We start from the raw sequence: 144,179 nt of genomic DNA, 5'->3' as shown, positions 1-144,179 counted from the left end.
CTGAAGGACAAACTACTGTTTTGGTTACAGTGGCTGGTTGCTTTCCAAATATTTGTTTTTATGTGGAGGTAGTGAAGGCAATGAGCCTGTGCTGTTTGCACTTTCCAGTGATGATTTCCTGGGCTTCCCTTCAGATTGCTGCTCTTTTCTCCTTTGCTTCAGTGATACATGGGTGACTATTTTGGGGTCAGTCTAAAGGAAGAGACTGACCTCACTTCCAGGAAGACTGAAGCACTGATGTGTGTGAGATTTCAAGACACAACAGTGCAGGAGGGCGGGAGATCCCACCTAGTGCTTAAAACCATATTCAGAAGCCTAAAGTCAATAACAGCCTTGCTCTGCCCCTGCCATACCAAAATCAATATCCAGGTCTGCCCTGAAACATCTTCTCCAGCCAAATCACTTAGCCCATAGACAGTTGGGCTTTCTTCTTGCCAGCTTGTTCAAATATTAAGAACTCATTAAACTGTAAATTATATAAGCAATGTTTTCTGTTTTCCTACTGTAAGGAACAGTTTTGTAACACAAAATTAATACCACTATCTGCAAGGGATGAGGTCAACTGATACGGTACAAAGGACCGTGCTTTTAAGAGCACTTTAGTTCCATTAAGCGAGGTACAGTAGTAGACTAGGAAAAGCTTATGAATGATTTTCCAGTTGCATTCTTCTCACTGTCACATCTTCCCTGTGAAACCTGTGATTCTCAGAAGAGGTCTTTCCTGACAAGTCCCACTGCAAATGACAACTGCATTTTCTCGATTTCATTACTGTCTCCAGCCAGCCAGTGAAACTGGCCACTTTGTAGTTTGTCATCGTCTCGGAAACTAATTTAATACTGCCCTATGAAATGACCCCTCACTAGAATGTGCTGTATAACTGGCATGGCACATGGATTTTCCATCCCATTTATGGCAGAGAACATATAATCATAAAGGAAGCAGAGAGAGCACTGTCACGTCAGCCATGGAGGAGGTTATTTTAACTCATGCCAAAAAATTATTTGAGTTTCCAATCAAGAAGAGCATTTTCTTTCTCCTTGGACATACAAGAGTTATTGGTTTAAAAAGAAATCAGCTATACACACCCACTGATCATCAGCTGTCACCTCATCACATGGCAAAAATTACTTTTAGGAGTTCACCCAGACTGGGGTGTAGACTGCAAGGATTTGAGAAAGCCAAAGAAAAGTAAAACAGCTATGGCATTAGAAGAAATATATAGGGCTACAATTACACTCCGCTCTTTGGCTTGTGTAATGTGGGAAAGATTGTGCTGCTGTTTGAGGGAAGCATGTTTGTAATGGTTATAAATGACAAACTGGGAAGGGAAACAGATGCTTGATTCACCCTTATATTTCCAGACAAATCTGCGTTTCCTGATACTAGTTTGAAATTTTCTTAAATTTCATTTGCCCGAGTACCATGTTGAAATGCTACATTAATCTGAAAAGTTACATAATTATATCTGATACCAGTGAGATACAGAGAGTGAAAAAAAGAAAAATTCACCAGTGCTCTGAATATTTAAAAAATTATTTGAGATTTGGCATGTATGTGAAAATGAAGGCATTTTTAGATGTGTTAGAGACAGATTATTTGAGTATTTCATGATACTGATAGTGTCATCAATGATATATATATTATTCAATATTATTATACGAAAAAAAAGAATATAAATTACACTCCTATTATGTAGCTTTCTGGACAAGTGCTCAATAGAATCTTGAAAACCTCTGAAGTGAGCATCTGTCTTTGTCTTGCTCTCTTTCATTTTTATTTATTGTGAAGGAGCCAAAGAGGCAATATGCCATGCCTACTATCCCTTCTCTTGGGGGAAAGGAAAGGCTCATACCAGGGTCACTATGCTATGCAAAATAGGTGAGTGTGCATATCTAAGGTCCTGTAATAATAATGCAGTATCATTCCCAAATAAATCCTAAACAAAAATACCAATATACATTTTCAGATTTTGTGGATTCACTGTGGTATGTCAATGTCATTTACATGAGATGATGTCATCAAATATCAAATGATGACCTTTATGACTGCAGCGCTTCTTCAACATTCAATTACAAAAGAAAGAATAATGGATGCAAATTAAGGTTGTCAGTTTAGACCAAAACCAGCCAGTACTGCTTCTGTACTTTATAAAGGACAACAGATCATGTTATTCCAAATCTAAGAGAGATCTACTGCGCCTTTTCCATTCAGTGCTACCTTGTGTATAGTCCAACAGGTGTAAAACAAACAAACAAATAAACAAACTGTATTTCATTTAATAAGCATTCCATGGAGAATGTGTTGTACTTTCTGAAAGGTCAAAATGGTGAAGATACAGTTCTCAGTAAAATACCAGTCTAATATTTATGTGAAAGTTTTGTGTGCATGAGTGTATATTTACCATTAAAGGAGAGAAAGCTGATAAACAGATAAAATTTCAAAATATTCTAATTTTTAAGAAGCAGAAATGTAAATCCTGGACTAAACATGTAATTTGCACTGGAAAAGATAGTAAGGTAAATAATAACCAACAATTTTCTCTCCACCTGCAAAATGAGAAGATCTTAATGATGGTGAAATAAATGCTAACTGAAGAAGACAAAATTTTAAGTATTTTGACAGATTAGTAATAGAAACTCAAAACCACTTTAGAATGTTTACCATTAATGCAGATATCAGCACAGCAATAATAGGAACTACTTAGCAATTCTTTCCTATAGTCGTTTAAAAGAGTATTGATCAGCTGTCCAGGTATTATCTATGATTTCACATTATCTTGTCTGATACTATGTTTCATTACAGCAAATTTTAACCCCAGGGCACTGGGATATTGGGAACTACTGATTCTTAACAGGGAAGCAGAGGAGAAGGAAATAAAGCCCATAATGTTTTGTATGAGCTTTGGGAGACAGAAATTTTCAACTGCTTGTGATTCCTAATTTCCCAATGCTCTGTATGAGGCTCCACAAGAACAGGGTGCATCAAGCCACCAGGACTAAGAAAAATTTAAACTTCCTTCAGAAAACATTAACATGTTTTGCTGGCAAGAGCTGAAGTGAGATATCCCACCCACACCTACATTTTATTATGTGCCATGAGGTACAGAATCAGGAGGCAGCAACTGAGGGAATCACCAACAAGTACTGACACAAACATAACTGACATTTAAGGTTTTTTGTGTTGCTTACCACACTTATTTGGAATTTGATAAAGCAGAGACGTTTATTGATTGAACAAGATAATGCAAATGATTCACATGTGCAGAATGCAGGTATCTGAACTGCCTGGAACCTGGCAACTATCTAAATATTTACCTTGATAGTCCCACAAAAAAAGGAAAGACTTTTAAATGGGAATAAAGGAGATTGTGTTGGAGACAACTGTTGAGAACGTTTGACAAATACCAGAAAAATCTACCTGGTGAACTTGTGGAGAAAGTTGCTTTAACAATTAATTAGGTTTCCTGATGACTCTCATGCATTTCTAACCACAAGCAGATGCAGGGGAAGACAAAACAGAAAAGACACAGGTAAAGAGAGCTGGAGTGAGCCTTGTGAGAGTTTCATACATGTTGAGATCATTTATATAAAAGCAATAGTTTAGGACATACCCCTAAAGTACTCAGAATCTTTATATTTGCCAAGGTCTGTTCACCTCGACTGTTATTCCAACAAAAGAGATGTGGTGATGTAGGAACGCATACAAAAATGATTTACCTGAACAAGGGGATCACTGACAGCAAGAGGTTTTGGGGTTATTTTCTTTAGTTTTGATAAAAGCACAAATAGTCTATGTAAAATATTTCAGCAGATAGGAACATATCACAGATGCTTCATCTGTGTATATTAATAGTTTACAGAGAATCTTAAAAACAGTATGGGGAAATGAGCATTTTCTTCTTTTTTGCTATTCTTTCCTCTATGAGCTATCAACTCAGATATTGGTTAAGGTCTAGATATCCCTGCCTTCGGGAAAGCCCCTTCAGCAGCTTGTAGCTATTGCCTTCTAAGTCTGCAAGACTTAAGCATTACTAAGTGTCTTGTACCTCAAAAAACTTCATCAAACAAAGCATGCATATTTGATCCTTAAAAAAAGGTTATACTAAAGGTATAAATATAACAATGACTACTAGACCGTGCTAAAGTTTTTCATGGCATTTGCTGTACCTTGCACAGTTTAGTTAACCTTTCATTTTTTTCAGAAAAAAATTTCATTTGGATTTAGCATCATTTAACTGTGTTAAAACCATTTTTTTTCCTATCTTAATTCACTGAGAATGCAAAGGTAAATGTTATCAGAGTGCATTTGGACAAAGCCCATAAGGATGTGTGTACGAACAGTGTGTGGTACTACATAGCCCTGCATATATGCTGGCTACTCCTTCAAGACTCTTGTTTTCTTTAATACTGGCTCAGGAAGCAGAATTATAAGCCTCACCTAGCATATAAATTCAAATTAATTCTACTGGGGACTGGACCTTCTTATAGACACCCAGAAAGGCAAGGTGATGTTCACTCTTCAGTTGCTATTTGCTCCTTAAGACCTTTAGTTAATTTGATACGGTTTGGTTGGTTGGTTGGTTGTTTTGTTTGGTTGGTTGTTTTTTTTTTCTTTTTTTGTAAAGCCCTTAATAAAATATTGAGTTAGTTTTGGCAACAGTAAGAACTTGGTGTACACCAGATGTTTTTTTGTGACATCTTGATCACAATCTCCTTGCTAAGTTACATGGTTAGGTGGTATGCAAGTGTGCTAAGAATCTCAGCATTGTTCCAGAACTGTATGGAGTTTCCCTGTGAAGCAGAACTGATGTTTTAAGCTCGTCACCACTTTTCAGAGGATTTAGGAGGAAAGAGAGTATATGAGCTTTTGTTACCACACTTTTACATGATCAGCTGGTACTCAAAGAATAAATTACTGTCACTGAAACTTCTTGTGGGCTGGGTCATATTTATAGAAAAGAAACTAGAAGGGAAGAAACATCCTTTTTGAGGTTTCATCATAAATACTGGACAAAAAAACCCAATAATTCTCATCGCCTTCATGCCCCTGCAATATCCTACAGCTCACACGGTGATGTAGTATGATTTGTGAAATGAGACAGAAACAAAATCTTTCTTGTTTTAAACGAGACCTTAAAACACAAATATTCTGTACTGCAAGAGAACAACAGGCAGCTCAGGCAGGAGCTGCCTACATTACTGAAAGGCAAAAGGCAACAAAAAGCTTGAAAACAACTTGCTTTTACAATAAATAATTGATTTAAGAGGTGAAATGAACACTTTTTCTCACATGACAACCTTGAAACTGTTAAAAGAATGGCACTGAGGCCTTGAATTCTTCATGTGCTTGGCTTCTCATGGCAAAAGGCAGAAGATTATTGGGGCAGCTTGCTAAGGGAGGAGTCTAGGTCAGAAGTGCCATAATTCTGAGGTCTGGATATGGATCAGTTTTCTAATTGCAGTCATCTCAACTGACACTATCCTTGCTGTCCTGTGTGGTATCTGTTCTCTAAACTTAAGATTGGGACCAAGTTTGATTTAGAGCACATTATTTTAAGAAGAGAGTCTTCTCACTCCTGCCTACACACTGTTGTCACCTAGGGTTCAGGAACATCTGCTTATCTCCTTAAGGGCCTGACTCAGCGGGCCTCGTGTGTCTTAACACATTGAATTCAGCAGAAAACACAGAAGTCAGCAGAGTTCCATTCTAAAATGCTAACAGAGGAATTACTAGTACCTCTCTGCCATATAATTGGCCAACAAAGTGGTGGATATATATATTAGCTTCTTGAAAGCCTCAGAGACCTTAATACACAGTTTCCATTTCTCAAGAGAGCATCTCCTGACCACTAGGACAATCCAGGGATCTAGTGATTAGTGGCTTACTTTTGGTAGGAGAGAATGTGTTTGTTTCTGTTAACAAACTTGAAGAACAACCTTTGCAAGGACCAGGCACTTTGTAGGCTTCACGTGGATTTTAGACTGTGATAACATCCAGATTTGACCATAATCTGCTAACATATGTGAAAATCACAGACACAGGTTGATCTTTAGTGAACCGATTCAGGCTGCTCTCTCAGGCACAGTTTTGTGGTATTGTAACTATAACATTATCAAGGCCAGTGACAGCATGTCTGCAATGTTTTGACGCACCTGTTGAGGCCAGTGTGGGTTCAGAGAGTGCCACATTGTGCTCTAATTAGCTTCACTGAGAACCTAATTTGGTGGTAATTATCAAAAGGTTGTCTATTCTAAAAGCAGGTCATGTTCATGGGTAGCTTCCATATGAACGTCCAAATCTGATCATCTCCTACCCACACAGGGACCTTACATTGACAGCATATCATAAAATGCAGTAAACCAGCTAGCATTTGGTAGATTATACATTCAGCTGTTTAGTATGCTCAGGCATGTCGTCAGGACAGCCCATAGGATTGCACTTGCAAAGTCATGATCTCTGCTCCCTGTGACTGACACAAGGTCAAGGTGTCGTTCAAATTTTACTGTAAAAATGCCCTTGTCCCTGAGGCCTAATATGGAGATCAAAATCTCTGTGTGCAAAACCAGAATTAAAAAACAAATCAAACTCCAACAAGATGATTCTCAGATTACAAATTCAATTTGCAGAACTGCAGATTGGATACAGACCCAAGTAACCAGTAGGTCTCATAGGTAACCCTACTTTGAGCCAGAGGTTGACAGAGATCTCCTGAGAGGTCCTTTCCCACCTGAATTAATCCTGTGAATCTAAGCCAGTTTACCATGGGATCCCTGAAAAATGGTAAATATTCCCTTGCAAGTAACACTTTCAGATTTACTTTTTGGAGCAGAGTTGCAGTTCAAGGAGGTGCTATCCTTTGCATAACTATAGCTTCCCTGTGTCCCCACCCCTAATGAGCAGCAGATCATTAGGCAATTTAAATAATTATCTTCTACTTTCAAATAAAATTCTAATTTCTTCAGTATTCTTCCCTGGAAAACAACTCAGTCAAAAACTGAAATGAAAACATGGGGGAACACCATTTACTGGTGGCATAGAAGAGCAACATACTGAGCCTACAAGCCCTCATCCCCCACCCTTCTCCAGAGAGCTGTTAAAAGATCAAGGCATAGAACCATTACAAAATAAACAAGCACTACAGATTTTGCAGTAGGTGGGACCATCTGGACCCAGATAATGTCACCCTAAACAATCTGCCATCCAGTTGCAGGGGAAGGAGAAAGTCTTTTGTGACTCACAGCTAAAAGGCTGAGATTGCAATGTGTCTTATTTGCTTTCTGATCCCATTACAGAAAATAATTATTACTCATTATTCCAGATAATGCCAGTGGACGTAGCCAAGTACCAGAATGGTTCACACTATCTGAATTGTGCCATGTAGCTGAAAAACATCAGCTGATCTAATAGATGTGTGCAGGTATTCAAATGGCTTTCTTTGCTATATTTCTGCAGATCAGAGAGACCACAACACAGCTTTTTCCTTGGCATTCATACAGACTACTACAATGATCAGCACAGATCATAGTGTTTTGTGCCCCAGGATTTGCTCTAGCCTTGGACAGACCTGCTTGTGCCCTGGGAAAGGCCTTCTCTGTTTATGGCAGAATTAAACACATAACACTGAATAAGCATGAGACTGAGCTGCAGGCTATGCGCGGTGAAGCAAAGCACAACAGTTCTCAGCAACCAACCTCGAGCATGATCCAGTCCTATACGACTGGTAACATGCTCTTATTTTCCATTCTTAAATTACTCTTCTAAAAAGTGCTGAAGTCAGAGGGGTTGCTTTTGAAGGGCACACAGAGTCACTGATGAAAAATTTAAGCAGGAAGCTGTAGCAGTATTACCAAGAGGGAGGCTTGCTCACACCCTGGAATTTTAAGAGCAATTTTGAAAATGTTCTGAACAACATAAAGAACCAACACTTAATGTCCTGTACAAGAACTGTCTTGTTGGAGTCATTAAGTTTCACCACACATAAATTATTACCAATTAGGGCCTAAAGCTACTTCAAACTCCAGAATCCTGACTGACTTGTGAAAAAGCAGGCAATTCATTTGCAGCAGCAATAGAAATACCATAGGATTCATGTGAAACCTTGCTGTCCTATTATTCCAGTTGTGTGATTCATAGTCACAATTAGAGATCACTATGGAATACAGAAAGACAGAGAAGAGAGCCAGATACTCATCCGGTGTCAAGGCATTTCACTAACTGCTACGGGGTAGTGCTGCATGAAGATGGGAATGTTTGCAGCACATCCACAAAATCATTGTAGTATGTGAACCTGGACTATTTCAGGTTACAGGTCGCTTGTTTCCTCTGATTACATGTGGGTATTTTGCAGTGCAAATTATATTCCAAGGATTTCTGGTATAAAGTATTCTGAAAGGAAAAGGGAAGCATGAATGCTTTTACAAGATCTTTCTGGTTATTGCTTAGATTATACTGTTTTGATAAAAAATACTTAGGCCATAAATAGGAAAGCAATTCTAAAGGTATTATTGTAAAAAGATAATACTTTTACCCTGAGAGAAATGTTGATATTAGATGAAGGCATGAGGTAAAAACAGCAGGTGTTAAATCTATTACAAACTAAAAAGACAAAACAGTAAATGAAAGAATTGAAATAAGGGCGTTATTATATTCCGACTACATGGGTGAAAATTTCCTTTTCTTGTCTAAACTTAAGAAAAGGTCCAGTTTAATAATCTTCCCAGCTAATAACCAAAGCAAATTTCACTCCCTGTTTCTACCTTCTCTTTTTACTTTTACAGTTTTCCAGTCCAATGATTGTTAAAAACGTATGCAATTATCTACTTCGTTATCTGCTCTAATACACTGGATACAGTCAATCAATTTTGACTGTACTTATGGTTAAGAAAGCTACAAATGCCTTCATGCCTTGGCTGCTAGCATTCCATTTGTATGCTGGCATAGAAAAAGTGCAAATCAGTAAAAGCCAAGTGCTACTTTGAAGGAGAACAGAGATCACAGCACAGGCATGTGTATATCCTGTCTGCATTATACTGCCAACTTCCTCTTTGCATTTTGGGACTTATATTTGCCTTGATTCTTATTTTAATCTGATGAACACGTAATTGGGCAAGCTTTTGTTTTGACTTCATTATTTAAAGATATGCTAATTTATTTTTAACGAAAGGTAGGGAGGAAAATTTTGTTTCATCTTAGACTAGTTGTAACTTGCATCATATATCCGCATGAGGAGCTTCCCTTTGTTTCATTGTATATATCACAAGAGCTAGAAGCAGCAGTACCTCTGTTTTCAGTTCCCCATTCGTCACTCGGAAAGAAACTGCATCCAGGTTTCCCTGGCAGATGCACTAACTAAAGAGTTACAGAATCATACCCAAGGTCTCTTTCCCTTGTGAATGCTAACGGCTTCAGAAGAAGACAAAGACACAGATTGTCCAAGATCCTACAGGAGCTCAGTGTGAGTGCTGTCTGGGGAAGCTGGAGATCGGATTTATATCCTTATATCAAAGAGATATGATATTTTATAACTCTTCAATAAGTTGGTTATCAGGTTAGGACAGTGCCTGTAACCCTAGCATCTTCTTGCTATGCTATTGTGTTTATCAGTTTCTGAAGTGGGCAGCGTGTAACGAAGGATGCTTCGGATTTAATGACTGGATGTTTGAGCCCAGAGGCAAAAATATTATATAGGTACTTGGCAAGTTTTCCTGGTGGTGACCTGGATGGGAACCAATCTCGGTTGGCAGCTGAGCATCAGTTGGACAACTAAAACCCTAAGGCCTGAAAGTTTCAGGAACGCTTAGATGACTAAATATCTTGAAAGATCTATGTTTTAAGAAAAGCTTGTCATTACCTTAGTTGCTTCCTTAAGCGCCTAAGTATATTTCAAAATATGGCTCAGCTTATTCTGAAGCTTCTTTCAAGTGTTCCCTGGAGGTGTTGCTGGTAAGGGCTAGTCCAGACCATAATGGTTATTCCTTCTTCTTCCCATCACAAATACTCCCAGTCATTAATTAACTTCATATTAAAGGATAACTGCCTGCAATTCACACCAATGAAAACAATAAGTGTTGTTTTTTTAATCCTAGTATATCTGTTGGATTTTGGCCAAGTGGATTTGTAGTTATTTGCTTTCTGCTCCTGTCACTTAAACACTTATTTTTTGCATTCTGATGCATTTCTCAGAAACATCCAAACATTTTTATTTGAAACTCTGAAGGCAGAATTGTGTAAGTCTGAATTTTGAGATCACATTTTGTATCTGAAATCTTTCTTGGTGGGAAAAATAACAAGAAAAAACCTGCACCAGAAAGCTTAAATAACCTCCATTCAAAAGCAAACACCAACTTGCAGAAAACATTGTGTTTTCAGTGGAACACTACCTGTTTTTGTGGCTTTATTTGTTTGTGAGTTTGTTTTGATTTGTTTTCTTTCTACTTTTTCAGCTCAGCCACAAACACAACACATATCCATCATTCTCCCAGTTGCATTCTCAAACTATCCACTGCTGTGCCACTGCATCCAGTGCCAGCTGCTGAACGGGAGCACCTCTGCCCATTGCAGCAAGGAGCACCAGGGAAGTCTCACCTCCAAGTCCTGAGCTTAGCTTGTGCAAACTGACAGGATCCCAGCAGATAGTATTAAATAAGGCCTCAGACAGCCACCATATGCTTCCCTCTGGAACTTGTTCTTACAGGATTTAGATTAAGTCAACACAAGCTACATTATGTTACCACACCAGCTCTGAGACACCAAAATAGTCAAAGCTTTGCTCTTTGTACAGGCGTCAAGACACAAGACACATAACGTGGCCTGGGTAATACCCAAAAACATGTGAACTAGCCACTTGGATTTGCACATTCAGGTTTGAGTGTTTGATGTTTTTCTGTTGTTTGTCCTCAGACACAATTCACCTCTAAGCAAAAAATCTAGAACATTTCATTATATTTTATATAAGTAACTGAATTAAACAATTATTTCATTTTCCAAAAATAAGATCTAAGTAAGCAAGAACTGCGTATATAGGCTGTTGTGCTGGATTTTGGTGGAGTGTTTTTTTCTTTTCTTTTTAAAGTTGGGCACACAAATCTAATACAACTGTTTCCAGCCCTTCAGGGGTTGTATTTAGTCCAAATATATGAGAGATGCAGAGCATTATCTTAACCAAAACACTTCCTAAATTTGTCTTTTTGCTAAAATAAGGCCACCTAGAAGATTAAAAGCTTTCTTCTTTTTTTCTGCCTTAAAAAACGTAATTACACTCTAATTTAAAACTCTAATTGAGTGCACTTGTATTGGTAAGATGCTCTTTTTCCCTTTAGGGACAGTATTCCTATTAGTCACACAAGCTGTCTAATCATTTCATGGTCCTTCTTTTTTCCCACCCTACACCTCCATTATAAATGAGAAAATTAAAGCTTTTTTTTCTTTTTTTTTTAGAAGTATCTCAACGATATCTTCATAAATTCAGCAACCCAACATTTAAGTTGAAGCAGTAAAGCAGTAAGCCACATCTTTAGCCAGTATCAATTATAATTACTCTGCTGATTTCAATGAACAAAAGAAAACTTGCATCTGCTGAGAATCTGACCAATGAAGACAAAGTCGATTAAAAAGCATAAAACCACATTACTTTTTCAAGCATGAGAATTTGTGTCCTGGCTATAAAAACACAACAGCTGTGCTATTATCTTGGATTTTATTAATGCTATAAGTTTTTTTTATATTAAACAACAACTGATCAAGTTGTACAAAATAATAACACTCAAAACAGGATGACAGCATCTGTCTGATTATATGTGACATATAGAGTGATACAGACAACATTACCTTTCCTTAGGATGTGTGACTTTATTTGAACCTTTATTTTGCAATCCGATCAAGGGGAACACTTGATCTTATCTCTTTGCCCACAAGCCCATCTTCGCTATCTTTAAGCTTAGCTTTCTACATCTACCATCTAATCAATTGCTGATGTTTGTGAGACTCTATTAAAGTAGCTCTTTACAAAAAGATCTTACATTTTACTGAGTCCTTTAAGGTGGCAGTATTCACCTGCATGACAGGAGCATTTTAATGCTAGGTTATTAGGAGACTACATTGTTTTTCTTCTACCAAATCACCTGGAATGATGGTAAAACTTGGGGAAAATAAGCATGTGACCTTTTAACTGGTTTTCTAAAGCTAAAGAATTAGTTCAGGCTTCTACAGCCATTCCATAGTCTTTATAAAACAAAAGACATTTTACCATTTATCTTTTCCATGCTATGCCTTCAGGCTTCAATTCATAAGCATTATCTTTGTTATAGGTTTAAAGCTTTTAAGGACAAACAAACTTAATTACATATAGCGTATGGAAAATTTGGGTTTTAACCACTAATCTGTGGCTTGTAATGAATTTGGATGGAAGGAATTCAAGGCTCTGAAGTATCAAGTTTCTCCACTGACTGTGAGTTCTAAGATTTCTCAATGGAAATCATAATTTGCTTAAATAAAAGACAAATGAGTTGACATGAATCTTTAAAGTTTCTGAAAACTTTCATTTTTCTATGTTTTTCTTTTGCAAATATTTATCTATAAATATTTGAAAGAGAATATTAAGAAGGTAAATAGTTCTTGAAATAATAAAAGCTACCAATGACCGATGTATTGAAATTCATTGCTGATAAGAATTCATCTGCACTGGATGCATAAAAAAAATGCAGATCACTGTTATTTCTATTCTTCCTGCTTTAATTGTTTTTTAGGCATAAAAACAAAAGATAAACAGAAATATCCTTTAGAGCAGAGGACCAGATACACTGGTGAACATGTACATAACTCAGCTAACATCAGACTGCCTCGCAGTTCCCACTAGCTGAGGATCTAGCTCAGGAAATGTTACTTTTCTGGTGCCAGTAATTATTATCCCTCTTTCTGCTCTGTCAGTTTTGGATATATTTGGTCTTATCTTAAACAAACACATCTGGTGGTGAATCTGAAAAGATGGATTGTTTCAGATCCTGAACCTCCTTCCTCCGATACGTGGACCCTGAGGATATTCAGTACGATTAAGGAAAAATTCCAAGTTTGTAAGAAATGCTCAGCAGGAATATTATTTCAGATCGTGAGCCTGAGGCTGCAGTATTTAATTGAATTCACTGAATTTCAGCTAAGTAGGCAACTATCTTTCTGACCTGAGGGAGGCCTCTATGTATTAATAACATCAGTGTTATTAACAAAGCAGCTAACATAGCATTGGAGATATGACAGGAAGTTTTATATTTGCAGATGAAAAAAATACCTTTGATTGATAGGATTCCTGATCAGTCATTTACAGCTTACTGTTGTGACCTCACAGACCCTCACAGTTCTGCTGCATTAGATTTAATTGCCACAGTGTGTAATTACTATGTGCCAGTCATTATCACACCCGCTGTACACAGGCTATTTGTCATCTGACTGTGCTTGATTAACAATACGAAATCCTAACTCTATATGCACTTTTGACTGCCTGAGTTCATGATGAAGTATTTGCTATTTAATTATTATAATACTGTGCAAATAACTAGCGGTCAGCTTAGAAGGGACTGGCTAAAGTACATTGGATGTTTGTGGTATGGCCCATGAACAAACTTGGCAGAATGGTTAGGAATTAAAAACGTTGTAATGTCGTCAGTCAGATATCATTTGGGCATCTAATGGCTCCATAAAAGCCATTTAGTGAAACACTTTAATTTTCATATGTTAACATGCTCATTTTAGATTCCCCTTGAAACTCACAGGAAGTATATGGCTTAGATTGAGTTTGACGGAGGATGAAATACCAGCTGAGCTTGTGTCAGAAGTAGCATTGGGTAGGAAATTTATAGAAAAAAAAAGTAACATGTCCTTATACTCCAGAATATTGTGTTCTTTTTCAGCAGTTGTTCACAGAAAAATAAAGTTCGGGTAACTGCTATAACCAGTAAGATCATGAAAGATGGAGTCTGGGTCTCCTTTTCAAAATGTCTTGAAAAGTTGCATCTGCACTTCCCTGTCACTCCCTGCCTCTCTTCTAACAAACCACAGTGTAATTTGTGTGGCACTGAGAAACTACTGTGGAAAAAAAAAGTAATAAAAAATTCTGAACCAAGAAATAGTAAATGAAAGTAAGAGACATTATGGAGAAAGGAGGCATTTGTCTGCTTATATCTCAAGCACAGATTTACTCATGAAACCAGCTCAATCAATGATAAATTCTCTGTCCCATATCAGCAACATCTGTCTTTGCAGGTTTCCTTGAGAGCTACAAATGAGTAGTACTCACAGCTAAAAATTAAACCCATTTTACTGGTACCCACCATGCAGATATCACTGACAGCAATGCATGTCAACAGTTCTCAACTGCACTGTGTTTCTAAAACTGAAACTTATGATTCTTAATAATGTCTATATATCTCCTTCCCAGGCACATTTATTATGAAGAAAGAGGTGATGCTTCCCAATACTCTGCTTGGATTCAACAGTGAAAAACTTGGCTTCTCTTCCCTGTCTGGGAACGTGCAAGTGAGAATAGTTAGGAAACATGAGAATCATCTGCAAGAGGGGCTTTAGCGCTGCCCATTCCTATGCTTTTGTGACAGTAGTAATCCTTTAGAACCACCACAAACACACTTTCAGGCTTGAGCTCCTGCCAAAGAGGTGGCATCATCAGTCTAAGTCAAAGAGGTGGCAGCTCTGTTATTTTTTCAGAATGAAGTGGTATGTTTAAGGCAAATGAAGTTCCTATAAGCCTAGCAATGGCAGTGGTAGCTTGTAGGTGGGCACCGTTTCTTGCTGTATCAACAGACACATCATAAATCATGTGGCGTTGTGGGTTTATTTTTTGGAGTTATATCTCTTCTCATCTAGGCAACTTTCAGAGGGATTCAACACACCTGGTTTAGCTTCTATTTATCACTGCTATGACAGCACAGAAACATACTCTATCCAGCTTGGCATTGGCATCCTTCTTTCGGCACAGTGAATGTTTTTTTAAGCCTTAAAGTCTATCAAAGTTCTTAAGCTGTTCTAGATTTGCTGCAGAACACAGTTAAATTTATTCTGTGGATTTCTTATGCAAAGCAATGATGTCATAGATCATAATACAATATTTCATTTGTTTTAATTATAGCAAGATTTCAGAGACAGAGATCATACTGCTGAAATCCTTTATGCTCTGCGCCATGCTGCATTCCCACATACCAGAAATATGACAGAACCTTTCGATTACATGGTGTAAAGTACCAGCATAGAGCAACAGTAATGGAAAAAGTGAAAACTGTGGCACTGCCTTCTTCATGTAACCTCTGTGTATTTAAACTGCACCAAACTATAAGGGATTATTGTGTCAAACTACTTTTGCAATGTGCTTGAAACCTTCAGACAAAAGGGGTTTTTCTACTGATTATTTACTGTCTGCTGTTTACGAATGACCATCTCTAATCTATAACTTAGAGCAGTGGTTCCCATCTTTTCTGGAAAGAATATGTCACTTTTTGCCATGACAGCCAAAGGCCTAAAGCAAATACAAATTCCTGCCCCACTAGTATGATGCTCACTGGCAGTACCAGAGTAACTGTGCCTGCTCCAGTTAACTGTATTGTGACTGCATTCAGCCAATGTCAGACTGAACGTGTCACTTTGGAACAATCAGGAGAGAGGGTGATCAGAGACAGGCTGTGTCCTGCCACAATCCACTCCGACTTGCTCTCTGCTATTCTCCAAAATGCAGCTGCTCTTTTGGACAGTATTGCTAATGCAAAGTAGGAAAGACATATTGTAACTTTGGTTTTGTAATTTTTGATGAACCAGTCAAACTTCTTATGTTAGATAATAATTATATGTGAGGCTGTTCCCTAACATTCTACAGTGACAATGTCCAGACACTAATTTTATTACTCTGAATGTTTGTTCTTCATGATGATCAGCTAAAACATGTGTCATGGCCTTACTTTCTTTCTCCCTGTGTTGGACTGGAGCAGGAAATGAATATGAGCACAGCAGTGAATGACGAACGCTGTACTTTCAAGATGGATTTGAGCCAGAATGATTCAGAGCTACATTTATGAAGCTTTGGGGACTCAAAACACTTTTCTAAACATGCATCAGCCACACATCTATCAGCTAACAACAAATAAGAAAACATACAACTGCAAAGACAGTGTTTTGATATCACTCCTGAAAATATTTGTGAATTGTTCTTTGCGTTATTCAGCCAGTCCTATCTACTTAAGGTTTTCTTAAAAATATTACTTCTCTAAAAATTAAAGACCCATCTTACTATTCAGCCACAACTATTTCATGATTTTTGCAACTTTACAGCTTTGTCTGATGCTTACATATTTGTGTATAGTGTTCTTCTCCTTACCTGCATATAAATATTTCCCCTGATTTATCAGTCTAAAGCAATCTGGCTCAATAGATAATTGAAATGTTTCACTCTCAGTATTTCTAATTCAGTTAATAGTTAATAAGCTATTTTTTGTTCTTATTGACACTTTCATTCTTTTTGAAATAAAACCAGGCTAATGAAGTTATTAACTTTCTTGAGATAATTAGTAGCTTGTTGTCATATTTTCTTTAATTTGTTTGCAGGACCAATATTTCTCATTAAAACTGAATTCAGCAGTTGTCTGATTTCTTCCCTTGATCTTCAGCTAATCTATAACACTGCCAAAACAGCATGACTGGGATTACTAATTCAAAATTTTCCGTTTCCAGTATCAGTCCAACCAGACAATCTCCTTTCTGTAGCACAGCCATGTTTCTGAGCTGCCTGATACACTAATGTATTTTCATTTAGTACATATTCATGCAAAACACTGAGCCACACACCAGACCACACAGTCAAAAACTCTATGAATTTAAATAAGGCTAGAAAATAATGTTTCTGAGAAGGAAGGCTTAATAACTGTTCTTTCTATGAGCAAGTATTTCTTCAGCAAAGACCCAGTCTGTTGTAAAAACACTTGTACATCTTTTAGGAACCTTGAGCTAAATTCTGAAGTTCAGCCTAATTGCTAATTCCTCTTCATTTCAGAGAGGTTTTTCCACAGGTGACAGCACTCAGACCTTGGTCCTGAACTTTTTCAGCATGAAAAATAACTTTCTTGATACTAGCAATTAATTAATTTATCTCTTTTACCTCTTCTTTTTATGATGACAAGTAATTATAGTCTTCTCTATTTTACTTAATTCAGTGGAAAGATTTGCAGTAGCATGAACTCATCACCAGCTTTCAGTCTCTTCACAGGAAATAACAATCCCTTTATTATTAATAATTCAAATAAAATTTTCCATTTTGCAGGTTGAGAAATAACAAAATAACTATAAAGCTATAAAACCCAGGTATAATAATGCTCTAGTTAGAATGACTGAACAATCTTCTAACCTTCATCTATGGTATCAACAACTCAGCTATGAAGTACACACTTTTACTGATCTTTTCTCCTACACACAGTAGTCGTTGTTGTGTTATATTGAAGGATTTCCAAGAAAAACTGAAGGTGGGTAGTAAACTGACCATTAAACATCGACAGTCCTGAGATACCCGAATGTCTTTACAGATCATCAATACATAGCATGACTAAGGGTCAAAGCAGCACAGGACAGGAAAATTGCACAAAGTGGATGAGAAGAGATTGTTTAGACATCAACCAAACAGATCGAATTTATCACATACTAACTCTCTACTGAGAAATATGCCAGTTTCTGGTGTAAATGCAACTGGGGTATAAAAATGCCTTGATGGGTGTCACATTTGTGTTTTTATTCAACCGGCTTTGGCTTCTATCAGATAGTTCAAAATATAGAACAAGAAAATTTGCATTCAACAACAATATAATTACCTACTCTTGATTTACTGGACAAGCCCTTCTTTTTTTGTTTACATGCTGACCATTTCTCTTAGCTATTTTGAGACCTTGGCTAGCAACAATCAAAAGTTTAAGCCTGTATATTATCTTGCTAGGTTTGCATCTAATAAATTTATAAAATAATGTCTTGTTTACAATTTACACATGCATTCTTAGACAATTATCAATATATGGTTCATAACAGAACTCTGCCCATGTTTTCTTTTGTTTCCATTCTTTAGAGTTCAGAAATTTGGGGCTAGATTTCTAGAGGTAATTGGATACCTAAAGCTAATTGGGCACATAAAACTAACTAGATCATATTGAATTAAAACATTGCATGTTGTTGGTTTTTGTTTCTTGTGCTTACTTGTTGCTCAGAAAGATGCTGCTATGTTAATACATTTCTAATGACTTTACTTCTTAACCCTAGGCAGACTGATTGTTTTCAAAACACTGGCTACCACGACGAAGTAGTTTTCTTTGTTTTGTGAAAGTTCTGGAATCATTCACTTGTATTTTTGTCTTATATGAGATTCCGCAGAGTGCACTGAGTTAGCTATGCTTACGTATTCCCTCAGTTCCCTCTGTTAACTCGAGTTAACAGTACAAGGGTGAAAAAGACAAAAAAAAAAACAAACAAAAAACAGCAAACAAACAAAACCACCACACACATCCCACAAAACCAAACCTGACAGCCCCACCGAAAATCTCCTGAAGTAAACATGGGCGGTTCTGTTACCTGTGTTCAACTTTCAGTGAGCCCTAAGGCAAATAGGCTTTGGATAATAACCAAGGTTACATTTGGGATCACAACATGGTTATTTTCAACTGACAGTCCCTCCCAGTCAGTGTAGAGGCCAAGTTGCTGAAATCTCTGTTTCAGCTTTTAACCTGGTGTAAATTGACATCACTCTATTAAAGCTAATACAAATTTAACCTTGCTTAGGATCTATTTCTCAGACTACTATGGACACCACCGAGGAAGAACACTATAATGACTGAAGTCCAAGTTACAGTAATAACAGTACCACGAGTGCATGATATTTTTATAACTCAGGTTTGAATTGTATTGCTATACAGCGTAAGCATTTACAAATATGCATGGGGTGGAGTGGTTTTGGTTGTGGGGGTTTGTTTGTTTTTAATCACATCCAGTAGTCACAAACACACATAATAGCTGCTTGAGAATTTTTTAAAATACAGATGCACACAAATTCGACAGCAAATACAGTACTGACATGGTTTGTCTTAGGCCTAGGTAAATCTCAAGTCACTTTGGAATTGACAAATCAATTCCTTACCTTAATCAGACATAAGTATGCAATAGATTAATTCTACATTGTGATGCTTACAAATCAGAAATGGAATTCAGATGTATGAAATTGGGGCATGAGGCACGCAAATCCTTTTAATTTATGTATATTTCTTTTTGAGAGTACTGTTTTATACCACCTGGTTCTGACTACTGAAACCACAGGCTGTCTTATTAGGACCGATGGGCTGCACCCACACAACAAGTTCTGCTTGCATAGGACTTCACCTTTTGTATGAAAAAATAAACCCTGGAAACAGTAAAATCTCAATCCTTCTACTAGCATATTTACTCATAGAAGAGTTCAAAGAGTGACTCTGTCCTTGTGAGGCTCCTGAGCTTTCATCTGGCTATTTTCTTTAAGGAATATGAGAAAATATTTATGGAACAGATACATTAGTATTCTATACAACTGATTCTTTAAGTTGGATTTGTTTTTCTGTTGATACTGCAGAGATATCACTCATAAACAAACTGGTGTCAAAATATTTTCCTCCAGATATAGCAATGATGAGGAAGGTGAGTGGTTTGAGAAGGCAGAGGACAGCTGCTGAATTGCTTTGCTCCAGTTGCATTTGCAAACTCCTGCATGCTGTGAAGTTCTTTAGGCAGCTGAAGGGATCACCAAACTGAGAGCTGGGCAGGGGTAAAATGAAAAAACAAAGAGAAGCAAGAATTTCTTATCTAGATGGAGATGCTTTGGCAGTAACATAATGAATGTAGTCATTTAATAAAGATTTTATAGCAAGAGAAAAGCTGTTTGCATGTATGAGAAGCTAATTCTGCCAGAAAAGGAGGAAAATTATTCATTATGACATGCACATATCCTTTTGGTTTCAGTTAATCTAATGGATCCTAAACCAGATATTAATCTCCTATCAGTGTGTGTGCATACAGATATGTGTTGCTGCATACACGTACTTCTGAAAATAAATATACTGGTTTATATAATTACAATTTTTTTTCTTTTATTAGTTCATGCTGGCAGATACTTACACTTAAAGGTCAAGCTGCTAGAGCTAGAAGATATAATGCTAACAACAGTAGCAGAAACTGCTGAAGTAGCAGTACTAAAATATTTCTCTAAATACTTGTATTTGCTACTCTGCCTAATACATAAAAGGCTCAGGAAAATCTCGGAGGAGATGAATGTCTCAGATTGTTGGATGAAAGCAGCTGGTGTGCTCAGATTGGAGCAGGGCAGTTTGCAGCCCTCTGGATACAAGGGTGCAGGGGCCACAGAGAGAGGCAACAGAACCAAGCTCACCAGTCTGACGGGACTCATCCAGCTTTATTGCACTTGTTCCTGCTATGAAGTTTTTTTCCAGGACCTCTTCCCAGCTTCAGGATGCATTTTCTTTTCCCCAGCACAATGCTTATTTCTATCTGGTCCATACCTGATGCTCTAAAGCCAGTGTAGGAGTGCTTGACTTCGTATTTATTTCTTCTCTTAAAGAATCCAGTTTAATTACAGAAGCATAGACGAGATATAAACTGTCAAGATTTTTATGTCATATGCTAAGATCCTCAAAATCTGCCTACTCTTCCATATGCTTTTGGTGAGCTCTATATTGATATTTTGATCTGCTTCACCACACAACAACAATCACAACCTCAGATCTGAATGCAGAATAAAAGGTTAAAAGTGTAAGGAAATACGATGTTTAATGAAGTCAGTTGTGCCAGGCTGGGCACTCTAAATGCCTTTTTTTTTAAAAAAAAAGGAAACTGGATTCAGTATTTAAAGATGTTGCCAGAAGCTGACATGTTACTCCAGTTCTCCTATTTTAAACAGAAGTTTTCTGAATACATTATTAAAAACAAAACAAAACAAAAACCAAACCAAAACCTGAGGGTCTATTTCTGTTTCTTTTGCCAATTGTCCTGACTTTTTGTTAAGACTTTTTCTTCCATGCTTCGTTCCTAATATAACATTATTTAGACCACTAACCTGAAAAAATTGCATTATTCAGAGCACCAGGCACATAGGCCAAGCTCTTGTCAAACTAACATTAAAGCCTTATTTTGTAGCCATTGTTCATAAAAGTAATGTTTCAGAACTTTCTAGAATTGATGCAGGAATATACACATGCCCACACAAATGCAACGTTTTTGTTTTAATGTATGTATTGTTACTATAAGACAAACAAACCTAACAAAATAGTCCTGATTATTATAGACATACTACATGGAAGACTAACAGATCAGAATGGCAAGAGATGGTAATCTCTTTCAAATTTCACATTTTTTAGATTATTTAGTATTTCTAGGTTTAGACTTAGGAAGGTGAATGTCTTATTATGAACAGAAGTCTGTCCATTTGTCTCTTCAGTATGACAAATATTCATAGCACGGCACATTTTCACTATCAGTAACTGCTCTGTTACTCGTGGTCTTCATAATCCTCTTTCTAACCTTTAAATGAATGAAGGATTCATGATACTTCCTAGAATATCTGGTTTAGGTACCAGATAAGTTTGTAAAGATTATGATGCAGTAAGTGGCTTGCAAGATACAACTGGAACTAAGAGAGTCACAAAGTTACCGCTTTAGTGTAAGGTCTCTGCCAAAATTGCAGACTACAAATGAAATGGTTTTCTGATGTTGGAATACAATCTATGATTCTGTATATATGAATATTTATAAACTGATCTTAATAATATTGTTGGACTGGGTAGGTGATTTATTTGAAGCAGGAAAATTTTTTTTAATTAAAATGAATGTTTAAATGGAAAAAGCTCATTATTTAATTCATAGCTTATATAGCACGACTACAAGTTTTTAAGTTAATATTGTCCGTTGCTCCTGGAGAATATTACAGAATTTACTTTATCAAAATCCATTTAGCTGATCAATATGTAAATCAAGAGAACATTTTACCCTCTGAAGTCTGAAAAGAAAGATACTGCCCCATATTGTAGAGTGCTGTGAACCTGAAATACACAGAAACTGCTTGCTGTATGACTTCAGTTCTCTCACAGATAAAAACTGGTCTATTAAATAATGAAAAGTATTGGTACAAACAAAGTGGAAATTAATGTTTTAAAATGGTATATGTTTACTGAGATGAAACAGATTGTATTTAATGTTTATTAAACATTTATTCCATAAACAAAACATAATAAGTTTGCATGTTTAATTATTGCAAGAAGCATGAGTATAATCTTAAATTCAAGTGCTGGAATTTGTCTTGAATAATTTACACTGTCCTTGAAACACCAGTATTATGGGTTTAAAAGAGGAAAACAAAAAAAATGACTGTCCTTTCAAGATAGTTTACAGTTTTGGAAAAATACTAGTAAAATCAAATTAGCTATTCCCCAGTTATCTGTCATAAAAATATGCATCTGTGAAATGACTCACATTCCCTACATTTGTTCTCAAAATATACAACTATCATTCTATGAAGACTGTTATAACACAAAAAGTCTACACTTTCAGCTGTAGTGTGAAACAATAGGTTCATTAGGACCGGTATTAAGCAGCTCAGAAAGACAAGACATCAGGTATCTTTCTCTGAATAACTTTTTAGAAAAGTATTTGCAAAAGCAGACACAACAACCATTTTTTACTACTAATAATGTTTTAGGAGACATCCTGTCCATATGCCCTCTTACACTGCTGGAGTGCATGTGCTGCAAAACAAGGAGATTTGTATTATTATTATGGTTTTATTTTTTGGCACTTGTTCCAAGCTTTGCCACAGTTACGTGCCCAGTAGATTCCTCATTTTTTTTGCCAAGAAAGCAGGGCTGCTTCCCAGTTTCCAGCTCTGCAGCCACTTCTGCTGAGCTCAGCCTGGGGAAGGACCTGAGCACACGCTGCTCTTGTCCCCCTGAGGCAGCTTCACAGGCACCCAGCCCTGTCCTGGGCTGCCAGGGGCTCCTCTGCCTGATAGATCAGCACATTCTTTTCTTTCTTGATATCTAAGTGTAGATACAGCCTGCAGCCCCCAAATCTCCAGTCTTGCAAGCTTTTTCTGATTAATTTCCTAGTCAGTAAGAAGTTGTGGGGGTCATAAATCGAAGTGCTTCACACTTTGACACATTTGCCTCTAAAGATCATACTCTCTACAGAGATAATTTCAGTATGAAATATCTGTGATGCCTGGCATTATAACATGATTGCAAACAGTAATGTCAGCAACCCTGTAAAATCTCGGACAATTTAACATGTTATAAAATCCCTGTTAAGGATACAAAATGTATCAGTAAAAGTCAGGAAAATGAATTCTGCCTTCCTGTACATACACAATATGAAATGTCCCTGGATTCATTATCACCTCCTGTCTTTTCTCGCCCTAAAGCTAATTCACAGGATGGATTTAATATTCAACAGATAATGTGAGCACTAATTTATTTTCTTCCTCCTTTCATGCTCACTATTTAATTGGCTGATATTTCATTTATAAGAGACATCCACTATAGGTCATCTTATGGTTTTCTTGCATCAATATTTAGTATTGTAGAATCTACTGAATGATGCAATAAAGTATATATCTACATAACTGTAAGCATTAGAATGTTGTATTACATAGATTGTAAATTGAATGAAGCTCTTTGACAAGCAAACAAAGATTGCACTCACTTTTCACTACCCACTAAATTGTTTCCCATTAAAAACAAAACAGTGATATGAAGGGATATTTTAAATTATTGAGATAGTCTGTGGAAGAGCTCCTTTGACTGTGTAAATGTGACAATTGACACAGTTTAGAGGAGTTTTATTGGCGACTCTTTGGAGTGAAATACTCTGAGTCTTCACTGCTTCCTAAAGAATTGACTGTTTCCTATTTGGCACTGACACAGTAGGAGGTAGATGGAGGAGAACTGCAGGCATTCTAAAACTTGTTGAAAAATATGATTGGCTTTTTTACATTTTAGTAATTTCTTTAGAGAAATGAGAAAGGCACTGAACATAGCGAAGCCATACGTTGGCAGTGCCTAGATTTTATCTTCTATATAGTCCCCTACTGGCATACTAGCCCTCCTGAAAGAGCCACATTTCTTTCTTCATGTGAATAATCTTAATCTACACATAAGAATCAAAGTGTGAGAGGGTTCTGTCAGGAAGTCACTATTATTTCTCTCTCTAAATTATGTCTCCTGCCCACTTCTTTCAATGGAGGAGGGAACAGGAAAAATATACCAAGAAAAAATTTAAAAAGGAGTGTAATTTTCCATACTTTCCATAAACATGTACTTGTTTTTTCCAGTCTACTATTTCTACCTCTTGGAGAGATTCCTGGCCTAGAGAAATACGAAAGTACCAAAATGTCATTAGTCAAAGCTAAGAAGTTGTAAACATATATTGTACATTAAGAGAATGAGATAAACAAATCTTGAAGACTAACTACTGGCAAGACTAACAACAGTAAACTGTAAGCGCTTTCAAAATACTGTGTAGTCTTTAACACTCTTCAAGTCTGATCCCAATCTTTCCAAAGGTAATGGGAGCCTCTTCACTAACTAATATGATGCTTTGCATTAAGCCATTCATACAGTTGTATCTGACCCTGAAGTTTTAACATTCTTACACTTCTCTTTTTAAATAACTTGATTAAATAAAAGTAGATATAAATTGGTGAAACTTATGCTCTAAACCTGTAATTAGGATGCTCAATTAATGTCTGTATTTTATTTACACAGGGGTCTGTCATTTAGGAGCATTTGAGTGTATTCACAAATGTAAATTAAAAAAATACATTCTCCTTGTATTTTTAAAATTTAATTCCTGGTGAATCAATGGGGGTTGATTAAGAGAAAGAATAATTTTAGCTGTTCTTTAGTAGAATTGATTCAAAAGCCTGTGTTAACTGGACCAGATTTTAGGATATTTTATGTTACTGTCATTTTTTTTTTACTTAAGCAGAGATGCTAAGATCTTTTACATCAGTCTGGCCATTGAATTCCATGTGTCTGTCAATAAAGAAATATAAGAATGGTGTTCCAAAATGTGCGTATGTTTCAGATCTTTTTAACTTCTGAGAGAATGCTCTGGTAACTGTCCACAGGGAAGGATGAAGATAGAATAATGCCAATGCTCCTTGGAATTTACCTGACATAGAAAAAATACCTCTAAAAAATACCTCTAAAAATGTCAATTTACATGCAGTTAACAGACTTCTGACCTGTGCTTAGAACTGGAAGTGGCAGACTCTTTGTGCCTTCTTCTAGCACTCTGCTCACTGATACGCAGCTAGTAAGAATCTCACTTTCAGCAGATCACCCATCTATCATTCATATTCTTTCATAGCTTACAAAAAAAAATAAAAATCTCCATTTTAATTTTTCATACTTATATTCTAAATTCAGGAATTGGAGAGCTTAATAAATAGGAATAGAAACTAAATTTTAATTCTAGGAAAATCAACATTTTTGGAAACACCGTTCTTATAGTGAAAACAAAAATGGATAAAATCAACTGAATTCCTGCTTAGGGAATGATTTGGTGCTAACAGTCTTGTCTGTTGAGCAAATTTAAAGGAACTGGATGTATTTATCATCTGATGAGAAAAATCTGATTATTGTTCACTTAATTCATTTCAATCAGGAGTGTTAGGACAGACCATAGGCTTGTGCTGTCACCAACATGACTGAGGTTAAGAGCAGAGCAACCATAAAAGTGAAAACAGAAGAGCTAGATATCAGGGAAGAATACAATTAAGTTGTGTGGGAAACTAAGACATCTTAGAGAAAGGAAGAATGAACTATGAAATGAAATTAAACAGCCTCTAGACTGGGATCAAAAGACCCACCAGATAAGTGCCGTCCTGAAAGACCAAAAAAAAAAAGGTATCTGATGCATATAGTTGATGGATGAAGCCCTGCAATGGAGTGGTAAGTGTAAGATGAAGTATGGTAAAAAGGAGATGTACCTCAGAAAGTCGAGTACAATAAAAGAGATAAAGAGATAAAGATCAAAGAAAGGGACCAGGAGAAAGCATATCTTGAGGGACTAGGATCAAAGAACTAAAAGGATGATATTAAAAAGGCAATGGATTAGCCACAGCTCAACTGGAAAATTTAGCGACATCTAGAGGTACAGATATTTCAAGGGGTAAGGACAATAGGTTTATCTGAGTAACTTCCATGCTAATATTAAAATATAAAGTGGAATAGCAGGCTGAAGAAAGTCAGTGAATTAAAGACACTTCACTTGGGTTGCCTGAGTGGGAAACTTAATTTCAATACTGAAAAATTAAACTTTAAAAAATTATGGGGAAACTGTTGTCATAAAAGGTATACTGTTGAAAAACACTCAAGAAAGATGGTTTTATTGCATAAAGAATGGCTCTGTGAAGCATGGCATACTAAAGGAAAAAAAATAAAAAGTTTCAACACCAGGAAAGACTGAATATAGTTGAGCAGATGCAGAAGAAATGGTACGGTATAAAAACACGTACAGTCTAAAACACATATGAAACTTGTGCATAACTGAAAGCGGCGAAAAGGATACAACTTGGGTCTGTAGTCACTTTTGGACTGATGGATAAAAATAAGAAAATTATCCCTTGTAGGTACAGGTTACATAGGAGACAAGAAAGTTCCTGTCTTGTCCAGACTTTCATTAATATTAATTTCATTAATACTCTAGTAAGCATGCTCAGGAGGATCCTCTACTAATAGCATGCATTCTTTACATTTTTATGGTTTCAAGAAAGCATTAAAAACAAAGAAAAAAAAAAGTTAAAAAACTCTGGAAAGTTCACATCTAACCTGTGTGTATCATTCAGTGATCTCCCTAGTGGTCTTTAAGTTCACTCCGGGTGGCACATTTTACGTTTAGGGCAAGTCTTCTGCTGGAGGTCAGGTTTTTAATTTCATACCGTGGTTCAACTTAATGTTCATTTTGGCTGCCTTGCTGCGTAAACTTCTGCTAAGAGCACTGTATGTTGTTACTGATAAAAAAATATGTTGCTCATGGACATATGAGGCATAGAATTCCTCTATAAATGCTTCTTTTGCTAGAGGTGTTGAAAATGTGGCCCAGTTTGTCAAAAACACAGCTGCTTTCCTTGAGGTTTCAGAATGCTCACAACAAATAGATTTTTTTATGAATTTGCGAGAACACCCTCAGGAAAACAGCTGCATTATTACAGAATCCATGAAATCTCAGACGAGTCTGAACTATTGTATCTTAAAGGACTGCTACTCTGAAGACTTTTTAGTTTCAAGTAATATCTTTATTTTATTTCTAAAAAGATATTTTACAGGAATACATGATAGCGACTTTTTCTAGTTGACTGGGACAAAACTGCTAACACTGAAAGATTTCGCCTGTTACCCTCACCTGTTCAAATGATGACAAATCAATACACTAGATACAAAAAATAGTGGTGGGTTGTGCTTTTAGGTAATGTTTTCTGCCAAATACTCAGCAATTTGACTGGGAATGACCCGATCCAAGAGGCTGTGCAGGTAGGTAGAATCACCTCTCAACTGTTTCACTGATCTCTATGTACACAACAAAGTCAAGAGATTCAAGGCTCCCTCCATGGCTGAAGTCCCTTATAACACACTCCTTACTGAAAGTTCTCTTTGAGGAATACTTAAGGTTACCTTCATCTGTAGTCCCTACATTTTGCTTTCAGTTGTGCTCTACTTTTAATGTGACATTTTCAGATTCTCTAGTGCTTCCTTAATGCCCAGCAATTTGTGCCTAGAGGCACAAGAGAATGTTTTTAACAGTCATTACAAGAGATATGATATTGAGCACACCCACTCCTCGAAGGTGCCGCACTCTCTGCTACAAGAGCCTTGACAGGAATTGGCATTGGATCCTACCTAAGTGCATTCACATGCATGCCTGCTTGTATTTACAGAGCTACGTAACAAAACTACTCACTGAAGGAGAAAGTGTAGGGTGATATAACAGAGATGTTCAGTACTTTGGATTCCCAAAGCCACCATTTATAAAACACTTGCAGATTCTGCAGATAAAAAAATGCTCTGGAAATGCAAAGTAGTCTTTGCAGCAAGGAATTATTTCTACTAAGTTTTGAAAGGAATAGCATTTGGCTTAAGCAAGTAGACTATTACTTGATGAAATTTATGCCTCTGTCTATAAATCCAGAGACTCTCTTTGGGCACGAGACAAAGAATGATGAAAGATGGTGAAATTACTTCTCCCTAAATATATCCTAAAATATATCTGACAGGACTACGATACGGTAATTATACGCTATGAACAAGATAAAAAATAGCGAGGAAATAAATGTTATTTTATTTATATACAGTCTATTTAATTAATTTACAGCCAGCAGGAGAATTAAATGGCTATAGGTCTCTCTGCCACAGCAGACATGAAACTTATTCAAGAACAGTGATCCTGAGTCTGATCATTAAAATCGAGTCAACTATAAATCATCTTGCAGTGTTTCGAAGTCTGGCATCATATGGCCCTGTTGTGCTCAGGTGTTAATTTAATCAGTCTGATATCGAAACTTGGCTCCAAGCAGTACACATTTGGCAGGTACATTTTATAATTAGTGCAGGTGAAAGTTCTATGACTTAAATTACTGCTGTAAGCTACTGTAATTCACAGAAAATTATTATTATTATTATTATTATTATTATTACACTAACAAATACCAGAATGGTTCTAGATTGTAAAATAACTAGAAATATTCTAAAAATAAACCCAAAACAAAAAACAAACAAACAAACAAAAACAAAAAAACTTCTGGAAGGGAATATGATGGGTAAATAACAAGAGGCCATTGGAATTTTCCTAGAAAGGCCCTAAATCAGGGGATTCTTGGAGAACATATAAAAAAAATATTAGAAAGTACTAGGGAACTCATAATAGTTCAGAACAGAAAAAGTCCTAGAAAGGAGTTTTAAAATCCTCAAATGCAATGGGAAATTCCTTAAAGTGCACTGAAATTCCTAGAATGTTCATTGAATGTCCTGTAAAATTTCTAGATCAGTGACATTTCAGAAAGTACTGTGAACTTCCCCAAAACTTTTCAGAACCCAGAAATATCACTTTTCCATCACAACCCATTTAACTGTGTCATTCTCGCATGGTTAAATTGTTTCCTTTTAACTTTATCAAGTTGGACTTTAAGGTTTTAATTACATGATATGGTTTAGTTTTCAGTCTTATAACTATACTACGCTTCTCTTTTCAGCCTTTCCATATTTTTTATTTTGTTGTATTCATTATTTGCTGAATGCTTCTGAAATTCATATTCTAATCAGTACATTGTATTCTTATTGCTCATTGTCAGTGTAACAACTGGCGTTGAATTTGGTTTTGCATGTATCATGACACAGTCAATTAGATGACTTACCTGCTAATTGGAATTTCTAGTTTTGGCATTTTATCTATCAAATATAGATGCTTTATGTATATAAACATAAATATAAAATTTACCTACATAAAATTCTGTATTTAGCATAATGTCTAGATATCCACACATGATATATATTTATATATTTATATACACACACATTGTATGTAACAAATCTTCCTGCTTTCATTACATATGCTTCTATAGGGATTTCATAATATCAAACTTTATATATTTATGTATGGAGTTTTCTAATAATATACTTGTTTAGTGCATTCCAAGTGACTAGTAAGCATATCAGTTTTCAGGCTGGAATAAAAGACAGGTAAAAGCCTGGAAGTTGAGGCATTTGACATGGGAAGCCGGGAGAGTCTTCCAACCCAGGATCAAAGTGTGTGGTGCTGGGCTGGCTGGCCTCGGCAGTTCGCCCACTGTAAAAGTCTGGTTTACATCATAAATGTTAATTGATTCAACACATTCCAGTAGAAAATTTGCCCTTTGACTTTTCTATATGTGGGAATCACATGGAAGGATTTGGTAGACGCTCCATTACTTGGTGCCTGCATAGTTTCAACCACAGCATTGAATATCCTCAGCCCTGTTTCTTTTTTTGTGTGTGGTGTTAGATCCTGTCTCTGTACCCAGTTCAGTTACTGAATCTGGTAAAGTTGGTGTAGCAATGAAAAACAGGTTATTAGAAAAAAAAAAAGAAATTAATAGGAGGGTAAGAGAAACTCTTCCCCCTTGCTGTTTTTTCCCCAGTTTTTCTCTGACAATTTCCTCCAAAAGCACTCTTGAGACAAAAAAAACTAAATCAAAACTTAAACATCCCTTTAGAGAAATTCACAAATAATAGATAAGAGCAATAACCAATTAATTGTCTTTTATGTGTTATTATTCAAACTGCCATAAAGCTTCTAAATTAAGAGCTGTTTAATATGAACGAGGGCTACACTGTTGCTATGGGAATAGAAACAGCATAAATCTATATTAAAAACTGTACTCACATCTCCCAATACCATTCTACCAGTCCGTCTCACCCAGCTACAGACAAAACAAGACTGCAGAATTAATTCACACCATGAAATTTATCTTTGGAAGGAAGGTCACATTTAATTTGTAGTGAAGTTAGAGCACTATTTATAGACTTCAGTGGGATTCCCAAACACATGTAACTGATCTAGGAGCACAAGTCCATTTGGTTCTCAAATGCAAGCCATGCTCTAAGTCACTCAGACATTTTTTTTTTATACCGACCTTCAATCACACTTTGATCAGGCCGAAGAAAAGATGAAAAGCAAAAAAAACCCCACACAACAAAATTGCACAAGTAGCCAAAATCAGTTGGAACCTACAATCTGTTTTCCTGTTTAGCTACATATTATAATTTGAACTTTCAAACATGAAGAGTAAATTGACAGACCTGAAGGATGAGAATTGTTGACACATATATAACCAATACCTGGAGACCCACTGTTTTCCAGCAAATCTCATACTCCCTAAGGCTCTTACACATAAACCTTGGATGGGATGAAAAAAAGAACCTTGTAATATGGCTTATGCTTAGGTTGCACACATTCTATGGTTTTGAACTATGTTTATTCATTATTAATATAATGTCATATTCTGTTAAAACTACTGTTTAAAATATAGCAGCAATTCAATAGTGAATCAAGAGCACACAAAATTGATAAAAACTTTGCTTTCAGGGTGGAAATCATTTTTTTTTTAAAGAAGAAAAATGAAAAGACTGAAAAGAACACCCTTCTTGAATTTTTTATGTCAAAATTATACATAAGGTTCAGAATGAATTTGTATTCAAATGTTTATGATGCATGATGAAATAGTGTTAAAAATGTTAAAAATAGAAAAGACAATTGAAACACTTCAAAACTACAATCCTCAAAAAAAGAATGGATTGCTTTCACCTGTTCTCATTCTCTTGCCCAATTCTGGTTCACAAAAACATCAGGATTTTTTTCCCCCAACTATAAAAAGAGGCAGGAGGAGGCTGTGCCAGCTCTTGCCTTCTGAAAGGTTTCAGCAGCTAATAAGGAGGATTTCCCCCTTTTTGCTCATGTAGGACCGTTAGCCTGCTTTTGATTGAAAGGCAGGAATTTGCCTGAAATAAAGTTTGCAAAATTTCATCTTCATTTAAAAAGGGTGACTAGTGGTAAGGAAAACAGGAACTGACAGTAAATTATTTCAGCCCAAGAAGTTCATAGCAACACTCAGTCCATGCAATGATCAGGAGTGTAAATTAATGTGAAACCAACAGATTCTTTTATTCTTTACATCCCCTCACTGTTTTCTCTTTAGTCTCTAAGAAGTTTCTGCATTTAGGTTTTGTGTCTACTGTTATTTTAATCTTGGTCAGTATTGATACTTGATATAATGATCAGGTAGTTTGCAGACACTCTTAGAAGTGTGACATATAGCTTAGCTTTACTTAAACATAGCATTTTAAACAAAGCTTTAGTGGTAGCAGAGTCAGGGAGAACCTTCTATTGCTTCTCCCCAAAGGTGTCAACCAATCTTTCAGAAAAAAACTCTTCAAGATGGCACAGTTAAAGAAACCTCAAGTCCACAAACCAACCAAATGAAATCGTGGCAAGTATCTAGTCAACACATGCTTTACAAAAGACAAGGACTAAGTAATAAGCTAATGAGTAATTTTCAGTTTGTCTGATATCACAAGAGAGAGGAACCTTCAAGAAACTCTTAGGAATGAGGAGACAAAATAGAAACCCAAAATACAAATGCTTCAAGTTTTGTATTTGAAGAATGAGAGGATACAAAGGCAACACACTCTGCTTCCAAAGGTCTCTGTTAAGCCGGGAGGGGAAGCCTGTCACTCCCTGAAACAATATTTCATTGTAATTCTTTCCAGTCTGTCATAATTTATGTGAAAGACTGTAAGGCAAGCTCAGGGTCAGTGATCAGAAACATACATGAGTTATGGTCCCTGCTTGTGCCCTTACTGGCCTTAATTTTGCATGGCCTCACAGTCACGTTCTCCCAAGCACTTAACTTTTAACCATCCACCTTAAAAGACAGAGCAATTAGTGATTAAAAAAAAAAAGAGAGAAAGAGAATGACTACATTCCTGAAACATCTGGAGAAGAGGAAAGGCCTCTACTCAAGGATATTTGCAGACAGTGGGATGCCTCAAATGAGATAGAAAGAAAAAATATGGCTTTGATTCATATGATAATAAACTTTTTAACAAAACAAATTTTATGACTTGAACATATCAAGAATCACAACACAAAGTTTGTTTACAAAGTTCTACATTTGAACAGAAGTTATTACTTTGATATGTATTTTCAGTAACTTGTGAAACCAGATTACTGAATAGAGTCACATCTAAGAACAGGAAAAGCCTTGCTTAGTTCATTAAATTTAATTCTCTCCATGTGCAAATATTCTTTTTCACTGAAATACACTTGTCTAAAGTAAATTCAGAATTTAGGTCTTCCATTACTTTTTTTGGGAAATATTATCCTATACTCTATATTATAAAGCTATGTGTTATAACTTTTTTTTTATAGCACACTTACAATTCTCCGTTATTAGTTTCCACCAGGTTTTCTTCCCATATGTCACTGTTATCCCCTCTTTCTTGGTGCTTCTTTGAATTCTGTCCGAATTTTTATTATCTGTTTGGCAGGAAAGTGCCAAACCACTGTGAATCAATCTGGGTATGGTGGCATAAAAAGGAAGCTCCATAGTGCTGTCCTATGCTGTGACTCTTGCATGGACCCCTGAGAAATGTATTGGCTATCTGAATCTTTCTGTCCCATTTGAGGTGTATCTCTCTGTGACTTGATAGCTTTGATATGAACTTACAATGATCAATAAGAGTATTGCTTAGTATCGTATTTCCAGATGCTCCATCAAGTTACATCAATTAGTATCAGCCATTGGAATAACCTCCCCAGGGAAGTGGTGAAAGCCCCAACATAGGACATTTTTAATATTCAGCTGGACAGGGCGCTGGGCCATCTTGTCCAAACTGTGCTTTTGCCAAGAATGGTTGGACTAGGTGATCCATGAGGTCCCTTTCAACCTGATATTCTATGATTCTATGAATATTAAAAACAAACACTGAAAAATTCTACATTATTTCTTTTCTGGACAATAAAATTATTTATATAACTATATTCTGATATGATTCCTCAGAAATTTCTGTACAGTGCAAAAATGTCCACAGTTTAATGTCACCTATGTTTGCTAATAAAGAAAATTATGTTTGTACTGCTATGAAAATTCAGAAAGAAAGGCTTAAATTAATTGGTTTTGTTTTTTGAGTCAGTTGCCATCTAGGAAGAGAGAAATTCTAAAGATGTTGTTTCTGGATTATTTTTGTTAGTGTTTTCCAAATAAAGATATTAAATATCAATACTAATATGTTTTTCAACTGACAGAAATATCTGTACTGGACAAGACTAAACTGATTTAATGTAGAACCTTCATTTTCAGTGAATGCAAGCAACTGCATTTTTATAACAATTTTTTGTTTGAATAATTGGAATATTTTCTACCCTTTGTTCACAGAAACTTGGCTCTAGAGATGGGAAAAAATATATGTACCTTCTATTTTTGTGTATGCTGAATCTCAATAACAATTTTTCAGAACACTAGAAATGTAAGGTTTTATTGTAGCTGTCTTTTGGGGTTGCAAATTGTTAACATCTGCCTTTTAGTATCATTTTTTACAGTACTCTGCTCTCTAGATATCCTGTTAATGACTGTAATTTTCTAGTCAGCTGCTCTCTGTCAAGGTAGTTTAAAGGTCACTTCTTGCTATGTATTAAGAGAACCTCATGCAGAAAGTGGGCATGGGTTCTTTATAGCAAAGAGAGCTTATGCTTGGATTTACTTTGTGTTTGAAAACAGGGAGTTCAGCAGCCCCCGGTCACATTGATCTTTCAATTTCACTCTCCTTTGTTGCTTGATCTTTGGTCATGCACTTTTCTGTATTTTTTCTAGTGACAGCTTGCTACTTCTTTTGTTATCCTTGCTGTATTCATAAGACATTCCTTACTTATCTGTAACTGGTAACACCGTTAAACCAGAGATGTAAATTTCTCACCCACCTCTCCCTCATTGATCTCATTTTCCTGAGTTTTTAATTCAATTATAAATATTATTGGACACGTGCTGTCTTTTTCTGTGATATTTACAAACATTTACAAGTGAAGGAGTTTGTGTATTTATACCTTTGTTTATACATACTGAATGAAACTTTCCAGGGGCTAAAAGAACGATTGCACATTTGCCTTGGAAACACCTGCCATTCCCCCTGTCCCATGCATTCACTAGTATGACTTAAAACTAAAGGAGTGCTTTTCTCTCATGGCTAAAATTACACAAGGATAATGGGAACGTGTTTAACCTCTTTTAGTACAAAGGCTGCCTTACATGAGGATCTGCTTCATATTTGGGGTACGCTTAGCTGACTGAATCATGATGCTCTTCCCTCTTTTTGAAGCTGAAAATATCCCACCAAATCAGAGAGTTGCTGAGGTTGGAAGGGACCTCTGGAGGTCATCTGATCCAAACCCCCTGCTCAAACAAGGTCACCTAGACCAGGTTGCTCAGCAGCTTGTCTACTTGGGTTTTGATTATCTCCAAGGACGGAAACTCCACAACCTCTCTAGTGTTCAATCTCGTTTCCAGTAAAAAAGTTTGTCTTATGGGTAAACAGAATTTCCTGTGTATCAATGTTGTGTAGAGTCTCAACCATCTACAGTTATGCATTAATCCAAACTGTAGTAATTAATTAAGTAAATTGTAAAACATAGAAACTGAGAGCTGAATGAAGCTTATTCATAACAATATAGTTCCTTAAGACTTATCAGGACGGGACTAATCTGGCTGTCTTTGCTCTTCACTAGAACAGAAGAATTCATTTGATCCCTTTGTGCAGGGACTCAGCTTGAGAGGATTGTATCCTATAGATGATGGGCATGAAAAACAAGGAAAAGCAGTGTTGGGGTTCGGGTTTTGTTTCTTAAAAACCACAACAAACAAACAAACAAAAACCCTTAAAAACTGCACTAGACTTTTAAAACTTTGAATACATAGTTCACAAATGAAAAATAAACGGCCTTCATTTCTCTAGACTAAGCTCTGTAAGTATATGTTTGACTGCAGGGCTGACATAGCAGGTTGAATCCCATACACTGCAGCAGAAGAGGAAATAGAGAGTGGTCTTGATCATATTCACAGCCTCACCAGGCATTCTCAGAAACCTAGATTGAAATTGGACCAGGTCCAAAACAAGATGGTATTGGAACCATCAAGTTTTCTTTAGTTTAAAATCCTTGAAGTGGGATTATATCTCAAGAAGACAGTGGAAAAGATTTTATCCAAGCTGCTTTCATTCTACTGCATCTAGCTGTTGCATTGACTTGTATTTATGTAAGGTCTTAATCATCACAGCCACCTCCCTATGGTGTTTTATAGCCCCAAATTCTGTCTGGAAGACTGAGGTCAAGTAACTTGCATTGTCCTCGGCACTTCTTGTCATCTTCATCACTCACTCTAACTTAGGTGATGAAGCTGTCCAGTTGTCTGCCTAGGACCCCTTTGAAGAGGCAAAGCAGTGACCTACTCCAATACATCTATTTGTATAAACTTCTGTTCTGATCTGAAGGAGGAACTGAAAGAGATTAGTAAATTAAATTAATCAGATAAACTGTGTAAGTAGTTTCTTCCTGTGCCTTGTTCTTAACTCATGCCTACAGATCCTGCTAAGACTAGTACATATAAGTCAAATGAGATATTGAGATTTAAATTTCATTTTTGGTAGCTCTGAGCCTCAGAACATTATTTTCCTTCCAGTATGCAAACTTTACAGAAGTGTGTTAGTAGCTGTGAAAAATGGGAGACTGGCAGACCAGTGTACAGGGTTCCACACATCACCAGGTCAACAAATACCAGAGTCTACAAAGTAATAAGCTCCTCGTGAATTGAACGATTGGGTAGTAGAAGAGAGATCTTAAACTCTTGAGAGAATACCTAAGGACTTCTGTTTAAAAACTCACAGAGGTGGACCTGAAAATGTTTCACAACTCATTGAGAAGAAGGGTACTTCTGTTATAGAAAGACTTCTATTGGAATTAAAGTTGTTTGCATAGAAGATTTCTGAAGAAAAATAAGACATTTAGCATGGTAATCTAGGGCAAGTTACAACCTGAAAACAGAATCACCATAGAAGAAACCTGGGCAATTATCTTTTAGGAAAGTTATTCACATTAAGCCACGGACCAAATCTTTCAGCATGACCAATGGGAGCAGTATGTAGAATTCTTTTCCCAGCAGTTGACTGGAAATGATGAACAATAATACATTTTGCATATTGAAACTAATATATGCAGGAGCTGGTCCTCTGGGACTAAAATGAATTTCATAAAATCGCTCACTTGTTAGCTGAATGGCATTAATGACTGACCTTCTTAATCTATATTTAGAAACTCACAGATCAGAAAGGTCATCTCTAACTGCCAGCACTTATTCATATGTATATTCTACAACACACTTACAAATGGGGTTGTTGTCTTTAGATTAATAGAAAACCAACATCAATGACATAATTAATTCTGTGAATAGACTGTCTTGAGAATGATACAAATCTTTGCATAATAATAAGCATTTGAATATTCCTTGCAATAGCAGCTACAATCTGCAAAACCCACTCAGTGGAAAGTAGCCCACAGACTTTTGTATCATATAATGTTCTCAGTGAAAATATCAGCTTTCAAACGCAGCTATTTAGGGGAAGAGATACCCATTAAGGTGTATCATCTGGATATAGAATATCAACTAGCTCTTAGTAAAACTGAGCTTTTGGCTTTAATGTAGGCTTTGGTTTAGTGAGTCATAGACTTTTAAGAATAACAAAGAAACATATCCTGAACTTCACTGTATTACTTGGTACCATTGATTACTTTACAGGTAAGCTAAAGCAAGTTGCAAAAATGAGGCAATAAAAAGAGATATTGAAGTTATTTCATTACGTATTCTACATTGCTGCTCAAAATTACCATTTTTCTTAGTGTCAAAAAGACACACAGCACAACATTAACAATTTTTATAAAAAGTGAAAAGCTCTAGTAGATACAGTAAGTCAAAAAATGATGGTATCTTTAAAAAGATCATAGTGCAAAGAGAGATAAAAAGCAGAAGTTTATAGGTGAAATAACCTTTCATAAGAAGTAGCTATTAGTTTGCCAAATAAAATGGAAATTACTATGGCTGTGAACTTGGCAGAAGTTTTTTTAGCATAGGAATGGACTGCTGTTTATTGATATCTAGCCTAAGAATGATATACACTTTGTAAAGCATTAGCCCAAATTACATAATCTATGTATTAGAATGGTGACTACTGAAACTGACTAGAAACAAATATGTTTCAGACTGAAGATTTTGGACCTAGAAAATGTATTATTCTATTGAAAGAAGCAGTGTCCTTGATCCTCCTGCATTTAGTCATATGAAACAGCCTCCTAAATTAACCTCTTGAGCACCAGCCTTGCTCACCAGTCACACAATGGTATTTGTTATAAGATGTCAAAAACTGAAATAGACAGATTGGTGGACAGGATTTGCTCTCCAAATATTGAACTTTAACTATTATTGAAGCTTTAACTGTTATGTTGGGTTTTTTTCTAGTGAATTCAACAATTCTGTATTAAAACTTACACATTCAACCTACAGTAAAACAAGAATACATTTAAACCCAAGTTTGAGAATGGTGTCTCTTCATTATTAGGAGTTCAGCATAGCATAGCTGGTTAATAGCTGTAGTAAGACAATCTGCTGGAAAGCATACTACAAATGGAGAATACCTTACGCTCTGCCACTAAATGTTTGGATTATATTCAGCGTATCACAGCACTTTCTTTGATGAAGTAGTGTTAGTGGTATTTAAGTATATACGTAGTGTTCTGCTGATGAAGAATTACCTAAATCCAGATGTAATTCTTACTTTACTCAGCTATGTCTTCAATTTAATTGTTGTATTACGTAGTTATGTTATGATAAAGGTACTTACTGTGGACTAGGCCATCTCATTGACAAGTGCAACATAAGTACAGAATGAAAAGTCAGTCCCCGCTGAGTGGGTTCTAGAGTTGTTCTTACCGTTTCTCTTCTTCCAGTGTCTATTCCCAGATGTCTTCCAATGGTATTTGTCTCACTATTGTTTTTCCTCTCCTGGTCTCTCCCTCTGTAATCCCATTGTGCACCCTGGAAGTACAAAAATGCCATTTGCCTTAGAAGTTGGACTATACAGCAGCTGAAAGGTTTTTTTGCTTACTGAAAATGCTGTACACGTCATGTGCAGAAAAGGACTTCATGCAGTCTCTGTAACCTCTAGTCATTTTGGAATCACTGTGTGATGTTCAATGCAGCTTAGACACCAGTCATGTACACTCTGTACATTTACATCAGCCTTAAATTCAGTGGAGAGAGAAGTAGGCAACCAATAAAGCTCATGAAGACTGAAGTTAAAAGAAATTGTAGTTCTACTTTTTTTTCTAAATTTTCCTTCTAACTAATTATATCTACTCTGGACAGTAACCAGGTGAACACGCTGAATTAAAAGTATCCAGCTTCTCTGATGTTTCTCTTTGTTTAAGCAGTCCCAAATGATCTACCATACCCTTTAAAGCCATTTTATGCACAATACAAATGGTCACCTTGGGGTCTTTTAACAAAATGTTAACCAGTACTGAGAGACCTTCCTTTGCATTGTTACTCTTAAACTGGTAATAGAGGATGGCTATTTTCCCCATGTCCAAAAACCTTAAACCAAGGCTTAACTCTATTCTACCTATAGCAGATCATAGAATCATAGAATGTCCTGAGTTTAAAGGGACCCACAAGGATCAGAGTCCAACTCTTGTTCTGAGTACAGGGATTGGAAGAGGCAGATCTACCAGAATGCTAATATTGTCTGTCAGAAAACTAACCAGTACCATTTCGACGTTACGATAAAGTTCATTCAGTGTTGATGAACACCTGAACACCAGATGTTAACTTTATTTCAACAAGCATATAGGCTAGATAAAATTGGATAAAGCCAAAAGGTAGAAGGTTCTACATTCCTCAGGTGAACAACTCCACCACCTATTTAGCTACACCTATAAATAACAGAACCAACATGATTTGGACTTAGAATGATAAGTAACTTTTGAGGGTTTTTTCCACATTTTAGAGCAAGTATTTCATCTTGTCCTCAAGACAAGGATTGCCTTTTGTTTCCTGATTCCCTCCCCAGCCCACAAGGGGCAGGGGAAGGGTGAGTAAGCAGCACATCGTTGCCAAAAGGGGGAGAAGCTGAGACTAAGCTACGACAATAGTCTAATATTTTCCAGTGAAAAATGTATTCAGATATTACAGTCATTATCAAATCACTTGTTGAATAAATTATTCATGAAGAGAATAAGTATCTTTGACCTTTGGAAGATGGAAGATATGTAACAACCCCAAATAATTAGGAACTACAATTAGGAATATGGAGAACATAGGGAACGGTGTGACTGTACTTTGATTAAAAAGTCTTGCAAGTGACAAGCTGTTCAGAAGAAAGTTTGCATTTGATTTCCTTTCTGCAACAGAACCATTAATATTTACAAGACAGTAATATTTTACCCATTGCAGACAATTTCTAATTCCAGTACACCTTTAATTCAGAGAATCAAATCAATAATCAGCTCTATTTTTTAACTTTACCAGTCAGAGTTCAAACAAAACAGCTAGCCAGCTCTATAGGAGGCTGCTCTCGGGAAAGCTCTTCTGAGTGTATGAGTGGACATTCACATGATTCATGCCATAAATATGTGATCAATGTCTCTTAGTAAAAAATAACTATGTATCTCACTAGATAACCAGCACATATTACACGTGAACTCGCCACTGATAAACTTTCTTTTTGGTGGATACCTTTACCAAAAGCAACTTCTCAATTTTCTCATTTTTCTCTTTTATGCTTAACGAACATTCCTTATTTCACAATTAGTTGTATGACTTTTTACTACTGCAGAAATAATTGAATGTACAAAGATGTGCATTTACTAAGGCTGAACCTGAAGCCCTCCTTTCTAGAGTCAAGGAACGGCTGACCTGACATTGCATTTTTACATTCTCCTTTCAGATTCCATGAAACTGGTTCACCTGCGCTCTGCTTAATAGATGGAAGCTCAGCTTTCACACCTGAAAGCTTCCAAAGCTATTCACTTATTTCCTGTAGCAATAAACTTAGGAGTCATATTCTTGTACCTAATTGTAGAAGAATTTTACTGCTGGATGTGGCAAGATATTTTCCTTACTGCAGAGGTAGTGAGAATTTTATCCAGGATATGGTATAAAGATATAGAATCGTTGTTCAAATTGCACATAAGCACTTATGAAAGGTCCTCCAAAACATAGTACAAAATGACAAGCAGTTTCATCCAAATTCTAAACCTTCCTATAGAATATTAAGTGGGACTATAACTCTTTATCATTGTTTTTTAAAACTAGCCTTAGAAGTGCTACACAAAAAATGTTACTCTCTTGCATACAATGTCTTTCTAATTTTAAGTAATCAGTTTTGGACTTCGCTACTTTTGTTCTCTTAAATTTTATGGAAATTATGAGAACACATATGGGAAATTATTAACATACAAGTTAAACTAAAATTTTACCACACAAATAATTTCTTCTGATGTTACATCAACAGCAGGATTTCTGTATATTCTCTGCCAAAAGACCACTCAAAATCTGTAATGGAACAAGAATTACATGGCTCCTAACAAATAGCTCTGCTTCACTTTCGAAGGTGATTTTGGGGAGAGATAAGGTGAAGAAGTGCAGACTGCCAAAACTCAAAGAGGTATTTGTGCTTAATAACTTTGTATACAGTTCTCTTACTCTTTCTATGTCTACCTCTAGAAGAACAAAGACCCCAAAACGGTGATTTTCCCATTTCAACAGAAATTACATGGAAAATCTTACAAAATGTGTATGATGAAAAAGGCAATAGACTTTCTCAGCGGTCACCTCTAACAAGCACATTTACCAAGGAAAAAAACATATTGCTGGTTTGTTCTCTCTTTTGCTAGCTGCTCAAAATTGTAACCATACTCAGCTACTTTCACAAAGCTCTCTGAAGCATTGCAATCCTAAAATCATAAACTCATTGTGGCTTGTGGAACTGGATGGCAAATGCAAGTTAAAAGTCTGGCAGTCCAAAGGTGCTGAACCATGAATGCCAATGAAAGCCTCTTTCTTTCTGAATGTCATCAGCATTAGAAGTTAATTTATGGACTCCTTCTCTTGAAGTGCAGACACTTCATCTGAATTCACTGACAGGCCGGCAGTTTTAACACTGAGTTGGGTATCAAAGTTCTTCTAGAATGAAAGGCAGGAGAGCAGCTTCCTTGATTGCCTGATCAATATTCCACTTGAGCTGAGATACGTGCTACTGGTTAGTGTACCTTCTGACTACATTTTGCTGCTTCCTGCTTAACATTTAAACTATATACCTATCTCATGCAAAACTAGATGCAGAAAGATATGTACACTCTTTTTCTAAAGCATTTTTGACTGCTCTATCTCTATAAAGGTTTGCCTTATAAAAAAATAAAAAGGACTAAATTAATTAATCTACTGAGTCTCTAATTTAGAAAGAAAAGAACGAGGAAATTCACTTCAGATCAGGGGTTTGTTTTTCTAGTTTTGTTTCTTTGTTATGGTTTTGTGTGGATTTGTTTGTTATGGTTTTGTGTGTTCTTGTTTGGGTTTGTTTTTTTCCTTTTTTTTTTTTTTTTTCTTTTTAACATTTTGGAAGGTAGAAAGATGAACTCAAAGCACACAGCTGGGTTTCAAGGGGTCAGGAGCTAAACTGGCCCTCATTTGGAGTAAATCTGTTAATGCTCCATTGAGGGACTAAATAGACAACAACTTAACTGCTGGGTTCCAGTTTTGACTGGGCGTTAATTTTCCAGTGTCAAATTTGGCACTTCAAAAAAAAATATATTATGCCTCCAACTACCATTCTCTAAATTGGAGATATGGATCTCTCTAAAATTGAGATACTTATCACGATCACCTCAAGGTATGTTATGTTCCTTACTTCACTAAGAACTCCCTATTCTGAGAGTGGAAAACTATCTGTGGTTAAGGTATGGTCCCTCTTCAGGATCAGCGAACAGCAGAACTGTTGGCAAATCATATTTTAATTTGCTGTCTTAAAAAAATGAATCACCTTGGCAGAATCAGAATGTAACGAACAAAATCACACCAACATCAGAGAGACCAGCAAGTTTCTACTTTTCACTGTATGAGCTGAAAGAGATATTACTGTGATTGCTTGAGGATGAAGGCTCAACCAGGAAATTAGACTGGGAGATATTTGAGTAAAAAACCATTTTTTTTCTAGTAAATTATGTGAGATATTAGCTTAACAGAAGAGTTTTGTACTGTTTTTAAAGCAAGTAGGAAACCTATGTTTATGTCATCACCTGCTGCTGACACCAATGACTCTCACTGTGTGAGGAGCCTGCAGGAAAGCAGGAGACAACCAAAAATTTCAGGAGTAGAATAACGAGTGGAAAAGAGAGACATTACAAGCAACTGGCTGGTGGGGCTAGGGTGACATTCACAGCATTAAGAAAAGCAGATAAAGACAGCTTTGTCAGGAGGGCTAACCAATTCCAAAATACTTTTTTAGCACAAAGCCAGCTAACAGATTGCAAAATGTTTTCTGCTATGAGTCTGCCACATTTCCAAATGAATCAATACATACTGGGACTCCATTGGTCTAAATTATGTGTCTGCTGTAATAAGCATGCTTGATTGCCAGGGCCTGCCATTCCAGAAGCCAAATCAAAGATATGATATTAACTTCTTTCAATGATGCAGCAACCAAGGCAATAGAAGAATGCAAATAAATCAATTCTGCATGCTTAAGCCCATCTCCCTTTCATGCCTGGTAATGGAAAATCACTTTTTTTTTCCCAACCCTGCCTTATCATTCTGAGGTATGAAAAATATATTTTGTCACAGTAATGAAGCACAGGAAAAGAGAGCTTGTTATAAACTGATTACAGATTAGATTGAAGGGCAGGTTTTCATTAGATTTGTTAAAGTGGGCAACATCTTTAGACTGAAGTAACTGCCACAAAAAACTTCTGAAAGAGAAGGTGGGTCCAATGTACAATGCATGAAAGTAAAAAGCAAAGACCTAATGAGTAAAGAAGAAAAGTAGAAGTTCTCTTATGCAAAGCTGAAGCTACACTAATAAAAAATATTAAACTTCTCTGTTAAGACACTCAACAAAGAAAGTAGATGGTCTATTTGAGAAACAAAGAATTTTTCTTTGTTATTGCTTGCTGCAGTTAAGCTATTCAATCTTTATTTCTGCAAAGTGTCCAGAGATACACATCTATCCTTCCATCCAATTAGTCATGCATTAGTAGCAGGGGGACAAGCAGGACTGGTGACCATGCGGTTTGCTCAAAGTCAGAAGCACAGTGCATATAACTCAACCTGGCCTTGGTGCAACTTCTTGTATTTACTTGCTTCCACTGAGATTAACCCATTGTAATCTGCATAAAACTAAAACAAAAAAAAACAAAAAACCCAAACTGTTACAGACTTTATTCCTTTCCTTGGGAAGAGACCAAACAAAAGACCTTTATTTCAAACACTCAGAAGAAAACTTCAACAAATTTGCTAACTCAGAAAAATTATAGAATTCTCTAAAGGACAAATTGTTCATAAAAGGAGAAGCAGTTCTCTATAAAATAGATTAAAAGCTGTAATGATGGTATCATTAATTCTCTTACAATTCAATCTCATCTTTATAGAAAGCACCGACCCTCTCCACTCTATTATGTTTTAGGGCCTGATTTATGAAATAATCCCAGGATACTAATGATGCCACAGGTAACAGTTGTAATATTTCAGGTGGTTTACAGCACTGCTCTAACAACGGAGTACATTTTGTTTGAACTCCATTGCACTTTATTCTTCATTGTGTAATACTTGCTTTGGAGAGCACTGAGCAATACATACATGGTTTCAGTCACATTACTTCATAAATTCCTTTCCTCTACACTTCTTCCTCTTGCCCTGCTCTCCAGTGCTCTCCCTTCAGTCTTCCCTTGGTCTTTTTCTACACGCACACCTTTTGTCTTGCTGCATATCTGGAACAGCCTTCATATTCACATATACTAGATGCCTTTCTCCACATTCTTTAGCAAACCTCCCCATCTTCTCTCATCATTAATAATCCTCCTCAGCTCCTTTTCAAGTGTGGTCCTATGTATGCAGATATACACACACACATAGATAGTATTTTTTCCTCTCATATTTTGATTTCAGTGTCTAGCAGGCATCATCCACTGAGAGAATAAATAGTTTAATGGATACAACATTTGAAAGGGGCCAGATCACATGGGTTCTGAGCCTCACTCAGCCTTCTTATCCCCTCTGTCCTCTTCCATGATGCTTAGCTTCTGTCTCAGCTTCAACAATCTTAACGGCTCTTCAAAACACAGCTTTCTTCTACATGCCAATACCAGTGCTGATACTACAGCACCTTGTCCAAAAAAAGCTCTGATCTCAGTTTGGACCTTTATAGACTATGATGACATGAACAGTATTGAATCTAACTGCAGACTTTCAAACTGAAGATCACATGAGGAATGGCAAGAAATTTTCTATTCCACATAAATAATTGAATTTCCAAATAACATTTTCTCCTGACTCATCTTGAAAAGCCAAAATCTTTAAGTGCAGTACAGATAAGTTCAGAACAGCTATAGGGATGCTCTCAATTATGCATTGGGCTACAAATGCTCTTAGTATGCCCTAAATAGACTTTTGCATGTTTTTCCCACTTCTCTTTCCCTGTCATTTAACCTGTATCTTTCTTACCACATACTACACAATGTCACAATGACCTGAGCTGCAGCAAAGTCCTCCAAAACAGAGCTATATCTACATTTGGTTCCCTTTATCATAAAATACCTGTTGTCATTTAACCGCAGTGGCTGGGCCTTACCCACTTTCCTCCCAAAAGTCTGTCCTAGAGGAAAGAAAACAGGTTACAATCTAAACCTACTCCAAGAAAGAGATATTAAGTGAGCAATAAATCTGTTTGTTCACTAAAGAGACTGCTGAACAAAATCATATTCATTTTCTTACTCCAGAGTTAAGTAGATTTATAGCACATGCATGTGGGTGAAGGAGCTCTATGCTGGATATTTCATTTTGGTTAGATTGTAGTCTGAATCCCTATAACAGAAGTCTATATAGTTATGAAGAAATGAGACAAAATTGTAACTTAATAAGACATTTTCTCTCTCTCTTTTTGTCTTAAGTATACATGTGAAAGCAAATTTTTTACTTCTGCCCCAAGGCCTCTTCCAACTACACATATTCTTGTGCAACTCGTAAATACTCAAACGGGTCACAATATTCAAAAATATGTTCACTTTTTTTCCAGGAAGAACATGAGTTCTCACTAACAACAGTTTTGTTCAATACAGTACCTTTTGCCTGATGAATGAAGAGATTTATAAGGCTTAATTAAGTCTCAAATCACTCCTTTAGATTAGAGAAAAAATATATTCATGATTTGTACTTTGGATCACCTAAACTGAAGTTAGTGAGACAAAGGATCTTGATCCTGAATTTCTCAAGCAAGAATTTGGGTCGTCTGCACAGCACAGAGTAATTTCTATTAGCTTTTGCATTCACTGAGGTCTAAATAGGACAGAATGGGGCCCAATGCAAAGTGCAGTTATGCATTTGTTTATTCCCATCTCTTTCCACTTAACATCGCAGTATTTGTAAGGCAAAAAATTGAACTACTGTTGGAAAGGACATATATCAATACGAGATTAAGATCTTGTTTCTCATTTATATTAAACTTTGCGTCAGTCTTTTCAAAAGACATTCTAAAACAGTACAAATGATCACACACACGTGGTGTCTCCCTCTCTCCATTTTCCTTGAACAAAATTGAGAGTAAAAGTGTTACCTATTTTTTTATTGCAAGCTGCTAAGACACAATCGCTGTACTGATTGTCATTGATATCCTGCTTCTTCCTACTACTACAGAATCAAGTTTTCAAAGGTTGCTGGAAGAATTTAACCCCAATAGATCCTGCCATCAAACTTCACTTTTTCATGGTTTGTTATTTCTACTGTGCTTGACACTGTGAAAGCAGAGGTCAGGGCCCTATTAAGACAGGTTACCAGAAGCTGGAGGAAAGTGAATTCATACCACCATCACCATTAGATGCTGTGATCACACTCTCCTCTCTCTGCTTATTATTTAAGTCAAACCTTGACCCAGCGGCACCAAACAAAAAAACAAAACCAAACAAAAAAACCCCACAACCAAAAAGCCACCACACACAAACCACTTTACTGCCTTCTTTATTTCCTACTGATGAAAAAGCAAGCCCTGCTCTCTACAGTGCCATAAATCTAGCATCCATTAATATCCATTACAAAGACTATTTTGCAAAACATAGTCCCTAAAAATTTAGGTGAGGATTTATCATATTGGGCAGAACTACACACAGCCATGAACATCATGTCTGAGAAACGGCTTCCATGCCCACTTCAGTATAATAAATACTCTATTATCCAGTCATACAACTATCTACTGCTCCTTATTCATAGTACTGACATCTGCAGCAGAGAAGGCAAATTACCTGGCTCTTCACCTTAAGCAAAACAGAGGTTAGAACACAACGGGGATAGGCAAACAGAGACACCTCAGATAACAGGCAGGCTGAGGAGCTCCACTGCTGGGCCAGTATTAGGGCAGGAGAGGAACACCCATCCTCACCCGGGTAATGGGCAGGGTGGGGGAGTGTAACCAACAGGATAACACTGATATAACTGGATTTTTCATAACCTTCGTAATTACTGTTTCAGAGAATGGAAAATATAGAGAGAATTCACTCTGGACTCTGAGGAAAGAAAACAAAACAGATTACACAGTGGAGGTGGGTTGCAAGAAGCTTAATTGGTGGGTGAGAGGAATTATTAGTCAGCTGGAGAGAGAGATGAAAGGCACAAAATTTTCCTTCTGCTACCTTTGCCTAAGATCTCCTCACTGAGATCCTTGTACAATGCTTCATCTTGTACACCTTGAGAAACAGAGGCTGTGCTTTGAGGCTAAGGAACAGGTATGTATTAGAGGAAGAGAAATGGAATAAAAGACAGGAGTGGTCAAGACAAAATTGAGGGAGGAAAGGGTTAAAGGAGATAGTATGTTCTGCTTGTTCTTCTATTTCACTTCAAATAAATCAGCCTTTTGCTTTTTTGAGCTGTGTAATCTGTGTCACAGAGATGCAAAGTTTGGATGCAAATTTGGCAAAACTGAAGACAGATGTCTTCTATTTATAGAACTACCATTCCAATTAAGCAACAGTTATCACCATTTGCTGGAAATCAGCTCCCTAAGATTAAACAGATTCCTGATCAAGCATGTCTTGATCAAGTGGTGTGCACTGTACAATAATATTATGCAGCAGTAGGTATTTTGAATTGATCAGTTAATTCTTAAATTTAAAAATAAAAAAAAGGAAGAAAAGTCCTCCATTAGGAACAATGGAAAGTTTATTACAACTTGATGTCACTTGCTTTGAGAAAAAGGGCATTGAAAATCTTAGCTGATCAAGCTGTACACTTATGTAAGATTTACAACATAAAAAAAAATGTCCTGATAGTGGCGGTATTGGCAGATATTACTAAAAAATCAGTGCTTAACATGCTGATCTATTAGACATATTACTTAAAACTCTCACCATTTTCAAGCATGAGAGATTTGAAAAGGCTCTGGACAATAAAATCTCCATTATTTTATAAAGATATTATGATTTTATTATTATATCAATGCATGATACCTTCTCTCTCCCTTTCATACACTTCATCATAATATTTTTCTCTTATTTTCTGTGCTGACATCGATTATTTTAATTTATCGTCACAGCCCTAGCATTTGGAAGAGCAATATTTTTTGTTCCTTATTATAGTACAGAGATAAACATATCTGAACCCATCCCCTCTGACAATCACTGGATGAGGAAAATAGATTTTTCACCTGATGCACTGATTATAGCTTGGGTTTCACAAACCAGCAAGAAATGTAATGGCCTTTCAGCTGTCTTTCATTGCAGGAGAAACCAATAAATTCTTAAGTCTCCAGCAGAGCATTCATAAACAGTAATGCTAATTTAAGATAATTCGACTTACAATAAGAGGTAATACACAGAAGGATCCTTACTAGACTGAATAAATGGAAGGGTATAAACTCATGCTGCGTACATTTTCATTTCTAGATAATTATTTAAGGCAATTTATATAAGAATTTGGGCTACATTTCAATTATCTACTGCAATATAAAATACATCGCTATAGCATTACAAATATTGATATTTTAAAACTGGCATTCATATCAAATCAGGCTAACAATCCTCTAGTCAGCCCCAACCTGATTAGAGATTCCTCAGTACTCTAGCTGTCCCCATCAGTTAAGATGTTTCAGTTTGGCACAGATTGTGTGCCGTTGCTGTATCATCATTATGCTGTATTTCACCACTGCACTAGGCAAACAATTTGACGTCCCCTCAGCAATTCCACTAAAAGAGAATTACTCATGTCTCTGACTTCTCCATGAGACAGCAATGATATTAGGAATGGCTATTTACATTCTTAAACTAAAAGAACTACCTAAATGACCTGTTGAACAGGAATCTACAGAAGTAAAATTCCCCATGCCATGCCCTGGATCCTGTATCTCATGGGCCACGTTTTCTTCCACATACACCAGCCTTTCCCCAGAATACTACGGTTGCAGACTTCAATGGAGTTATACTGGTGTAAATCACAAATAAGACTCAAAGATATTTAGAATAGAAATTTAAGATCATTTGCCTTTGCCATAAGAACTAAATAAAATACTTGAACTGTAGCTCTGAATCCCAGTTCTTGAAACAAGAGAATGTTTTCAATTCCTCTGATAGCAAAAGAAGAGAATGCTGACTAAACCTATTATCTTTTCCGTGTGATTATTTTCACTTTGATGTACAATAAATAAAAAATGGACCGAAAATTCTAAAATATGAAGACACCATGTCATTGTCACTGTGTTCTTACAAATCTGATCCACTCGCTGTTTAAGCTGCTGAATTCTTTGAAGTTGGAAAATAGTACCATAAACTTCTAGCATTGGTAATTAAGACATAGTGTGGCAAATCAAAGGAGACGTGCTACCTAGCATCTACAGTTCTTTCTTAAAAAATGCAAGCTGGGAGTCATGATAATAAATCAATTGGTTCTGCCTTTCAGTAGGAAAAAAACCTGTAACTTGTTATATTATAACTCAATCTCATCTTGTATCCAAGATCAATTCCTCTTTTTCTTCATGCTTTATGATCTTTGAATTTCTTAAGAGTAATTTTTCTTATAGAAATGGAGGGGAATACTATGGCTATTGGAATATATATATATTTTTTTAAAGTATCTCATCATTTGTCTTCCCAGTGGGGAGAACAAGAACATTTCCTTTCCCCTCTCCCCTCATTATTAATATCACCTATTTTTTTCAAGCTGTTTTTCTTTTTCCCATAAATTTGAGCAGGTTGAGCTTCTGAGGCTGTGCTAAGCACTGAGCTGGCAAAACATAGTGTATCAGCACAACTGGGTTAAGTAACGTGTGTGAGCCTCAGGGAGCCTTATGTTCTGGGTAGCAGACTTTCTTTACTTTTCATAATGTATTAAAAATATAAACTATACAACATTTCCATAAAAATAAATTCATATGTGCCCTAATTGGAAAGCTCACTACCATATTAATTTACTTACAACAATAAACCATCTTATGATGTACAGGTTTTGGCTGAAGTTAAGTCATGGGTTTCATTAAAACTTTTCTTTTTCCTACCTCTATTTCAGTTTATGGTTTAGTTTTTGCTTCAAAATGGATAATAGCATAAGGAGTTATTAAAAAAAAAAATCTATATCTAGAGGCCACTGAGCCTTTTGTTTTATTCTAAAAAGCAAAAAAAATAAAACCACCTGCATAGTGGTAACATTATTCAGCATTTTCAAACCTGTGGGCTTTTACTTGGCCTTTCCTGTCTAAGTCTCCATCACTGAACTAAAGCTTTGGATTCCATCCCAGAGCTGTGAGCTTCTTCAGCTGCTCTTGGTCTGTGCTGAACTTGTGACTGTCCAGCCCAGCCCACCAATCCAGACAAATTTTACAAACCTAATTGTGTATGTGCAGATTAGCATGTGCTGGTTATTTCCCTCCTCTCCATCAATTTGCCTTACAGTGGCAAAGCTTTGACCATCTACATACAGCTATGCGTGCAAAAGGCAGATCTCATATACTTACATTCTACTAATTTTCTTAGACTCCTTCATAACTTTATTAGTGAATTACTATATAGTTTGTTAGATTTTCCCTGCACAACCACTCAAGAACAAGCTTCACACTCTTGCCAATGGGCACTATCTGAAGAGTACTGAATGAAACTTTGCTATCGTGGCTTTGACACTTCCTGCATGATCCTGCATAATCCTGCATTAAAAAAACAAATCTCCTTTATTTAAATCATAAGACACTCAAAGCAGAGCATATTTCTCATTATACATTTGTACAGTGTCTTTTGTAATAGCACTTGACATACAAGGCATTATCAAAATATTAAATGTCTGTCCCAAAATGCTGTGTGTTTTGTCAGTCTTCCACCACAAAATGTGTGTAGCCTTCAAGTACCATCAACTTCCTTATTTTTTTCCACAATACCTGAATTTAAATGTTTCCAAGATGGCAAAACATCACAATTTTCCCTTGGCATCTGAACTGTGCTAATAAGTACACAAGATTTCAGTGTCCAAATATTTCCTTATATTTTGTATGGGAAATGCATAGATGAATTACTACAGAATTCTGCCACCAGAAATCTTAAGGGGCAATAACTGTCATCGTCATTTTAAAACAGATACGTATGTTGAACACTAATGGTATTTTTAAAAAAAAGGGGGGGAGGAAAAAAAAACCTGCCTTATGATAAATGACACTACTGGCATATGGATATATAATGTACAGATATATGTATAAGCTATACAAACTAAAGAAACAAAACAAACAAAAAACCTATTCCATTTCTGGAGAGACTTTCCTAAGCAGACAGTAAGATAGTGCAATGAAACGAAACACACAATCAAATACCACCCAGTGCACAAAAAGTCACAGCATTCATCCAAGCGAGTGTGCCTGTAATAACACAGACTCGCTTTGCTGCTCTGGACACCTCTTTCTGCCAAACACCCTCCCTGCTGCGAGCAGAGCGGGGCAGCGCATGGGAACGCACTTCTAAGATGTTCCTGAATGAGATACATGGTCATCCTGCACAGCTCCTCTTGCGTATGGTGTTTTGGACAAATTCTGAAATGTATTTCTGAACATAAACAAGACCACCCTCCCCATGATTCACTCAGATTGGAGGGGAAAAAAAGAAAAGGCAACTTAGAGAAACTTGAAATGGCATTTTGAATTGTCATTTTGAACTGACATCCCTTACACTTTTCACAAGGCTTCACAGCCCAGAATTAAAAACCATTTATTTAGCTGTGACCCTTTATTCAAATCAAAACTAAACTATGATTCATAGCTAATCAGGGGAAATCACAAACCAAATGGGAGAATTGTATTAAAATGCAGCAGAGACTGTATTGAATGTAAACATCCCAAATTTCTGATAAAATAGTGGCATTAGCAGGCTGGTCAGCTAAGTTAGCTAAATTACACCCTATTTTCCTTTAAATGCTAGAATGCTTTAAAATGAACTTGTACAGAAAATGACAGAAACACTTTTCTGTAAATAAAAATTATTTTCAGTTGAAAATCAGAAATAAAGCCAATAAGGCCATGTAACACTCACTGGATGAAAAAAGTGTTTAACAAATAACTAAATAAATATTACTAGGCATATATCTTTTAGTTTGAGACTGCCTTATTTCAGGTAAATTTAATCCTGTAAAAAACACAAACCAAAGGGCTTATGTTGTTTCTGAAGGTCAATCTATGCACAGATGCACCCACATGTAATTGAGTGCATATCATTGCAATTCATTTACTCAGTCTTGTGATTTTATGAGTCACAGATTAAAATCTACAGTTAGTAGTAATTCAATATCTTATTTTTTCCACTATAATGCCATAAACTAAGGCATGTATATGTGGGATACACTTGAATTCAGCTAGGGTAACAGAATTAAAAAAAAAGAATATTCAGATTGAACGCTGAAATGGGTCATGACTTCCCAAAAGCAAAAGGTTAGAAAACCATTTTCATCTCAGAGTAGCCAGTTGGTATAATCTTATACCTCATTTAGGTAATGATAAGATAATTTTAGTCATATCTAATTGCCACAAATAATTTTCTCTTTGCAATTATGATATTAAAAATTCGCTCTGCACAGTGGTCCTCCAGCATAGACCTGCCCTCACACTGATGTTCCCATCGCAGTGCTTCAAAACCTTCTTGCAAACTTAGTCTTTGAAATTAGGCGTTCAAATAAGATTTGCTTTCCTAAATGATAACCTTCTTATTAGTGTTCACTGCAGTACCCCTCTGCTTCGGATTTAAATATCTCTTCTTTCTTCTATCAGCTATTTTATTTAGTACCCTGTTTTTTACAAGTAATTATTTACCTCTCACTTCTAGAAAAGCATTATTCTTTCATTTCAAAGATGTTGCTACATAATACACATATAAACAGTATGTTTATAAAATGTTACAGATAACAGACCCCCAGCACACTGAAACAGTATTCAGCACAGAAAGAGGAAAATCCATTGAGAAACAACTCACTGTAAGAAAAAGCCCAGTAAAAGCCACACAAGTCTCTGAAAGATAATATTCACTCACAGTATATCTTGAAAGTTGACACCACTTATAATACAAAAAAAAAATAATCAAGGCTACAAATAAAAGGAAAGAGGAACAAGAAATGCTAACTCACTTTAAAATGCATTTTAGAAGTCCCCTAAAAGAAGGAAGGGGCCTTATGAAATGACATTTAATACATCATATGGAAAAGGTATCTAATTTTTTACAGAAACATTTTCTGCAATGTCCAACAAAAAAGGGATTTTAGTCTTTTGGGGGGGTGGAAAGACCAACCAATTAAAAAAAAAAAAAATCACACCAAACACAACAACAAACCAAACAGAAATTTGAGCTGCTTAATTGCTACCATCAATTTATATCAGGACTTCTGGAAAAAATCCATTCATAGATTGCACAAAAGGTCTCGCAGGAACACGTGCATGTGCTTAAAATTTATGCTTCCTTCCTCTCTGGTTGTGAATAGAGTTATGTATATGCTGAAGCATTTGCAAAATCTGATTCTAAAATTAGAAACCTTAGCTGCACCTAACTGAATTCCTGTTCTGTGCCTAGTCAGCAAAATATTCTCCCAGTCACCATTTCACCTTTACATATGTTACAGTGCTTATTTTTGACATAAAGAGACACTCTGTCTGAAAAGAAAGAGAAAAGACCATCCTCAAGGTTTTCTGATCCCCTGAAGGAATTATATCTCTTCCCTTTTTAAAAGCAAGGAAATTTCTTTAACAAATATCTGCATATTACGACTAACCTACCAAGACTGTCTCAAAATCAGAAGTTAGGATGTGCGTCTCTTTAGTGACATGACAGATGTTAAATCTGACAACACTCCTTTTCCCACAAGAAAATATTCATAAAGGTTTTCCTGCCCCAGTGATTCATTTCAATTTCAGGTTCAAATACATTTTGAAATACACCTAAGGCTGTCAGATACATACTATGATCTTGGTTTTAAATTTAAAATGCATCAAGGGAATGAAGGAGATAACACCACTTTTACTACAGGTTGGGGAAAACAGACAAACATACAAAAAACCCTTTCATTATTGAAGTAGGCCACTGACTACCTGCATAAGCTTCACTTTGAGTGTGAAAGGCTGATAAAGACCCACACAGAAACTACACATACTAAAGGTATGCCACTACTCCCAAAATATCAAGTAAATGGACATGCAAGAAATCCAAGCCTTGAGTTCAACACTTGTAAGCTCAGTATCAAAAAAAATATTTCTAATCTATTCCATTTTATTCTTAAATCATATAAAATTTCTAAAATGCCAGTAGTTTTATGGAGACTGGCTTTGTCTAAATTTGGAAGGATGCATATCGAAATGGGCTTAAGATTGCTGAGCTGCCTTCCTAAGTAAGGTTAAATAAGAAAATTGGAGCCTAATCAGAAATATGATGTAGGAGGAAATCCTGCTCAACAGAAAGAAACCAACAGAGCAGATTTTTTAAAATCTTTTCTCCTGCACTAGAAGTTGATATGGCCGTGTTCAGGATGTGCAAACATGAGCATCATCACTTAAATGGCTTCCTAGACACACAAGAGAAACTTGTGGCCAACAAAATAAAGGAAAGATGGGTAAAATCAGAAAAAAAAAAGAAATATAAGAAACAGTGAGGATTTCCTTAAATCTGAAGAAGATATAAAAGAATCAGGGGGAGAAAACATAATAAAATAGTCTGTGGGACTTAGGAGATTTCCAGGTAAGGACAAATCAAAGAGCTTGTGGGGTTTTTTTTATTTGTTTGTTTGCTTTGTTTTTCATGTGGAAAAGGGAGCTTGTTTGTAAGATGCAGCTGTGAAGATCCCCCAGTTCTAGCAATTAGTGTTCTGCTAATTAAATTGCCACATTAGTGAGGCAGACATTGTATGTGTTAGCAGGATTAAAAGATACCTATAGCAGTGGTCTCTTTTTTTACAGTTTGTCACCGTTGGAGCATCTATTGATTAAATGCTGCAAACATCCCTGGTAAATACTTCACTCTGGTGAACTATCACTTTCTCTCAGTGTCACAAAGGCAGTAAGCAGAAGCTCATGTTTGAAAAAACATACATGACTTGGTAAGAATCTAATACTGTAAGGTTATATTATATTACTGAAACGACTGTTCACCCCAAATTATGCTCTGTCAGTGCCTTAAGGATGTGTTATGTCCTTCTTGGAAGAAACAACAGCAACAACAACACAAAGGATTATGTTCGCAGGAAAATGCCCATATTCCTGACTCGTTTGTCACTGTTAATGACTTCCCTGTCTGCGGCAGGAGGAGCTGCACGGAGTGCTGCAGCGGCTGGAAAGCTCTGCACACCCAGACCCTCACCTTCCCACACCGGATTTGATCTCCCATACCAGAGCTCCCAGGTGAGATGTGTGACCATGTGTCAGAATTTTCAGTTATCTGTTCAGATAATTAGCTCAAAATTAACTGCACTTTGAGTCATCCACAACTGTCTATAAAATTATTCCCCCTCATGTCTTTATATAGAACCAATATCCAAGCTTTATTTGCCAAAACAAGGTTTGACACTTCTAGAAGAATACATAGCAGGATTTTGTTAAGTCTTTACCCATGGGAAAGCAGCTACTCTGATACACTTCAACCTCTGGCAAGGACCTTAGGTTACACTACATGGAAGGAGTGACCCCCAGGGGCTCCCATTTTACATAATGAGACTAGCACACGGCAACACATTTCAGCAATTCTTCTGGATCAGATACTTTGCATTTAATATGGTATTTTGGTGTACTTCTAGCAGGGCAATTTAATTAGAATTATCCATGGGCAGTTTAAAAACTGAATCTGCACATCATTTATTACTGGTCTGTATTTACTGATGCAGCAACAAACCCAGCTGGTTAAGGCTTATTCCTTAATTAGTTCATTTAACATTTTTGTCTAAAGTGAAATCGACTACAACTATATGTACTGCATAGGGGTATAAATCAGTCACTCTGTGTTATATAATCGAGTAACTTAATGGGGAGTATTTTTTGTTGAAGCCAATTTTTATGTATTTCAGTCATTGCACCAGCATTGTCAGTGTGAAATTGTGACAACAGCTGGCTAAAGGTGAGGGATTATGACCTCCTCACAGTGATTACACGCTAAAAATTAATTGTGTTCCCCCCACCCCGCACTGTAACATTGTGATTACTTGGAGCAGAAAGCGTGGGTGGGTGTGGGCACGATGCATGTAAGAACAAATAGATTACAAGGCACACAAATCAATGCTTGTTATTTTTAAGTCATAAAAAATGGTTTCTAGCTCACAAATACTGAAAGAAACAAACAAGCTTAATTTAATTACCAGTATATCTGTTTTGTACTCTGGAGTAACTGAACTAAGATAAATTGTGAGACTTATGTTCATCTGTATGTTATATTAAGATTCTGGTACAGCCATATCTTTCAAAGCCCTGAGTTTACGCCACCAATCATTTAAAAAAAATACCTCAGTCCTTTTCTATGCCATAAGTAATACAGTAAATCTTGTTTCTCTCAGTGTAACAGAATCTTTCTTCTTGATGCTACTTTTTGCCAGCATTTGCTGTAGGAAATATTGATCTCAGCTTTTTCAAAATGAGTTTTCCTTGTATCCTTTGTTACTCAGTGGACCCTACAATTTGTATGTTTGACCTTGCACATTCTCTCTCTGGGGAAAACTCTGTTCTGCCACTTTACAGTTACTTCCAGCAGAATTCTTTTCACACTTTAAATAGTGGAAAAAAAACCAAACCAAACCAAAACAACTGACTCTTTAAAATTGTATACATTTAGTTACACTCAAAACCATTAACTGGAAGCCTGAAGGCCAGATGAAGCATTAAACCATCTATGACTTAGTCATATCCTTTCCCAGTGGTTTATAGCACAGTAGGCTAACAGAGGAGCTTCAAAGAAGCTTCACATATTTGTTCAATGATCAAAAGCCTATGAAACATCTTAATTTGCAAACTCAATCCTCAAAAGGTAGTATAGTTAATATGGAAAAAAACCTAACTCTTGGGCCACAATTCAACACAGTATACAAGCACATTCCTAATAAAACTATGTAGATACTACTCTGTATGCTCTACACACACGTTTGTCTTGCTTTAGGCACACGTTTCAATAACCTTTCATTTTTGGGTTTAGATCTCCAAGAGACATGAGTGGTTTCCACCTACTTACTGACAGACGGTAAAGTTCAGCAATACTGTTACTTTCCATAGGTTGAAACTGTCTTTCTGCTCAGTACATGAACAGCAAATAAAAAGTACTGTAAATAAAACACTTTTTTCTTTTTTCCCTGACCTCTGATGCTGGTGGTTGGAAATAAGGTTGTGAACACTGGTAGAGGATTGGCTGAGGAGAGAGACATTTTTTCGTGTTGCCATACTCTTTTAAAGAATTGTCTTTATTTTCCAAAGCCTACATATTTATTTTCCTTTGCTCGTAGCATTACAGGAACTGCTTTCCAATATGTGACTTATTTTTCAAAAATGCTTAGTCAACACATTTTCCATGACATCAGTGAGAACTGCTGGTCTCTGAACACTTCCATATTTATTTACTCTTCTTTAATCAAGTTAATTTAAAAAAGGCTTTAGAGACTACCCTTAGGTCCTTATTTTAAGAATGTTACTAATAGCAATCTGTGGGATCTTTTTCCAGCAGAACAAAACAATAACAACTTTCAGTGCTCTGCTTTGAAGAAGTATAATCACTCAAGTGATTCATCCAGCTGTACTTCCACTGGCCGTGGGCACACGTCAGTGTGCCTCAGTAGACCAGAGACAGATTCTTTCTTTCTTACCAACACTGAGAACTCTTGATTTTGCGTTTTTGTGATACTTTAAGTTAAAATTTCAGTTAGATAAAACTGTTTTTAGAAAAGCAATTACTCTTCTCCCCCCACCCCGCCCAGTCCTTTGGGGCAGGGCGGCTGAGTTTATTCCCTATGGCAAAAAGCAGAACACAACAGAAAAAAGTTTCTTCTCTATGAAATCTCAAAACTCACTCACTCTGGATTTTTCTTGAATCTTCTATTTGGAAAAAATAGACATTTTAATACAATTTTTTTATCATATCAAAATTTTAACATAACGCAATACAAATGGCTGTACAATCACATAAAATCACCCACAAAGGTAAATTTTCCTGCTTTAAGAAAAGATTATGTACCTGACACAACCCTTCACATCACTCCCAATTTCAAACTAGATTTTTAGCAAAAAGTAATTTCTCTAGCTGTCTCACAAGCTAACTCTGTATATGACATAATAACATCCTATAATGACTATTTGAGGTGCCATATTTTTACTTTTGTACTTATCCTTATCTCATTTATTTATTGCATTGGTTACATGCTCTTTCTTTAAAAAAAATATGTGGTTGAATGGACACTATCTATTTGAAATCTTGCTAGTTGTTGGGTTTTATTTTCATTCTTAATAAAATTAAATACCTGCTTATACTACACCTATACCTGTACCTAATGTCTGCTTTTGTAGTTCTACAGTAATTTTATTTTTATCTCTAGTCATTACATTTTGAGCTTATTCTACATTTAATCCTTGCTAGATTTTTCTGAGGTAAGTAGATAAAGGTATATCCTTTATTCCATTGTACATCAGAAAGCAAAACTATTCAGGGCTACACAGAGAAGAAATGAAAATATAAGATCCACAACACAGATATCAGGAAGTCATGTGCTCTAAATAACATACTTGCTGGTCTGTTATTGAGAAGTTAGTGTCTACCTAAAAATTGACTTTTTTCCCACTCCAAGAAAGCAATCAGTTTAAATATTAATTCTTCTGGGAGAGAAAAGACAAACTATTTCCTGCAAAAAAAAAAGGAAAGACTGCTTCTCATTTATACAGAATTGCAAACAATGTCTTGCAATTACAAAGTTGTCATAACACATATGCACATACTTGCATGTATTTGTGATATATGTACAAGAAAATAGGTATGTAGATATTTGTTTTTCTAAATGCATGTGGATACCTGTAAGCATGAATCATCTTCCTGACAGAGTCAGTAACCAGACAGAGATTCCTCTGGGGTGGGATTTGCATGCAACAAGGCAGCAAGGTTATCACTTCTCCTGGTAGGACTGGTCGCAGTGCCCTGGCCCTGCCAGCTCCTGCAGGCAGATCCCGGCTGCCACGCCATGTCATGGCGAAGCTGCCAATCATTCCCTGCCCGGAGTGCAGGCTTGTGTCTACTTTATCTACAATCTCTTTGAGTATAAATGGATGTTTGCTGGCTCTAAGACCACACAAATCACCTCAGGTAGAATAATAATTGTACTTGTAACAGCAGCCAAGCTATTTCATGGACATGTTGGGTTGGCAGAAAAGTGAATCAATTTATAAAAGAGTGTGCAGCATTAGATAAAGCCCAAGCCCTGACAGCTTTATCTGATAGTTTCAGTTTATTTCTTAGAAGTAAGTTGCCCTGAAGGCATTTTGCTCAGTTTTATCAAACAGTCACTTTATTTGAAGCAACAGAGGTTTAATAGGAAGGGGAAACTTGCTGAAAGGTCACCTGTAGCCACCTGAGCAAACGCAAAGTTTGCATCATGTAAATCTCTCTACAAACTGTCAATAAGCGTTCATCTCCTAGGAGCTGTTTCATCCCTATGCTCACACTGAAGACACTGTTGAATTGTCTTAGTTATTTAAATATGATTTTCACAGAACCAACATGGACAGAGTAAGAAGCTATATTGTAATAAAAGAGATAATAAATGAGTGGAATTTAGTTCATTCCATAAAGTTCTTTTGTAATGTAATACATTCTTAGATAATTTCCAGAATAGCAAATTAAGCAAGCACAGACATAAATTTCTATACATCTTGGAAGTATTATGATCACACAAATTAATTACTACTAGATGCTAATTTCAGTTACTGCCAGCAAAACCATAATTAAACATTGGAGATGACAGTAAAAAAAAGAAAGCAAAAAAGGAAGGAAGTCTCAGAAGTTTTAGAGACTATTTTATTCAGCTTTTATTTTTCATGCGAAAGGTAAAAAGTTTAGAGTTAATACAAACTTAATTTGCAATTAATTAATCTAACCACAGCAGTAGTGATGCTCATTCCATTGAGCAAATCCACAAATTACATGATGTAAGCTTGCAAGACAAACCACTGCAAGAGCATTCAAAGGCTCTTTCATTTATCTATTTCCTTATAACAGCTAAAGTATGTAAGGAAAAACACTACACAGAGATGGTATTATGGGAAAGGTACTTTTCAAGAACAAGACCATGATTTGTCCTGAACACCTTAAAAACAATGTTTGCTCTATTATTTGCACAAATGACTCAATCAATAATTATAAGATCCCAGAAGACAGCATATTTACAATCTTTAAGTTAGCAAACCCATCTCTTAAGCTAGAAAAAAAAAATCCCAGCACACAACAAAAACATCTTGTAAGTTACAGGTGAAGAATGATGTTTTCAAACTGGGGTTTGCATCTCAAATCCACATTTATGAATCAACATGAAAAAGAACTTACATTAAGAGGCCACAAAAATTCTAAGTAACTAACTGTGAATTCCTCCATTTTAAGATTCAAGAAAAATAATGATCAGTATTTAGGAAACTAGATTTTTAGGGGTGGGTACCAAGAATTGTTAAATTTGTCACGTTGTCTAGTTCTGTTTAGATCCCTAGGATCCCCGGACATCAGTCAGTGGCAAATCCCTCTGATATGTTTCATCATCTATCTTTTTTTAAATTTTTGGATTTGCTGGAAGAGTCCAGATTTTTATTTGTCCATGTAGCATCTAGATCTTGTCCATATGATTGCCATATCCCCACTTCAGTGAGTTAATAGAACTATTAATAGTAAATATTAGGTCAGACCTTACAAGAACAGAGGGACTCTGACATCTAGATAGTCAATAAACACTTCACCTTTCTATATAACTTTCATCCAAAGATCTAACAACATTTCAAGAATGTAAGACAGTTGTGCTTCCTACTCCTCCCAAACAGTATTACTGCATTTTACAGATACAGAAACTAAGAAACAGAGCAGATGGAGAGCATGTCAGCAATGCTGGCAGAGCAAACTAAGTTCTGGTCTCCTCATTCTAAAGATGCGATCTTCATACCTCCAAATATCAGTAAACTTGAAATCTGAGCTTTCCAGTCATCCAGGTATTCCTGCCTATACTGAAGAATTTTGAGCTGTGCTGTCAGCAGAGACACACAGAATCTGTACCACAGACATGTGCAAGCAGCATTCTCAGTTACTTTTATCATTCATAACACAATAAGCTTGGATTTTTTGTTTGTTTACTTGGTATCATTGTGCACTGGACTGCATTGTTCACAAAGTGACAGATACATTTCATTTTATTCATAGCCAACCATATGTTTTTTTCAGGCATCGTAATAGAAATTCAAAGTACGACTACTATATTCAAGAACCTAAAGAGGATATGGGAGGGTTAGGGTTTTTTGGGTTTTTTTGTATATACCATTGATTCAGAAGCATTTATTTAGGTGTCCGCTGAAACTCTCTATCTTTAAAAGAACAAATCTGTATTTACAGAGGTGGGGTAGACCTAGAGCAGAGTGATAGGAAACATGAGAAACCCCAAAAAGTCAAAAGCCAGCTTCATGATATTTTCCTCAACAAACATGTCAAGTACCATGAATTATTTAGGACATGCTTTTTGGCGCCCAACTCACAGTCTCTCAGTTGCATTTGTTGGTAACTCACTAGCTGTGAAACACTGCAGCACCTCTGCATCTCCAAGGCCTGCCAGCTACGTCTATCTGGCCCCAAGTCCCCCAGAGGAAGGGAATCTATAGCTGTGCTGTCCTGTCTGAGCCCTGCTTTCAAACAGTCCCCAACATAAGCTCTTTCTTGCTGCAATCTTAAGATACTGCTATTTGCCATGATGTGATTCTGTACCTTGACATGACTGATGCACAAATGCAGTGTTACTGTATGTCCTAAACATGTAACTGAAAAATGCAAGAAGTGCTGGTACTCAGAAGATCCACAAATGTGTGTGTGTTTGTGATCCCAGAGAGAATCACATGTGTGCACTTTCACTGTTTCTAGCAGCTGAAAAGGAAAAAGGGGTCTTGACTGTCTGTGTTTATGTTTTGTGTGAATCCTACATGCAGGTGCCGTTGAACACAGCACCTTGCCCGTGGCACTCTATGTGCCTGGCCCTGTCAGCATCCTTTGTGTGTTTTTGGGATACATGCTCAGATTTGCTACTGGTTGAACTGGAAGACAGGCAAGTGGCAGCTGCATCCCCCAGCCTGGGTAGAGAGCCCAGGTCCCTGAGCTGAGCTCCATGCAGGAGCAGGCAGCCAGGATGAAGCTGTTCCATGCTGGAACAGGCAGCCACGCTCTTAACATGAGCCACAAACATGAGCCACTGACGGCCTTTGAGAAATTCACTGTTCATTTACAGCCTCAGTGGATTCAGTAGACATGTTGGTGCTGTAAAGCAAATACCCAGTGTGAATGAAGTCATCAAAATTGTCCCAAAACATGTTCCATTAATCGTCCACATCTAACTCAGTAAGCTGAATGCATTACATATGTGTTTAGATGACTAAGTGTCCCTGTTCATTTGCAGCAGAGCACTGGATTTTGTGATACAACAGTGCACTAGAGTGGAAAACCTATGGCATCTTTGACTACTGAATAATTAATTATTTTACTGAATTAAATATTAAAATGGTAAAGGTCATATAGAATTTCTCATGCTATTTAATAAAAGTCTCTTCAAAAGCACATTATTAATTTCATATCAACATCTATTTTATTTACTCTCTATTTTTACCATGCAGCACTCTGCAGTATTTTGTACTAGCAGCCACATAAAAACATCAGATACTGTCAAGTGGGAAGTGAAGATTTTGCCAGTGGACTACAGGATGTTGTCAGCTTGGAGGCAGCTTGGGATTGTGGATTAGGCTTTTTAGCTCAATGTCTAAAAATGAAAGCAGTAAAACAGTTAATAAGGACGTTCAAGTAGTAAAGGCTGTTTTCCTAGGGAAAATATTGTTTAAGTGTATACATCTGGCCATACTTCTCAGCCTTTACAATAGCTTCCTACTGCATGTATAGGAAGAAGAGGAAATAACACTGCAATAACCCTTACCACAACCAAGCGAGGTAGAAAAATGTAAAATTAAAAAAAAAAAAAGAAGTGTATATAGGTCTATAGGTCTGAGGTTCCTATACATGTCCTCATTAGCCACATTCTGCAAAAATCACTTACCCAGAATGAGTAAGTCTGCCCTGCCCCTTCTCCCTAAGCTTGGCTATGGGAGGAGCTCCTCCACCCGTGTAAGCAGCAGCCTCAGCAGCGGTGGGAAGCTGTTTCTGGGAGCTCCACAACATACCACCAACAGAACTGCCAGGACTCCCTGCCCCCATTTACACCTTTTGCCAATATTTGGAATTTTACAGGATAAATTCAGCACCACGTCTCCCCACAGCTGTACCAACCAGGACCACAGGGGAGTCTGCTGGAGATGCTTTAGTTAACAGTATTGTTTGCTAGAAAATCTGAGATAAAAATTCATCTCTCATCACTGGGAATATTAAGGTGGCTAATACCAGAACATAATAAAAATGCTGATATTTGATAATACGATATGAACAGCTATAGCGATGCAATTGCCAAATTTAGGATTTGTACAAGAGCACAGTTTCATTTGTGAGAAACACTCATGCAATGTTTGCATTGGAACAAAGACATAAAACATCTGGATAGAATCTGTTACAGGCAGGAGGTGAAAAATACCTGCATAGAACTTAAATACTAGTCTCTTTATTAAAAGTTGAACACTGTATCTTGAAGTTATGAACTTCTAACACACATTTCTGAACTTGCTGGGTCTACTCATGGAAGTATTAGAGTAAAATAAACCAGACGCAGGTAGCCATGTTGCAGGGAGACAAAGAGTTTACCCACTGTTAAGGTCCGCAAAATAACATCACATACCAGAGAGCTATACCTATCCCTGCTAGCAATTCTCTGGAAACACCTACTATTTTCTTCCAATTCATCTACCCATACTTCAACTGTGAGGTTCAAGCGTTTTTGCCATGATGGACAACTACATAAATATGTAATTTAGTTGCTTATAGAAATAACAAACATCAGAACAGCATATATTTGATGGAGTAAATAGAGTTTTCCCTTATGATCGAAATCACTTTGCCTTTAAAAACAAACAAAATATCTGGAAAACAAAACAGATGATATTCAAGTGATCTTTAAAGAGTGAACATTATGTTTAACAAAAACAAAACAAAACAAAAAACAACAAAAAAACAACAACAACAACAAATCCAACCAACCCTGCTACAATTTTTACAATTAAACTGAAAACAACGAAAACGTTAGCAATAAAATCCAGTCAATTCAGGCATCCTCTGCTTGAAGTTGAGAATCTGCCAAACTCGTATAAAAAAATTTGCATTTCAAAATGAAACATGAAATCCCTGTCTACCTGTTTGAAAGGAAAAGAAATCCCAGTGGAGCTTGCAGAATATATGCCCATTGTTTAATGACCTTCTAATACTAGTGAAAGAACATCCAAGAACATTGTAGATAATTCTGGTCTAATCAGGTTAATTACAGAAGCCAAGGCCAGGACTACAGCAAGCTGTTCATTAACATTTGATATTTCTGGCAAATAAACTCACTGCTGTTCATCCATTAAGTTCACATCCAACAAATAGTAACAACATTCAGTACAGAATATTCTGCTTCCATCTAGAATCCCGCTGCTATAAAGAAGTCACCATTGGCTTGAAAGAGGAAGCCAAGCTTCTTTCAATGGCTTCTGTTAAACCAGTAAAGCACTAAAGCTCCAGCTGAACAGGGGAAATACTAATCACAATTTTTTACTTTTTCTCAGTGTGTAAGGAAGAAACTAGGGATATTTTATTCTTCACTGAGATGCAGGACGGGGAAAAATAAAGAACCACAGATTATTAGGTTCCCAGCCTTTGTACTGAGATCATGGTTCAGTGGTCATGTTGTGAACATCATATTATTTTTCATAAGTACTGTTTAATCCACCATGTGCAAGATTCCACATTTCTACTGGCTTTTAAGTCCCCATTTTATTTCTCTCTTGTTATCAGTATGCACTGGTGAGCTAAATGTACATAATCAAGCTTGCTAGAGCTGATCACTGACCAGCTTTAAAAGGCCCAGAAGAGCTGTTTTCTCCAGCTGGATTGTCGATTAAAGCTATCTCAGCAAACATGGTATATATGAGCACTCAATTTCCAGCCATTTGCCTAGAGAGTATAGGGAAATGAAAGATTTGCTGAGGTCAGACTGAGATGTGTATAAAACTGATAGCTTGTTTGGCCAGAAGGCATTATTTTCCCATTCGCTGAAATTCTTGCTCTGCAGACCAACAACCCTCATTACAGTTTGGAGCTACAAAATGACTCAGATTCCTTCAGAGATCTAATATGCTCTGCAGCCAGTAGAGTCCTGAATGACATCTGTCACTGACAGCCTTGAGGAGTTGCTCAGGTAACTTCTGGTTCCTTAGACAGTAATGGACTCTTCCTTTGCATGAGGAGGTCAGTGCAGAGACAGAACTGCTCTTAACTCCACGTGAGGACACCACTACACCAGTGACAGGAGAAGCTATCTGAAGGACTGCCTTTTCCCCGTTGCAACTACTCCCAATTGTTGCATTCCTTCTACTTATCTGTCTTTACATATTTTTCTGCAATCCTGAAAAATACACTGGAGGTAAGCACATATGCATATTCAGAAATTCACATAAGGGAAAAATTTTGGGGACCATCTTAAATGTCACTCAAGAGTCTGCTTATTTTTTCAGAAGAACCTGGATTCCTATGTCCAACCTAGATGCAGGCTGGACATGGAGTTCAGCTGAGCATGTGAAGCAATATCTGAAGTTCAGTGGAAGCCAACAAGACTCAGGCAAACGATCAAGACCTTCAGTTAATCTAGGTTATTAATAAAAAGTATAAAAACATACCAAAAAATACAACAGCCACTCAACAGTAAATATAAAAAAGAAGCAGTTCCTGTAGTAGAAAAGGAATCCATTTCCTTACAGTTGGATTCTCAGCATTTCCCTTTGGTCCTCCACAAAGATACAGAATCTCTATCTAGAAGCCTCAATGCTCCTAGGGATGATCAGTTACTAGAGGGTGGGGTAAAATCTTCTCATTCTGCTAATCTAATCTATTTACAAACCAATGACATGTTCCATCTGTCTCTTGAAATTGCCTTGCAAAGTGGTTGACAACTTTTAATTCAAGCTAGTCTACCAAAGCAGGTGTTCAACTTTTTGCTCTTCAAGTGATCCATACAAAGTCCACATATGTCATGGACTCTGTCTACTCTGTGCAGGAAAGCACTTTGCAGAGATTCATGAGGTTCCCCCTGGAAGGCTACACTGAAGCTGCTTCGGGATCCAAGCTACCAACCTCTCTGGCACTTAACGTTACACCTCAGTATCACTGCTATGTTCATTCCTTCTATTGCCTCTCTGTTAAGGAAAACAAAGTGTAGCTCATTAAAAAGCACCAGTAGAGTAAATCTAATGGCTCAAAACTCAAAAGAAAAAACGAAAACAAGAGGTATACTGATAATAATTCTGGAATTTCGTTTTTCATAATTTGGGGATTTTCAGTACTACACTACACATTTCTTCCAGTGCTGCCACAGTATTCAATGGACACACAGAACTGAAGTCTGCCTGACAGGAAGTAAACCAAAGCATTTGCCAGCTGAATTAGAAAAAGTGAAAGGCTAGGGATTAATACTCTGATAATGTTTTATAGTCTATTTCTGGAAGTGTTCAAGGCCAGGTTGGACAGGGCTTTGAGCAACCTGATCTAGTGGAAAGTGTCCCTACCCATGTAACTAGATGATCTTAATGGTCCTTTCCAGCACAAACCATTCTATGATTCAGTAATTGATAAAGAGGAGGCATGACAAAAACTTACTAAGCCATCCAGAAGAGCCCATCAAGGGGTCTTTTATGTGTAAACACTTCCTGATTTTAAGACAACTTAAAGGATAAATAATTTGTCTTGGTATGTTTTTAATTACTCAGTCTGGACAAGCTTAACTGCAATTTATTTCAGCTGAGGTGAGCAAGAGTATCAACAGTATAAATCTCTCCTACTGAGACAAGTCTATATTCCCCTTGTCTGCTCTCCAAATACAATGGAGATAAATTTTCTTCTGCTCAAGGTACTTCTTGCTTGCAACTACAGAGCTTATCATTTTCCAGTGGCTTCTTCTGAGTTCCAGGTTTCTAAAACCCCTGAGGTCCAAGAGTCCCTCTGGGGCTCTGTTTCCAACATTTCCAGGTTTGTCACCATGTCTGCACTTAGGTGAAGGATTCGCTTCAGAATCTGAAGATGAGAAACAGCGTGTAGTTCTGAAAGCCTGCTACGCTTACCTATGCCAAACTACTAACAGTGCAGGTGGAAAGGGAGCAGCACAGAAAGCAAAGTGTAGCAAGGCAGAAAGCAGAAACCGGCAGAGCTGGTGGTTAAATCAGGTGGGAGTAGCAAGGCACAAGACCATGAGCCATTGCCATTTTAAAATGAGAGAAAGGAATCATGACTGGATTGTAGATTAACTGGCAGCAGTAAATAAAATAAGGTAGAAAAAGCAGATTGAAGTAGCAACTTACTTTGGTACATTGTAAGACATTCATTACAAGACCGCCTGCAGCAGAGGCTGAAACCTCATTACTCATATGTGCTTCTCTGCACCAAATGTGTGATATTTACAGTTATGATTAGTTTATAGACTAACTGAAGCTTGGACCAATGCCTGTTTTTGCTCTTTCAGAAGCACTTGAGCCATCTTCAGGGTAACACAGATATGACTAAATTAAAATGTACAATGTAGAGTGGCTAAAGAGTAGACTCAAAGAGTAAAGCCAGCAAGAATGGGACCTAAAAACCAAAAAATATTAAGAAAATAAGAGACGAAAACAGACTCATGGTACACACTGCAGGTGTATGGTACACACTCATTTCCAGTGGGGTAGTTAATGAAATAACCTATACAAATGTAACTGCCTTTTAAAAACAAAATTAACGCCCAGTATTAGTTGATTAATTCCTCCTCCAGTTTGCTGGAGGTTTAAGCAGTACTGTAGCCTATACAGATAATAGCTTTCTCTTACTGCGGATATTATGCATTGGCCATGGAGAAAATGGGAAACAGCAAGCCACATTGAGCCCTAATCAGAATTCCAGTATTAGGGAAAAAACCCATAATTTTTAAAATAATGTTTTCTTCATGTAGCTCAAAGCACTTGTTCTGTGAAGGCTGGTTCTGAATTAGGACAGAATCTTAGTTGCTAGTAGCATTTTAGGGTGCTTCTCACACCAAACAACATATACATTAGCTAGCTGAGAGTTTCTCAGTTGCAAAGAAAAAACAAGGCTGTAACTGTGGCAGGAAGTGTATGCAAAGGAAGGGGAGACAGAAAGGTAGCCAAGTAGAATAGAAGGACCAAAAAGAGATTGGCTGTCCCCTCGTGAAAGGAGGGAAACAAACCTAAAAAGAGCAAAGAATGATGAGTTTTAAGCAGAGTGAATACTGGTCTCTCCCTCTCTTCCCCTTCCCTGCCTATCTAAGCTTGTCTCCTACTTTGGGATCTCTTGATTATCTAGGGGACAGACCTGCATTTCAAAACTGCTAAATCAGGCCTCCTTCCTTCAGCCTTCTCTACTCATCTGTGTCCTGCTGTGCAAGAAGAAACCAAGGGGACAGCTGGTCCCTGTCTTAGCAATGCAAAAGGAGATACACCAAAAATAGAGGCAGGGATTAGGAGCAACAGATCTCAGAGAAGGACTTTCTATTCTTCTTTCACAGGCAGCAGGAAAAGACTGTTGCTGCTGGAAGAACCTGACTCTTGTAGTACAATTAATCATTTTTTGTACTAATGATTTAGTGGGCTGAAGCAACTCACTGTGGAGCCACTTGAGTACCAGAACTGGCACTGCTGAGGAAGGAGATCAACTACCCCTCTCTGCAGGAGTGAGCTGTTAGATCAGCTCATACTGGGATCAAATGCTGTCTAGCTGCACCTTAAACTTCCCTGTCATTGCACACTTCTTCCTTTCCAAAGCAGGTAAAAATGCAGATCTGATCACAGAAGGCTAATACTACTTGGGTGAGAGCTGTCTCTTCTGGGAATCAGCTCTCTTTTGGCTTCCTGATTCAATGCCTACAAGCTCTTTGATTGACTACTTCTAGGAGCACTTGTCCCAAAGGAAGTTCTAGTTAATGATCATTAAGTCTCAGTGAAGAGTTAATTAGTTTCTGTCTAAAAAAATAAAATGAGTGTCATTCTATGTTAGAATCTTACCAACCCAACGCAGAGCTCCGTGCATCATGTGAGAATAGGTTTAAAAAAAGACACTCTCTGAATGACCACAGGTTACCTGAGTTCATATTTTATTTTTCAAGGTTTATGGCTGACTATTATTCCTATGCTTTGTTTTACATCAGCATGTGGCAAAAATTGTTAGGTTTTTACTTTCTCTTCTGATATTTTCCTTGGAATGCTTAATACAGCAAATCCAGTATGGTGTTTAGAAAGTCAACTGATGTATGAAGACCTTAAAAATCAGAGGAATATCAAATTGCTTGGAGACTGGAGAGGAAAACAAGGAGGGAAATTGCTTAGGAAGAGATGAGCACAGAGGAAAATATATAATTCACAGAGCTCTACATCAAATGACTTTAGCACGTGTGCACATTTATGTTACTTCCCACAGAAAATACCAAAGGACTTTTCCACAGCTCTGCTAAAAGAAGACAGACTTTTCTATAGGTGAATACTTGTTAGGAGTTAGGGAGTTTTAAACAACTGTCTATGCTATTAAAACAGACAACACGTGCTTCATGCAGTCCTGGCAGCCTTTAAGGGAAGCATTAGAAAGTTTGTTATCTTTTTAGGTTGGACTTGGCTTGTTTATATCAGATATATTCTGGATTTAGACTCTTTAACCATGGAGACAAAGGGGGTCTGCATGCTACGGTAAAAGAACAAAAACTCCAAAATGATTGAGCAAAAGTAAATCAGTGTTTTCTGTGTGTATAACAACAAAAGGACACTGTGTACACATACGCAGGTACGTTGCAAGAAGAGCCAGAGGCCACGAATGCATTGCAAAGAGCAAGTTTTATTTTAGTTACTTCTTTACTGGGGGATCTCCGAAGTCGTGTCTAAGCTCCCAGGCAGAGGTGACACCAGCAGGACGCAGGCGCTGGTAAGTTCACCGGCCTGCTGAGCTCGCCTGTATTTCAAGGCTTCAGGCAGGTGCAGCCTCCCACACTCTCTCACAACAAAGCAGGAATCTCAGACATAGTGATGAGGTGCCTAGAGTTTCTCACAGGCCTATGCTATCTAGCACAGAGGTTCTACTCATCAAGCACACAAGATCAGTGAAACAATTACTGTGATGTATGTACTTTTTCTACAGACAGGTGCAAGTCACTTGGGCATATTTACATTAACCGACCTCCTCACCAATCTTGCGCTATATTCCCATACAGACACCTGAAAGAATTGACAAAATGGGACACTGAAAACAACATCAAACTGCAAAGTCTACTACAGGAAGCTACTGCAGACAAAACTTAGATTCAAAACTGTTACAAACTTATACGTCAATAGCAGACTTACCTAGAGTTGCTATCATTAATGATAATCTATATACTTTTGAAGGAAGATTGAAACTTGATTAAATCCTGAAGCACAGTCTCTAGCAAGATCAGGATTAGACATGTGTGAAGATGTGCCATAGTACATCTGCCTGCTATAAGCCCTTCTGAAGAATTTGGGTTTGGCCACTTCTAGAGAGAGGAGATTGAACTGCCTGATTTTATCCTGGATGAAATTTCTGTGTTCCTATTAATTTCTTAATTAAATCAGAGTCTGTTTCCAACTTATGAAATTATTTACTTACTTCCCTTTCTTAAACAACAATCGGTACATGCTTATTTTTACCAGGAAGCCACTTATAAACTCAGCTAAATGTGATTCATGCCAAATATTTCTTATTTTATTCATTGAACTCAATGGATTTGAACTGCACAAGTGTCTCAAACAAGGATTTTAACCTGCAACTCTTCAGGAGTTTCTGATGGTCACCAATGCAATTAAAAAAAATGGTTACACTTTCCTTATAATACATGGTTGCTGTACTCAACCTCTAAGTTTTCAGAAATAAAGGAAAAAAACAAACCAAAACATACTGGAATAAGTAAGGGTATGACATCTCTGTAGAAAGTGTTATTACCATATTGAAGAATATTCTCAGTATGGAGCTCTGGCCTATGCACATAACATGTATTGTCTCAGCCATATCTAGAGCTACCCATTTTGGTTCAGCCCATTCAGTTTAAACCCCAGGATAATAAACCAAGCCAGTTAGATCATGCAACCCTTTATCTCTAAAGACAAAGAGATGGTGCTTTAGAAGGAGAATTTGTTTAAGTCTGTAAATGAAGTCACAGAGTGTCATTGACTCAGCCCTGTATAATGAAACAAACAGAAAGGTTTGACACTTTGCCTCATCTGCTTTAAACTTTAAACTCCAAAATTCTAATTTTCCCTTTGCAAGTATTGGTGTACCTGAATTGCCCCAGTATTTGTCAAAGTATTGATAAAAATATCACAGCACTTTCATGGCTCAGAATAATGATGTATCTCAAATGTGGCAAACGTTTTGCACAGCATCCAGAATTTTTGCCTCTTTAGACTCTGTTTCTGGAATTCTCCTCTTCTAGTTTTCTTCGCACATCCAGTCTCAGCAATTGGAAAATCCTGCAGAACTAATTGTTTGAGTCTCAGAATTTTATTTAGTCTTATATTTTTTCTCCTCAGCAAACTTGTGCAACACAGGCTGTAGTACTGTGAAAGCAAGCCTGATCTTTCACTTTCATTTGGTTATTTCTCGCAACTTCAGTTACAGTCATTCCTAGCAGATGTTTAGCAGAAAAATAATGATGACTTAATATCTTCTGCCATCAACCTCTGTTAACCTATGCTACCTGTGCTCTGCTGCACATGCTCTCTTCCAGTGTAATTATTCCAGCCCAGTTCACTAGTGAGCAATGCTTGTCACTGTGGAGCACAGATTTTAAAATCAGTTGGAAGTTCTTACACAGAGGTTTTCTTTTCATATTTGTTATTTAAAATTAAAATCATTGCACTGCCACAAATATACAGAAGAACAGTTTGACTGCTACTACAATCATGGTTGTCTTTTTTGAGCCAGACTAAAACAAGTAGGCCAGAGTGATACTATAATGACATCATAACATTCTATTATCATACAAAACTTGACAATTTGCAGACTTTTGAAGAAATAAACTCAACACTCTATGGAAAGCCCACTATTTCATCATAGTCATTTAACCATAGCTGTAATTATCATAATGTAAGAATGCTACAGAACTACTAAGTGCATTTTGTGTTATTCTAGTGCCCATACACATTTCTAAGTGATCTACAAGCTCAGAACAAAAATTAATCCTCACTTCCAAAAATTTTAAAATCCAATTTAATGTTAACAGATTTGTGAATACAGAATCATCCGCTATCTAGCGCTAGGCTCTAGGACTAGAAAGGGAACCATTCAGATTAGCAATGGTCTCGGTTTACTGGCAGTTTAACATTTGCCAAGTATTTCTGAGGGCAGACAGAAGTTAAAAGAATAATTTGCAGAACTTTTTTGAGGGCACCTGCCAGGTGTGGAGTCCCACTAAGACAAAGCCCAAAAGCACTTGTTAAGTTTTCAGTCAAATTGGCAAAGAAGAGATGATCAGATTCAAGAATAAAATTCTCTGGTGTAAACAAATGAGAATCAGTTGGGCAGAGTCACAGCCTTGAAAGTGAGGACAAGTGCTCTGTCTTTGATGCAACAGAAAAATCAGTGGAAAGGTGCAAAAACTGAATGATCAGCTAGAAAAATGATACCGTCTGCAGTCTTCTGTAAGGATATGTAGGAAGCAAGATCACATTCCTACAGGCAAGAGAAAAGGAATATGTAGTAACCAAGATATGACCTGATGGAACTAGTCAGCAATTGTAGGTGTGTGAACTGACTGAAAAGGTACTTAGAGCTGCAGGGCAGAATGAGACAGCACAATCAGACTTAAGGAGGATGTCAGGATCTGCAGAGCTATATACAGACAATGACAGTTGGGTTTTTTTAAAGCTAGAAAAAATGAAAATCATGCTGTAAACTGAATGAGTCTTAAAAAGAACTAAACATACTAAGGAGGAAACTGAAACATGGCACTGTATCATAAAACATATTAGATAACAAATGGGATTGTTTTGTTCTGTCTTGGCATTGACCATTGAATTAACTTTCATTTATTTATTCATTGGTATTTGAAGTCATTTACGAGTGCAAATAGAAACGTCTCTCTTCTCGAAAAAAATCAAAGAAGATTTAATACAGGCATAAATTATTGTTTAAAACAATAAATGATATTTAGTATATGCTGATGACTTGCTGGGTTTTCTATACATATGTTTTTGCTATGACAAGACTGTGTTTCCTAATTAATTCGACAGTGTGATTCAATGTAATCCAATCCAGGTATATAAAGAGAATTGTGTATAACGCAGAAAAGTGCTAAAACAGAACTCTTCTGAGAAGGCATTTGGTGTGATGGTGAAACTTCAGGAAACTGAAACAGAAATCTGAAGCAGGAAACAGAAATCTAAAACAGTGCTACAAATCTCAGGGGGACAGCCATTTGTAGATGTGAAGTATTCCCACCACAAATCTTGGTATTCATACATTACATAAAACTAAGTGTTCTTCTGGGAACAAATAGAGGAGAAAAAAAAACTTTAGATTGTCCTGAAAAATTAGAGCATTATTATTCATTCTCATGTAGTTTAAATTCTCAGAGCATTCCTATTTTGAACTTCTATTTTAAGGGATACTACCATCAGGCTTTACTATGCATGTTTAGTTGCAATTTGGCATGCAAGGTATAGGCCCAGTAGTGAAATTATTTTGGTTAATTGAAGGCAAGAATGTAATCAGTCAGATTCTTTCCCTAATTAAAAACTGAGAAAAATATAATTAATTCCAAATGCTTTCTTGCACAAAATAGTTCCAAATCAGATAGGGATTTAGGATACATAATTCAAGCTTGGATACAGGGTTGAAATTGTCTTCAGAAAATTCCAGGGTATTTGCAACCAGATTTTGGGCTGTAAACAGTTTCTGTTCAGTCATTTTAAAAGATGCAAAATAAGACAGTTGTACATGCTATAAATATGTTTTGAGCCCTTTAGGGAATTTAAAATTACAGAGAGTGTGAAAGACTCAGGGGCTTAGTTTGGATTTGAAAGACCCACAAAACTATGAACATGTCAATGGGTAACTCTACCCACATAACAGAAACACAGACTACAGGCACAAGCGGCACTTTGAGAGGTAAAATAATTTAGACCAATGCATCATGTTGTTTTTCACTAGGAAGTTTTCCTTTGTTTAATTTAGATCTTCCTTACTGTTTTTAAGTTCGTGTTTGCTTATTTTACCCATCCTAGACAGGGCAACTAAGTTCCCTACCTCTTTACACAATGGAAAACACTTTCATATCACCCCCTTAATGCTAAACATTCCCATTTCCTTTCTTCCTTTCGTTCCTGAAGGTTATGCTGGTTTCCTTTTCAGCTTGTCCAACCAGTTTATATTTCCCTTCAGTGCAGTGTCCAGACCTGGACACAACAGGCAGTCTTTCTCAATACCAAGTACAGCACAGAATGATTTCATGAATTTTGCAGGCTGTAAAATATATCATAGGTCTGGACACTGCGTATATAACATTGCTGTGATATATTGCCTGGGTACTTATTCTCTTGTGACAATGTAATATTTGTCAGTCATGATTTATATGTGATTTCCTATAATCACCAGGTCTTTCTCTGAAGGATTTCCAATTTTACCTCATCTTGCGAATGAGCAACTTATTCTTATCAAAATGTGGTAGATTGTTTTTCACTGAGGACAAATACAATATACTTTTAAGCAAGATCTTGAATTTATCATTGTGAATTCTTCTACAGTTTTTTTGGCATATTCTCAGCTCCTTCCCTCATTGCTGTCATCTGCAACTTTAATAAGCATTAATAAAAATACTGAATATCATCAAAGTTCACAATAGAGCATTTTAGAGCCCTGTCAAAGCAGAAGAATGAACTGAGCGATAAATAACTAAAAAATTGAAAAAACAGTCTCACCCACTTGAGAGCCAGACCCTGTACGCCAAGATTATAAGGATGTTGCAATAGTGCCAGGATGAAAGTCAAGCTAGAATCCTTAGATGGGATGAATTCATAGGTGTAATCCAGAATTCTCAAATTAAAGAGACTCTCCCCAGTAGGCCTTTAGTCAAATTCTGCAGATGCATAACAGAAAAGTTAGTTTGAATAAAACTGTCAAGCTTATGTAGTACATAGCTTGCTGTCTTCAGAAAACACAGGCTGTCCTCTGATGTGTTCTAAGGGCTTGGAAGAGACTCTTCAGTTCTGCACTGAGTCACCATTCCAAAAAGCCTTGTTGAGAGGTGCAATACAGCCACAAGTCTTTTTGGAGTGGGAACTCAGCAGCTCCTTTGAACATGGTGGGAGCGGCTCCAGCCCTCCCTTTGTTTGACCTTCCCTCAACTATGTTCTTATATTCTTTGAAAGGAGAAGCTTATTAGAAGAACAGATCCTTTCACCACATGGGATAAGGCAAAGCAAGGGGCTTTCTCTTTTTCATCACCCAGCCTCTTTTTTCCCCCTCTCCAAAGAGAGACATCATTTAGCTCTGTAACTAAAAATCAGTTTGGTAGTAAGTGTATTAAACATACTGCCTAGTTACACTGTATTTGATTTGTGATTCTGTTCTGTTCTCTTTTTTCCTCTCTCATCCATGAAGCGTGTTTATGAATTACATGTGTAAATGTAATTAAGAGTAACAATTGGTGAATTCTACTCTAGTAACCTTGCTCTATTTTTCAATATCTGTGGCTGTACCAAGATTATGAAAGCTGCAAAGGTTAGCTTAGAAAACTATAACTACTCTGTCTAAAGTTTCTTAGTATGCCAACTGCATACTATGTGGGAGACTAGTTTTGCTATCTGATTTCTGCTTATTTCAAAGTGATTAACAGTCTAGCTTCTGAACTGAAGAAATATTGACCAGGTATATAATTGAGTTAAATTCCAGTGTGGGTGGTGGAGGTGGGTGTTAGAAAAAAAGTGCTGCTTAGGTTTTAAATATTTGATCAATATATCACAAATTGTTAGCTCCTAATAAAAGTTGTATTATTCACAGTCCTTCTATTTGATATAGTTAGAACATGGTTACATTTTGAGCATTCTGACTATATTGTATTTGTCTTTTGTCCTCTTTTGAAAGGAATTTTTTTACCTACACAGAGTGCAATAAAATAGTTTTACCCACAGCTGATCTGAGATCAGGCTTCTGAAGTTTATCAGAAATTATTCTGAAAATGTCAGATTTGAATTAGTTTTCCAAGTGCTCTTACAGTTCAATTGTAATCAGATCTATGGTTTTGCTCAAGTCCTTCTATTATCAGAAGGTTGAGATCTTTCAAAGGAAGCACTCCAAACAAAGGCACAAGACACACAAGCACTTTCTGTCAGCAAGCACGCGTTATTCACTAATAAAAGAGTTGCCACCTATGCAAGATAGCCCACTAAGATAAACAGCTCATTTTTCCGTTGTCTGTATGAATGAGTTCTAATATCTTGCCCTTATTTCCTCATAGTTTTCAGATAAACTGGTGTTTTATGCTATCTGAAAGTGTTATTTTTGGCACTTTATAAATTTATTTGCTTGTAATGAATATGATGGACAAAACCTGAAAACATGTTTTAATCTAGTGCATAAACAGGTTGCTAATGCAATGTATAAAATGCAGACTGAAAAAAATCTGTATATGTGCCCTACTTAGGGCTATGGCACTAACAGCTCAGGGCAGAACTGGAACCTTATTCTGGACATAACAGGAAACACTGACCTAAACAAGCTTGGGTTGAGAAGTCTGTGCTGAAATACAGTCTTAGAAATAATCCTACACTATTTTGATGATATGATATGATTGTGATATGATATGATATGATATGATATAAGGGGATCTGCACTAATCACAAGTGACCTTGCAAATTTTCAGATTTAATGCCTAAGTGATGTTTTGTTTCATCATTGCATTAATCCAGCACTTCACTACCTGTGGGGTATTTTTGCCTTACTCATTCACGCTTGACTTCTATGATTCTGGGTTTCACTCATTAACCTTAAACAGAAATAAAGAATCTCTACCATGCCCCACAAAATACGTACATTTTTTAGAGTATATTGCCATTGCTCTGATCAATAGTAGCTCATTAGTGAAACTGAGGATAAAATGATACTAATTAAGAGTCTAGATCATATTTCCTTCCCTAGTTCCTTTATAGTCTTCATAATTTCAGGATGTGTCACAGATTTGTTTTCCTTAGCCAGTTCTACTTGCTATTAAGATTCTGCTTCAAAAGATGGTTTAAGAATTCATAGAGGCATAGGAGAACTATGGGTTTAAATGTACAGCTACAATATATTACATAGTTCTCTGCTGTGTTGTAAGCAATCTGTTGACTCCAGCTACAAAGCAATCTATTCAAATTGACCAAAATTTATTAATAATTCTCCTAATTTATTAACCTTTTGAAAGAGTTTCTAAAGAAAAGCTTAGCATAAGGTTTGGAAGGAGATCACTTCAGAAGAGTCCTAGATGGAAAGAGGCTCTGATGAAATAACAGTCAATGCAGTTTATTCTGTTGTGCTTACTATACTAGATAACTAGATATACGTCTTTTTTTTTGGTTTATTTCCTTTATTTCCAGATTTTAACATTTCTTTTGTGCCACTAGAAGAACTCAATAATGAGAATAAGACAAGCGACTTTGAACCTGAATCCTGTTAAATCGTTTCACCACTGCTTAAATTGTACAGGTTAATTGATTTTTCCTCTCACACAGTGCTGGTGCCTGATTTACATTTCCTCACTTTCAATCACCTGCTCCACCTAACATCATTCTTCTACTATTTGGCTTTGCTTGTGAGATTTCCTATCTATAAATGTTTAAGGAAGGAAGCAAACCTGTCTTTCTGTCTCTCCCTCCAATTTCAACACCACTTGTTTTATAGTATATCAATGCCTTTTATATAAAATGTACTGACCAGGAAATGAAATGATATTATGTGACTTGAGGGTTCCTGGAAAATGCTTACTTGTAAATGAGCTTTATATGAACATATATACACATACACACACACATATATATATATATATAAGGATTTACAATTTATAACCTCCCTGCATTAAGGAGAACGCAATACTACAATGCTTCAGAGGCATTAACTGCTGTCTTAAAGACCAGGAAGGAAGGTAAAGAAAGAAAGTAGAAGAGATACAACTGCATATCTGGGCTTCAGTTTTCTGGTTTGTTTGTTTTGTATGGGAAATAATAGAGCATCAAGAATTCTAGGCATTAAGAATTCTTGACTGGTAATGAAAATGGCTTGCAATCTCCCCTTTCATGGTTTGAAAAATATCATTTTTAAGAAACTTTCGATTGGATGGCTCCACCGACTTGCCATCTGTTTGCCCCATGCTTGGCCCTCCTTCTTCCTTCTCTACTAAAAATAGGATTATTTTAAAATTATTTTTTTAAGTGAAATGTAGAGAACTCTTATCTGATTGATGGCTTCCTGTTGTCATTAAGGAGTGGCAGTATACTATCAGAAAGAATTTTCTGAAAATGTGGTGCTATTCTGTCATAAACTGCATACAGAACTCTATGGTTTATTTTAAATAATTAAAATCTGTTAATTGACATACAGATTTACTATGAGAAAGAGGAAATCAGGCACTAAAAGTTTTCATATCACTGAATGATTGCATTGATTTGGGAATCATGAAGATTTGGGCAAGGGAAGGCAGGATGACCTTTCTCCTTCAAAGCCAGAGGATTTTGCATACATATAAATGCATATGCAACACTGCATATGTTATCTACATCTACTCAATATATATTTTATATCCAAAGGTAATATTATACTTATATATAAAATTAGTTTCAAAACATAAAGAAGTTGAAAAGCCTTATAGAGCATAAATCTTACTGCATGCTTACTGGTGAAATACACACATGGCAGGATTTGATATGGAAAACTTCTTTCAATGAACATTGACTGCGGATTATTACATACTGTCCAACAAAGACAGCACTAATATTAAGACGAGAGGTATGAGCTTCTTGACTTTTCCGATTTACATTAGCAGAGAATACAGTTCATATAGAACTCTTTTTCAGTGTGCCATCTTGCTAAACAAAGTCTATTTTAAAAAAATCAGGCATGCTGGATATTCCCACTGTGAAAGGATCTCACTGACACTCTGAAAGTGCACACTTCCAAAGGTAAAATTTGTATGTGGTTGGAGTGAAGAGTTTGCTGGTAGAACTTAGACTCCTAAACCTTTCTATACTTCAATATAATCCTTCACAAACATCAACCCACAAATCATATGCTAAACTTAAAGTTCATCTTTTAGGTTTACATGAATACTGTACTGGATGCATATAAAGCTTACTTGATTTAAGCGCCTCAGTAGAAGGGGAAAACCCAAGAAGCAAACATCCTCAAGACTCTCTTCAGCAGTCAAAGAGGGGAAAACAAGCAGTGCATGAAAGTGCCCAGCAGTGCTTCCCTGTGATGAAGTCAACAGTGCCCTGAGTTAGCATAAGCATGAGAAAACCCCCTAGAAGAATTATTAGTAAGTCCAGCCTCAAAAAAAGCAGCAGAGGAAAGCTCCTTTTTTGGCCAGGTCCTTAATATCACCTGGCTAAGACAGTCCTCCCATTTTAAAGGTTATACTATTGATGTCAATGTTCTGTTTCAAGTGTATCTCTGCGCAGAGGTTTTTTTGCTGTTTTTAAGAGGAATATGAGATTATCATCGGTATGGCATACAATGTGCTCCATCAAATGTCTTCTGTGTTCCTCTAATATATCCAGTTCCATTCTTGAATAGCATACCAAATCTGTAAGCTAGATGTCATTGAATGTTATCATATATTTGATCAGTTTCTACTAAATGTATTTATTTCTACCAAACGGGGTGTGAATTGATGACAGTAACAGTAATTATTTAGCAGAGTGACAGCATAACCCACCAGTTCAGGAATTATGTTAACAAATCCTTTCGACAGAAACAGCAGACCTCTAGTGGTTGGCTCTATGGGGAATTAACCAGATCTTTCAAACAAAAGCTTTGAAAGTATTCTGGACACATTCAGTATAGTATATACTTATCTTCTATTTTAGATTTTTTTATTTATATCTCAGTTTAAAAGCAGTATATCAAATGCATAAAACAGTTTTTTTCAAAGATGGACAAAAAAGCCTTGAAAACACTGTAGTTCAAATCAGTATATCCTATGGAGATCTTCTACAACCTAGATGAACCTTCTGACATCCATCTAATACAGAGAAACCCACTACTCCTTTCATGTAAAAAATGGTAGCATTATAAAGCATAATTACTAGGTAAGAAAGGTCCCTAATAATGATTTTCTCCCCATATATACAGTTTGAGTAGTCTGCTTTGAGTCCATAAGGAATCACGACAGATGACCGCGAAAACAATACAAACATTTTACATTCTGGGTCTTCAATTTACAAAATAATCCATCAGAAAACAAACAAACAAAAAATCCATTAAAGTCTTCAAGAACTCCCTAAAACACCACTTTGACAACTCCAAAATGAATGAACTGACTTGGACACAAGACATATTCCCAATAAGTCTAGGCTAGAATCACAATTTAAAACACCAATATTCTTTTACCTAAAACTTTGAGACAGAACTTAAAATATGCTGCTCTATATAAGTTGAATGAATTCTATAGAGATTAGCATTTATTGCAATTTAGTAACTGTAGTAGTGATAATGTTTTAAATGCTCATCTTTTGTACAACCTACAAATGAAAAAATACAGAGTAAAGCTAGTTAGACGTTATTTTTTAAAAGTTATTTTTCCTTTTCCTCCCCAGGTTTCTCTAAACAGAAAACTTCAGAGGATTCTTGATTTTTCTCCCCTTCACTACACATGAAATTATGCATCCTAAGTATTTGTCTTGCTCCAAGGAAAACAATATTTTTTCAACCTGCTGCCTCACCAGCAGGATAAGAAAACTATCAAGTGTCTTCCAAAATTCAGGAAAGTCAGCAAACCTTGATTATTTCAGGTGAGAAGGGAATATCTTCTCAGCACCCTTTAACATGACTGAATGCTCTACCAACTAAGTGTGAGTAGAAAAAGAGAGGGAATAGACATTTCTCTGACAGAAAGGAAACAAGAGTCATTTGGGGCTCTATAAGTCATGATGGCTCTATAGCTCCACATTCAGATAAACTGGATTCCTTATTATGTTTTCTAGGTCTCACAAAATTACATGTAATAATTTTATGCCCCAATTGACGTGAAACTTGATCATCCAACAGCTTTCAGTGTGTTCATCCCTCCAAAACCTTACTTTTACTCCCAATTTATTGACAAGGACTGAAGCACAGATGTAGCAAATTACATGTTCAGCTCTGTGGCCAAGCAAAGATTTGAGCACAGTTTTCTCAAGCCTTAAATTTCATCTAGTCCTAACTAGATCTAAGAAAAGGCAAACTTCTCCTGCCTTAAGATGTCACAGATGCCATTATTCCTGATACAGATAAAGCAATTAAAAAAAAAAATAATAATAATTAGAGACATAAATGAGGAAAATACACTATATACGCTACTAGTGTGTTAACAGCTTTCCCTGAACAGTTGGAGGACACGCAGATCAAACAACATTTTTAAGACTACCCTCAACAGAAGACACCCTTTTTTGTCTCATTCTAGGGAGACACACAGGACACAGACCCATTTGCTATCCTCTATTGCACAGAAGCACCCAGCTCGGGTGTCAGCACTGATGGAGCCAACATGAAGGCTGTGAAAGCACATTTCAACAGCATGAGCGTGTACATAAAAAAAAATTAGAACTTTTGGTTATGATTTCCTTACTACTATCTACAAAATGGTTGCCCAGTAACTTAGACAGACCAGACTCTGGATCAGTTCTGCAGATCAGGTGACAGAAGCTTTTTGCTCCAATGCGTAAGGATCTGATTTTTTTATGTCTTGAACTTTAAAATGTCAAGTCCCATAAAATCACAAATGTGAGTTTTTAATTCCCTTCTCTCAAGTCAAAACTCTCTAGTTGTCTCATGTTCTCTGAGCTCAGACCAGGTAAAAGGCTGAGCATGTTAAAAAACAAACAAATCAGCATTATCCCAACCCTGACAAATCCTGTAGTTACAGCACAGCTCTTAGACAAATTAATATTCTAGAAGTAAATACTTTACATAATAAAAATGCACATACCAAATAGTGAAGGATTAATCTAGACCCCTTAATAAATACATTCTGCCCCAATTTATGTCAATAATTTGCATATAATAAAATTGTCCTTGAGCAAATAACTGATAAATTAATAAACCTGTCAACTGCATAAATGCACTGCTTGCTAAGGCTATCTGGCAGTTTGCTCCTACAGAGGCAGATGCTCTGGTACAATACACAATAGCTGCAGGAAACATTTGTCTCTTATGTCATAAGAGGGGAAAACAGAGTAAAGATCAGGTTTGATTTTACAGCAGGCTAAGTATTCATTGCAGAAGAAAGGAAAATGCTCTTAAAATAAGTGATGTATTTGGCACTAAAACAAAATCTGTGTATGTTAAGTTACTTGAATTAGACTACTTTTTCAACTGGTCTAAAAAGGTTAAAGGTTGTTTTCTGAATATAGAAGGAGATCAATAAACCAAATATATGCACTAAGCACTTATTTTGTACTGGACATTTCATGTTGATAATATTACTTAATGAAGAACTAGCAAGTAGCAAAGAACAGAATAAGAATCTACACAAACAATAAGTTAGGCTAAAAAAATCTGAACCTAAAATGTTAGTCATCATAGGTCATAAAACACTCGTGTTCTCAATACACCCATTTTACAGCTGATTAAACTGACACATTTACTCCAAATCTCATATTAAAACCCTGTTGCTGTATTTTCAGCAGTCCTTGGCATTTGTACATGAAGGATTTCTTGCCCTGAATGAAGACTTGAAAATGGCACAGGTCTGTTTACTATTACATGAGACCTACTTTATAAGGAAGAAATGGGAAAATCCTGGGGAAACACAGGTGTCAATTGCAAACTATCGTTCCTGCCTCCTTCTTTCCCTGTGTCTACACAGGAGCTTGGAAAACTGTTCAAAGAAGAATAAGCTGTGAGCATTTAAAGGGTTACATTATTCAGACAAAAATGATATCTGTTTTGATATTTAGTTTCCAGTGATTCTTGAAATGCGCTCTCTATTAAATCATGTGGAGTTAAACTAATTTGAGGGATGACAGTAAAAATTCAGTGTTTCCGAGATTTGAGCAAATAAGACCTGTAAAATTGTGCATGTCCCTGTCTTCTTTTCTGCTCCCCTCTTCAAAAAATAAATAAAGCAATAAAAACCAAAAAGCTAAGAACAAATCAAACACACACAAGAAAAGAACACCTAAAATTTTTATTTAAGCCACTATTGAAATAGAGACAAAATTCCTGAAAGCACATGGATTTCTTGCATTTTATACAGAGCACATTAGGAGAACGGCAGACCTTGACTTTCTAACTCTTGGGAAGTGAGATTTTTTCAAGGAGTTTGAAGTGATGAATAGTTGGCATCACCCATGGCAATTATATGGTTGTGTCCAGTTGGAAAAGCCAATTTTCAGCATGCCTTTTCCTGATGTACTCTGGGAAAATATGCCTGACAAGCAGCAAAATCAGAGCTGCTCCTGGTAAAAGTAAGGAGTGGGTGCTTATATAAAAAGAAGCTGTCAGAGTCAACTGAAAAAAGTCACCTTACCAGCAACAAAATAACAGAGTCAAAACTGATCTTGTCCCTGGTATATTACAAGCCTCAAGTTCTTCCACTGAAAGCTTAAGGTGGCATTTATATGTACAAACAAGCACATTTATTTTTAAAACAAAATCTAAACCAACAAACTGCACTTTGCAAGAAATACTTATTGCAGACAAAAACTCCTAGTTATATATACTGACCTCATGGTTATAGCAGGATGTATAATCTTTCATATTACCTGTACTACATAATATTTGTGTTATTGAAAGGTAAAGCCAAAGCAATCAAGTTCGTATGTGTTGCTGTAATTTATCACTTCTGGTTATAATGAAAAAAATTGCTCTCGACTCTCCGGAGCTTCTCAACTTGTGCTGTTGTATGTTACTGGAGAGTTTAAACAGCCTTGTTTCAACACAGCCCTAAGAAAAACAAGACTCTTGATATTGTCTCTTCTAGTCATTTTGCTCTGAATAGGCGCTATGCTTTCAAAGCAGCCATGCTAAAGCCCTTTCCCCAAGTGACAGAATCCAGGTAACTTAGGGGAAGAAACAAGTACCACACTCCAGCACATCGTGGCACGTATTAGTATTCTCCTCTCACAAGAGCACCAGATCAGACATTGCCAGTGAACGGGAAACACAAAGGCTCAAGCAGGGCGCTGCAGAAAAAATGTTTAGGCTTTATTCAGAAAACATCTTTGTTTGCATCAGGCTCTGTGATCACCCTTCACCAACACTGGAATAATAAATTTCTATTTGATAATGTACGCGCTGCCTTTAAACAAAAGAAAAACAAACTTTAATGTACACAGTACGGACCTCAACATAAAGGTATTTGAGCATCCATTTCATATAGCACTTACGCATCTTTGAGGATCTGGCCTTCATATTATGCTTATGCTAGTTATTGAGACTGGATACCCCGTAGGAGACTGGTTATGCACCTTAATTCCTTACCAGACCCATGAAACAAATTGCAAGTCTGCTTGAAACTGCAACAGCTGCCTGCACAGTCTCTGGAGTCATGCAGAAAATAGACACTGCAGCATCTATTTCATTTTCCCTCCTTCACTCTTCTGTTTCCCACTATCCCCCCAAGGGATCCTTGTGTCTCAAAAGTCAGCATAGTAACTGGGCTTTTTATTTGGTTGCCCCACCCCCTGCAGAATCTATATGTGCTTAGCACATTTTTTTTACTTGTCATTCTCAGCATCCTCAGGCAGAGCTTCAGATTGTGATTTTACTCTCCTGTGCTGTTGGGGGAAGTGAGGTGAAACAGAGACCCCACCTGAAATTTGTTTGAGCAAATCTGGACTGTAGTGAGCTTGACTTACAGAGGATTTAATCAAATAAAAGGGGACTGGGTCAATTTAAAAATCTTGCCAATAAAGTTGCGCCTCAACACACTTTATGTAATAAAACCAATATATGATATAGCTAGAGAACAGCATGACAGAGAGTAGTTTCTCATCCCCCACTAGTACAAGAAAATAAAAATTTTATTCAATTTAATGGAATGGCATAGGTATGTGAAAAATTAGATCACAGTCTATTTCTTGAGGTGCTTAAAACCCAACACTGAAAATCCTCCTTATGTGATTAAGTAGTTCCTATGTGAGCAAGTCTATATTTGTGAGTGATTCCCTGGGTGTTGTAGTAGCTGCAAGTGAGCAGCCTATACCAAGATTGGCTATTACAGTACACATGTGACGAGAAACTCAGAAGTAGATGTGAGGAAAATCAGGCAGACAGGTGGGAATGGGTCATGCCTCCAAGTCATACCATTGTGCTTAGCCTATATTCATCTGTATAATAAATTACTTAGAAGAAAAAAATGAATGACTTAGACTGAGATCCTGTTGAACAGAAACATCATGCTTTCACAGACCTGTCATGATGCTTGAAGTGACAAATAAAATTCCTTCTACCCTCTGGTGCTGAGGGGTATCTCTACCTCAAAACTTAGGAATTCCACATATACCTGTAGTACTGCAACAGCCAGCCATGAGTGCTAACCAATCCTATTCATCTGTCTCAAAAAAAAATAACAAAGCAAACACCTGACCATTATAAGTCTCCTTTAACCAATCACTTCATTTAAGTGGCATGACTCCATCCCTGACAGTTAAGTCAAAATTCGACATCAAATGATGAAGTAGGAGCTTCTTCATAAAATGTGAAGAGTTCTGAATTAACTTTCTCTCAGAGTTTTCACATTTTCTTACTTATTGGTCTGTCATCAGACACACAATGGTCAGCCACACTCATCAACACAGAAATCGTTGTATGTCCTGTCTTCCTGGGCTGCTAGAACACATGGGAGCAGGACGAAGGGTGGTACAAGCAGTCTTCAGGTGTCTTCCACTTCTATGATGTTTGCTAGGGGAGTTTCTTCCTGGCAGGTTTTATCATTCTCAAGGTCTATCATGGCAGGTATAAGTTCATAAATAATTAAATAAAATGCCTGAAACTGAAGCTCCTTTTCCTTCAGAAAATATTTTTCCAATAAGCAATCATTTACTTAATCTTCAATGAACATAGAGGAAAGAGCTGTTCTTCACAGGTTATTCTAGGGGTTTGGAGCTCAGGACGGTCAAGTCCTGATCTTTAAATGCCTAATCTAGCAGAGCACAATATGCCTCCTGACTCCTTTGAAACTACTTACATGAATTAGGTTACCTGAAATGTTCATGGCAGGTGCCAATCCTAACACCACATTGAAAAGATGGGACAGTCAAAAGGATTAATGCTATTATGGAAATGCTTTAAACGCATGATAACATTATGCAACCATTTACTAGAAATCATTCAAATTCTTGGTAGTGAAAGCATAATAAAGTGAGGATGTTCACAGGGCCTGAAGAATCAGAAGTATAAAGCATGAGCCACTCAGACTTCACAATTACAGTCTCTTTTGCTACAGCTATGAATTATAATTCCAGCTTCATAGCGCTCAGTGGAAGTTTTGTACTGATTCCAGAGTTCCAGTTTACACATTCCTAAAAGGAAATGAAAGGCAGAATACATTTCTCTCTCCTATCCACAGCCCCTGAACTACAGCCATTACATTTAAGCAAAGGAAAGGAGGGAAAGGTATATTGTATGCAAACTGCATATATTCCAGTTCCTTAAAAAGCAAACTTTACTGGACTCTGGGCCAGTCAAAAGGTTTCAGTATCACAAGGTCTGTAACCCTGAAGTGAGAATAAGGATTCTCATTGCTAATCTCCTACTATCTCTTTCATGTGCTTACGAACATTGTACTTTAACCTCTGGCATTCCAGCAAATCATCTCCACAGGATCTTCCAAGAGACAAGCAGAAGTCACACAGACTGCCACTGGGATAATAGCACTTGATTTACTTCCATGTTTCAATTGTTTTATGAATCAAGGGCATCACTCATTGTATCAAGGAGGTCTCATAAGCCAGTACAGCTTAATCAGACAGTCTGGATTCTACTTCAGTTGTTATGTTAAGCTGTCCTACATATCAGTTGGCTCTTGGCCTGGGTAGGAAGTTTCAGCTAGCTGAGTGTGCTAGCAGCTGGTGATCATTTAATGCTTTCAGAAAGTTGTACTATACAAGAGGGGGAGGGATGGAGGGGAGGAAAAGAAAAAACAACCAACAAACAAAAAAACCCCACAACACCCAGACAAACACCCACACTCAGAACAACAAAAACAACCCATGATCAGAAAAAGCTCTGCCTTGTTGCCTCAGGCACCCTCCTCTGGGCACTGTGCACGGCAGGACAGAGGTTGGGATGTTTGGTCTGACCTGATATGGCTCTTGCTGTGCTGTGATGGAAACTAACTGGGAGTTACTCAAAATTTGTTGTCTGAACACTAACAAATAAAGCACACAGAAGAGATCCTCACCTGGGGGAAAAGCAAAGCTACAGTGATTTACACCACTCAAGTCTCACTCTCACATGTTAATGACTTCTAATCAGTTTATCAAAATAGATGTCTTAATGTAAAACTAGGATTCATCAATAGAAAGGAGTAGCTTTGGAAACAATTAGCATCTTCTATAAGGTCTCACAAAGAATAAATATTACATTTCTTTGTTCTTTTTAACTCCTCAAGGATCCTGAGATACAATTTTTTTAAAAGTTGGAATCAAGTAAGGACAGAACTATGCCTACAGACCCTAGTCCAGCATCCCTTAGATCTGAAGGAGGTATTTCTTACTCTAGACAGAATTTAGTTTTGAATAATATTAGTCATCAGTATTTTAAAATTTCTTCTGGTATCTATACATATACGTAATTATGTCAGTGGTAAATAACTGTAAAAGTATTGTGTCAATACATTTCCTCATCCACTATTTTTAAAGATGACTGAAGTAATGGGGGCGGGAGAGGGAAGGTGTTTGTAAAGGAAATAGGATATATGAGAAAGGTATTTTCCCATAAATTGTCCCATAACCTTTTAGACTCTAAATTCGATACACAGATGTAAGCACACCTGGTTTCTGCTGGCAATAAAACCATGACCATCTCACGAAGAGGCTTGGGGCCAGGTCCAATAAAGGACTTCACTGCCTCCAGTTTAGGCACTGCATAGTCTGTACTTCAGGAAGTTGGCCCCAAAATGAAATCCAAAACCGTAAGAGGCTTCTAGGCTTTCTACACATTGGGAAAGGATCTAAATCTTCCCACACTGCTGCTGGTTAGAACTATCCAGCATGAAATATGAAGCATAGAGGCATCTCTGGATTCAAGACCATGTTTTTGGGATTATTTCCCATTTTTTGCCAAGAACTGCCTAGCGTAAAATGTAGAAATCAGTCCTACTGGCAGGCAAGGAATTGCTGCATTCACTTAGTTACTTTAAACTCGATGATGTCCCTGCTGATGTCCTCCTTTTAAATATTGCATTGCTTGCTGCACAGTGACCTAGATTCAACAAGACAGAAGCAGAATTGTTTTGGATGCCAGAAGCACCTTAAAAGAATGCCCTACTTGGACCAAATAGCTGTTAACTCTAAGTCAGGGCTCTCCTCTGAGAGATAACAGTGTGAATTTAAATGTCTCAGGCCTAAGGGCAACAGTGAACTGTACTGTTCAGCTTCTTGGGCAACCAAGCTTAGCTACAAGATGATGCTTAAAAGAAGGCTACTACTTTCTCCTCAATTTAAATAAAGCGGTTCTAACTGCTTTGGGGTGAGACGTATGTTTCTGTTAGTAGTTCTGCACTCAGAACCTCCTGTTAGGTGAGACCTTTCACTAGAAAACCAGCAAGGTTTAAGTAAGAGCCAGATATTTGGTCCAAGGCAGTTTTGGTTATATGAATAACATATGAACATGTGCTAATTTTCATATCGAGGCACAGAGGGAGCTGTCTTCTGGATAGTGATGCTTTCAATTCCAATTTTGATCATAGACACCTAAAGCCTGAATAAAAGCCATGGTTTAAACAGGGTGTGTGTGTGGGAGGGTGGAAATCTAGAGAATGGTTTGATTTTGTTTTGCTTTCTTCTACTTTTTTTAATGTTTAGTCTTTGCCATATCAATAATAAATAATACTGAAACAAGATTTCCTCCTCTGCAGCTGTTTGTAGGCAGAGTCCATTGTCAGTATCTTAGTCAGGAGCTCATCTCTTAGAATTCTGCTCTTCAACTCTCTGAATGCTTTGATCAGGTATTTTATTGTTTAAGAAAAAAATTAGCTGCCAGTCCTCCAAATCAGGTGATCTATTTTGTGTTCATCATCCATAATTATTTAACAGCATATGTGATCTTAATATGTACAGATGTGAGACTTTTCACATTAAGTGCAGACCTATGCAAACAATGAAAATCATTATATGCTTACCTACTTCTCAGTCAATCAATAGCTGTAATAGAATACTGCCTAGCTAAGAACACCGAACAAATGCAGGCCTAATATTATTGATCTGATGTATATTTTATTATAGGATTTTGATTCAAAATTTGCTCATTCTTCCAATAACCTGATAGGACTGGTTTATTTGTCTATTTAATTGTTTGACCGAAATACCTAGTTTTCCAAACCAAATTGGAATGAGAAATCATATTAACAGTGGGTCCTTTAGAAACTTTCAATTTATAGCACCAGAAAGGTATAATATAAAACTATGTACCACAATATATTAACGTAAAATATGTTTTCAAAATTTAGTTAGATTTTTGGTCTCTTGATAACAAGAACATAAATACTAAGCACCCTGATAACCCAGAACCTCCTCTGAGTTGCCTAAATTACTATATTTCCTTTCAAGAATGTATGTTTTGGTCCATTTTTCCATTACAATGACTGTGACTCTGGTCTTTCAATGGATGCTGGAGGATAATAATAATAGAATTCTGTAGGGACATGAATCTTCAGATCTTATTAATGGATTGGAATCTGTTGTAAAAAGTTATCCTCACACAGCCATAAAGTGTATTGCTCTTAATGATTTATCAAAAGTAGCGCATGACTTCTGGTGTCTTTCAAATAAATGCAACCAACAATGTAAATACAAGCTTTTGTAAAATACACAGAAAGACAGGGTTATGAGTTTGTGGCTCATAATACAAAATATGCCTTGATGAGATAGATCAGACAGAGGTAGTATCTGCCTGTTTAAAACCAGGTGCTTGTGATTATACTATATATAGATAACTTTAGTCAATTACACACCTCAATTCAGTACTGTAATAGTTTTAACTTCAGTTGTCTCAATGACATCTTGTGATGGCCTTTGACTAAGGCTATGTTTGATTAGGAACCTGAGCCAGAGCTGAAAACGCTACTTCTAATGGTCAGCTTTGCCACCCTTTAAATTACTGTGTTCAGGAAAATAGTCCTGAGACATTGAATCCTCATGGATAGCAAAAAGGGTGAAAGCTTTCTCACAATCTCTGCAGCCCTGCACCATTCTGTATTTCTTCATCTTTGTTAATGGTAACTATGTGTGACAAAGCGTGTAGTTTGACAGGCAGGGCTCAGACAGAATAGCTGGCTGTTAAGAGTTTTATTCACCAGCTCAGCAATTTCAGTATGGACATCAGTAAGGCACATTGCCTAAGGAATCCCTGCAGTGCAAATTTTTTCGAAGTCATTTTTAGGGGTATTCATGAAGGTATTTCTTGCATAGATATATACAGTTTATTAACTTGATGGTGTCTGATAAAAGGGCAGAGCAAAGGAGCCCATCCTATGTTTTAAAACTCAGCTGTCTGTGGTTGCCATAGTTACTAAATATACTATAAACATTGTTGGCTATTTGCAATATGTTGCCCTTTAAGAGAAACAGAGCAATGTATGTAGCATAGCTACACAGGAAACCCACACAGTGTTTGCAGTTGGAATTGATAATTAGTGCTGGCAATTTCCACTGCCAACTTGCCTTCCCAGCTGAGGGGATGGTGCTCCTTGCTGTGGAAGCAGCTCAAACCCTTCAGGAGAAAGAAGCAAGCAGAACTTACAGATCAAATGGCTCAGTTTGAACAAGGAGTGTTCCAGCAAAAACTCTCAGGGCAGGACATGGAGTTGTTAAAGCAGCATTACATAAGTAAGCTAATCAATTTGGTATAAAGGATTCGGATGTTCTCCATACTTCATCAATGAAAGACTGAATATCTCTGTATACCTAAGCCTTAGTCGATACTCAACCAAAGTGACTTGGCAGCTTGATTGAACAGATGAGTAATTCTATTCTCCACTCTTACAAATTTGAACTGAAGGCAGCTACATCCGTTTGGTAAATGTGGAAGGCTCATGTTCACAACAGAGGACTGCACACAGATTGCAGCCAGCATTTTAGGCTTGCAACCATCCTTATGAGAAAGTTTCATTATATGGTAGCTAGAAACAGCTTTATCAGGGTTCTTTATGATTCTTTCAAAATCCTAATTTGCATGTCTCTCAACCAGTCAGAGTCTACAGACGAAATTATTCCTCCCATAATCCTTGACTATTCCTACCATGTTACATTTTGCCATGCTGATGATCATGCAAGCTGATACGGTCAGCCTTTAAAATCTTTTGGCTGATGATACAAGCTACAATTGGACTCACCCAATTCAGCTGTTAAAAATCTGGGGAGTTTACTGAGCTCACAGATCGGGGGGAAGACAAAGTGTCTGTTCATTTGCAAGTTAGCAATCAGTGCCTCAACTGATTAATAAAAATACTGAACCCAATTGTAATCAATCTTCCTGTGCAATACTACTGTCTGCCCCTATTTGGTTCTTCACAGATACAATGGTTATAGCATGAGTTAACCCTTACCAGATACAGGATGATCCACACAAAACTGTTATGACTGTCACAGCTATGGCAAATTATTCAGAGCCTGACTCATAGCAGAAATCAAATAACTAAAAGGGCAAAAAGTATGTATGACAAATGAAATACAGAAAACTCTTGATCTAAGAGAGGACCAAGAGATGTTTTGACACATTTCACTAGAAAAATACTTCCTCTAGATAGCAGTAAGCTCTTCTATTTTTGCCCATTGTTATTTGGATATCATTCATGTAACTAGGCTAATTAAACTGAGACAATAAAACATTCAACATATTCTATTGCTATTAAAAATTAGTATTTGACCAGCCCTACTCATAAATAAATACTCGTCTTCAGAAAGGTTAAGAAAAAAAAAAATGAAAGAGCACATATGTCATGTGAAAGTCTTCCGATTACAAGAGAAATTGTATCTGTGCTTTTAGACCACATAATCTCACCAAGCACAGACCAGATTTAACAAACAATTGTTGTGTTAAAGACTGTGTTAAAGACTAGAGTTTCAAAGGCAACATCCAAAGCCATCATAGCACATTGCAGTCCTCTGGCATTTGAAACTTAATTATTGGCATTGAATATTCAAAGTTCCATGTTTCAAAGAAACACAGATGTAACATCTCACAAGAAGCTCAGACTAAGAGTCACTGTATTATCATGGAGTAGAATAAAGATATTAACTCTGGTGTCTAGGCCAAACTGTGATACAGATGCTCTCTCTTTCCTGTAAAAATCTCTCTGAAACATCAGGTGGGAAAAGTTATTTACTGAATTTAATTGTTAGGGTTAGATCATCCCTGAAAAAGTTTTCCAATATGTAAATGAAAGGGCTGCCTACTGGGGGATTCAGGCAGATTTTGATCATTAAATAAAGCTCATTGTATTTCAGATTATCTACCATAAACTTCAGAAGTTGAAAAGAACTTTTTGAGTAGATATGAGAAATTAAACAGCAGCCAGAGCCACCTCTGAAGCATAACAACATATTTCCTTTGTTTTTTTTTCTGTATCCAATATAAATAGAAGTGAAACAACCATGAATCAAACAAGTAAGCAAACTAGGAATAGAAACAGTGTCCTGAGGCAAAACTGCTTTTACTACCTGAGATTTCTGAGTGTACTGTATTGGATTTATTTGACCATAATCTAACCAGTAGCTGGGGGAATGAAAGCATGAGTTGTATCTTAAGATTTCAAACAGTAAAATTAAAAATTGAAGTCAAAATCATTTTTCTGCACTGGATTTGAAGTACAAATAATTAAAATCAGTGGCAACTACCAGAACAGGTTGTGAAAAATTCTAATCAAGAATTTGGTCAAGTCCAATACTTTCAGGTTAAGCACTAGCAATTTTGAAATTATCAGCTCTTCATACTATTTGCTTTTTTAAATGACAAGTCAGACTCAAATATGTCAAAATCCATCTCCACTTCTGACAGTGGGGGATTAATTTAAACCCAAGTAGATTTTCACCAATTTAACCCAGTGGCTGACAAGTTTCTACACGTGCAACATAAAAGGAAGGTGGTTGAAGTGGGAATAGAGTCAATTTCTGTCACTGGCTCCTGAGGACAGGGAATAATAGAAGCTGAAAGATCAATTAAATTATGTCTTGAATGAGTGTTTAAAAATATTTCACCTCTAGAGAGAAGCAGCTTCAAAAATTGGTGTGGGATATGGAGCTTTTTGTTGCCTGGTTATTGGCTAGAATCCCAAACAGGTCAATAGTAAATGCAAGTCACTTCCACTTAGCACTGTAATATATGAGAAATGAGTAGGTAATCTGGCCAACTTCTTGAAGATGAGCACCCATTTCACAAAACACACGAGGCTTAATGAATGTATTGGCATCCTTCTGGTACCAGGACTGAGTAATTGCAGAAACTGAACAGATACCACATAAATGGCCTAGCTCCATCACAGCACATTAAATCACAATGTAGGAATAATGCCATTTTGGACTTGGAAGTTTTATTCTCTAATTCTGCCAGTATGGCACCTTTTTGAAAACCCTTTATGGTTTAAATCTCCAAAGAAATTATAAAGGCATCAAAATCTCTAGAAGATTCAGTTCTTCATGCTTTTATTTTGTGTGTTTGATGAAACATAACCAACCTCTTGCTTCCCTAATACATTTTTAATTACTTGTCTCATAAAACAAAATGCTTTGAAGGCAGGAACTTCTGCACAGAGAGTCTCTTTATCACAAGTTTCATGTGTCTGCATTACAACAAAAAAAAAGATTCTTTTCTCATGCAAAAGTATACTGTCAGTCATCTGAAATAGGGTTACATCCCTTGGCATTTACTAATTACACCAAAAAGTCCCTGGACTATTTGAACACACCACAATCACTGTTTCTTATGATATTCAGATAATTGAGGCTGCACTGTATTTTATATTGGATAAATGTGATTATTTTTTTTTTTCCTTTCCTAAAACTACCTAAAAAGTCTGGACGCCTTCCAGACTTAGGTAGGCAAAGCCGTAACTGACATTAGCATGCCGGAGACAATCTTTCTTTGAAGGGGAGTATGGACTAGATGACCTCTCCAAAGGTCTCTTATGAATGATATTTCTGTGTTTTTTCCTTCAATGAGCTATTGCTGTGATTGTTTTGATTCAATTAGGGCACAGACTCTCCAGTTCAAGGCATCACCCAAGAACAGACAAGGGGATATGAGCATTAACACAATGGATTGAAACACTTGCTTAAGTAATCTCCTGAAACAGGGCCCCTTACCCAGACTGTAATGGCTTTGGTATCACCTGAGGGGGGAAAAAAACCAAAAAAACAAAAAACAAAAAACAAAAGAGTGAAAGTGGGAGACCAAATATTAAAAGAGAAGGTCAAAACCTAAAGTAAAGTGAAAAAAAAATTTAAGATTTAAATGATCTGATTAAAGCACCAGTTAAGGGACAGGGAGGGGGATGGAGACAAATGGGTGATGAACACAGGATGGGACGCAAGCCCAAGCTGTATAGCATAAATAAACTACAAATATGAAGAGAGGGAGACAGAAATGTGTAGGAGAAGATATAGAAGTAATCTTCATCTACAACTGATACCCTCATTAGAGGAATAAAAAAAAATCAGAGATTTGAAAACAGTAAGTGAACTGAAGCTGCCATTTACTTCTTGACTGCACAGTAAATAAAGCACAAAAGAACAAAAGGAAATACAAAAAGGGGAAAACCATTTCACTTATGACTACAGTAGTCCAGTTTTCCATTTCTAACAGACATGCTTTAAGGGGAAAATTCTGGTCTTCCACTTTTGTACCTATGGGTGGATGCCTCCCTTTTGGGAGACAACGATCTCAGGTGCAAATATTTCTGCTCTTTTCACATTCTCTGTTATCCTCAGCTGTGGAGGTAATATCCAATTTTTGCCTACCAGGAGCTTTGTTATGAGATTGCTCAGAAGACTTCTGCTCGCTTTTCCTGAGTAAGGCCTATTTTTGGCAATACTCCATATGCTGTTACCCTTTCATGGCAGGGAAAGAAACTGAACTCTGATTTCTGTGAAGTCCAGATTTACAGCTACTCACTTGCAGCTAGGAAGCAAAGACTTGATTCTCTTTCAAAGCTTCTGTGCAGTCCACACTGGAATCTGTACAGTGCATTGTTTCCAAGTTCTCCTCTTTACGTGCCCGTCACCAAGCAATCTTATTCAATCTTTTGAGGATGGTATATAGAGCACAAAATATAAAGAACAGAGAATTCTCTTGGGATAAGGAGCCATAAACTGACTGCTGTTCTCAGGCTTACAAAGCAGACTTCAGCCAGGTGGCTTCAAATTTTTATGTTTTAGTCAGTAGGAAACTCTGTTTAGTACATACTGTTAAGTATTAAAGAGTTACCAGGTGTGGGCTCACTGAGCTTAGTCAATGATGCTCTTTGATTTGGACCTTTTTCTCAATAATTGTCCCATGCTGCCTGGATGCACGCCCACTGTTTTTTGTTGCTCTGTACTATAGGCATAAGGCTGCACATTTAAAAAGCAGAAAAGCTGCTAAAATAATTAATTTTGCACTGAAATTACTGAAGGATCATTTTTTTTTGGATGGAGAAATATAGACATTCTAAATCCCAAGACTGCATTGACCCTTGCTTGATCGAAAGCAACATCTGTTTTCCAGGTTTCCAGCTGTGCTTGGCTAGTCAGAGGTAGCCAATTGCAGACATGTGTGACATTTCCTTAGCACATTATGTTGACATCACTGACATGCACCTTATTAGAACAATGGGCAGCAAAACTTCTCAACACCTTTTAAGTCTGAAGTAGCTCCATACTAAGAAAGTCAAATACTTGTCAGTGGCTTTTTTTTTTGGTCCTCCTCCCTTTGGGGATGTTTTGAGCTCCTAAAGAGAAATCCTACACTATTCACTATTTCAGAGCTGTAGATCCAGAAACCTGAATTCAATAAAGATGGCATAAATTAACCCCCACACACCACAGGAATGAGGAAAACCTATAGGAATGGGCTTAGTGAAGAACGATGCATTATTAATCCACTGCAATCGGATTTTTTTTCCTCTTCTGTACACCAAGAGGATATCCAGTACAACAGGAAGCCAGGAGTACACAAGAGTGCTCATTCTGTGGCTGCAAATAAACTATGCAAAAAAGCAGGTTAGGATTTCAAATCTGCAATTTTGTGGAATTTTAAGGTAGATCAGGAAATAAAAGATTAAAATATCAATACAATACAGCCAGTTCTGGGGCTCCTAATAATAAGTGATTTTAAGATCAATACATTATTTTGTTTATCAGCCTGCTGAAACAGAGGCATCTGAATAGAATAAATGTGTAAAAAGCATCCTTTTCAGGATCAACCATTTGATAGCCCCATCTGGAATGTAAGATGCTATCAGCCAAGACACTGAATATGCAGTGACAATAGCTTAATTCAGTAGTGAAAGAAAAATAAACGTATGACTAGTTTAATGACAGATGAGACACAGTTCTCCTTCCTGTGTCTCTCCATAGCTGCAGGTCTTGAGCAGGTGGGAGGAGGCAGCAGCCTCCCAGGGCTGTGACAGCTGAATACTCAGATCCATTGCTGAGAAAGCAATTCTTATTTAGCTTCCCCTGGAGTCAGTAGTGTCACTCCAGTTTATGCTGCCTGAAATTCACCATTAGACACAAAGCCCAATTACTCTAGTTCTGCAGTAGGAAATGCTCTGCTCTTTATCCTGGAATAGCAATTTCTGCCACTATTTATCCTCTGTCTTTGGTGGTAAAGCTGATAGACCTTTTCTCTGTTTTAGTCCTGTCTACCTCAATAATCTCGTTCTCCTGGCTAATGTTATCCTCAACAACCCACTCTTTCCAGTATATGTAAACTGAAACGCAAAACAGTTCCATGACCAGCTTCCTCATCTGACCAGACCAAGAAAGGGTCTATGTGCTTTGTGCCTAGAAATGCATATGCCAACACAGCAAACACACTGGCAGAATTTGAAGACTTTATTTTTTCTTCACAGTGTAACTAAAGAGGAATGAAAACCAGGTAAAACCATCAGCTGCATGAATTCAATGAAAAATTGCCAATACACACACCTGACCTCCACTTATTTAAATAGTATGTATTCTACTTTTTCTCATCCTAGTGACTGACTGATGGGGATACTTCTTTCAGACATTCAGTGGCACCCAAGCATAAGATCATATATTAAACAGAACTAGCTAGAAAGCATTCTTGTAACTATACTGTATGCAGATCTAGTTGGGTCACTTCAAGACAACCCTGAAGTTAACAAGCAAAGAAAAGTATAGCCAGACTTCATAAAGTTTAGGCCTGAAACTAAATCAGTATTCTAAGCATTATTGACATGTTTGGCATTGCTAGGCATTGTAATCACTGTGGTAATTAAGGCAAAAAAGATTGAATTTTCTTGTAATTCTCAAGACTAAATGCATTAACGTATATAGCATTTCCAAGTTTTGGTTATCTATAGACTTCATATTACAGGAAATACACCAGGTTTCAAAATCATACCAAGAAGGGAAGAATAAATTTAAAAAAAAAAAATAAAAATCTGTCCTTGCTTGTAATACATACATCACCTTTCATTACTGAATTTGAAAGAATGGTTTAAGTTGACCTTTCATTTGACCAACAATTCTGCTTGCTTACTTTTCCCATTTACTTCAGACGTGAAAATAAACTAGCCATTTATACATTTGTTTAGACTTCCAAATAAGTTTCATTTTCTGGTTTTAATACAGTGTTTGAGTTATATGCACCACAAGGGAATGCTTGTTTAAAAATTCATTTCAACTGGAAATTTTATATTCTGGAAGTTGTATAGGAAAATATGTGCTGGTCTTCAATTAAACAAAACTGCAAATCTAGCCTGATACTGTCCATTTTGTTGTATTGTTTATTAAGGATTCTGCAGCTAATGAATAGAAGAACCTGCTTGATTTGTCTTCATTACTGAGTACATCAACAGTGTACTCCATGGACATCATGCAATGGATTGGGGGGTGGGAAAAATCATCTTACATTTTTGTGCTCATCAGCATTCAGAAAACCCTATACTATTCATAAGTGGAGCCAGCTCATGCTGTAAAATTTTGCCTCTTTTCAGTAGTGTTCAAACATAAAGAAACCTAGGGAGAAAGGCTCAGGATATGAGTAAGGGTATTTGCGAACCAGTCAGAGACTTCTTAATCGACCCTTAGGCCAAATCATTGATATCCTTTAGTTATTTATTTGCATATGCAAGTAGCAATGCTGTGCATGTGTTTAAATACATTATTCAGGTATGCTCTACCTAGAGATGAGGTCTACATTTCATTCTGGAAGAGAAGTTTGTTTAATGTTGTTTTCTTTCTGATTAATGCCATAATGTACAGAGGCTTTAGTCTCAAAACAGTGCTACTTAGGGACCAGCATCATGTTGCTTCAAAATAATAATAAGGAAAAAAGCTTATACCCTGTGCTAAGGAGCAGTAAATGAGCACTGTTAACAGAGAGAGCAATGAACAATTCAAGGGAATGGTAGCAGTTTTAACAGGCAGTGATCATAGCATGTTAGTCCTGTAACCATTGCCAAGTTATTTATGAGCGTGAGTTTATTTACTGGCAGCTGTGAGAGAGGTAGCCTAGGATAAAGATGCAAGTTTTGAAAACACTACATGGGTGATAAAGCCTAGCAGGATGCAGGCAGAATAAGGTTATATCATCAGAACCTGAAATATGACCTTACTCATGTTTAGGATAAAATACTGAGGCTATGGATTGGACAGGATATTCAACTGCACCAAGATTTAAAGCTGTGCAAATACTGTGGGGTCTTTTTCATGAGTATTCCCACAAGGTTTCCCTACTAATATTTTCTCTTTAGGCCCATTACTTCTATTGCAATTGTTTTAAAAACAAAACAAACAACTGAAGCAAATTTCACAAACACAGGTGTAAACAGAAAGTACATTTCAAAGTTGTGATCTGTGGTCTCTACAAATAACTTGCACATAGATAAATATTTAGAGCAGGATAGGCACGATATGGCTGACACACAACAAACTGAATCTCCAGGACTAAAAGCATGAGTTATTTGCTGCTCCTGATTATAACAGGCCCTTGTATTCTTGTGAACATGCACAGAAAAGACCATCCAAGACACATTGATCAGATGTTGTCAGCATTCAAGTAGGAACAAGAAATAGCCCTACATAGTTCCTCTAAACAACAATTATTCCCTAAACTGCTCAAATTATGACTATAAAGGACTCAAATAAGACTGCTTTCAGTCAGTCTAAGGAATTTATGGGATTCTTGAAATACCTACAATCAGAACATATTTCAGCTTAAAGGTACAAGGATAAAAATCATTGAGCTGTTTGCTGAGTAATAACATATTGAAGGCTCGCATCTATTTCCTGAAGTGAGAAACAAACATCATTTACCAGTCAAAGCTTGGCAGTGTTTGTTGGATTAACCAATCTTTCCTGCCTCCCATCAAACATTTTGTTGTTGTTCTGACACCTTTGAACACTGGGTCATAGAACAGGTATTTTTCCAGACTGCACATCAATTTCAATTCTTAATGCATTAACGGAACAAATTACTGAGCTGAAAGTGCTCAAAACAAGTGTCAAAATCAGAGTGGAAATGCTATAACACATTTGAACAAATCAAAGGATTGTGTGAACTAATTACGCTAATCCAAACACTGAAAAATTATTAAAACAACTTAACAAGTGGCTAAAATTTTTAGACAGCTAAACAAGGGTTCTGTCTAAAAATAAATCCACAGGGTAGAACTTATTAGAGAAATGCTTAGCAGAGGCAGATTTTTCCACAAGGTCCATTTAAAATCTCAGCCTAAATACAGAATTTCCATCACTTTAATAAGTTGCAGCTTGTTTACCCAAGTGTAATGTCAATGAAGTTATCCTATATTAAAACTGTAAGGACAGAAATGACCCCCACAATAGCCCATTAATATTGACATCTTACCTGAAAATTTAAAACAGGAGGCATTTCCCCAAAACATCAAGTTGATACTGCACAGTTAAGGTTTTGACATCTGCCCAAGAGACTAACCATTCAGTTTCAGATTTCCCAATTTCAAACATGCTTTAAAATATTTCTGTCTTCCACTAATTTATTCAGTATAAATTCTGTAGTAATCTGAGGAGCCTACAGCCTTCTGGAGAATGAGCCACAATGACTTGCATCACTCTTAAGAATGACACCTTCAATTCATAATCACTTATTTCCTGGCACATGCCTGTGTGAATCCCAATATTCTGAAATGTCAGAGTGGGACAAAAGGAATAGCATCTATAGAAATTCACATCACAGAATCACAGAATGGTTGGAGTTGGAAGGGATGTCTGGAGATCATCCAGTTCAACTCACCTGCTAAAGCAGGTTCACCAGAGCAGATCACAAAGGAATGAGTCCAGGAGGGTTTTGGATGTCTCCAGAGAAGGAGACTCCACAACCTCTCTGGGCAGCCTGTTCCAGTGTTCTGTCACCCTCAAAAGAAAGGAGTTTTTCCTCATATTCAGATGGAACTTCCTTTGCTTCAGTCTGTGCCTGTTGTCCCTCATCCTATCGTTGGGCACCACTGAAAGGAGTCTGATCCCATCCACTTGACACCGACCCTTGAGATATGTGTAAACATTGATGAGATCCCCTCTCAGCCTTCTCTTCTCTGGACTGAACAGACCCAGCTCTCGCAGTCTCTTCTCATAAGAAAGGTGTTCTAGGCCCCTAATCATCTTCATAGCCCACTGCTGGACTCCTTCCAGTAGTTCCTGATCCTTAAACTGGGGAGCCTAGAATGGGACGCAGTACTCCAGATGCAGCCTCACCAGGGCAGAGTAGAGGAGGAAGAGAACCTCCCTCAACCTGCTGGTCACACTCCTCTTAATGCACCCCAGAATACCATTAGCCTTCTTGGCCACCAGGGCACATTGTTGACTCATGGTCAACCTGTTGTCAACCAGAACTCCCAAGGATATTCCCAAGAATGTCCTTTATTACTCTCCAAAATAAGGCAAAAATTCATCACCAAGACCAAGTAAATGCATATGCTACTTAATAAAAAGTATTTATCAATCCACAGACCTTTAGCACCTTTTTTTCCACAGGAAATGATTGTTCAAGAAATGCTCTTATGATTTATTTATGCACAATAAGCAAGGAATAACAAATCCCTGTGACAAAGCAAAGCCATAGCCAATATTCACAGAACTTTTAGCCAGGACTAGTGCTCTAAAGAAACAGGTTCCAAAGACGAAAACTGTTTTCTGAAATCAGTGCATCCAGTAGATGGAAAAGAGGGAGAAAATTAAGAAAGAAGGAGAAATCAAACAAACAAACAGAAATGACAAAAAAACCCCAAAAACACCAACCACACAACACCCACTCAAACACTCAACACACCACCTTCTTAATTTTGAAATGCAAATTCTCCTTAAACAAAGTATCAGTTAAGAGTCACTGTATCTCCACAAAACAGTCATGGTAGTTGGTAAATGACACCTGAGCATTCGTATGCTGTACTGAGTGCTAATCTCTTTCAAGATTCTGCTGCAAGAATTAGGTAGCTGTTCCAAGAAAGCAGCTAGCTGCTCTCACACACTTTACTCCAAGGAGTCATCATCTGACATCAGCCTCTCATGCACTTCGCATTGCTGAAGCAATTGGACAGAAATCCTGAGGTGCCTCAGTTTGCAACAGTCACCATCCTTTACTTCCTTCATAGACATTATAGCAGAGAAATGCATTTCTGTGCAGCTCAGTAGTTACTGGCAAGCAATTCCAGAGATATTTGGCATAAACAGGGTCCTACATGTCATAGCCTCCAAAAGTCTATGTAAAGAGTAGACAAATCCCTGAGCAGTAACCTGAAGAGTTAGAGATAAGGTTACTGTGGCACTTTATAGCTGCTAATCTATTCAAAGGTCGGCTAGAATCAAGAAACCTTTCCAGATCAAAAAATAAGCAAATATTATTTACAGAGAACATGCCCTCTTAGAGTGTATGAATATGCCAAACACATCTAAACTCATACTCAGCAGATAAGAGAATAAGCTAGGTTTAACGTAAGCTTGCAAACATCCAACACTAAATTAGAGTTCAACAAAACAGTGTGGTTAAAAGCCCACTCATTAAAAGGACCTTATCACAGAACTCACATACAACTGCCAAATTCGTGTTCCTCTACAAGATACTTTTTCAGACCCATTCCACATCAGGACTGACATATACACAACTTATTCCATGGTTGCATACATTCAACAGACAAAATTTCAGTCAGAGTTGGGTTCACTGAGCTCATAAGAACAGAAATGTTTTTCAAACAATAGACATAATTAATCATAAGTTAACTATCATACTACATTATAGTAACAGTTACTGTGAGCTCAAAACACTGAAGAGTATTCCCATTTATGTACGTAGAGAAAAAAAAACATAGTAGGAATGTAAGAAATACTGAACAATCATACCTACATTGAATATTACTTGGTGGGAGCATGTTAGGTAGGAGGCTAATTAGAAGAGTTGCTGAAATGGAAATGAGAATTTGCCTTTTCTTCGGAAGGAAAGGAAAAGTAAATCTTTCTGAACCAGACAAATTTAAGGAAGATGTTTGCATCACGACATTGCTCCATTCCATCTGCCAAGGGGAAGCTAGAACAACTTTGATTCTGTGATTTTGTTCAAGTACCAGAGTATTTGGATATAGCTCGCCTTGAGATGAATAAATAAGCTGTAGGATTAACTTTCCAAATTATTGCACAACTTCTAATAGAAAAAAGAAGAAAAACAAGTGTCTCTCTTTTCTTAGACTAGAAGTTCTTAAACATTTTAATTCATAGAAAAATCACTGTCTTCCAAATTCTAACTACCTAAGCCAGTGGGCTGATGCGCTATGTCAGTACCAGCCTTCGTACAGGCTGAAGCCCAGTTTACCCTGACAGGAAAGCTGTTTGAAGAACTGGACAGACACATAACATGTAAAAACTGTTAAGGGGCCAGGAGATGTAACACATATGAATATCTACAAGCAAAACAGTTGAACTAACATACATCTTTTTATCATCTTTAGTATTGGACTAGAGCTTGAAACATTACTTTGAATAGTTGGTAGCTATGAGAATAGAAGAAATGGCATAAGAAAAAATAAAAATACCAACATTTGGATTAAACTTCTGAATAAACACTACAGAAGATATTTGCATTTATTATGACAATTTTAAAGTTCTTACCAACTAAGAAGCATATCATTTATGTGAAGATTGACTTATTTGCATTTTATATCAAACAAGTGCATACCTTCTTAACAGTTCAAATTTTCCTCAGGTGAAAATATACATATAAATAATAATTGCCTTATTTACAAAGATTGTCAGCCGATTGAACAACATTGTTACCGGCAATGTTCCCATTTCAGAGGATTCATTTAATACCCCAGCACATAGTTTACATTAATTTCATTTTTTGTTTTCCTATCCCTTCATACTTCTATGGAATTCTCACAGGAGACATTCCAGCCATATTGTGTGCTGCTGCACTCCAGCTGCAAAAAGGGTGGGATTGGGGCCAGTGTGTGTGAATACTTGAAGGGTCACCAGGTCAGGAGAAACTGGCTGCTTCTGCTCTTTCACTCTCCTCCAAGAAACTGCTCCACACCTCATCACTGAGAAATACACATCCCATGGCCGCTTTTGCTTAATGCAACCAAAACACATGAGGAGAGAGCGTGAGGTACTGGAAAGCTGAGGTCACATTCCAATCAAGCAGATGTTGATGAGGAAAAAAGTACCTTTAGCAAGGTCTTGAGAAAGTAAAAGCATTTCTATTTATGCTGTTTGTAAAGATGTGCTTTATTAGCCAGTGGAGCAAAGCCAGGGCAGAGAAGCTATCCGACTGCGCTCAAACAAGTACTTTCTGTGCGTTAATGCCTAATGGTGGTAGTTTCTCCTGCTTCTTTCAACAGTTTGGAAACAACAGCCCCAGAAACTGTACTGGACTTGATCATACAAGATGCACAACAGTAAAAGCAATGGATGTTTACTCAAGTTCTCCTGTCTCTTCCTCCATTCTAACCCTCTGCCTTCACTGTGGATATTTTCTTAGATGTGACCCACTAGTATTTATGTTGGCAGTTTCTCCCTTGGGTAGTAGAACAGGATCTCCATATTTACCCATACAATTTCATAAAAACAGTACCAATTAAGATCAGCAGTAACCTGAGCAGATTTATATCCAGTGACCAAGTGCATATGGGTCTGTTTTTTCTTCACTGAAAGATAAACGAATCTGTAGTAGATTAAGGAATGTGTCACCTTTCATCTGGAACCCTTGGGAAAATATTTATGTTATTTCCACTGGTTCATTCTGTTGCCTTTTGCCTACAGCATTTAATTTGATGCATTTTAATCACCCTGCCATATCCAAAATACATATTTCTTATGTACTGGATCTCATCAACATTGGAGTACATATAATCCTCTCAGATGAGTTCATTGGCTTTTTAATTCTAGAAAGCTCTCAGTATAAACTCTTTGGAAACTTTCTTCCTTACTTTTGCGTCAATACTTCACTAATACTTAAAAGTCAATATAAATTATATTCTTGCCTGCACTTCCATCCAGGAGACACAAAATAACATTCCCAAAAGTTTAGGAGAAATTTTTAGCTTTTGCTTTATTTTTTTTTTTTTAAATCCATTTAATTCTATTTCTCCACCAGTCTGGCTTATTGAAGACTGAAGCTGGTAGGTATGAGTACATGTTTCTTAATACAGCATCAAATACCACTGGCTCCTAAGTCTGGGTTTTTTTAAATGGATGAAGAGGAAATATTTAACACTCTTTGACTGAATACCTGCATATGCTTGCAACCATAGACAGAAAGAAACTGTTCCTTAGTGGGAAAGCATGGATATCTGATAGACTAAATGTACACAAATAGTCAAAATTGAGTAGAAATTCCCCTGCTTACAGCTTCCAAAAGGAGTTTGATACAAAAACATAATTGGATGTGAATGCAAAGACAAGAGGTGAGATTTATGCTTAAACAGTACAACAGAAGACAGACCTTTTACCCCAGGCGGTATGCTTACTTAATTATGAGGATGCCACAGGAAATGTGTATATTGAAACATCAAAAATACTACAGTAAACAAACTAATGCATGTATTTTCTTAATGATGCCATGCACAAGCAAGGCAATATGCCAAATCCGTTTCTATGCCTCAAGGGGCAAATGCTCTTGGAGGGCTGGTTACCTCCTCAACCTGCTTCTAAATTAATTCTGACCTACCTGTCTCCAGCCACCATCTGAGCTCACCTTCACAACCACTGCAGAAACATCTGTATTGACCTTAGACTGTCCCATTTCTCGGTGGTTATCCCCAGTTTTCAACTGGAAGTTAACAATGCCCAGATATGCCAAGGGCAATCCTTACACATTTCAGCACAGTCAGACTTTTAACTGGGGTTGAAGTTTATTTGTACTTCACAGCTGATTTTGCAGTGTGATAGATAAAGGAATAGTCATGACATTAACTACACCAGTTTGGACATTGACGCAATAAGCTCTAGCTGTTGAACAGTGACAAAGTTAATTGGAAAGTAGCACTTTAAAATTGTAATAGCAGTTTCCAGCTGCACATGTGATCTTATTGCAGCTGACAGGATAGTGTCCCTAGTGAGACCATTAGACTTTTTCTAGTATGGTAGTGCCAAATTTGAATCCCTAAAAGATAGATCAATAAAGGAATTTGAAGCAGTTTCTGCTGGTATTAAGATATTCTTTCAAAAATGTATGGCAGAAATAGAGTACAAATCCAGATCCAGATGCATCATCTGAAATTGAAGCCCCTTAAAATAAATCATGAAAAATAAAGCATTCTGTCCTACACCGCTGTGGGCAAAGTATATTAAAAACTGCTTGCTGACAGTAGATGCTAAAGATTACTCAAATCAGGTCTCTATAAAGGAGTTTCAGAACTTCATAACTACTTTTTTCCTCCTATCAGCTTTTAAGGGTATCTTCTGAAAAGATACATATTTTTCACTGTAGTTTACACCAGTTTAGTTTGACTATGCCTTATCAATGTGAAATAATTCAGAAAAGTAATGATATAAAACCCAGTGGAAAAATATACATTTTTTGAGCAGTTTAACTTTTTGCCACTTAAAAAGAGGGTTATAAATTTACTATATGAAAAAGCTAATTAGAAAAGCAGACACATCTTATCCTTCTCCCTATATTCTGGCAAGTTGACAACTGCTCAAGAGTGATCAGAGACTGGCCTATTTCTCAAGGACCTCAGGAGATTATAAAACTTTAAATCGTGATCTTAGGAAAATGCCTAAAGTAATTTTTTTAAAATGATCTTATAGTAAGGGGAAGAAAATTTAAAAAATAAATAAATAAAGGTTCTGCTCTCTAAACTGGCAGAGAGACTATAAACAATGGTTTAAGGAAAGTTTGAGACACCTTACATGGACTCGGGCAAGTCTGAACTTTTTCCAGAATAAACAGCTCAATTGATCAATGGTACAAACCAGTCCTGGGATGGGAACAAGGGTGAGAACAGCTTAACCTTTCAAATTACACATAACTGTACCAATGCTGCAGAAAGGCCTTAATAAGACTGAAGAGACAACTTCCCAGTGTTGTCCATACTACGGCCATTATTTCCTCTTCACAGGGGCAGATGCTAAGGCAGTGGACAGGCTGAGCACACCGACTCCAGATGATTCAGCTGATTAGAGACTGGCCGTAAATTTAAATATTGCCTTAAGGAACTACTCTCTTTAATTCAGCCCTTGCACTCAGCAGGAAGCATAAGTGCCAAACTTTATTTACAACTCGACAGCAAAAAACTTTTCTGTCCTATCATGAAGTTTCATGCCAAATAGCATCCCTTAACATTGTTTGCAGGACCTGCACTAATACAATGTTTGGGAACCAAGTAGTTTAAGAAATCTGCATCTCAATTCTTCTGGGTGTTAATGCCCTCTCTGAAAATAAAAACAAAAACAAACAAAAAAATCCACCCCAAATTTGAAACCATTTATCCTCACAATAGCTTTGTGAGGTTAAATAAATTAAAGAGCATTCTTTGTCACCATATAAGGCTCTAATGTAGACTCTTAAAATGTTCTTCTTTTGGGACATTTTATATTCATTTCCTTTTGTTTTGTTCTTATTATTCTTTTAGCATACAAGTTCTCAGCATGAGAAACCATATAATCTATGGAATTTTAAAACTATTTATTTTAACAGCTAGAAAGACCTAGTTTGGCCTTTCATGTCCATGTCTAACACTGAGTAGTTTTAATTAAAACAGGACTGATAAACATGAATATTCATTAGTAGTTCTGTTAATATTAAAATCATAATGCATATACTTCACAGTATGGGATACAAATATACAGATTCTCTTCTTATCTAGTTTCCACTATGTGTCACAGCCAAGTATTTTTGAGTACACAAATATAGTTTTTGTATCTCTTCTTGGCTTCAGCGTAGATTTGCATAGTAGAAACAGACATAAGCAAGTGGGAGAAAAGAAGTAAATTTCTCTCCAGTACTACCTTTCAACAGTCTTTACTGATGTTAATATATTTCAGATTGTCCATTTGGGTGAAAGTGCAAAAAGAAAACAGGCACATGTGTCCTTACACTGTTTCCAAATTACTTAGCCTGTTCAAATCAAATCCCTGCACCCACTCAGCAAACTTCTGATTTCTTAGGTGGGAAACTGCAATATTGAAGGCAGAATGTACCTATATTAAAGTAAACATTGGCGTGTCTATAGCAAAAGGAGGGAGAGAAGGATGAATTTTACTCTTATTGACAACACTTGCAAATAACTTCAGTCCAAATTAGAGTTATGAAAGGACCCAAGGTAGCCCGGAAAATAATTAATTGTATTTCCATACAGTTCCTCAATTGGATATCATTTTAGCTTCTGAATATTTTTTTAAAACAATAAAGTGATATCCTATCAGTTTGTAAGAGCTCATAAAAATAAACTGATGCAGCATTGGACTATTATTTTCCAGGTCAGACTTCTTATATAATTTAATAAGATGCTTATCTTATATAATTTGATAAATAAAATGGTCAAGATATATGTCTTCTTTTGCAATTAGTGTCAATGACACATAAAATTATTTGGAAATAGTAATAATAATAATTAAGCAAACAAACAAAACTTGAAGAGAGGCTTATTTTAGCCTTTTCTTTGTTTAAGCAAATTGAAGTTTATTGTCCTTATTTCTGACTTACTTTCCAAACTGATAAACCAAGTGAGTGATATTTTTACTTGGTAAGCCCTTATTTATTTTATGTTCACCTTTCATGGATTAGTATCAGTATAGGTTAAGTAAAGCAAACAGAATTTATAATAATAAATATTTTGCTTAAGCAGTTTAAGATAAAGATATAAGAAAGTAAAAAGCTGGGGAAAAACCTAAACAAAACTCTTCACAAAAGTTCGCCCTCACTTCACAGAACATCACTAGCTCTGACTGAGGTTGCTAGTTCCAATGCTATTCTGCCTTAACATCCACATGTGCTCTTTGCCATCTCTGTGATATTAAACACCATAACTTCCTATACATCTGTGCACATAGTCCAATTAAACAAGACTGTTCAGTCCTCCTGCAAAGAAGGGAAATTATGCACGACTCACAGAATATTGTGAGGCCTCAGTCAAATACTTTAGCAAACTGCTAATGGCCAATGGCAGCCCTGTTGATTTCAGTCAAATACAGGTCTCTATAGGCTTTTGAAGAACTATCTCAAGTTCATTTTATGTCTCCAGTTCTGGCATGAGCGATAAGGTGCAATAAGAAGCAATAAAGACAGATACATAGGGCTTATTTTCCTTGGTCAGTCTCCGACATATAACTTCTTAGCTTTGGCACTGACAAACAGTTGCTCTGATTGCACTTTCAAAGAAAGATTGAACATATTCTTTAACCAAAACATTAGTACACGTCTGAGTATTCTATACAACCTCAAACCACTTCTTGTCAAAACAATGCTATTAAAACATAACAGAAGTGGGAAAAAAATCAGCACCTCTCTGATTACAACTACCTCTAGTTTCTTTGTGAGATAGAATTCTGGTTAAATTAACTATATGAAAAAAGGTATTTGCTGTATCTGGGAGAGTGAGGTTTAATACAACAGATTAGTATCATAAATGTGCATTACATTTAAAAATGCAGAAACGAATTTAAAACCTCTGCATCCCTTCCTTTGGGACAAATAATAGGTCTCCATATATTTAGGTTTCTTCAATGACTTAGCACTTGAATTTAAGCTTGGTTTGTTCTTCTGCAAGCATCTTGTTCATCACTGATGTTTCAAGCAAACTACAAGAAAAGTGGTATTTATGTTAATTCCTTAATTGCATATATGCAACCATGGCTTTCTCTCAAATACCTCTTCCAACTTCAGAGAACTGGAGTTGGATGCAACTGTTCAACACTGGCACTAGTTCTACTGAAGATAAACAGAATCAGAGTATCTCAAGTTGGAAGGGACCCATAAGGATCATCAAATCCAAATCCCTGCTTCTCACAGGGCTAGCTAAAACTAAACCATATGACTTAAAGTGTCATCCAGATGCTTCTTGAACTCTGACAGGCTTGATGCTCTGTCCACTTCCCTGGGGAACCTGTTGACCAACCACCCTTTCACTGAAGAACCTTTCCCTTCTGTCCAATCCGCACTTCCCCTGACACAGCTTCATTCTATTTCCTCATGTCCTAACGCTGATCATCAGAGAGAGATCCACACCTCTCCCCCCACCTCTGCCTAGAAGAAGTTGTAAACTGTGATGAGACCACCCTTCAGCCTTCTCTTCTCCAAGCTGAACATAACAAGTGACGTCAGTCACTCCTCCTAAGTCTTACTCTCAAAACCTTTCACCATTCTTAGTCACCCTTCTCTGAACACATTCTAATAGTCTGATGTCCTTCTTATATTGAGATGCCCAAAACTGCACACAGTGCTCAAGGTGGGGCTGCATCAACGCAATGTAGAGTGCTCTTGTTAAATTTCATATGGTTCATGATTGCCCAGCTCTCTAGTCTATCCAGACTCCTCTGTCCTCAGGCCTCTCTACCTTCAAGGGACTCCCAAGCTCCTCCTACTTTAGTATAATTTTCAAACTTAATATACATTCTGCATCCAGATCATTTATAAAAACACTAAAGGGCACTGGCCCTAAAATTGAGCCCTGAGGAACCTCACTGGCTGGCCAGCAGCCTGATGTAACCTGACTTACTACAACCCTTTGAGCCCAACCCATCGGCCAGTTGCTCACTCAACATATTAGGTGCTTGTTGAGCTGTGCGCTAGACCTTTTATTCAGTGAGATACTGTGAGAGACAATATCAAAAGCTTTACTAAAATCCAAAACCACTGCATCTATTGGCTTTCCTTGGTCAACTAGATGACTGACCTTGTCATAAAAGGAAATTAAGTTTGTTAATCAGGGCTTCCCCCTCCTGAACTTGTGCTGGCTGTGACCAATGACTGCATTGTCTCTCAAGTGTTTTTCAATAACTCCCAGAATAACCTGCTCCATAATTTCACCAGGTGCTGATGTGAGACTCATAGGCCTGTAAATTACCAGGGTCATCCTTCTTCCCCTTCTTGAAAATTGAGACAGCATTTGCCAGCTTCCAGTCAACTGGGACCTCTACAGACTCCCAAGACTTTTGAAAAATCATTGAGAGGCCTCACAGTGACATCAGCCAGCTCTTTCAGTGCCCTGAGATGAATCCATTTGGGCCTCATAGATGTATGCACATGCAGCTGGAGCGGCAAGTCTCGTCTATTTATCTGTATTTACAAGAATAGAAGGAAAGATCTCCCATTCCAGACTAAGTGGCGTTGCCCTTTCTTTTCTATCTAGCATTGTGTTGGAATCCATCACAAGACATATAAATTTCATTTATGTAAATTTTCTAAAATTCCAGGTACTTTATTTTTTAAATATAGTAACAAATTCAAACTTAGAGTGACAAACATAATGTCTCATGCTGAGCCCCATTAACAGGAGGGCTTGCCAATCCCCAAAGGATATCCAATGGTAAACCCTTTTTGACTCCCCCATTTGCTAAGAGTTTTGATGCAGACATGTAATGGGCTCTTAAGGAAGATCCACAGCAGCTTCATTGCCATCTCTTGCAATCTATATAAGCCATCTATACCAGTTAGCAAGGTAGATGGTATCGTACTACTAGCTGCCACATGACAAAGCAGCCTTCATCACTAACTACTGTTGATCAAATAATTCACTGCAAACTTCTTATTGGATCTAGCATGAGGTATCTATAAACAAATAACACATTGACTGAAGTGCAGACACCATAGTAAGAATGGATTTATTGGTTCCTAGCTGATTCATTCAAAGCAGTAGGATGCTCAGCTAATTTGGATGATGAAGTCAGGCAGGGCGTTAGAGGATTTTCAGTTGTGTGTTTGTATTCAGCTGGGGTATTATGCAACGTCCACTGTCTATTAATGCTCTCCAATATTAACCCTGATAGTTGGCCTTGATTTCAATATAGAAGCAACATCTGAATACAAACAAGGAGAGGAGAATTCAAATAAGAACATAATTTATATATTCTCTTCTACAAAGTGCAAAAGAAAGGCAAAGTATCCTAAAGTTTGTTCAGTTATTTACCAGCATTCCTCAAGAGAAAATAAAACCACACAGGGAGAATTCTATTTGAATAAAAATCACTGAGATAAAGTATCAATAATTGGCCAGCTCAGGACCTGACTAAGCCTAATATACCCCAGTAAATCATATAATCCCCCATATGTTTATCTCTGCTTCCAGACAATTAGACAACCATACTCCTGGGAGACTCCAGCTCAACGCATAAGATGTTGACACAAACTTACTTTTTATAATTCAGGTAGGTAATATACTTTGAGATTCTTATTTGCTGACACATGAAGTGTAGCTTCTTGAATACAGTACGTTTAAGGTACACATGCCCTCAGCCTTTAATTCAGCTAGATTCTGTATGCAGTACAAACTATAGAGAAACACACAGCAAGCTTAGGAAAATGTATGTTTCTAAAAATATTATTTAGTCTTCTTTCAAATATAAGAAAAAAATGACAAAAGGGGGAGGGAAGCAGCAGCCATCATACAGTGATTTTTCAACCATGATACCATTGAAAACTATATGCATAAAATATCATATAGTACTTTTCATTACTTTGGTTGCTATCTATCAAGAGTCAAACACCAGTTGTTGTGATAACAAAGATATGATCCCACAATCATATGGAAGTAGGAGTTAAATGAATACTTACCCACACTTTGTAAATGGCAACTGTACTGAAGGCTGAATTGTGTCATTTAGCATGAACACTGCCAGAAATATTTCTATTTCTGTCATGCCCCTAGTGCCACAGGAGTTTAATCAAGTATCTACTTTATTGGGGAAATGTAGCTCATGTCACCTTCTATCTGATGAGCTCTCATGACTGGATCCCCAAGTCATTCACTGTGGAAATGGCATACCTTAGGAGAAACTCAGTTATACACTTCATCAGTAAAGATGTACAGAACACCACTGTAGTTCCGGCAATCCACACAAGTTAAAAGGATGCATTTGTTCCTGTCTGATTTCTTGACTGTAGCAAAACCACCTCAAAATAAAATCCTATTGATTAATGTAATTTCAATCTTGGAAATCAATAAATGCTGGTAAAAAATAGACCACATTCACCCTCAGTGGGACCTTAGGTCAGTAGTACTATGCTGAGAACATGATTTGAGAGTTCAAGTTAAGCAGTCACAATCCTTTACAAAACACAAACTTAGCAAATTATTTTTCATCAGCTTTAAAATAAAGACTACGACAGTGGCAATTGTTGCCTTGCATATCTATTGTATAGCCAAATGTTTTTCTGAAGGCTTAAATTCACAGAAGTGCTTGTCCTTGAAAATTTGCTTATGAATTTTAGAACTTAAAAAAATTACAAAGCAATTGCTGGTGAAATATGTTCTAAGGTTTTTCCGATTTTGCCATCTTGGAAGAAAGGAAACATAGGCAGACAGTTCTACTTGGAGGCAGCATGTGCTAATTTGTTGATAAAACTGAAGCACACCCTTTACAAAATGAATAGCATTTTCTATAGAAATGATAGAAATATATACTGTACTGTCAGATATAATCAATATAATTTGTGAAAAAGACTGATAACAGACCAGGCAGAAATAGACCACAATCTTGAAGTCAGATCAAATGAGGAATAAAGTGATTAAATACATTCTCAGTGTGTGCTCCCAGACAAGCCCTTCTCTCTTTCTGGGGAAGAGGAATACGTATTTGTTTGTGGGATACATTGGTATTTATTGATACTCTTATTTTATACTTTAACAGTTTTATACTTTATACTTAATTTTTATACTTTATACCCTTATTTTGCCATTCCATTTGCAAATCTTTTGCTGGAATTAAATTATGGCCACCCCTTTGTTCACTAATGCTTACTTACATTCTTATTAATGTTACTTCTGACACCTTCTCCAAGAAGCAAATTCAGGATTTAATTAATTAACTATTGCCTGAAATACAGACTTTCCCCATTACCTTTTAGGCAGATAGACTGTTTCCTAATACCATGCTACTGCATCTATGTCTGTTTATACAGAGGTGACAGAATGAACTCAGACGTCCCTCTTTAAAGGAAATCTGTGTTGCCAGGTTTCTCTCTTTAATTTCAGATAAGAGGTAATCAAAATATAGATATCTTGTACAAAGCAGGAAAAAGGATTTTCTGAGCTTTCTTCACACTAGAAAACCCGTACTAGAGAAGGTATGCCTTGGCTCAAATAATCACTACAAAAGCTGTTATGAGTATATTTTAAAGGGTGTCCATATAACCTACTGATACTGCATAACTTTACACCATTTTGCCTGACAATTCCTAGCAGATGAACTGACAAAATTTAAGAAGGGTGTGAGAAGAAAACCCAGAATTCTGATGCAGCTGGAAGCAGCCGTGAAGTGAGAGCTCATAACAAAATTTTATTAATAACTCTACATTTTGTTAGAGAGGATCGCAGAGTTAATTAATAATGCTGTATAAGTAATAATTAATATCTCTCAGATTTGGCATGGTATTACTCAAAGAAAAAGATGACTTTGGGGACCGAAAATGTAGGTCACAGAAGTATGCTAAGGACATATTTTAGGGAATTCTTGTAGGATTTCCATCCTCTGAAGCAAATAGTTTCATCAATTCATTGATTTTTATTTTTATTTTTATTTTTTTTAATAAAGATGTATATGTATGCTACACTAGCTGAAATAGTCTTTTGCTTATGACTCTCCCTCTTCCTGAACCCTTTATGTCTATTGGGTATCTTCACAAAGATATAACATAATTTGCTCCCTGTCTGGCTTCAAATCTTTTTCCACTGAAGCCATAGGCAAAATTCCCACTGAACAGAACAGTGATGATCAGGCTTTAAGTCTCCATTATTAGACTGTCTCATTTAACATCACTTTCCTTGTGTGTCATCTGCCACTGATTATTTAGGCCAACAAGTGTCCTTTTTCATAAAGAAAGGTGCTGCTTATACATTTAGGTATTTGAATGGAAGCCTTGGAGGCATCTTGTCTAAATAGATCACTACTACATAAAAGCTGAACCCGGAACTTTTTGTAACATTTTGTCACTGTTTCCCTATACTTCAAAAATATTAATCTCCAAACTAAGAATCAGGCAATAATCCAGACGAAATCATCCCATTTTAAGTTAATGGCTGGATTTTCAGCTAATGGGCCAAGATGAAGACAAGGGCAGTTAACACTAGAGCAAACTACAGTAATATAACCAATTTCAAGTGGATTATTGCTATCATAAACTGTATTAAATGGTTTATAAAAGCAATGGCTTGAGATTTTTTTTTTTTTTTGAGTTATGTGAGGTAGAAAGACTGCTTTGTTAGATAAGTTGATTCCAATCAATTTTCTAAGCTTTTAGAACACAGGGAATACTGATAGCTGTATTATGAATATTTTAACTGCACCAGAGGTTGTTCTTTACTCTAATAGGTGGAGGAAATCATCATCTCATGTATGTGATCAGATTTCAACAAAGCTGGTCTATAACTCAGTGTAGAAAACAAGCACCAGATTCAGACTATGCTCAGTTCCATTGCCAGAGGCCATTGTTTGACCATTTACAAATGTCATAATCTCCCAGCCAATTATATCACAAGGCAAAAAGAGGATGAAAATAAGCATACCAGGAATCCAGTTCTGTACTCGGTTCTACAAGTAAACTACACCAGTAACTACCAGGGAAAAGTCAAGCTATATGTATTTCTGCACTTTGACTACACAGTGGAAATAGACTTTTCCTCATTTACTTTCAGATGTGATGCATGTTTTCTTCAGGTGTTAAGTTCCTACTCAGAAGAATTCACACAAGATGGAAGTCATTTATTCAGATAACGCACTGCTAGACAGTTCAATAATTCTGCTTCTACCTTCAGCAACCACATAGACTCTCAACTCTCATTCCATTCAAACATGAGAACGGCCAAGCTGACAATAACAATAGAGGATGGCAGAAAGAAAAGAGATCTTTAATGGAATGTGGGGGAAGGGCAGGGGAACAACAAATGAAAGACAAACCAAAAACACCACACAGGTGAGAACATACACAACACGCTGGCACACTGCATCTGTACTACCCACTGATGCCTGAGCTACTCGGATAAACATCACAACATATACCACAACTAGAACATTAGTCTTTGGCTAGAATGTGGCACTAGTACACAGGTGCAGAGCACTAGCTTCAGACTTCTACCCTCACATTAGGATGGGGGTATGGAATTTTTCACAAGTTACATATCTTCACAACAATCTTCTCAACACCAGAAGCATTCAGGATGATGTTGCATAGTCTGCACTAGTTCCCAATAGTTTCCTGAAACGTATGTCTTTTCTCCAGACAATGGCTCGAGGTTACCATGGATCTGCCCTTCTTCATTCCTCTACTCCATAATGTAAGATCACCATTTTAGATTACTATAACTTAAATAAATATCCTTGATATTATCAATTACACATAACAGTTTAGGTTAATACAGCTTTAAATATGTTTCCAATAAATAAATAAATCAGAGACTGTATCCAATGTAAAAAATATTTGTTCATTAAGAAGGCAGAAATAATAGGGTGGAATGATAACATCTCAAGTTATTTAGATAACAACCTGTACATAAAAAAACCCTGAAAAACTAAAGGTCCTGTGTCTATGGACACTGTAAATGGAGTGCAGTTAATCATGTTCTTTTATAATATCTATGAGCCAAATTTTTCTTGGAATGTCTATTTAAATAGCTGCATCAGGGATTAGAAGCAAATGTCATGCTGTTGCAAAAGGGCAGCCATTGTAGTGAGATATATAAACATGAGTACAGGCTGCCAGATGCACAATATCTTTTTGCTCTCCTCAGCACTGATAAGGTCTTCACAGGAATATTGTCTACCAAGGAGCATGTGGTCCAACACCAAAGAGTCTAGAGAATGACAACATGAGATGTCAATGGTCAAGAAGATGCAACCAATAAAGAAAACAACAATCAGACTTATTTAACCTATGAAAAGGAAGGGCCGAGGGAGAAAAATCTTAGAAGTGTCTTTTGCAGAAGAAAGAAGTTCCCCATGACCTTGCTTAAAAGGTCATCAAGTAATAAACTTAATTTATATCTTCCTCAAAGTTCACGTATCAGGAAAACTATCTACCAACAACTGAATGCTAGGATAAATTTTCTAGGAATATCACAGTGTTCCTATTGTAAATCTTCTAAATTCTACTAAAAATTTCTCTCCCTGTATTCCATTTATGATTGAATATATTTATGTAATTTCAACTCAAGAAGAGTTTGGAATACAAAGTCAATTATAACACACTCTGAGTCATAGGTAGAAGTTATCAGGTCATTGCAAAGGATAAGTATATAGCCTAAAGGTTTTGGGGGCTCATCAAAAAGTTATGCTACAAAATATCTCTCCCATATGAAGGAAAGGCCTTTCAGCAGGCAGCGATTAGAATAGAAACTCTGGAAGCCTAGAACCCTTTCTAATTTTTATTGTGACCTGCCATATGACCTTAGACAACTTTGATTCTGTCTTTAATTGTCAGCCTCAAAAAATCCCACAAATTTGTCAATAAGATCTTTTGTTGAGCAACAGCTTACAAAAAGCAACACTATCCATTGGAAACTAATTCTGTTTCAAGAAACAACCACTTTCTCATAGAGCTAGTAACACCGATCACTTGGCTCTTGCTTAATGAACCAACTTTCTCCACACCTGGTTTACTTGAGATAAGCCTATTATCAAAGCATCACCAATTAGTGAATTTGCCGATTGGATACTTCCACAACCACTGCAGGAGCAAAACATCATTTTTGTCTTTTCACATTGTAAATAAAGACATTTGGATGGAAGAACGTGTTCCTTAATCATACCTTTTCATATTCAGTATCAGATCATAGGAAAAATAAAACAAATGTTCACAACATTGCGTCTTATGAGAAGTACTTAATTTCTTTATCAGATGGTAATTTCTCACCTTTATAAACAAGATAAATATTATTATATTTAAAGGAATAATTTCAAAATTAGGATGTCAGAATTCTCTACACACACCATAGAGATTAAATATCATCAGTATTGCAGACTTTTAATCCATGTATTGTCTTTCTCACACACTTGTGTACATAGAATTTGTTTTTGTGTCAGTGTTACTTCATTTTCAAATTCTTCAGGATATGACGTTTTCATTCAAGCCTCAAGCAGCTGTTCCATGCCCTTAATCTTCTGCAGTTCATTTCAGATTTCCTTTTATCTTCTTTTTCTGTCCATTTGTGGTTCTTTAAGCTTTATACCTTCCTAATAGTTGTATAAATATCATATACTCTCACACCTATAGCACAAGTAGCAGTTTTGAAAAGACTAAACTAATCTGTTCTGGTTTCTCTATCATCTTAAGAGTTAGAGTCTTCAGCTTACTAAAATGGAGGTCCCATGATGCCTCAATTTATTCTGGACTAAGCTGGATTTGAGGAAAGCATTCCTCTATCCCAGGACATGGGAAAGATGCAGAATGTTATTCATCACCAGTATTCTTCCTCTCAAAGAAAGGAGAGCACAATGATACTGTGCTCTCCCGCATTCAGTGCACTCAGCCACAGCCTGGCATGCTGCAAGATGAAACAGAAGGAAGCGCTGCTCACATTCTTGATGGTATTTCCTACCATCAAAAGGTCTAGCACATATCATACAAATATCCAGTAGCAGCCCTCACTTTTGGATTTCTTAGTAGTCAGCTTCCTTCTTCCAGTGGAATACCCATGTGAAAGATAATTTTTTCCCAATTACTTCTTATCTTCCTCTTTCTCACTGATCCCATTTTGTTATTTTGTGCTCATGTTCATAATTTTACACAGCTCTTCTATATTCATTTGCTCTATCCAAAGGGCTATTGCAATTTCTTCAATTGAAAGTGCCATTAGTATGCTTGTTACTTCATCTTTTTAATCACGAAAATGGATTTAACCCCAATATCAGCAGTACTCCTCTGGAATATCTCGTCCCTGACAGAGGTCCCTTTCAATTATGGACTGTGAACAGGCACATCAAATTCTCTCTTTTTGTACTGAGATAGATCATTCACAGTTAGAAACCTCCTTTGACTTTCCCAGTATTGATTAGGGGCAATTTGGACAGTTTCCATGCTGCATTACATCCTGTATATCTAACAGGCTCACAGGCAGTGCATCTATATTTCACTGCAATCTGATCACAATAGACAACTGGCTTTTGATTCTCACTACTATGATTTCAAGGCAACAAGCAGTGAGGAACATATGGCGCCATTGCTACAGAACTAGGATATTCAAGTCTTCTAGAGAACCAGTCGACCTCTGACTTGAAAATGGTAATTTTCTGATTTTTAAAATCTCAGCAGTCTACACTGCATAAAAACTGTCAGTTAGCTTAACAACCTGCACACATACAGCATAATGTCTTCCAATAACACTGCCTGCCAGGAGTCACCATCTGCACTTTCTCTGCTGAGAACAGCCAAACTGTTACACAAAGTTGGGATAACATAGGAATAGCATAGAAGATTTCTCACCACAGATGTTGGGGTGCATATGAAAGCTTCACCTTCACCATTCTGTACATACATAAAGATTCCCATTTTTATACTGTTTCTATCAGGTTACTAAACAGCAAGAGCAAGGAGAGTAAGTTACTGGAACAGAGCAAGGTCTTTGGGAGTGCAAAGCTTTTCTAGGCTGTGACAGCTGGTTATGTCTTCACATGACATGTTCTGGGAGAGTGAAAACAAAACTACCCCGTCCATCAGCAACACAGGAGTGATGGAGCCATTTAGATGGTGGGGCAAGCAGATGGATATCTAAGCCTTGCCTTGACTAATGCAGGGGCAGCTGCTTAGCTGGTATAAACTGATTGGGTAGTGACAAAATACACAGCTGAGGATCTGCCCACACTCTGTTGTCTTCTCTTCTGTAAGTGAAAATGTCAGTGCTCCATATGCTCCTCTACAGCAGCTATGCAAGAATTAGATCAACTAATAAAAAAATTAAAAAAAAAAAAAAAAATTGCTCAAAGCTGTTATTGGTCCTGCCCTTCCACAACTGTATCACCAAATGCTTGTCATGCTGACCATCCTGTTGCAGTTCATTGAGCTGCACACTTCTGGGAGCTGAGGAGAACTCCGGTAGGTCCCACCTGAACATTAAGTGCTCATAAGCCCCTGCTTCACTCAGTTGGACAGTTTTAATTCACCCTCGCAAGCTTTGGTACAAATGGGTATATCTTCTACCTTCTGCTGTCTCCAGGGTAGGATCCTGTTGCAGAGTTATTTTTTCAAGCTTTCTTCCTTGGCCAAGATGTTGCCTTCTGCTTTGTGTTTGCCTTCCTGCTGTCCATAGAGTGAGTGATTCCCACATACATACAGTCCACAGCCTCTTTCTGGGCTTCAGACTCTCAGCATTATGAGAATTTTCTAAGAACACAAGACAGCAAAACCATTATTATAAAGCATCAGATTGAACCCCAGAAGCAATAAGAGAGGTGTGGTGTGTGTGCAAATCCATAATCTCTTCCTTCCTGAGCCTCCCTACTGCCATCCTAAAGAACCATGGCAATCAAAAGGCAAAGAGAAGAATGCAAGTGTGATTGCTAAACTGACATGTAGATATGCTATGATGTGCTATTCTCAGCCAGCAACACCTTACATCTTTTTTTTTACTGGCACGCGTGACTGCTTAGATAAAGGAACATTCAGCAACTTGTATCCTGCACTTCCACTACTTCCTATGAGGGTACTTTTCTGGACAAGAAGGCTGTCTCTGTACCTTTGAAAAATATTATCTCTCTGTGTCTATGACAACACATGCACAAAGTTTTTCTGTTGATGGCTGTGAGATGAAGGAGGTTTGGGGGAGGAAAAAAAGTGCAAAGAGTTGGCTCCAAAGATGTTAGACTTATTTTAGAAATAACATTGGAATACAGAGGTATTAAAAACTATTAAAAGCAAAACAAAAAAGCCTAGAATCATGGAATGGTTTGGGTTGGAAAGGACATTAAGCCATTAAGCACCATCTAGTTTCAACCCCTCTGCCACAGGCAGGCACACCTTTCACCAGACCAGGTTGTTCAAAGCCCTGTCCAACCTGGCCTTGAACACTGCCAGGGATGGGGCATCCACAGCTTCTCTGGGCAGCCTGTTCTAGTGCCTCACCACCCTCACGGTGAACAATTTCCTACTTATACGTCACCTAAATCCACACGCTTTCAGTTTAAAAGCCATTACCCCTTGTCCTATCACTACATGCCATTGTAGTAAGTCCCTCTCCAGCTTTCTCGTAGGCCCCCTTTAGGTACTGGCAGGCTTCCATAAGGTCTTCCCAGAACCTTCTCTTCTCCAGGCTCGACAACCTCAACTCTATCAGCCTGTCTTCATAGGAGAGGTGCTCCAGCCCTCTGATCATCTTTGTGGCCCTCCTTTGGACTTGCTCCAACAGGTTCTTCTGTTGCAGCTCCCAGAGCTGAATGTGGCACTCCAGGTGAGGTCTTATGAAAGTGAAGTAGAGGGGCAGAATCACCTGCCTTGACCTGCTGGTGACTCTTTCTTGGTGCAGCCCAGGACATGATTTGCTTTCTGGGCAATAAGCACAGATCACTGGGTCACATTAAGCTTCTCAATCATCATCCCCAAGTCCTTCTCCTCAGGGCTATTCTCCATCCATTTTACACCCAGCCTATATTTGTGCTTAGGATTACCCTGACTCACATGCAGGACCTTGCAGTTGGCCTTGTTGAAATCCTTCAGGTTCACATGGGCCCACCTCTCAAGCCATAATGCATTTTCTTAACGCATTTACTTTACTGCAACAATGTATTTGCTCAGCAGATCAGCACATTAAAACACTGATCACTTACAGTGGCCACCTGTACACCATGTTTACAGTATTCACTTAGAATAAGCTTCACTACAGCGTCTGGGGCTTTTTGAAGCTCTGGGTTTTATCCAATTTTCAATCTAGGTTGAATGAGGCACAAGTAGGTCAAGTCAGTTTTCCAAAGTCACAGAGAAAATATGTTATTTACTTTAAATTGGAAATCCAGGACACTCCTACTTTTAGTTTTCTTGCTTGAAAAGCTAAAACTTAGTCCATATTTTCCAAATAAGAATGATATTCTGCAGAAAATTTATAACAAAAAACCTCTCTGCAATTTCTGAACAAACGTTTAGTGTATAATAAATTGCTATCCTGAAACACACTACTGTTACCATGCCTACTTGCTGTCTTTCCCATTTCATACATACATGAGTAACATATACAAAAGAGACATATGCTACAGAAGCTAGCAACTGTTCAGAATTTAGATTTCATGCTTTAGAGGACAAGGTTTGATTAGTTACAGAGTTGTTCAACATTTCTGAACAACACATACCCTGATCCCTCAGTAGGACTCCTAGACCAGAGAATATTAATAACATGGACTTCATCTTCCACCTAGTCACTATAGAAAATTATATTTATTCCTCCGCTTCACCAAAAGTAACAAATCTGCCCAAATAAATGACTAGACCTCTCAATTGTAAAGAAACTTAAATGTCTACCTAAAAGAAAGCATGCACTGCCATGCAAGTACAGCCAAGCTAGCCAGTCTGTTACTTGGAAGAAGACACCTGTAATAGCTCAATACTAAAGGTGTAACACTGCATCTGTGCAAGTTGTTTTTCCAATACCTTGGCTAAATTAGAGATCTCTACTGACCCATGAGCCAATCCACTCCTCAGCTCACACACACAAGCATACCATCCTAAATGCAAGGATGAACATCATGATCACCAGGAGACCAACTTCGGCCATGTTACAGATTCAGAAAGGAAGTATTAACCTTTTAATAAATCATGCAATTGTTTATAATTCAGACTCCTTCAGTCCTGTGTGTAACAGCATAAGGTACCAACACATGCAGAAACAGAAAAAAAAATGTGCAGCTACAACTTTACAGAGCCGATATATGCTAACATTAGAAGCCTGCAAAGGCAATCTTGTTTTTCTGCTGTCCTGAAATGCAACATAAACTCACACTGCAAACAAATCACCTTATTTAAGAAAACGGCTGCTAAAACTCTCTTCCAAAGGCCCATATAACAAAAAAGCTAGTCCTCTAAGCAGATACCAAATCCTCAAGAATCCAACTTACCTCCTGCCTGTAATTGTCCTTCCGAAGCCAAAAGTTTAACTGTTGTTTCCTGAAACCAGCCCACAGTGCTCCTGCTCTTTCCAATCTTGTTTATCTAATGGGAATTTGCCTCACCTGTTCTTGATCTTTTATCTTCTACAGCTGGGCCAATTTCTACCACTCTTTAATTGTAACTTGGGTTAACTCCTTCATTGCTGGAAAGAGTTCATGAACACAGATAACACTTAAGAAAATAAGGGCAAGTACTGGATCATAGTAGGCAACAAACTGATTACTGATACTTAAAATGTCAGATCCAGTAGTGATTTAGTGCAGACAGATTTTCACACACTCTGATTATTTGCATAATTCAGTCTTTGCCACCATTAGTATTTGTGTCAGTTCTATGTACGGTGCTCCCTATAGCCACATTCTGCTCTTCAGCAGTGCAAGAAGCCACTCATTCCCCTGGCAATATTCAGCTGGAATCTTTCAGAGCCCTGAATTGATTTCTGACTTCACAGAGCATGTGCAAGGTACTTTAAGTTATGACATATCTAAATTCAGATTTCTCTATCACATCAAGAAAGCTGTTTACTTATTGACCTTATGTGAAGCTGCTTCTACAAACCAATACATGTCTTTTATTACCTAGCTAACAGGTAGCAACACATGCTAACTAACATTCTATTTGCTCCTGAAAGAATGAAATCTTCACAGATTGAGAGATACTTTGAAATATTGTTTTTATGTATGTATTTTTATCACTGAAGTCAATTTGGATTCTGACACCTTCCAGAAAGATGAGATTACAATGTCCTGAGAGAACTTTAAAATTTTGGGAGGTTTAAGTAAGCATTCGAACCAACAGAGATTTTCCCAAATATTTAGGCTTGGAAAGTCAGAATTGCAAATGATTTACAATAATTATATTATACTAGAAAAAGGCAAAAATAAGAAAAGCAAAGCACACTGGAGAACCTCAGAGGGAACTCAAGAGGATTCAAGGGGATAATGTAGGAGACCAAAGAGGAGAGCAGTTTGTATATTGTTTAATTCAATAGTTTAGCTTAATCCTACTGCATGATTGCTTACTTCAGGCAAACTTTAATCAAATCAGGTCTCTATCAAGTGGTTGCTAGGCTATAAATGTTACAATGAACCACTCTTACAATAATTTCAATACTTTCCAGCCTTTACAAATAGTTACTGCTGGTTGACAGCATGAGCTGTCGTTCGCCTTGTTCCCTAGCTTGTTCATACAAATTCTCCCATCTGCACTTCATGTACTGATTCCAACCTTTGAAGTGACTCTTTGTGAAAATACTTTAAAGGAGAAAGTTCTGAAGGGTACCACAAATCTGGAGATGAGATGGAAGGAGTCAGTATGCATTACAAAAGGTTCATTTCCAGCCATTTGTCAAGGAATGGGATTCTTAAAGGCGAGGATAATATGAAGTCCATACTAACACTTAGATCCTTACTGTAGGAAAGAAAGAAGAAAATAAAAGGTTAAACACAAGTGTGACTAATCAAAAAGGATGCCACACTTGAATACAGCCAATTCACAAAATACTTATCCATCTGTCACCTTCTGTGGCATCTCTATAACTTTTACACTAGCAATTGTATTTAAAATAAATTTGTAATTCCACAAATTAAATATAGCAGAATGTATAAAGCAAGATGTCTAGGAGAGAGTGTAAGGCAGCTGACCTGATTTTCCTAGCCCATGAAAATTTTTCTTTACTATTTATTAGTTTCTTGCCCAGGACCACCCTACATGGAACTGTAACACATTTCTGGTCACATGGTGCCTTCTTCTTTTCATAGTTCACCAGGGTCCTCCTGGGTGACTTTGCTGACTGCAGCTCACATTTGCCAATCTCAGTGTTATTCACTGTCTGTAGCTGCCTAAATGGCACACACTGCCTCACTCACTATCCAAACGTTCTAATTAGCATTCACAACATCCTCAGAAAGAGAGCACAAGAATCTTTTGTGGCTTGTTTAGATATCTCCTGTTTCATATACAGGATTTATCTCCAGAAAAACTTGTAACGTGTGACCTTGATATGTATGGAAAATTTTGCCTGGGCATGCTGCCAGACATTTTGTTTGATATCTACATTTTCTCCCTCTTGGTTGTCTTGTTGTTGCATTTTTTTCCCTTCTGGCTTTGTGGGTTTTTTTCATAACTACTTCAGGGTTCATTATCTTAACCCAAAGACACTGGCATTACAGATCTTTCCAGTCTTCCCAGTCATACCTTTTAAATGGTGTTCCTAATTATGTACTGTGAAAAGCAGGGAGAAAATTTTAGAAACATCTAACTAACTCAGGAACTTAGATTTCACTGACTTTCCATCAGGCAGCTACAGCAAAGTTGTAGACTCACACAGACTATGAAAATAATATTTTACACTTACAGATATAGAAATACATAAGACCACATACTAAAACATTTAATATAATAGAATATTTGACTCTGAAGGTGTATTTTTTCAATATTTTAACAAAAATTGTTGCATAGTGAAAAAAGAAATAAATGTTTTTCCTGACCTTTTAAAATTGACCCTAGAGAATTAGGGTAATTTGGTGAAAAGATAAATTTTATTTGTTCCAGATACAAACATCTCATACTTACAAACCCATCCCTAATGTCTCAACATATATGCATATTTAGGTTCTCTTTCCCAATTCTCATTGACAAGACAAAAAAAAAAAAAAAGTGATGTTGCTAATAACTGGAATTTCCTCAAGTCCTAATTGTTTACTCCTCTCAGAAAATTATTTGAAAAAAAAACCCAATTGAGATAAAATCCATCATTGTACCACGGTAAAGCACTGGATGCTTCTAAAAGCTGAATGGGTTCTCTCTGCTGCTTTGCAGTTTAACTTCGGGAGTGTTGCAAGGCTTCAAAATATGTTCCTTGTATTTACCCAGCTTATGGGATAATTACTACTTTTATCCCCATCTAAACATTACACTGGTTGATCCTGACTTAATCTTATTTGTACCAGTTCTGCTAATATCAATAAGCTGTGGTACTGGTAATTTTCTTTTCTAATGACCAAAGAGACACATGAAGTACAAGGAAAAAAAATCACAAAGTAACAAACCAGACCCTTGACATTTGAGACACTGGGAAATAACCTCTGTCATCAGCTTGCAAACTTCTTTGTATTGATGTGCTGAAGGTACTGTTGCATGAATCTCTTAGCCTGCCAAAAGGCAGACAACATCCAAAGGAAAGCTGGTGGAAAAGACAGGCAGAACCTTAACCAGATTTGGAAGTTTGGCATGAAAAAGTTATTGTAGTTACTGTTTTGCAATTTAGCTTGTCTAGGTAATTATACTAAGAAAAATGCAAAGTGCTTACTGAATATGTTGTGGATAGGCCTAAAAATGTTGAATTACTCCTCAAAGGAAGAGGTGGTGACAAAACATATTCTGTATCAAGTTCTAACCTATAATCCCATCCACAGAAGAAAAAAAAGGCCATCCAAGCTGACCTTGAACTCTCTCTGAAGATATGACAGGACATGCACATCACCTAAATTAGATGCTCCCAGGTCCCTAGGAGAAACCATAACTTTTCAAGATTTATACATGGTTATTAAATTTCACGCAAGAGGAGCTGAAGATTTGCTCTTGAAAAAGGAGGAAATCTGCCTGAAGCTAAAGCAAATTAGTATTGTTGACCTTGGCCTCAACTCTGCTCCTGTTTAAGATAACAGAAATACTCCTATTAATTCCATTGAGACTTGGATTAAGGCTCATGTTGAAGTAAAATTAGAAGCTTTAGATTATTTTCAGGCAATGCTAGGATAACTAAAATAGAACCTGACATTCTAATATTGAAGAGTTATTGTCTGATGTAGGCTGTTTCATTGTTTACAAGAAAACTCGTGTATGCATCCAAACACACTGGAAACTTGGTTAACTGTGAAAAAAGAATGACTTAGAGGAGCTTTTTGAGCTAATTTTTTAGACTAAAACTAAACCTATGCTTTTAGAGATGCAGGAATGCATACAAAGAACGTCTTACAGACCTGGGCAAATCATAAGGAATCAGATGACTCTCCTGTTCTGGGTAAACTGATACGCTTCTCAGGACCACAACCTCAAAGTGCCTTAAATACCTACATTTCACTGAACCTCAGTTTGTTTCCTATTTCAATAACAGTGTTACTTTCTCAGAAATGTTGTGACACTAACTATACTTAAAATGCAAAATTTCTCAGTTTCTTGTGCTAAATACAGCTACAAAACCAAGGTCAAATCTGACTCTAATACTTATTCATTAAATATTTCAACCTCAGCAGTAGGAAAGCTCACCAGGTATGTTGGATTTGTGTTCTTTCCTAAAAAATTGTTTGCTTAGTTCAAAAGTCTGCTTTGTATATTCCTTTCACCAAACTTCAAAGCAATTGACAAATAATAGTTAATTGCTCTGAATCAGCTTTAAAATAAAAAGGAAACAACAATCCTAATACGCATTAAAAAGATCCTCATTTTAAAAAAAAATCATCCAATACATGAAGTCGTCTATCTGGACAACACATTTACCTTTCTTGTGAGTTAAATAATTAGCTAGAAACTTAACCCAATGCCCACAAGAAACTCTTGTTCCAGTGAAGTTTAAAGGTGTAGACTCTACCACCATTTTTCTGAACAGTTTATTTGAACCATGGAAGGCTTACTGAAGCCACTATCCATGTGAGCAGAGTCAGAATTATGGTTATCTAGTGTCATTATTTTAAGTGAACGTAATTTTTCAAAATAGTATTTACACCTTACAGATTTTTGTACTAATTAAAATAATACATTCCCTGCATGTTTACAAACTTTGCTTAAAGACTTCAGATTACTTTATATAGTATTTAATGGTAACTCATTTTGAGTGTTAAAACCTGGCAGTTTTTATCATATCGAAGACACTAATCCTGTAAAGAACCTTCTGCTCAGTGTGCATTCGTATCAGGGACAAGCAGAACTTTCAACACTTTTCTAATCTCAAGAACAACAGGAGTGTAAGAGTTGTGTTCTGTCTGTGGTCTGAGTGGAGGAAATGACCTATTGTATGGCAAAAATAAATCACTTTCCATGCAAAGCAAGAAACAGTGCTAAACACTGAAAGGTCCCAAGGGAATGGATTCTTGAATTTGTGTATCTAGGTTATCCAGTAATGCAAGGCACAAAGTATAGCTATGATAATACAGTTTAAACAGAACAAACCGATTTCTTATTCAATTTTCAGCAGATTTGACTGCCTATCTTCAGAGTGTGTGGCTTATAAAATTAAGGAGATCACCTCAATGGCTTACACTAATACAAATCCCTACATAGTGGGTATATCATTTTAAGGAACCCATACTTCAAAGAAAACAGCTCTTTATTTCTCTGCAGTATTTCAAACAAGAAAGATATATTTCCATGAAGATTTTTTTTCTGAAGGAGTATTATTGATGCTGGTATTTGGAAACGTGGACACAGTTGGTTTAACAGAAATTAACAAAACACTCAGCACAGGAAGAACCATTGTGCTTTAACTGTTACTTGTGTAAGGAAGAACTGTAATCCACTGAATATTATTGTTACTTTTGCTTTGCACTCAAGAACAGTGACTCTGGTTCCTCCTCACAACAAAAAGACAAATGTCTCCAAAATTGCATGGATACAGTGGTTTCAGTACCTGTCTCAATCCACATCAAAGCATTAACAGGTAAAGGACAGGGACCAGAGTTATGAAATGAGTTTTCAAAAGAAAGAAAAAAAAAAAGTCATACAAAAATGTCTCATTATGCAGGAAAAAAAATCTGTATCTGATTAGCATTATTAAAAGCTTATGAAAAATGAACGTGCAACAGCTGAGAACACATAATCACTAAAAGCTAGTTCTTGGAAGCTAGTAAATGCAGAGTCAAAGCCAAAAGTTCAATGTTGATTCTGCCCCATCTGCTTTGTAAGTTTAAATATGTCACTTGGTTTGAGTAATTTTGCATTTCTTGATTTATTCAGGTTATAAGGAAAATTCTAACTGGAATTTCTCAGAGTCTGGCACACATACATATGAAATGAACATATTCTATTTTTGGCTTAAAGTTTCAATCTCACTGAGATCTAATAAAGAAGTCCAGTTTGAAGGAATTTGATTTAATAACGTATGAGCTGGTAGAAACTTAACACTGGCTCAACCTGACAGGATTAAAACATTTCAAGTTGTTTTGAGTGCCTAGATTCTGAAGGAAGCTTTAAGAGGTGGTTCAGATGGGATAATAAGCAAAGATGGAAGAAGTCAAGCAACTGGAACCATTTCCTGTGGATTTGTGTCCTTTGCTTCTTTACATCCACCACTGTGGTAACTCTAGCACCCCCCGTACCCCGTAACATTCAGGGTGAGCAGGAGAAGCTCACGTAGCCTGAGCTCTGCTAACAGGGGTGGTTGTGCACCTGCTGCTGGGCTGGCCAGCCAGAGCACTTGAGGGCTGAGCTCCCCTGGGTTTCTCCTCCCTCAACACTCATCTGAACCTTTCTCTTGTTCTACAGTAGCTGATTCTTGTGAAATTTGAAGGTACAATCCTCCTTCTCTGTTGCAACTGGATGAAAGTGACTTATAGGTCAAGAAATTGGTGAAGAAAAAAAAGTAAGCTCAATGGCTTATGATTATTAATTTGGGAATCATTCTGTTTGGGAATCATCCGATAAATGATCTAAAGATGAAAACTGAAGATGGAGGTTAGACTATCTGGATTACATACAGATTTTCATAGTATTTTATGTGGCTAGTGTCATACACTACACATTCAGAAGACAATTACAAAAGTATTGTAACAATCTGTGTAACCAAGGGATTTCACCTACAGAAAATAAAAAGGAAAAAGCACATGACTGTTTCATAAGTCACCCTCTGTTTTCCTAGCCCACACAACAATCAAACATCAAGAAGTTTGAACCACTCACGTCTTCATTTATCTTGTAACTTAGAGGAGGATTCTGAAGGTCATGACTTAAACAGAGGGGGCTGTATTTTCTATTTTTTGTCTGGTTTTAATTTGGGTAATCTTTGCATTAAATATAGCTATTTATGACATTTGTTAAAAGCCTATATTGCTAATTTAGCTTAGAAAAAAAAAATAAAAAAATCTAATGGAGCTGTATTGGAAGTTTTCCATGAAATTAATGTTCCAGACTTAATGGATGTCTAAGGTATCATTACTAACGGGAATATTCCATAAACTAAAATCAGAGTCTTTGAATTGGTGATCTGATACAGTTAGATTGGAACTTATTGAAAGCTGAAACTATGCCAAAGTACCCAGGAATTCAATTTAAACACCTTACGGAGGTTAATGCTTTTACAGTATTTACTTTAATTAGTGTTTTATTAAATGCTCAATTTCACTCACATACTTGGGCAAGAGTAGCAGCCAGCCAGAGGGTAAAGCAAGTATGCCAGAGGTAAGATCACTTTACTCTCTCTACATCTGTCAAAAATACAGATCTTCTCTATGATTTCTAGGGCTATATTACAACATTATTGAGAAAGTCATATGAAGTCACACATGTATGTCACAGACTGTACAGTGGCCAACCAAGAAGATATTACAGACTGTGGGTCTCCTCACAAACCAGTGTGCTCTACAGATTCACTCCTGTCGGTCCCACACTACTTGGTAATGTAGATACAGACTGTAAGTCTCCAAAGTACATAAGGTGTGTGCATTTCTTGCCTTCCCTTCCATGCTGAATTTAAAAGCACCGGTTTTATGTTGCTACTTACACTATGTATTTTTTATCCCATGGGGAAAAAAGGGGATTGCCACTTAACAGAAAATAGTTTAGTCTTCCTTTACTTCAGGATTGGTCCTAGGACAATAAAATCAGATTTTGTCCCTGTTGACTGCAATAGGCTTAGAAACAACTTCTTATTCCAAGTAATGAAGTAAAATAAAATCTAAAAATGTATATAATTTATTTTTATTGTTATTTACAGAATAATCAAGAAGAAAAATAAATTTTTGGGCTATGAGAAATTCTGCAGTCATGGTACATGTGGGATGACTATATTTACCATACTCTTTGGACTATCATGTGTGACCCATCTGCAAGAAATGAACTCCATAAATATTTAACCTTCCAACGCATATATCAGCTTCACAAGGCCACCATATTTAAGCAGCTTTAATGTAAAATAGATAAAAAATGTTTCTGTTATTTCTTCTCCTCCAGTGTGGAAGTTTATTTTTCAAGATTCATCTAGTAGTACCCAGTAAAAATAATGATTCTGTTATGAATCAAAGTCAAATTTTCTACACAGAAAGAATTCAATAGTTGATATTCTGTTATTTCTTGGCACCACAGGACTCAAGAAAATAAATGTATCCTTTTATGAAAAGCACATTCTCAGCTTCCAAATGTCACCTAACAAAAGCCACTAACACAGATAGATGCCATTATGTTCTGTTGTCTTCTTTTACAGAGCTGTTACAGGCGCCTGAATTTAGGAAGCACTTTGACTAAAACTTTGCAAATTGGAAGGCAGGTATGTTTGCTTGATTCTCTTCTCAGGTTCATTTTATTATGGACAGAAGACTATATAGACTAGAATATATACACATATAAATATATTAATAAATACAAGGAAGATGAGAGAAATAGCTTTAGGAATTCATTTTCAGCACTGACACACAGAACAAAGGCACATTCAAGTTGTGGACCTCACCATTAAGTGCAGTTTTAAAATGTGAGGACTTCAGAAGAGTTTCTTTTGTAAAAATGAATTCACAGTGGAGCTGATTTGAAGGCACATTTAAACATGGACAATTATCATAAAGGAAGATATTGAGTGACCTTCTAATATTCCTGCTATTCCCTAGTAACTGCCAATGCTGAAAGAAATAAAATGTATAAGCCCCCTGATATTTACAATACAGTACTGAAACAGAAGAATATGTACATAGGCAATAACACTGAGTAGTTAATGCAGTAAAGTTCAAGCACTGCCTTATCCCCTAGAAACTTATTCATCTGTTAGACTCTGCATACACTCTGGATTTAATTCTTGCCTTTACAAATATCTTTGTTGTAGTATTGATCAAAACACACACAGTTCTGTATTCCTTCCATCCAATGAATTAAGGCCATACCTTCCAGAAAGGAACTAGAATGACTAATTCATTAATTACTAAATGAGTGAATATTTACTGAGACAACGTTGTGTAAATATTTACATACCTATCTGACGTCATGGCCAAGAGATACAGAGGTCCACAAGCAATGACATGGAAAAAAATAAAAGGATACAAAACTTCGAAAGGATGTGTCTACAAATTACAGAGAAAATAAATGAATCTTTAAAAAATAAATTGAGCAAACAGAACTGCACTTTTGGCCTTAAAATATCTAAATTTAATCTATCATGTAGTAGGTAACTAAATAGATCAGAAGGGTAGAATAGATTATGGTGGGGGTGGAAGGGGAACCACACACCATGAACCAAATACATACACCCCGCTATTAAAGTCCACATGAAGAACACTTCAGAAAGAGGATATTTTTCAGATTATTATTATTTTCTGAAGTCTGAGCACAGTTGAGTCAGGAAGATTTCCAAGTCACTGGGAGTAACTTCAGGCTCAGATCATTTCAGTAGGATTGCTTTGTATAATTCTGGAAGGAAAGTGGCTAAGAGATAAAAAGTAACAGTGTGGGAAACTAGTTGGGTCAGATTTTTGGCTGCTGAAAATCAGCTTCAGTGGTTCAACATTTGGAATGAGGCTATTGAGATACTGTAACGCCTACCTTCCAGAAGCATATTGATGTGTTAGTTCTTGACTGGCTCCCTGGGAAACTCAGAAGGTAAATGTATTATTATACTGTGCTTGAGCTCAGAAGCAATGCAGTAGTTTAGGCGAGGTGGGTAGTAGGAGGGGATGCAGATAGGAAAAGGAAGCTGGCACACGTTTTGTCAAGTCCTTCCAGATGTGCCTGCACAAAGTGCTATTCCAAGGTGTCATCGTTGCCTTGCCTGGGAGAGCTCCAGCCATCCTTGCTAAGGGAGCACCTCACAACAACCATGCTGCCATAGCACTGCCTTCAGCTCATGCTGCTTGTGGTCATAAGCATGTTAGCACCTGACTGGCCTATGATGAGCTCCATGCTGCTGAAACATTACAGGGGCAATAAAAGATATGAGCACAAGCGATAAAGGCTGCAAGAAAAATCACATTTCAGGGTAAAAATCAGGCTCATGCACCATTGCTGGCTCTTAATGAAGGTATGCAACACCCATAGTGTAAGGTATTGTCACCTTTTATACTGCTGAACAGCTCTCCAACCCAAGGATTTGACTAGAATTGCAGGTACAATTTTGCTCTGAGATCCCTCTGGCTGCAAGGGATAGCGGCAACCAGACCTGTAACATGGTTTCAGCAAGTATTTGCTATCACATGTTAATTCTTTAAGTGACTGAAAGGTTTGAAGCTATTTGCTCAGCTCAATATTTAAAAGTACTGTAACATTTGCATTTCAATCCTCACGTTTAATGAGCCACTGTTCTTACAAGGAAGAGAGAAAGGTGCCTTTAAGCCATTGCGTGTGATCTTCTGGCTATAAATAAAAATAAGTATTTCTGACAGCTCTGTGCCAGGATACAGAAATAGAACTTATTGCATTTAAGAAGCAAGATACTGCATACAGCAGGCAATTGCCACATTAAGGCTTTTAATTACAATGAGAACTGTCCATGCCCGTGTCTAAATACCTTAACTTTTATGGGCCAGAGCAGCAGCTAAGTGCTTAAGCAAGACTGTAATGTTGTCTTCTAGACTCAATGTTCATATGGTAGAGAGTAGCAATGTAGTGTATTTCTACTGATCGACCCAAAGACTGAAGTTTCAATCTTACCTTGAACAGGCTGATTATGTGCCTACTCCTCTGTGAAAATGACAGAGTATATAAAACTCTTATCAGGCTGAAGGAGCAGAATAATATCCCTGCCATATTTCTTCCACTGGCATGAACATATCAGTTCAGACCAGATCAGTCCAGGTCACAGGCCCACCAGACAGGTTTCAAGCAAGGATGGAAAGGCCTGGATGTGAGCAGGTATCCTAGATGGCAATATTTCTTGAGGCATTGCTGAGAAACACCAAGGTGACTGAGGTAATGGTAGTATGGTACCTGGTACTTGTATGGTACCATCCTTCCAGGAAGGATACAGGAATGTAATTGAGAGGCTGAGCAAATGTTGCATATATCAGCAGAGCATGTAAAAGGTAACTAGTGAGACAGAAAAGCAACTAAGGGTGAGTGTTAACAGGATGGTTGCTATCCCATGGCACCATAAGGCTGTCAGCCTACACTCCAACCCTCTTGTTTCTTGGGTAGGTGATGCTTAAAATATTCATCCCTCTAAATTGCACAAAAATTCCTGCCCTGCTGGTGGCCTTCTTGTAGGTTTTGTTATTAGCAGTGGTGATTTTGCCCTGAGTGAAGTATTTTAAAGCAACCCTTGTAAGGTGGATGCCAGGAAACAACAGATACTGAAAAATCTTCATTCAGATAGACAAAATGTATCTAATCCTATAATAGCTGGCATTAGGTGTTTGACAGACTTCCCAGAGTGAAAGACAGAGGTAATCAATATTGAACATTTACAAGCAAGTGGGGCAAGCCAACAAGAAACATAGAGGAGGTAGCCACTATTTTGAAAGAAGGGGAAAGTTCAGGCTAATGGAAGCAGAGTTGGTATTTGGACACTATCTCAGTTAAATGCAGATTTTTTTTGATTGGATTATGTTGAACATGATTAACTATAAGCACAGATTTCTACCTGTTTCACAAGGCCTCTCTGGAATACAGCTTCTGCCAGAGCTCTTTAAATTCCACAGCTGAAATATCATATTCTTTTTAAGAAAACAGCTCTACAGATATTCTTTTAATAAGGTTAGCTTATAGATTTTCATCTACATCCTTTGTGCAAAAGAGAAGAAAAGAAAAAAAAGGTAGCAACCTCCCTCACAGAACTTTAAAGTTTGAAAAAGAGAAGGACAGTAAAATTAATCAAAGAAAAATATTCCCCATCAAGTTAGCATATCCCAATAATATGTAGCTTTTCAGCTGCTGTTCCAACAATTCCATTCACCAAACTTCAGAATAGGCTCAGTTTTTAATTCACTCACACAAGGACACAATGTGGCCCATGCCATTCTAAATCCCCAGGACTGTTTAAGATGTCTGTTGCAATTAAGTTCACCTGTACTTTTAATTTAATTCTCCACTCCTTAGGCTTTTGAGCCTTTCATTCAAGAAAACCAATTCAGAGATGGACCCTAAATCTTAATAAATCAGAATTGCTTTGACGTGTAACTGTTTCAGACCTTTCTGCTATGCACAAGAGCTAAAAAGAGAGTGAATGTAAATGTATATTATATCAGGTGCTATAAAGTTGGCTTGTAAATCTCTTAAACATTCCTCCTATTCACCTGACTTTCTAAACTTCATTTTTTATATGACCTCAATTTAAACGAAAATCTGAGGTTCTCCTACATTCTTCTAATCCCTCTGTTTCTAGTGTCCTGAATGCCAGACTCACATATTTCAGATGCATACCTTGCATGGTAAAGAAAGGATATTCAAATAACATCTCAGAATGTCAGCCAAGCATATTTCCTTTCAAACTCATCCCCGGTTCATGCTGTTTATTTTGTACTCTTCCTGACTAAAATATGCTCTATTTCTCTTGAGATTTTCAGAGATAGAGAGCATCTGGGAAACCTGGAACATCTCTTACCTTATCAGGACAGGAATAAGGTGCTGCACTCAGTGGCACCTGAACGAAACAGGGGATTTAAACTCTTCAGCAGGAATAAGACCATTGTTTCAAGCTGAAGTCCTTCTTCACCTACATGAAGAAGCAGGGGACAGAGGAGATTCAGGAGCCTTTGTGTGAGGGACAGGGCATTCTCTGCACATTTGCTCTTACCAGCGGAAGACAGCAATTAACTGTTCAGCATAACAGAAAGGGCAATTGTTTTAAGATACTTATTTCCAACTGCTGGTGTAAAGAATAGCCTTACAATTTCCTCTCCATTAATATTTGCCTCATTGTTTGGGAGTGGCAGTCTTTTTACATAATAGATTTGATCTTCCTGCTCACACTTGCCTGGTAAAGGGAACCAAATTAGAGAGTATGACCCAAATAATAGACAACTTTGAATGTAGCTTTTCTCTGAAACATCATCTTGTTTCTATTCACTTCACTTGAGCTGAACTCCCTTCAGAAGGTAATGAGACTCTGTCCCTAATCATGTAGCTCCTATGTTGAGGTGAGGTTTAGCGGAAGCTTTAAAAAATTCCAACCATCTACTATGGAGGTCACTTTGTAAGAGAGAAAGTTGCTCTAGTAACTGGTAATAAGTTAAAGATACATCTCTGTGTATTTCCTGTCTATACTTAATTCTATTATAGTAGTAAGAAATTAGAAAAATAATCAATAAACCCCTAAATCACATAGGAATAGAGAGAGACAGTGAATGTAAATTAATAGTTGCTGTGTAATTCCAAAGAAGAAAATTCAAAGAAACTAGGCAGAATCCAAATCATTTTGTTGCTGTGTGTCTTGGTGAACGATAGCTCTGGGAACAAAATTCCAGCAAGATTTGCCTTACTCAAATTGAATGTTTGTAATTATGAGGTGAGTTTTAATTCAATTGTCTCAAAATAGGAAACAGAAGATAAATGCAAACTTGCATGGGAGAAACTGGAGACAAAAAACAAATCACGATTGTTTACAAAGACTCCAAAGAAATCAGAATATTTTAATACATGCTCATTTCCAGGAGCTTGGGACTGGCAAGTGATTTTTATTTACGTTCCCTGTAGAAATAATAGCTGGGGTGTTTGGCACTTTAGTCAAAGACTCTTCTAATCCCCACACTCATGTTTCACGTGAACAGACAGTATTCATAGCCTGATATATCTGCAGTCATAGTGTTAATTGATCGAATAACTACACAAACACCACATGCAACTTCAGAATTTAAACCAAAATAAAAAACACCACCTAGAGATGTCTTAACGTGAATATAATTCTGGCACTCTGAGAGCACTGTTCCAGTGATGGCACAGCTACTCAGTTTGCTAGGTTCCATAGCATTTGATTCAGCTCAGAAGCACTGTCACGAGTCATAGATAAACTGTACATAACCTTTATAAACCAGAAAACATTACACTCCGACTTCAGCAATTATGTCAGCTCATCATGTGGCATATCTAACAATCTGACTACGGATAGTACCCAAATGGCCTGTTTATTCTAGACCATTGGCCTTGGCCATTAAGGCTTCTGAGCACCTCTAAGAAAGACCCTCTAGCTCTCAAGGACTCTCTCCCTCTTCCAATTGTGACTATTATCACCTTGGCATCAGTACTGAAGGTATATCTCACTGCTAAGGGCCACTTCAGAAGCCAAACTTTTAGTTCCCAGTAAATAGCTCCAACAGGACAAGGTGCACCCAATCTGCTGAGTTCTTAATTAAAAGTCTTTCTGTAGAAGTCAACAGCAAACTTAAAACTCACTGTAAGCATAGGCAAAAGCAATGAAATAACTTCATGAAGCTATGGCCATGGGACTTCCTAACTATTTTCCATATGTGTTGTCCCAAAGTAAGATGGACTGAGTGTTTAAAAGGCACAAGATCACGGTAAGTATAGTTGTCAGGACTTAGCAACAAGAACCTGGAGAATGCCTGTGGCAATTCACACACTCAACAATTCAAATCAACTTGATAAGTTGCCTTTTAACATAAGACAGGTGAAGCCACCATCAGTTGAGATCACCAGTGAGTTCTCAGCCTCCTGGGACATTAATTGCAATCAAGTGGACAAATGCAGCTTGACTGCCCTTATAGGGCTCATAAGAGGACAGCAACATCTTCTTCTTGGAGAGCTCCGATTTTGTTGAGTCAATCTCTTCAGCACTGAACAGTTCTTGGGAACAGTTTTAAACAGCTGTGCAGTTACACAGTGGCTTAGGAAGCAGATAAAGAGTTTTAGACACAAACCAAGAAATTTGTGAGTTTCTTCAGGAACTCATAATAATAAATAACAATGCAAAAACTTCAGAAATTATATGACAGATGATTTAAGATGCATAGGAAAATTCTGCATTAGAACTTTATCCTCTGTTTTGAAATATGAAAACCTCTGACAAACTCTATCAGACCTTGAATACTGTGATGAACAGCAGGATGACGCATACTCCAATAATCATTTTGTCTCCACCCTATTCTCATTAGTACTCAGCACAGGAAAAAACTATCGGCAATGGTAATGTCATATGCAAAACAAAAAAAAGAGAATCATGCTGTTTGGAAAACTGATGATTTCAGGTCATAAAATCTGCAGAGATTACTATCTCAATCTCACAAAAAAAAAATTAATCAGGCTGTTTTCTCCCAGTAACGCCCTCTTGTGGCCCTAATAATTCACACAGAAACCATCTTCATATGCCTAGTAGACCTCCCTCTTCCACCTGCATTCCTCATATTCCACAGATTCCAGCCCCTGGACTTTATACAAAATAATTCCATAGAGTTTTCTTCCACTGCTCTTCTAACTTGCAGCAAGTCATCTGCTCTGCCTCTCCATAGCCCACTTCATCCCTTGAGCTGACAAAGCTGAGCAGCAAAAGCTTTCCTCAGCTTCTGAGGGACCACCAACTACAGCCACGTTAGCCACTACTTTAGAAAGATCTGCAGATCCCTGGAAGACCTTCAAAGCTGCCTTTGCCAACAGCACTTGAGGGTCTCCACACATTTCTGGAATGTACTTTTTTCATTCGCAAAGCCATCCACTTTCGAGTATCTCTCTACCTCACAGTCTTTAATGTACTCTTTTCTCTCACAGCAGAACTAGACAGATTATTGTACGATAAGGTAAAGCCTGTTCCCAACTGATTTACTTGGATGTTGGTCACTGGACCATTCTTACCTTTTCGGTTTCCATTAAGGAAATTCTATTGTTTCTCAGAAATGATTAAATTAGGTGAAATACATGGAACATTTCTACAGCTGTGCTATCCAGAAAATCTCACCTATATATTGCCCTTGAGAGCTTGCAACCAGTTGTGTCTGAGACATATAGTACTTTCTGACTCATTCACTGATACGTAATTATTTGATTGCCATCACAGAAAAATGTGCAGCATGTGTCAGCTCTGCAATAAATATTCTCTAGTGTTTGGGATTTTTAGTAAACATAACTGCACTTTTTTACACAGTCGATCACATCCTACAGTAAATACAGATGTAACCTCAATATGGTAAGGTTAAGAGAGAGAATAAAGGCTTGGAAAGGGAAAACAAAGCATCAAACAGCAGAGATTTATTGGTAAGGGTATATCACAAAGGTCATGTCAAGAAAGTTCTCTATCAAATCCTTATTACCAAGAAGTAATAACTTTATGCAAAAACATACCACGTATCAAAAATGACATTCAACGTTCTGTACTTTGACCTAGAAGTCAGGATAATAGTAGTCTATTTCAGATGGTTTTATATTGCCTCTTTTTGATTATTTAGAGTTTTCTCAATGATTTCTGTAAGGATTTTATATCATTGTGGGTTTTATTATAAGAAGGTATAGTGATGATCTTCTCTCACTAGATCACCAAATTGATGTGAAAGCAATGATTTAAGACTTGGAAGCATGGTAGGAACCACAAAACACTGTCAGAGACCCATAGACACTAGGAAAGAAGGTCCTATGACTCTCCTTGAATCCTGGAGCCTAGGAATCAAATAGCTCAGGGTTCAGTATTGCTGCTGAAAAAATGTAATAATTTAAACACGTAGTTTATAGTGAGTCAACTTCAGTAATTACAGTATTCATAAGGAAATAGTCAAGTACATAATGCTTTTGCACTCAGATGCCTAATCATCGTTTTTCACTTAAGAATATAAACAATAGAAACTATGGACCATTAGAAAACACAGTTTTACCTCGTATAATGTCTCTCAGCTTATGTAATTTTATTTGATGTTTGAAAGGCAGACAGGCTACCAGGGTCAACTCATTGTCTTCAGACACGTAGACATTTCTGGTTTACTAAATTTCAGTCACCAGGCCCAGCTTTCTCTCATCTGCTCCCAGTCAGCATATTACAGTCTAACCTTCACTGTTCAAGAAAACATTTTTATTAGGAAAAACAGTGCTAAGGCTTAATATAAATATAATATATATATATAAAAATATAAATAAGGTTTAATATAAAAATAATAAAAATATGCTAATATTAGTGAGAAAAATGAGAACCCAGGAACTGGGAAAAAACAACCAACTAACAACAAAAAAACCCCAACCAAACAAAAAACACCCAACAGAAAAAATAAGAGAATGTTTTGATTTTTGAAGTGTGTTTAAAAGTATCCCATCTCTTGTGATGGCTGGTTGGTTTGGTTTTTTTGTTTCAGTTGGTTTGCTTTGGGTTTTGTTGCTGTTGTGTGTTGTGTTTTGTGTTTTTGGCTTTTGTTGTTGGTTCGTTTTGTTTGTTGTTGTTTTTTTTTTGTCTATTTGCTTCCAAATTTTTCACTATTTGGATAACTGAAGACTTGGCATTTATCACAAAGAAAAACTGCTTAAGAACATTTTTTAAAAAGAAACTTTATTAAAGAAGAAAAAGAAAATATCATTAACAGTGTTTACTGCCTCTGTTGAGGAATTCATACTGGCCAAAAAGTGTCAACTTTATACCTCTCACAGATTCCTCTATTTGTAGCAGTGGAACCAAAGAAGGGGAGAAGAGCTGGCCTGTCCCTATTCCGTCACTGAGACTGCATGACAGATCACAGATCAGGCAATATCCTTGGAAAATACATAAACCCAGGGCAATCTTTTCAGGAGAAACTGTAACCTTTTACTAGTCATTGTCTTCAACTTGCTTAGCCAGCTAGTAAGGGATAATATATTAATATTTAGATTATTCCTAAATCCTGAAAGAAACCAAAACTGTCAGCTAATCATGGATGTCTGGAAAGCCTCTATTCATTGTTACATAAAAAATAAAACCAAAACAAAACCACCAACAACCTGTATTCTCTCTCCTTTTCAGTGTGTTCAGTGTACGACCTCTTCCCCTCTTCTTACAGGTAAAGATCCTTTTGTATGCTGACACCCAATCAAGCTTTTACGGCTTAGCACATGACTGCACATTGACTCAGTTGTGATGACTCGTCCGCATGTCTACTCTTCATCTGTAAGAAAACTGCAGCCATGCTGCTCATTTTCTTGCAAGACTGACTCAAATTATTTTGTCTGCTGCAAGGCCCCACTTAGGGGATACCTTCCACGGACAAGCTGATGTGCAGTAACTTTAAAAAAAGTTTTGTTCTTATAGGCAAAATGCTTGGCTAAGCATGACTGAAACTTTTATGCTGCTTCAGAACAGAATCACTGATTCACTGGTCAAGAAAAGTTTGATGTTTTTTTAAATTTTACTAACAACAGACCACAACCTCCATTTTTTTTAAGATCAAAGCAACACATTAAAAGACTGTCTTTGATTGTATTATTCTCAGTTTACTTTTTTTTTTTTTAATTATTTAAACTTCAGTACTTAAAAAAAAAAAAGAAAAAAGTAGTAGGATATATAGTTCATTAAATCATTATATTTCTCCTCAGGCTCCAACCCTGATCAACCATAAATTGCAATGTCTAAAACTACATGTCCCTTTTTGACTCAACCCACACATATTTTATTAAATCCTTAACAAAATTATAAAGCTAATATCTCTGACTAAAGACAAAGAATGATTTGTTCCCTCTACACAATTGGTGGGTGAAAGACGTCGGTTCAGCAATTGCAAGTACTGAGCATGCAGCTGGGCATATTGCTTTAAGTTAATGACATCCTTCCTAATGTTAGAATAATGACTGAAGTATTTTTTTCATAACTGAGAGATATGGGCCTCAAAGGGAGTTTGGAAATCTCAGCAGAAAATAAACAAACAAAAAACCCCGGAAGAATCTTTTTGGCTATTTAAATGCTGGACTACAGCCAAGCTAAGAGCAACATAATAGATGGATTGATGATGTACTCTGGACCTATCAATAACAGGACTCCTTAGAAATTCTGACAAATTTCACCCACTAGTGCCTCAGCATATCAATCATTCCACTCATTGCTTGGTGTTTAAATGTTGACAAATGGCAGGAGGCTGCTGGTTTATTCTGTATCACTACTATATCATAGAGCCAAACTCTTTTTGTTTCATCTTCTCCCTCAACAGAAAGAGTGAATGTAGATTTTGCCTTTTTGCCATTTTAGACTCATTTTAGACTACATGACTCAGGTTGTGCCTTTGGAGGGGGAACAGGTATTTTTTAAAAGAGAGAGAGAGAAAGAGAGAGGGGAAAATGCAAAAGTAAAGAAGGGAGGACTCTGCCTTGCAAATGACTGCATCATTATGTGATGTTTGGGATGTTTTCTTAGGTATATAGATATCTAAATCAAAACTCACATTTTCAAATACCAAATATAATTGATCTATGCAGCATATGACTAGAGACACCACCGAAGAATGAACTAACAGGTTCCTAATTGCTTATGAAAACTTATTAGCCAAGAACAGAAACTGGAACAGAAACAGACTTAACATATCTGTAAATCAGGGTGACACATGGAATCATTGAATCCAATCCGATTCATTGTGACAGCTCAGTTCTAGTTATTCTGTGGGCTAATTGCTTATTTACTATCTGATCTGGGGTTTTTTTCCTGCCTAAAGCTCTGGAATGGCCAAACCACAGCCACTTCTCCAAGCTTTGAACAAAGTCCAAAATTATTATTGATCAAAATATTCTTGTAATACTTAATATATCTTCAATAATGAAACAATAGAGACACATTTTTTTTTCCCAGTGTGATACTTTGCTGGATAGATCAGGTTTGAAAACCTAAAGTGAAAGAGTAGCACTTAGGCTAAATGTTATTGTGTGATCATACCACTTATTTTTTTTTTCAGTCTTTCCTGTTAGTTATCCTTTGTTCTACAAACTCAAAAGCATATGCTCTCCTACACTGACATATCAAGCTAGCTAAAGCAGTAAGATAAAAATTACTTTTAGA

This window comes from Nesoenas mayeri (assembly GCF_963082525.1).
Source record: "Nesoenas mayeri genome assembly, chromosome: 9".
Lineage (NCBI taxonomy): Eukaryota > Metazoa > Chordata > Aves > Columbiformes > Columbidae > Nesoenas > Nesoenas mayeri.
This window is presented reverse-complemented; position numbering follows the sequence as displayed.